This window comes from Rana temporaria, chromosome 9 (assembly GCF_905171775.1).
Source record: "Rana temporaria chromosome 9, aRanTem1.1, whole genome shotgun sequence".
NCBI lineage: Eukaryota > Metazoa > Chordata > Amphibia > Anura > Ranidae > Rana > Rana temporaria.
Genome location: NC_053497.1, coordinates 52898758 through 53038463, shown reverse-complemented (window position 1 = coordinate 53038463; position 139706 = coordinate 52898758). Strand labels below are relative to the sequence as shown.

At 44.8% G+C, this 139706-nt stretch overlaps 3 protein-coding genes, 1 long non-coding RNA gene and 1 other non-coding gene across 5 annotated transcripts; 3 read left to right on the top strand and 2 right to left on the bottom strand.

The window, feature by feature from the left end:
* Positions 1 to 3104: 3104 nt before the first annotated feature.
* LOC120913505 (neural proliferation differentiation and control protein 1-like) lies at positions 3105 to 46052 on the top strand. Its single transcript, XM_040323477.1, has 9 exons — positions 3105 to 3743; positions 23908 to 24039; positions 26363 to 26461; positions 29743 to 29931; positions 33230 to 33296; positions 35295 to 35364; positions 37049 to 37119; positions 42653 to 42743; positions 45881 to 46052. Exons 1-9 carry the CDS (start codon positions 3701 to 3703, stop codon positions 45935 to 45937), a joined length of 819 nt encoding a protein of 272 aa, XP_040179411.1. The 5' UTR covers positions 3105 to 3700; the 3' UTR covers positions 45938 to 46052.
* LOC120913506 lies at positions 3933 to 8609 on the bottom strand. The gene is made up of 2 exons (XR_005743524.1): positions 8400 to 8609; positions 3933 to 4050 (listed from the first exon to the last, which is right to left on the bottom strand). It is a non-coding gene; the product is annotated as an uncharacterized LOC120913506 (long non-coding RNA).
* Positions 9707 to 9897, top strand: LOC120914669. Its single transcript, XR_005743709.1, has one exon. It is a non-coding gene; the product is annotated as a U2 spliceosomal RNA (small nuclear RNA).
* Positions 46053 to 56397: 10345 nt separating the features above from the next.
* TCF19 (transcription factor 19) lies at positions 56398 to 66094 on the bottom strand. Its single transcript, XM_040323476.1, has 3 exons — positions 65350 to 66094; positions 59963 to 60536; positions 56398 to 57459 (listed from the first exon to the last, which is right to left on the bottom strand). Exons 1-3 carry the CDS (start codon positions 65627 to 65629, stop codon positions 57237 to 57239), a joined length of 1077 nt encoding a protein of 358 aa, XP_040179410.1. The 5' UTR covers positions 65630 to 66094; the 3' UTR covers positions 56398 to 57236.
* A 283-nt stretch (positions 66095 to 66377) lies between these two features.
* Positions 66378 to 136681, top strand: CCHCR1 (coiled-coil alpha-helical rod protein 1). Its single transcript, XM_040323475.1, has 18 exons — positions 66378 to 66542; positions 83217 to 83350; positions 83505 to 83700; positions 94004 to 94271; positions 98780 to 98955; positions 102939 to 103074; positions 104884 to 104997; positions 106090 to 106221; positions 108045 to 108155; positions 108509 to 108615; positions 109676 to 109788; positions 111343 to 111421; positions 113755 to 113882; positions 113990 to 114178; positions 123276 to 123377; positions 133547 to 133698; positions 133860 to 133998; positions 135344 to 136681. The coding sequence occupies exons 2-18, from the start codon at positions 83296 to 83298 to the stop codon at positions 135439 to 135441; spliced, it is 2295 nt and encodes a 764-aa protein (XP_040179409.1). The 5' UTR covers positions 66378 to 66542; positions 83217 to 83295; the 3' UTR covers positions 135442 to 136681.
* The last annotated feature ends 3025 nt before the right edge of the window (positions 136682 to 139706 follow it).

The window sequence follows — 139706 nt, the reverse complement described above, 5'->3', positions numbered from 1 at the left end:
AATATATCGCGAATACTCGAATATGCCATATTCGAGCCGAATATTCGCAATACGAATATTCGTGAGCAACACTAATGCTCGCCCCCTCCTTGGGACTACATCCCTGCGGGGAGACGCTGTGTTCCCTGCACACAATAGCAGAGTAAAGTCAGGTGGCAGCTTATTGGAGACGGATGGGACTGTGGACTGCTGGTCTGTGATACTGTATATTCTGGGAGACCCCTGACTATGTAGTAAGGCTCTATTCACACTTGTATGGCTTCAAAGTTGCGCCGACTTTGGAGTGCAACTTTGACTCAACTTTGGATGGGTGCAACTTGGATACGACTTTGGCTTTGACCAGTGACATAAGACAACTGTTGCATTGTATAACATTCCGGTACGATCTTCATGCAACTTTTGAGGGTTAACATTGAAATCTGAGGCCCTCAAGTTGCATTAAAATTGGACCAAAAGTAGTGCATGAACTTCTTTGAAGTTGCTGCAAATTTAAGTTGATCATTGGAAAACATGGGGAACGACTTGTCATGCGACTTTGATGTGCAAAGTTGCATGACAAGTTTCACAAATGTGAACAGAGCCTAACTTGTCTTCTTCCATCAGGGACTTTTGATTCCTTATCGTAGGAAGAGACAGTACTGGTTAGTCCCTCCATCCTGGCTTGCTGTTCTATGAAATCTGAAGCAACGTATAAATGCCTGGAATAGACTCACAGGGGTTACTCTGTGGCACACACTAAGAAGAAAAAGGCACCCAAGCAGTACAGCAGTGCCAGTTCTGAGGGGATGACCAGAATTGGGCATCACATTAGGCTTTACACTAGCATTAGGGAAAAAGTAGCCTTGAGCCCAGGTTCACATTGAAGGCGGGTTTGAAATCGCGCGAGTGCAACTGAACTCTCATGATTTCGAACCGGCAATGAGGTTGCGACTTCGGGGGCGATTTGACAGACATCTGTGTGGGTTCATGCACAGATTCAGGAAATCAGTGCCTCTGGAGCAATGCATGGCAATATTCACAATATTCAATCACGTTAAAGCGGGAGTTCACCCAATTCATTATTTTTTTCTATTTTCCCCTTAGCTTCATGCTCGTTTTGTAGGGGAATCGGCTATTTGTTTTAAAATATGATCCGTACTTACCCGTTTTCGAGATGCATCCTCTCCGTCGCTTCCGGGTATGGGTCTTCGGGAGCGGGCGTTCCTTCTTGATTGACAGTCTTCCGAGAGGCTTCCGACGGTCGCATCCATCGAGTCACTCGTAGCCGAAAGAAGCCGAACGTCGGTGCGGCTCTATACTGCGCCTGCGCACCGACGTTCGGCTTCTTTCGGAAAATCGTGACGCGATGGATGCGACCGTCGGAAGCCTCTCGGAAGACTGTCAATCAAGAAGGAACGCCCAGTCCCGCAGCCCATACCCGGAAGCAGCGGAGAAGATGCATCTCGTAAACGGGTAAGTACGGATCATATTTTAAAACAAATAGCCGATTCCCCTAGACAAAACGAGCAGGAATCTAAGGGGAAAATGTGTTCGCTATGGGTGAACCTCTGCTTTAAATAGCTTTTCCTCTTAAAGCGGAGCTCCACCGTAAAAAAAAATATTAAAATATTAAAAACTCTTTGCAAGGTTCATAAAGACATGGATGATTTTAGCCGGCAAACTCTCAGATACGAACACACACACTTTCGGGTCACATGGGTTGCAAGGGCGTCAGCGCATAGCTCCGCCCAACATGTTTCGTAACACGTGACGCGTGTCCTATGCCTACATACATTGCTAGTAGGTGTCCCTCATTCCCATCTCAAAATGTTGGGAGGTATGCTAATAGCGGCGGGGGGCGGAGAAACACAGACTTGAGCTGACAGGCATGAAGGAGGGACAGAGAGGAGAGCAGAGAGGACAGCTGCGTATGACGGAGGAAAGCAAACTGACCACTGTGGTCAGGGCTCAGAAGCCCTGGTTATTGTGGTCAGTACAGACAGGGGATACAGGAAGTGGCAGGTTCAGGGAGGTTTTTGTACAGTTTCAAGGGGGGCAGATTATCCAGCACAAGCACTGTGCTGTTTAATCTGCTTTAAGGGACCAGGAAATCAATTTTTATTTTATTTAGGTTAACAAACACTTTAAAGTGGAGTTCCACCCATAAATATAACATTACATCAGTAGTTTTAAAAAAAATTCATTAGTCCTTTACGAATTTTTTTTTTTTTTTTTTTTTTAGATGCCATCAAAGTGTTGTTGCTAGGCAGAATAGTTAATCTTCCCACTTCCTGCACCTAGGTGCTTAATGCTTCCTAACCTACACCGCACAGACTCCTGGGAATGTAGTGGGTGTAACTTTCCAGGAGTCTGTGCACTCCCCAGTCTCAAAGAATCATGTGACTTGGACAGCACAGGTGCTGAAACCTGATCTGACACTGCTTGTGCAGCACTGAGCATGTGTGAGATCTGCAAGGCTGAAATCCAGGAAGTCATACAGTCTGGCTTCATGATGCCCACACTTAAGATGGCCCCAGTCAATTTCTATTTTATAAAGTGTCTAAATGCTGTAACAACCTAACAAAACGGACCTTAGTTTACAGACTAACTTTACTAGAATACATTAAGCTTGTGTATTACAGGGGTATTTATATTTAAAAAGTGAAATTGTGGATGGAACTCCGCTTTAAGTGATAGGACATTCTTTAATACCGTGAACATTTACTACTTAGAGACACCTGTGGCATCTTTAGGACTGTTACTTGCTTTTAGCACAGAGAACCTTGCGCTAAAAATGACAGCACCAGACCAAGAACAAATGTATTGTTTGATTGTCAACATTGTACAAAAACTGCCCTTGTAACTCTTGCCCCATTAGTCTTCTATTTCTAGAAATATCCCAAACAAAGAACATTTCATTGTGACTAAAATCTATTTATGTATTTGTGTTCTTACAGCATTTAACATTGGTGTGAGCAGTTAACAAAGCTCTAAAGGATTTGAGCCCCCACCTGAAGACTCAGGTCTGTACAGTCTTATCTACAGCTCTCCTATTGGCCTGTCTGTTGGATGACACTAGTCTCTGTGCACACAGACACACAGCACCCTCCCACGCACTGCTCCATTCATAAAAGACAGAGCAGTGCGCAGTGTCTGCTATACACAAACATACCTCAACAGGACTGCAATAGAGAGCATCAGCCACACACACACACAGAGGAGGATGAGAAAACCACTCAGGGGGGACGCAAGAAAATTAGACTTGCATTAGACACACACCGAGTACATGCTTACCAACCAACAAAAACAAAAGTGAACAATTTAGTAGAAGTAGGAAGTACTGTTTGTGTAATCTACGTTTTGCGCTCACTTTTTTGTTGCTTTTTATGCATGCGATTTGTACTCTCGATTACTAAATCGTTTTAGTAACTCTAATTAGGCTTGTAAATAACCAATTATAGTACACATCTATTTGCTGCAATTTGACACATACATAATGTTGTACTAAAGCCTTCCTAGGTAATTAGTGTTTATTGAGTGCTTATAGAAATCGCTTGCAGAATGGTGGTATGTGTATTTTAATGGGTATACATTACACTAGCTGCATAGTAAGGGTCATAGTAACTGGACATTCACAGGTTAATGTAGATGGATCATTGATGTAACATCTGCATCGCATTAGTGTGCAAAGGATAAGGGTCGTTTAATGCATTAGGACAGGATGGTGGTCGTTGGAGTTATCGTCCTTCTTGTGGCAGTAACAGGTAAGACGGTGTTTTATACCGATTTGGGTGTGGGGATTTTCACAGTACCTGTTTGCGGTCTCTTTGCTCTCTCTCCATCCCCTCCTCCTCTTCTGACCCCACTCTCTATTTCCTGTATCCAGACTCTGTTGCTGTTGCCAAGGAAACGCGAACACGTCATTCATGCAGAATCTAATAAGTTAAAGTCCATTTTTTTTTTATTGCATGTGTTATGTTATTTAACTGCGTTGTGTTCTGTGTGGCTTATATCAGAACGGGTGGTCAAGCTCCATGGAAACCTAAGGTGGTTTTCGTAGAAGTATATTTCCTATGAGGTAAAAAAGCGAATTGACATTGTGAAAGACAAGAACATGTGATAACTTTGTCCCAAAATGGCACAGCCTTTTTGTGACATCATTTACAGTCAAGGCCAGATTTATGGAGCTGGAAATTGTGCGTTAAAATCAGACGGTGACCCTAATTACAGTAAACCTAGTTGGCCAAGAATAATGTAATTCTAGGCGCCTTGAAAGGAAGGCTCTGTACTTTTTTCCTGTGTGTGTTTTCAGTTGCTGCCAAGGTTGGGGAAGGCTGGACCCCACCCTACCATGGGAGTCTGAGAACAACAACCCCCCCCCCACCATACCCTGTTATATCTTTGAAGCAGAACTTTCAAAACATATCGATACTTAAAGCGGAGGTTCACCCAAAAAAAATGTTTTAACATTACATTCAGCCGAGTTGTCATAATGACAATCGGCTGTTTTTTTTTATTTTATCCCCGTACATACCGTGGTAGATTCAGGTACCTTTGCGCATTTTTTACGGAGGCGCAGGGCAACGTTTTTGCCCTGCGCCCCCGCAAATTTTCTGCGCTACCCGCGATTCACGAAGCAGTAGCTCCGTAAATTGCGTGGGCGCTCCGGCAAAATGCCCGGCGTAAGCGCGCGAAATTTAAATGATCCCGTAGGGGGCGGGAATCATTTAAATTAGGCGCGTTCCCGCGCCGATCGTAGAGCGCATGCTCTGTCGGGACACTTTCCCGACGTGCATTGCGGCAAATGACGTCGCAAGGACGTCATTTGCTTCAAAGTGAACGTGAATGGCGTCCAGCGCCATTCACGATTCACTTACGCAAACTACGTAAAGTTCAAATTTCGCGACGCAGGAACGACGGGTATACGTAACATTGGCTGCCCCTGTTAATAGCAGGGGCAGCCTTACGCGAAAACCGCCGTACGCAAACGACGTAAACTGCGTACACAGGGCTCGCGTAAAGTTGTGAATCAGCGTTAGTATGCAAACGGGAACGCCACCTAGCGGCCATCGCAAGAATGCAGCCTAAGATATGCGGGCATAAGAGCCTTATGCCACGCATATCTTAGGCTGCAGTCGGCGTAACGAGGTTCCTGAATCAGGAGCATTCGTTACGCCGGCGCAAGTAAGCAATTGCGCTGCGTAACTATGGTTACGCAGGCGCAATTGCTCTCTGAATCCGGGCCACCGTATTTTCACCGCCGCTTCTGGGTATGTCTTCTGCGGGACTGGGCGTTCCTAATTGATTGACAGGCTTCCAACCGTCGCATACAGCGCGTCACGAGTTGCCGAAAGAAGCCAAACGTCGGTGCGGCTCTATACGGCGCCTGCGCACCGACGTTCAGCTTCTTTCGGCAACTCGTGACGCGCAGTATGCGACGGTCGGAAGCCTGTCAATCAATTAGGAACGCCCAGTCCCGCAGAAGACATACCCGGAAGCGGCGGTGAAAATATGGTATGTGCGGGGATAAAGTTTAAAAAAACAGCCGATTGTCATTAGGACAACTCGGCTGAATGTAATGTTAAAAATTTATTTTTTGGGTGAACCTCCGCTTTAAAAACAAAAATATAATATATTGCATCTCACCAGCCCTAACATGTGGTTGTGGGCAGGGTCTACAGCACCTGTGCCATACCTTCCAACTGTCCCTGATTTCGAGGGACTGTCCCTCATTTGGAGCAATGTCCCTTTGTCCCTCATTCCTCCTCATTTTGGTCTGATCTATATAGTTGTATAAAAAATTAACTCTTTATTTATCATCTGATTTCTAAAATGCTGCATTTGTAAATTCTAAAAGCCAATATAAAGAAATAGTAGTGGTAAAAAAAAAAGCACTTGTGGGTTTAACCAATCATGTTTTTTTGTACAATTCTCCTTTAAGGGGGCGTAACAAGGGGTGTGTCCTATGCCTGCATACTTTTTCTGATAGGTGTCCCTCATTCCCATCTCAAAAAGTTGGGAGGTATGCCTGTGAACGTAGGGGTACCTTTTGTGCAGAGCATGCTCATCAATGCCCGGGACCAGGAGGAGACTGCGGTCATGTGAACAATCAGGCCCGGATTCTCAAATGAGTTACGCCGGCGTATCTACAGATACGCCGTCGTAACTCTGAGTCCGAGCTGTCGTATCTATGTGCCTGATTCTTAGAATCAGTTACGCATAGATTTGTATTAGATCCGACCGGCGTAAGTCTCTTACGCCGTCGTATCCTAACTGCATATTTACGCTGGCCTCTAGGGGCGTGTACGCTGATTTACGCCTAGAAATATGTAAATCAGCTAGATACGCAAATTCACGAACGTACGCCCGGCCGACGCAGTACAGATACGCCGTTTACGTTAGGCTTTTCCAGGCGTAAAGTTACCCCTGCTATATGAGGCGTACATGCGGCGTACCAATGTTAAGTATGGACGTCGTTCCCGCGTCGAATTTTTAAATTTGTACGTCGTTTGCGTAAGTCATCCGTGAATGGGGCTGGACGTAATTTATGTTCATGTCGAAACCAATACGTCCTTGCGGCGTACTTTGGAGCAATGCACACTGGGATATGTCCACGGACGGCGCATGCGCCGTTCGTAAAAAGCGTCATTAACATGGGGTCACATAACATTTACATAACACACGCCCACATCTTCCACATTTGAATTAGGCGGGCTTACGCCGGCCTATTTACGCTACGCCGCCTCAACTTACGGAGCAAGTGCTTTGAGAATACTGCACTTGCCCGTCTAAGCTGCGGAGGCGTAACGTAAATAGGATACGTTACGCACGCTCAAAGATATGCCGCTGTACGAGAATCTGGGCCTCAAAGATTAACCACTTTGCGCCCGTGCTACAGCTGAAAGATGGCTACAACTTGGGCTTCCAGTGCCCGGAGTGCGTCTATAGACATACTCCTGGGATTGTGCTGCTTGCATGCTCCCTGCGGTGCGCAGGCGGCGCACTCTGTGATTGTTGAGTCCTTCGGACTCGGCTGATCACAGAACAAGGTAAAGGGCCAATTAAAGCGGCTCTTTATCACATGATCAGCTGTCAGCCAATGACAGCTGATCACAGAAGTAAACAGAAGCCCTTATTTTTTTATTTTCTGTTAAAAAAACAGAAGCCGGTCATCATCTTTTTTTTCTACTCACGTTTAGGGTGAAAAGAAAAGAAGAAAGCCGGTAAGCGGCTTCTAATTTGTGCCCACCAGTGCCACCTATCAGTGCCCACCAGTGCTGCCAATCAGTGGCCACCAGTGCTACCTATCAGTGCCCACCAGTGCTTCCCATCAGTGCCTCATCATCAGTGCCACCTATCAATGCTGCCTATTAGTGCCCTTCAGTGCCCCCTATTAGAGCATATCAGTGCAGCCTCATCAGTGCCCACAGTTGCCGCCTCATCAGTGCCACCCCATTAGTTCTGTCATTTCTGGGCATGCCCTGTGTAAATTTTGGCAGAGCTGTATTAATTCTGATCAGACCAAATTACAGTTTAGGGCCAGGCCACACTGGTGGCTGGTGGCAACTTGTCAGCAACTGGGTTGTTAATAAAGCACAGGGAACACTGACCTGCTTAGGGTCAGGTGAATATTGTTTTTATTGATCCTATTAGCAAGATGATCACTAATGTGACATGGCCCTAACACAGGGTTTTTTCCTATTTACAAGAAAGCAAAAGCAAGTAACAGCATAGAGGGGGACATTGGATGAACCTGTTACATTCTGGATGACTTTAAAGTAGAACTCCACCCAAAAACGAGAACAGTAAACTTCCTTCCGAAGAACTAAAACAAAAGCATACCTCCCAACATTTTGAGATGGGAATGAGGGACACCTACTTGCAAATGTATGTAAGCATAGGACACACCCCCTGACATACCCTCTTAAAGGAGACTTAACCAAAAAAAGTTTAATTAAATCCACAAGGACTTTTTTTTACCACTACTATTCCTTTATATTGGCTTTTAAACTGTACAAATGCAGCAATTTGGAATTTGGATGAAAGGTTTAGCTCTGGGAAACACTGTTTGAAAGATCAAAAGTGCATTTTATATACATCTATATAGATCAGACCAAAACGAGGGACACATGAGGGGGAAAGAGGGACAGAGGGACATTGCTCCAAATCAGGGACAGTTGGGAGCTATACAAATGTCCTTGCAAAAGCAAACTGCTTTGTAGTAGAAGCAGATAAAAGCACAAAAGCTTCATCTTTAGAACAATCAGAGCAAAGTCTCTTTACAAAGAATTAGATAGACTGAGCTCTTCATGACACCAGCTCATGTCCCCTTTAGACAAACACACAGCTGACTCTCTAGCACCAGAGGGGTGGCAGCAGCCCAAAAGTCTCTAAGATCTCTCACAGCACACTTTACTCACAAATGTCCTAGGACTGTTGACGGTTGCCTCCTTCCAACATCCATGCAACACCTTTCTCCTGTGACCCAAGGCTAGATCTTCAGAAGACAGCCCCTTAGTCAGCTCTCTGTAACTTCAGAATCCAGGCCCCTCAGCTAGCCCAGCTGAGGCCTCAGGAACAGCAAGCACATGGCAGGGCTGCCCAGAGAGCAGCAAGCCCTCCAGGCTGGACTTCACATCTGCAGGATAAGACCCTACTGCTCTGTGTTCTCAGAGTATTTATACAAACTCCCAGCAGCCTTCAGGTCCACCCTCCCTGGGATTGGCCAGGGCTGTATAAATAGATATTCATGCTGCCATTTGCATTGCTCCACATCTATGTTCCAGAGAGTTCCACTGTTCTCTGGAAAGCAGAGGAAGCAATCAAACCAGCAGCAGCTGAAACACTAAACAGACCCCACTAATCCCATGCAGCTGCATTGATTACAGTGAGCTAAGCTAAATACACCTAACAACAAAAATACAGCTACATTGTGCACAGAACTAAATCTACCTAATCCTAGCACCTATCTAGAAGGGTGCTACACTGAAATATGCCCAATTTTTTTAAAAGGTTTAATGCCACATATTGGCATATACTTTGCCCGTCTAGGCAGCGCCGTTTGAAGACATTTGGGGGCCCCAAGCAAAAAAAAAAAAAAAGTGACTTTTCAAGTAGTATGTTGGTGTCCGCACAGGGGCCCCAGCAGGGAGGGCCCTTGCCGCATCGCTGCGTCCTCCTGCAGTCCGGTCGGCCGTGTACCATAACCGCGCGGTACAGGGGATTCAGTTTGCTGTTCCCAGGGCCGGACTGAGAGGAAGTGAACACTCCACTCAGTGTGTGCACTTCCTGTCAGTCCGGTCGGGAACAGGAACCTGATTCTCCTGTACCGCGCGGTAATGGTACACAGCCGACCGGACTGCAGGAGGACGCAGCGGTGCGGCAAGGGCCCTCCCTGCTGGGGCCCCTGGCCAGCTCGGGGGCCCGAGGCAATTGTTTGCTTTGCCTGTCGGGCCTGCGTCTAGGAATGCCGAGTTAGAGGGGGTCTTATTTACTTCCAGTTTTGTTTTCTATGAACTGGAGATAATTATTTTTGAATTTAGTGCAGCCAAATCTTTACTTTTATAGATGTGGAGCTATTAGGAACTAGCTGGGAGTGACAGTTGGCTTCCCATATCAAAGAGGGTGTCATCAGGGGCCCAAAGAACAGAGAAAAACTGTCTCGGGTGAGGATAACGCTGGATCTCTGGACTGGCAATTGTCCTTTTATTAAAAGTCAGCAGCTACAATCGCTTCTCAGCCTTTTGGCTAAGATCAAGTGTTGTATCTGTTCTTATCAGTTTAATATCGGATACGTCCCCTATCTGGGGACAATATATTAAATGGATTTTTAGAACAGGGAGATGGAAGAAAATCTTGATCTGTCCCCTCCATGCATCAACCTGGTATTGCAGAACCTCCAGGACTGGTGCACAAAAAAAAAAAAGTCAGCAGCTACGGTATTTGCTTTAGCATTTTTCTTTTTTTTTAGCAGCCGAAGAACCTTTTTAAATATATAATCTGAAAAAATCTTCTATCCCTGGCAAAACAGACGATACATCTGTATATTCTAATAGTTTGCCTTGTTGCTAATGGCAACTAATGCCTTGTTTCCACTGCACGGATCGGTTCGGGTCAGAAAGAATGGAGCGGTTAGAATGGGACCGGTCTATTCTGCAGAGCATTTCCACTGCAAATCGGACCATCCGGGACCATGCAAGGTTTAGAAAAAAAGCCTAGCACGTCCACCAATCAGTGAGATGTATTTGTAGGTCCGCCCTAATGGAACCGTTCCATTCTCTATGGCCCCACATCTGAAGCAGGACCCAGAATGGTCTGGTACGGTTTGCTTTTATGGCACGCTTTCATAATGGAAACACCCAAAAAAGCGTACCGAACCGTACCGAACCGATCCGCTCAGTGGAAACGAGGCATTATATGCTCTTTTGTTTCATTGTCCTAGAAAAGTATAGGAGAGAAAGAATCTGATTTCTATGACAACACAACTTGTCTGAACATACAATGAGAAATGATAACCATTGTCGTTAGCCTAAACCGTGAACTACTGATAGAATTCAGACATATTTATTCAAGCAGTGCAAGGTGCAGTGACCCATAGCAACCAAATATCCTATTTTCATTGTCTTCAATACAGCATATAGAAATATCATTGGTTGCTAAGAATGACTGCACCATTTGTGTTACTCACATAAGCTATTATAATTTCCTATTTATTAAAGTAGATTTAAAATATTAACCATTAGAGGCCCACGCTATAGCCGAATGACGGCTACAGCGCGGACCCCAATTCCCGGGAGGACGTCAATAACAATTTGCACGCGCGCGCACTGTGGTAACCGAGTGACTCGGGTGATCATAGATCCGAGTAAGGGGCCGGTGATCTGCCAATATAGTTCCGGCTATCAGGATAGTTCCTGTAAGGACTGCGCAGGCGCAATCCTTGCCGACGGAAATCTCCAAACCTCAGCCGGCATCCAGGGCGACGTGGAATTTGAGGAAAGTGGCCAGTCGGCCTCACGTCCTCGCTCCGCTCGCTCGGCCTCCTGGCTCTTTTTTTAACATCCTCCATTCCACGGGGATGTAAAGGAATGAGCCTGAAGGTTCAGAGATTTCCGTCGGCAAGGATTGCGCCTGTGCAGTCCTTACATGAACCATCTGGATGAGGGAACAATACCGACAAGTCACCGGTCCTGGCCCTTACCACGTGATCAGCTGTCAGCCAATGACAGCTGATCACGTGATGTAAACAATGCTCAGAAAAAAAAAGCCGATCACCGGCTCCTGCATAGGGTACATCGGCGCCCAGTGGAAGAGGCACATCAGCCTCATTAGTGCACACCAATGCCTCCTGCCAGTGCCCCCTGCCAGTGCCATCTGCCAGTGACCACCAGTGCCACCTTTCAGTGCCTATCACTGCCACCTATCAATGCCCACCAGTGGTGCCAGTTAGTGCCTCATCAGTGCCACCTAGCAGTGCTGCATATCAGTCTCACCTACCAGTGCTGATCAGTGCCCATCACTGCCACCCATCAGTGCCCATCACTGCCACCTATCAGTGCTGCCTATCAATGCCACCTATTAGTGCCAATTCTCAGTGCCCACCAGTGCCACCTATCAATGCCCTTCAGTGCCACCCATCAGTGCCCACCAATGCCGCCTCTCAGTGCCCACCAATGCTGCCTCTCAGTGCCCACCAGTGCCGCCTATCAGTGCCCACCAGTGCATCCCATCAGTGGAGCCTATCGGTGCCCATCAGTGCAGCCTCATCAGCGTACATCAATGAAGAAGAAAAATTACCCGTTTGCAAAATTTTATAACAAAATATAAAACAGTTTTGTATTTTTTTTTATTCAATATTTTTGTTTAACAAGAAATAAAAACCACAGAGGTGGTCAAATACCACCAAAAGAAAGCTCTATTTGTGGGGAAAAAATGATAAAAATGTCATTTGGGTACAGTGTTGTATGACTGCACAATTGTCGTTCAAAGAGTGAGAGCGCTGAAAGCTGAAAATTGCTCTGGGCAGGAGGGGGGTTTAAGTGCCCAGTAAGCAAGTGGTTAATAAACCATTGACTGCATAAAATGTTCCCACATACGTCTGCTGTTTGCTAATGATGTGAAAAGAAGTGTGGACGCATCTTCACATATTCTGTTTGTGCGACAAACTCAGAGGCTTTTGGTCCCAGGTGAGAATCCTAATCATACAACTGATGGATTGTGATCCACGTGAAGATCCAGCAAGATATCTGCTACATTTATCGCATCTCCCCAGGCAGGCATAGGTATAAGAAAACAGTGGCCCGGATTCAGAGAGCAATTGCGCCTGCGTAACCATAGTTACGCAGCGCAATTGCTGACTTGCGCCAGCGTTACGAATGCTCCTGATTCAGGAACATCGTAACGCTGACTGCATCCTAAAATCTGCGTGGCATAAGGCTCTTATGCCACGCATATTTTAGGCTGCATTCTTGCGATGGCCGCTAGGGGGCGCTCCCATTGTGCTCAGTGTATAGTATGCAAATTGCATACTAACACCGATTCACAATGTTGCGCGAGCCCTGCGTACGCAAGTTACGTTGTTTCCGTACGGCGTGTTTAGCGTAAGGCTGCCCCTTCTAATAGTAGGGGCAGCCAATGCTAAAGGATACCCGTCGTTCCCGCGTCGCCAAATTTAAATTTCACGTCGTTTGCGTAAGTGATTCGTGAATGGCGCTGGACGCCATTCACGTTCACTTGGAAGCAAATGACGTCCTTGCGACGTCATTTGCCGCAATGCACGTCGGGAAAGTTTCCCGACGGAGCATGCGCTCTACGCTCGGCGCGGGATCGCGCCTAATTTAAATGATTCCCGCCCCCTACGGGATCATTTACATTAGGCGCCCTTACGCAGGGCAATTTTAAAGAGCGCACACACAATTTACGGAGCTACTGCTCCGTGAATCGCGCGCAGCGCAGATAATTTGTGGGGCGCAGGGCAAAAACGCTGCCCTGTGCCTCCGTAAAAAAAGGGGCAAATCTCTTTGAATCCGGGCCAATGAAGGTCCATCTCTTGAACACAGCAAATGTGTGAATTCCTGGCATTTGGAAACAGGTACTCCACCCAACGATCACACTGCGGTTCTCTAATGCCGCAAACACACGATTGGATTTTCCGTCAGAAAAAGCTTGGATGGTTTTTCCGACGGAATTCTGCTCAAGCTTGGCTTGCATACACACGGTCACACAAAAGTTCTCTGAACTTTCGTCCGTCAAGAACGCGTGACATACAACACTACGACGAGCCAAGAAAATTAAGTTCAACGCTTCCAAACATGCGTCAAATTGTTTCCGGAATTTTGTGCGTCGCAATTGTAATTTTTTTCCTTCGGAAAATTTTAGAACCAGCTCTCAATCTTTTGTTGCCCGATATTTCGACAGCAAAAGTCAGATGGAGCATACACACGGTCAAAATTTCCGTTGAAAAGCTCACATCGAACTTTTGCTGTCGGAATTTCCGATCGTGTGTACGGGGCATAAGATTACAAATACTGTAGCTGCTGATTTTTAATATAAGGACACTTACCTGTCCAGGGATCCAGCGATGTCAGCACCCCAAACCAATTCTTCAATCGGCTTCGAGTGCAGGTGCTGGCATCTTCACTAAGGCCGCGTACACACGATCGGTCAAAACCGATGAAAACGGACTGAAGGTCCGTTTTCATCAGTCCAAACCGATCGTGTGTGGGCCCCATCGGTCAGTTAACCTTCGGTCAAAAAAATTAGAACTTGCTTTAAAATTGAACCGATGGACGCCTAACCGATAGGTCAAACCGATCGTTAGTATGCAAAAGCATTGGTTAAAAACCCGCGCATGCTCAGAATCAATTTGACGCATGCTTGGAAGCATTGAACGTTTTTTTCAGCACGTCGTTGTGTTTTACGTCACCGCGTTCTGACACGATCGGTTATTTAACCTATGGTGTGTAGGCACATCAGACCATCAGTCAGCTTCATCGGTTAACCGATGAGAACGGTCCGATCGTGTGTACGCGGCCTTAGGGAAATCGGCAGTGAAGCCTTCAGGCTTCACAACCAGTTTTCTACTGCGCATGCACAAGTCACACTGCACTAACTTTTTTATCAGAAAAAATACATATCAGAAGAAAGAAAGGGCATACAGCAATTTATAATATTGCAGTACATGACGTATTTATCGGCGTATACGCGCACTTTTTTCCCCTTAAAATAAGGGGAAAATCGTGAGTGCGCGATATACGCCGATACCCGTTTCCCGCGCTCAGTTTGAATGCCTGCGCCGACATATACCGAGTGGAGTACATTTGGCTACATTCGGCCAGGCTCGGCTTCGCTCGTGCTCACGCATAAACGTCACAGAGCGTGAGCACGAGCGAAGCCAAGCCTGGCCGAATGTAGCCGAGTGTACTGCACTCGGTATACGTCGGCGGAGGCATTCAAACTAAGCGCGGGAAGCGGCGATTCGACGGGGAGACAGTGCGGGAGAAGCCGGGAGGACACCGCAGACTGACGCCGGACCTGACGAGGCCACTGATGGACGCCGCGCAAGACACCAAAACTGTAAGTACTAAAAAATTTTTTTTACAGGAATTCAGGAATTGCGGGTCCACATTAGGGGTGCGCGCTATACGCCGGATCACGCAATACCCCAATAAATACGGTAGTTTTTTTTCTCTTTTGTTCATAGACGGACACAGCCTTCATTGACCTTAGGGTTATGCTTCTTCCTACCAGGAGATTTAGGCAGAATTCTACAGCACTTAAGGTGTTAAAAACTTTCCTTCATGCTGCTCCTCCCAGGGGGCGTGGCTCCCCCAGGCATAACCCACACCCTGCTCTAGGAGCCTCAGTTTGTTTTCTGCCTAACGACAGGAGGTCAAGGCTATCTCTGGAGTTCCTGGACTCTGGAGTTTTTTTCTGGCGATTTTTCTCGCTTTTTTTATTATTTTGTTCCTGCATTTTTGAATCCTGCGATTCTTCTATCAACAGCCGACTGGGTGACAGGCTGGGTCCTCGACTCTTGTAGTCCCCCCATGTTCGGCCTTCGAGCGTGTGCCGGCCCTCAGCTCAGCTTTGGGACGTCCACGACAGGCCCCATTGCTCCAGGGGCGGCCGGGGAACTTTGGTTCTAGGGCACACATATGACCGGTCTCTATGGCTTTGTCACAGTGTGTCTGGCCGACAGCCATGCCGTTTACGGACGTTGGTTCTGTCTGGGATACCTCCAGCCGGGTAGTCGCAGGACAGGTAAGTAGTGGCCCCTTACTCAGGTAAGTGGTCTGGCTGGTGGTTTCCCTGGGGAGGTCGACTGAGGGTTCGCCCTGCTTTCCTCTCTCCCCTTCCTCTCCCTCCTTCCCCTGACTGGGTAGTGGCTGTGAAGGGGGGCCTCCTGGGTTTTCTTTGTTACCACCGGGGCCCGTGTGTTGTTAGGGGGACTGTGTTGTTACTCTGGGGGGTGCTGCTGTGTGCTGCTGTGTTCTATGAGGTAATTTTTACCTCAGACAGCGGCCGTCTTGGAAATCTCCTTGGTAACGCTGTGATTCTTTTCTGAGGTAACAGACAAAGCAGTCAGGGCTGCTGTGTTCTATGAGGTAATTTTTACCTCAGACAGCGGCCGTCTTGGAAATCTCCTTGGTAACGCTGTGATTCTTTTCTGAGGTAACAGACAAAGCAGTCAGTGCTGCTGTGTTCTATGAGGTAATTTTTACCTCAGACAGCGGCCGTCTTGGAAATCTCCTTGGTAACGCTGTGATTCTTTTCTGAGGTAACAAAGCAGTCAGTGCTGCTGTGTTCTATGAGGTAATTTTTACCTCAGATGGTGGCCATCTTGGAAATCTCCTTGGTAACGATGTGATTCTTCCCTGAGATGACTCGGCACAGCCTCTGGTCAGTTTTAGTGCTGTTACAGTTTTAGTGCTGTGAATCTTCCATGAGGTGAATACACATCACAGTCAGCACATCAGAGCACACCTGAGGTTTTTCAGCTCCCTCTGCAGCTGGGTGGGGTGGTGAATACCGGGGGCCCCCATGCTCTGCAATAGCAGCAAGGAGGTGACCAGTGGGTTTTTTTTGTCCTGCCTTGCAGGGTGGGTGACTCAGCGCTGACACTATGGAACTCAAGCTATGCCTGAGTTAACCCTTAATGCCCCTCCCCCTGCCACATCTGTTATGTTGGCTGTCCTGGGTTTCTTGCCAGGTTTGAAGCAGCTAGTGCCCGGATGGGGGGTAAAAAAGCGCCCCCTCCCTGAAGCCTGCTTCTGGGGATGACACAGAATCGCTGTTTTTTTTTTCTGGTTCTGTTATGTCAGAGGCTGCGGGTTTTAACCCTTATGGATAGTGAGGATGACTCTGCTGCAGTCAGTTGCTGGCAAGAATTTGTTGGAGCTCTTGTTTCTGCGGTGCGTGAGGCTCTAAAAATTGAGGATGTGGCGGAGACACCTCCGTGTCAGTACCAGCAGACTACCACGCATCGCTGAAGTGTTTCCTTGTGTTCCTTATTTGGACTATATGTTATACAAGGAATGGGATGCACCGCAAAAAGTTTGTCAAAAAACTTTGCAACCCGTTACCCCCTTGAGGGGGGCTTTAAAAAAAAAAAAAAAAAAAAAAAAGTAGGTCTCTCCTCCGCCAGTGGACCCCCCTGTGTCCAGACTGCGCAAGGCCACCACATTGCCTGTGGAAGGGGCTCCTGCATTTCAGGATCCCGCTGATAGGAGAGTGGAGGCCGTGGCCCGCTCCCTATTCACGGTGGTGGGTTCGGCGGTGAGGCCGGCTCTGGCCGGGGCCCTGGCAGGCCCCGACTAAAAGGGCGAAGCTCCTGCTGCAGGAGCTGGAAGAAGGACCTCTAAGGTGGCCTTGGTGATCACCGTTAAGGGTGAACGGTCCTTTTGGGTCTTCCCTGACTGGCATCATTGAGGATGCCACAGGTGGTAAGCGCATGCTGTTCCCACGGTTTGGGAAGGGCTAGGGACCTCGCCCTGTGCAAGGACCCTCCTTGCCTACCTCCGAGCGTTTTTTCGCTCGCCCTGTGCGGTGGGGGTAGGTCTACATGGTGCTTGAATCCCCGCTGCGGGGTAGCAGCGCACCGGATACCGCATGCCTAACAAGTCTGCGGACATACCTGCTTCCGCCTGAAGGTCTGCTCCCGCCCGTGTCTCGGGTGGGAGACTGGCTTCGCATTGCGAAGTGTTTTCCTTGGGGTACAAGATTGAGTTTCTCTCTTGTCTGCCAAACAGGTTTTTTCCCTCCGGCTTCTGGCCTCCTCCGGTTCGCCGGTTGACTCCGTCAGGGGCTGTCCAGGATCTTCTGGTCAGGGGAGTGATTGTGCCAGTTCCCTCGTTGGAACGGTCTCGGGGTTTTACTCCATTCTGTTTGTGTCCCCATGGAGGATGGGGCCCGGTCGATCCTGGGCCTCAAGTCCATCGTTTTGTTTTGTCAGGTTTTTCTGGCATCCTTGGATGTCATGAACGTGTACCTGCATATCCTCAAACCACCAGAGATTCTGTGCTTTGCGGTCGGGGGGGACCATTTTCAATGGTGTCCTTCCCATTCGGCGGGTTTTCGCCAAGGTGCTCGTACCGATACTGGCCCGGCTGTGACAGCGGGGGTTTGTTATGATGGGATGTCTGGACGACATTCTCCTACGAGCTTCTTCGAGCTCTGCATTGGTGGAGCCGTGTCTATCACGTGTCAGGCTCTCCGAGTGTTCGGCTGGTTTCTGGATTGTCCTGAAATCAGGGTTGATTCCGTCTCAGGGATACCTGAGACTGGTCCTGGATTCCTCCGGGGCGGGAGTGTTTTTCTCCTAGCGGAAAAACTTCAGACTCTGCTATCTGCTGTGCAGCAGTTGCCGACCCAGAAGCAGTCATCTCTGCGATTCTGCAGGAAGGTTCTGGGTCAGTTGGTAGCCTCTTTCGAGGCGGTTCCGTATGCCCAATTCCACGCCAGGGTACTACGGAGGGAACTGCTGTCACGATGGGACTAGCTTCCGTCATCTCTGGATTACCAGATTCAGTTGAGTCATCTGATCATGTCTCCCCTGGTATGGTGGCTGGCGTTTCCGGTGCTTCGGGCCGGAAAGTCATTTTTCTGCAGGCCACTGGACAGTGGTCACGACGGATGCCAGCCTCTCCGGTTGGGGAGGGGCGCTTGGGGCACCCAGTCAGCCCAGGGGCACTGGATTTAGGTGGAGTCCTGCCTACTGATCAACGTTCTGGAGCTCCGAGCAATCAAGCTTTGCCTTACCAGGTGGTCCCTGGATCTACAGGGCCGACCGGTCAGGATCCTGTCCGATAACACCACGTCCGTGGCGTAGGTTGATCATCAGGGAGGCACACAGAGTTCTGTTGCAGCGACGGGGGTCGCGCGCATCCTTTCGGTGGGCCGAAGGGTCCGTTCCGGCTCTATCGGCCGGGTACATTCCGGGAATACGGAATTGGCTAGCCGACTACCTAAGTCGCACTGCACTGGGCCAAGGAGAGTGGTCTCTCCACCCGCAGGTGTTTCGGGGTCTGTGCCGAAAGTGGGGCACTCCGGACGTGGACCTTCTAGCGTCCCGTCTCTATATCGGTAGGTGCCACGGTTCGTGGCCAGGTTTAAGGACCCGTGGGCGGACGCGTCAGGCGCGTTGGTGGCTCCTTGGGGTCGCTGTCGCCTACTTTACACCTTCCCTCCTCGGAAGCTTCTTCCTCGCCTGCTGCGCAGAGTAGAAGCTGTAGGGATTCTATCGGTCCTGATTGCCCCAGATTGGCCGCGTCGCTTCTGGTACGCGGACCAGGTGCGTCTGCTGGCAGACGCCCCCTAGCGTCTTCCCCTGGGAATTGATTTTCTGTTACAGGGTCCAATCTTCCACCCTGTTTCACAGCCACCGGCCTTAGCGGCGTGGCTGTTGAGAGCCAGGGGCTTAAGGACCGAGGCCTATTGGGCTTGGTGGTCTCTACCGTGCTGCCTGCACGGAGGTCTACCTCACGTAGGTTTTTTCCTCATACATGGAAGGCCTACTTCTCTGTGTGTGGGGAGATGAACTGGCACTCTCGTACATGCGTTGTGTACAGGATTCTGCTGTCTTTGCAGCAGGGAGTGGTTCAGGCTCTCGCCTTACGTACGGTTAGGAGCCAGATTTCTGCTCTGGCTGTTTTTTACTTGCAGCGACCCTTGGCATAGCACTCCTGGGTGCGTGCGTTGGGTCAGGGGGTCTGGCAGGTGGCCCCTCCGGTGCGCCCTCCATTACCCCCATGGGACTTGAATTTAGTCCTTTCAGTGCTTCGGGATGCTCCCTTTGAGGACATTCGGGAGGTTTTTTGTTTTATTGTCACAAAAGGTGATTTTATTTCTGGTAGCAATTACCTCGATCAGACGGGTGTCTGTCTGTTCTGGTGGCCTTGTCTTGCAAGGCTCCCTGCTTGGTCATCCGTAAGGATGAGGTGGTGCTGCGGCCGCAGCCGTTTTTCTCCCTAAGGTCGTTTCGGCTTTTCACTTGGATGTGGACATTGTTCTTCCATCCTTGTGTCCTCAGCCGAAGAACCCGAAGGAGGCCACTTTACATTCTTTGGATGTGGTTCGGGCCCTTCGAGTTTACTTGTCGGCGACAGCTCCGTTCCGGATGTCGGACTCGCTGTTCGTGTCTGTGTCCGGTCCCAGTAAGGGCCTGGCAGTTTCGTCGGCCACCATTTCCAGGTGGATCCGACGGATTGTGCTTCAGGCCTATGCCCTGAAGGGCGGGCGCCCCCCTTTCGGGTCATGGCGCATTCGACCAGGGCGATCGGGGCCTCTTGGGCTTTCCGACACCAAGCCTCTGTGTTACTGGTGTGTAAGGCTGTGACCTGGTCGTCGGTCCACGCTTTTTCAAAGTTTTATATGGTGGATGTGAGTGCATCTTCGGATGCCTCCATTGGCCGCAGGGTGTTACAGGCGGCAGTTTAAGGTTGGAGTTCCTCCGTTGAGTAACTCCGGTTTTTGTTTGGGGTGTAACCTGTTTTTGCTGTGTTATTTTTCCCACCCCTCGAATTTTTTTGACACTGCTTGGGGACGTCCCTAAGGTCAATGAAGGCTGTGTCCGTCTATGAACGAAAGAGAAAAAAGGATTTTTGTACTCACCGTAAAATCCATTTCTCTGAGTTCATAGACGGACACAGCACCCACCCCTCCTTTTTTTGTACTGCTTGTTACGAACTGAGGCTCCTAGAGCAGGGTGTGGGTTATGCCTGGGGGAGCCACGCCCCCTGGGAGGAGCAGCATGAAGGAAAGTTTTTAACACCTTAAGTGCTGTAGAATTCTGCCTAAATCTCCTGGTAGGAAGAAGCATAACCCTAAGGTCAATGAAGGCTGTGTCCGTCTATGAACTCAGAGAAATGGATTTTACGGTGAGTACAAAAATCCTTTTTTTTTTTAACAGGGAAAAATACGGTAGTTTAAACAGACGACTAAGGTGAATATGTACACACATTTGTCCCCATCTTGAGTATCAGCCAAAAGAAGAATCATATACTGTATATATACAGTGCTTTGAAAAAGTATTCATACCCTTTCAAATTTTCCACATTTTTTCATGCAACAACCAAAAACGGTAATGTATTTTATTGGGATTTTATGTGATAGACCAACAAAAAATGGCACACAATTGTGAAGTGGAAGGAAAATTATAAATGTTTTTCAATTTTTTTTCTTACAAATAAATACTGGGCCATATTCCCGTAGATTTCCGGCGGGCGTCGCGTAAGCCATTTACACTACGCCGCCCCAACCTACAGGAGCAAGTGCTGTATTCCCCAAACACTTGCTCCATAGTTTGGGGCGGCGTAGTGTAAAAGGCCCGGCGTATCCCCGCCCAGTGCGCATGCTCCAGTTCTCAGCGGAAAACGTCATTGACGTCATACTTAACATGGCATACGTGGGACTGGCGTAAGGTTACCCCTCATATAGCAGGGGTAACCTTACGCTTACGCAAACGACGTTAGCGACGGTTACGCGACGCGATTTCGTTTGGGAATTGGCGTATCAGGCTCATTTGCATAAACAAATGAGACCTGAACGTAAACGCCACCTAGCGGCCGGCGGCGAATTACATTTAGGATCCGACAGTGTAAGTGACTTACACTAGTCGAATCCTAGCCTAAATCCGGCGTATCTTGTTTTGTGAATACAAAATAATGATACGCCGGCGGGAAATTCGATTTACGCCGGTGTATCAGTAGATACACCGGCGTAACTTGTTTGAGAATATGCCCCACTGCATTTATTGGCATATTACACTCACTTTTTCACCCTGCAAATCGGTTGCAAATAGTGTGTGCGTGTCATACGCCGATACTGCAATTTGGGCTGCCTCGGAGAGAACGGGAGGGGGGGGCGGGACGAGCGCCATCAGATTACATACAGCGAGAATCTCCTGTTTACTCGGAGGCCTCTGTAATAGGAAGTCCCATCTCCTGGGCCGGCATTGGGCCAATGTTCTGTCTATCATAGAAGCCGGTCCAGGAGGCGGGACTTTGTATTAAAGAGGCCGCCGAGTAAACGGGAGATTCTCACAGTATGTAATTGACGGCGCTCATCTCGCCCCCCTTCCTGAGATGGGCATTGCACCAGGCTGCATTAATGGCAATGGGGAGGCTGGAGATGGGCATTAAAAAATCTGCATTGATGGGCAATTGTGAGGCTACAGATGGACATTAAAGCGGGGGTTCACCCTAAAAACAATTTTCTAACATTACATCCAGCATACTGCCGACATGAACAGTATGCTGGTATTTTTTTTTTCTCCGTACATACCGTTATATTGTAATTTTCCCCCCGGCTTCCGGGTTCTGATTCCCGCGGGACTGGGTGTTCCTATCCAGGAGGTAGATGATTGACGTCTGGTGAAAAACTTCCCAAGGCACATAAGGCGCGTCACCAGTTTTCCGTAAATAGCTGACCTGCGAGTCGGCTCTATATGGCGCATGCGCAGTTAGCTCTACACGGCGGGCGCAGGCGCCGTATAGAGTCGACTCGCAGGTCGGCTATTTACGGAAAACTGGTGACGCGTTTGCGCCTCCTCTTGTGTGGCTATTTATCTCAACCCATTTCAATGTCAGTCCCTGCGTTGTGCACTTTCAGACTGTATATCATTGAGTTGAGTTTCAATGTCCACATAGGTCTCCTCAGAGACATGCTGGTAGGTTAATTGGATTCTGGCCAAACTGGCCCAGTATATATATGTGTGTACAACTGTGTGTCCCAAGCGTGTCAAGATCCTACGGGGTAAATGACCGCACCAGCCGGGAAGACACTAGCTGCAAAAGCGCCTAGAGGCGATTCAGTTCGCATGTGTAGCGCTATACAAGTCATTCAGTCATTCATTCAAACATGATGTGATAAGTCCGGTCCACTTACCGAACCATCCTTCAAGCCAATTTGTGAATGGATCGAGTTTTCCGCTAATTCATTTGATAGAGCAGTCAGTCCTTCCAGGGCTCTGGTCACGGTCCCTCCAGGAGCTGTATTCATAGGGACAAAGGTACAACACAGGCTACCAAACATTTTGCATACCCCTCCTCTTTCAGCTAGGACCATATATAAGTCCATTCGGTTCTGCCATGCAATTAGAGATGTGGGGGTTGTTCTCCTAGGCCTTTTACAGCATTCCTAGTATAATTTACAAATCGTTGTTGGTTATAGCATACAGTGCCTTGGAAAGTATTCGGCCCCCTTGAACTTTGCGACCTTTTGCCACATTTCAGGCTTCAAACATAAAGGTATAAAACTGTAATTTTTTTTTAAGAATCAACAACAAGTGGGACACAATCATGAAGTGGAACGAAATTTATTGGATATTTTAAACCTTTTTAACAAATAAAAAACTGAAAAATTGGGCATGCAAAATTATTCAGCCCCCTTAAGTTAATACTTTGTAGCGCCACCTTTTGCTGCGATTACAGCTGTAAGTCGCTTGGGGTATATGTCTATCAGTTTTGCACATCGAGAGACTGACATTTTTGCCCATTGCTCCTTGCAAAACCGTTCGAGCTCAGTGAGGTTGGATGGAGAGCATTGTGAACAGCAGTTTTCAGTTCTTTCCACAGATTCTCGATTGGATTCAGGTCTGGACTTTGACTTGGCCATTCTAACACCTGGATATGTTTATTTGTGAACCATTCCATTGTAGATTTTGCTTTATGTTTTGGATCATTGTCTTGTTGGAAGACAAATCTCTGTCCCAGTCTCAGGTCTTTTGCAGACTCCATCAGGTTTTCTTCCAGAATGGTCCTGTATTTGGCTCCACCCATCTTCCCATCAATTGTAACCATCTTCCCTGTCCCTGCTGAAGAAAAGCAGGCCCAAACCATGATGCTGCCACCACCATGTTTCACAGTGGGGATAGTGTGTTTAGGGTGATGAGCTGTGTTGCTTTTACGCCAAACATAACGTTTTGCTTTGTTGCCAAAAAGTTCGATTTTGGTTTCATCTGACCAGAGCACCTTCTTCCACATGTTTGGCGTGTCTCCCAGGTGGCTTGTGGCAAACTTTAAACAACACTTTTTATGGATATCTTTAAGAAATGGCTTTCTTCTTGCCACTCTTCCATAAAGGCCAGATGTGTGCAGTATACGACTGATTGTTAAAAAAATTAATTTTGGGGGGTCCACCGCTTTAAATGTGGTCTGGCTCCAGCACAAACTAAACAGTTTTCCTGTTTTAGAGTTTTAACTCTAGCTAAGAATATTCACAGAATATAATATTCAGTCAGGTGTAGAAGAAAACAGGGATTTGCTAATCACATGATTAGCCAATTGAAGTGAATATTTTCACACTTCATTGTATTAACATTCTAAACTCCTTTAGTAGAACAGCGTCATTACATGCAGCAATATGAATCTGCCTCAGTGTAAGCCATAACTACAGTTTTCATCTTCTAATATCTTCATTTTCTCCATACAGTGGACAGCCGTTGCCCAAGTAACCTGGACTGCGTCTTGCTGAAGAGAGAATTTTGTGCACCAGGCAGTAATGTTTGCGGCCCCTGCAGACACCCGTTTGAGGAAACAAAGACTGGCCATTGTGTACCCAAAGGTAAGCTTGATTGGCAGAGATGGATACGTTTTTTTTTTTTGTTCAACCAGCGGGTTGAATTTATTTTTTTACCAGATTCTCCCATCCACACACTTGTGGATAAAGAAATCCTTCACACTGAGCTATTGTATTCTGTAAGTGGGGAGACTTCCCTACCATCAGAATACACTGATCAGCATTGCAGGATATAGCTTTGCCCATACATGGATCAAAATGTGTCTGGTCCATGCTTGTAGGCGTGTAGTTTATTTTCTCCACTGGGCCAGATCCACGTACCTCTGCGCCGGGCGCAGCGTATCTAAGATACACTACGCCGCCGTAACTTTTTTTTTCGAATCCTCAAAGAATTTGCGCTGTAAGTTACGCCGGTGTAGTGTATCTTTGGCGGCGTAAGGGCGCGGGATTTAAATGGATTTAATGGGGGCGTGTTTTATTTAAATACGTCGTGACCCGACGTAAACAAAGTTTTTTTAACTGCGCATGCGCCGTCCGTGGGCGTATCCCAGTGCGCATGCTCGAAATTAAACCGGAACCAGCCAATGCTTACGACGGTGACGTCATTCTACGCAAAGTCCTATTCGCGAACGACTTACGCAAACAACGTAAAAAATTCAAAATTGGACGCGGGAAGGACGGCCATACTTAACATTGAGTACGCCTCATAATAGCAGCTTTAACTATAGGCCGGAAAAAGCCGACCGCAAACGACATAAAAACAATGCGCCGGCCGGACGTATGTTCGTGGATCGCCGTAACTAGCTAATTTGCATACTCACCGCGGAATTCGATGGAAACTCCACCTAGCGGCCGCCGAAAAATTGCAGCTTAGATCCGACGGCGTACTAAGACGTACGCCTGTCGGGTCTAGCCGAGATGACGTCGTATCTTGTTTTGAGGATACAAAACAAAGATACGACGCGCAAAATTTGAAATTACGCGGCGTATCAAGAGATACGCCGGCGTAATACCTTTGTGGATCTGCCCCATTATATGTAAGGTCACATTCACTTTAAGGATAAAGTGGTTGTAAAGGTTTAAAGCACCCTTAGAGAGCAGCAGTCTCTCTCTCCCCTCAAATCCTGTGTGGAAGAAGAGGGGGGCGGGACTGAGCTGTGTAAGTCAATAGACCTACACAGCCCTGTTCGGGATTGAGCCCACACGAGTGCCCACATAGCGGCTTGCTTTGCACTTGGCGAAGAAGAGCTGGGAGCACCAGCGGGGGATCCCAGAAGAGGAGGTTTGGGGCTGCTCTGTGCAAAACCATTGTTTAGAGAAGGTAAATATAACATGTTTATTAATTAAAAAGAAATTATACAAGACAAAAAATGGAGTTGCGCTAAAAAATTGAGAAATGTGTCTTAGTGACAAGACATAGGTGAAAAATCTAAGCAAATGCTAAATATCTGTGAATAATAAATGAAACAAATATACAAAAATAATGTCCCAATAAATAAAGAAAATCTTTCATAAATTGTCTTTGATGAGTGAAGTGAAAAAAAGTCCAAAACATGCGATGTGAACGTATTCAATCTTCAAGGTATTTAAATGACAAACAGCTATGATAGATGGATAAAGTGAAGAGCCACCACCAATGAGAAACACTGACCCTTACCAGAGTCTGCGATCCCTATAGGGATCCGATAGTGCAGAGAATATCACAATCCAGTGGCAATAACCAGAACGTCCTTCATGATGTAAAAGGGTCCTCAGTAGTCACCGGTAATAATGCGGAGTATCCAAAAACAGAAGATAAACTCACATAGTGTAAAACCGTAACGGTATCAAAAAACACCAAAAAATAACGAGCAGCAACTGGTGATTGACGGACAGTTGTGACAGATAGACAGATAACCACCACCAATGCACACACTGACCATTACCAGAGTCTGCGATCCCAAATGGGGATCAGACAGTGCAGGGAATGAAACAATCCAGCACAGCAACCAGAGCGTGCTTGATGGTATGGTCCTCGGTGGTCACCAATGGGATTTCAAAGTGTCCATAAAACAAAGGAAACTCACATAGTGTAAAACCGTAACACTTTTAATAGCAAAAAAACGGATACACTTACATTTAAGTAGACAGTAAAAACATATGAAGCTGGCCAGCTCAGCAGAACGTAGATTCGTCCTCAGCGTGTAGAGCGGTGACGTCAGAACGTCGCCTCCCGACGTTTCGTCTCAAAGGGACTTGATCACGGGATATAAAAAGAAATTATAACTTTACAATCACTTTAATGATTTTGATAATGGATTTTTTACCACGCAATTGATGTGAATTTGTGAAACTAGACATAATAAATTTTAATATATTGTTTTTACAGCCGGAAGCAGAACAAAGTTTACAGGACCTGATTCAGTGATCGACATTATTCAGGAATACAGGCTGACCAAAGGCCACAGAATAATATCTACAGGCATTGGTATGTGAAAAGGGCTAAAGAGGGTTTATAATTACTATATATTTTTTTTGTTGTAAATTACTTTTTTATTGAGTATTATAGTAAATGCACACAACAGTAAACCACACATTGCGGAAATCAATAACTGGTCACATTGAGAAATGTAACCAGTGTACTACAAAAAAACGAAACAGATAAAAAGAAGAAAAAACAGTTCAACATTTGCCCAGACAAGTATATTATAATTACTATATTTATTTATAAAGTGGAAGTAAGGGCTTGATATAGGTGTTAAAACCTTTCCCTCGCTCTTCCTCCTCCTACTTTTGCTGCATAACCTTTAAAAAAGCAAACTGTGGAAATACCTTTTCTTTTATCTGCTCCGGTGTTGTCACATTATGCAGAAGCTTTAACTCCCTTGTGTCAGAGCATTAGGGGAGGGGGGAGTGCGCCAACAATGGAAAGGCAATGGGAGCCGCCGGGTGACGTCATGGGTCCAGGAATTCAGAGCCGTTGTCCAGTGCTCCCTGGCTCAGGATAGCTGGAGCTACTGGGCTAGATTCACATAGATTAGCGGATCTTTAGATCCGCGTAATCTATGTGATTTACGATCCGCCGGTGCACTTTTGCGAGGCGAGTGCAGTATTCACAAAGCACTTACCTCGAAAATTGCACCGTCGGATCCTAACTCCCCCGGCGGAATTCAAATTCCGCGGCTAGGGGGAGTGTACAATTTAAATCAGGCGCGTTCCCGCGCCGATTTAACTGCGCATGCGCCGCCGGCGGAATTTCCCAGTGCGCATGCTCCAAATGACATCGCTAGGACGTCATTGTTTTCGGCGGCAACGTCAATTGCGGCCATCTGTATTCCAGACCGACTTAAGCAAACGACGTAAAAATTTGAAACTCGGAGCGGGAACGACGACCTTACTTAACATTAGCTACCCCTCATATAGCAGGGGTAACTATCCGCCGGAAAAAGCCGAACGCAAACGACGTAAAAAAAGAGAGATGCGCCGTCGTATCTCATTGTGAATCTGGCCCACTCAGTTATGTGACCACACTGGAATGGATAAAAGAAAAGGTAGTTCCACTTATAACTTTTATATATGCTATGCAGCATAGGTTCGAGGAGAAGTACACAAGTATAGAAGTACACACGATCGGATATCTGATGGAATCTAATCCGATGGATTTTTTCGTCAGATATCCGATGAAGCTGACTTTCATCAGTCTTGCCTACACACCATCAGTCAAAAATCCTACCTTGTCCAACGCGGTGACGTAAAACACAACGACGTGCTGAGAAAAATGAAGTTCAATGCTTCCGAGCATGCGTCGACTTTATTCTGAGCATGCATGGATTTTTGACCAATGGAGTTCCACACAGACGATCGTTTTTTTCGATCGGTTTTTTATCCATAGGAAAATTTTAAAACATGTTCTATTTTTTTTCACCGATGTAAAGCAAACCGATCGGCCCCACACACGATCGTTTTTTCCGATGAAAACGGTCGATCGGTCTGTTTTCATCAGACAAACCGATTGTGTGTACAAGGCTTTAGCCTTTACTTGCTCTTCGAGTGAAAATTTTAATACAAACTTGCAAGAAAAAAAAAAATGTTTTTTGCATGTAGCAGATTGGTTGATTAAAGTCAGCGAAACTACAACTCCTTCGCTAAAGTTAGCCATACATGAGCCATCACTTGTCTCACCTATGTGCGCTAAACAGCGTAAATGAAAGAATTTCTCCTGACAGCTATTATATTCAAGCAACTGCAGTACAAAAAGCTGCCTCAAAACCCAAACAGTGACAATGTCTGATTGAATGCAGTCATTGTTGTCTGACAATTTTCTGCCTGGCTCCAAAAATTTTTTTTTCAAAATCCAAAGAAAATTTGTAATTTTTCCTTGCACATGATTGGGTGCGCTTTGTAAAGTGAAATTTCACTTTTTGTATCTCGTTCACTATGATAAGTGTAAAATAAAAATGTACTTTGAAAGTGAACATACTCTCTTTCTTAAGTAAATTAGGGCCAATATGTATAAGGAACGTGATGAAAAGTAATTTGTCAATGTAGATGAAATAAAGCCGGCTATGATTAAGGCTACATGCTGAAACACGTAAACCCTATGTTATTGTCAGAAACCATGAATCAGACCGAGACAGAAGTACAGTTAAATCACACTTGTTTAATAATAATAATAATAATAATAATAAAAAGATAAACAGTAAGCGTAGTCAAAACATAGCCAGAGTTCAGGAACCGGATCGGATTGTCAGTAAAGCCAAACATCAGAGAGCCAGAGATATACGTAGTAGAACAGCAAGCAGGATCAGGAGCCAGAAGGGATGTCAGCCGAGCAAAGTCTTCAACAGGAATGCAGGAGAAAGTCTCTGTGATGTTGACCAAGGCGAAGGCAGAGAGCAAGTGAGCTGGAAGGCTTAAGTAGGCAGGGCTGATGAGTAGGATCATCAACAGGTGAGTCACTGTGGAGAGATAGGAGCTGGCAATTAGCCGACAGCTGAGTGGCCAGCAGAGAGAAGGAAGGGCTGAGCCCAGCCCTGACAGTTATTTTGTACTGCACCTGGATTAATAAATGTTTTCATTGTGGAAGATCGAGCTGCTGGCTTTCTTTCATCGGGTGCTAGGGGGACACTACAAGTCAGTGTATCGACTGCTTACCACCTCAAGGAATTACTACAGGTGTTTGACTATATTTAAATTTGTCAAATTGGTCTGTGTTGGAATATCACACACAATAAATCACACAATATATAACATACAGCATACCAGTGCTCCCAAAATTGATGCACACTATAACCATGAGAATATGTTTTGGCTTCAGATACAGTCTAATTCCTATATAAATAGATCACTGGTGGTGACAGTTAAAGCATATGTACAGACCAGAAAACCATACGTAGTACATCTCTGCAATACATGCACATTTTACTGTGTTTTATCTCATTAAACAAGATGCAAGTACAGAAAAATGACTGTTGATGTGCCAGAAGTACTGTATAGAATGCTCCTACCTTCATTTTTGGCATGACAACACAGCTATGAATTCCTAAGGCAGACCATACATGGTGCAGATTTCCTTCCTGCAACCAAAAGGGTGGAATTAAAAGAAGTTTATTGATCGAGTTTACATACCCTTCAAGGTAAAGTAGCACTATTGCACATATCAACCTAAGAACGGCACTGATCAGGAATACACCTCCATGACATCAGCTCCAGATTTTATACATCATACTTTGCAAGGCTGTAACCAAAGGTCTTCTCTTTTCTGTGCAGCTTCTGTCGATACCACAAACATTGTTGCCTCAGCACAGGCTACATCTCAGGGGATTAAATCCCCAAATCTCTATAATGTCACACCAACAAGAAGCCCTTCCCCAGCTGCCGCAACCTTTTCCCCCCAGCTGAAAGTGAAGAACATAGGCAGGAGGAGGAAGTCTGAAATGAACCAGTCCATGTCATTGGGTAATGTCTACTCTATACAATCATTTGTTATTATGAGGAGTGTTACAATAAATCACAGCTTCTGTATTAAAAAATGGAGCATGGGTAAAAATGGGGCGGTGTGGCCTACAATGGGCAATAAGATAATAATATTGTGATTGATGTGCGAAGCCCATTACATTAGGGTGTACACCCCAAAGCTCAAGCACTTATGCCTTTCTCTGCAGCCTCACCTGCACGAGGCAGTCAATGAGTGGAAAGTAGCGGTGCTCACCCAACTGGTTGGGTCATCGACTAGAAAGGGACAGATTTCTTCTATATATACCGTATTTATTGGGGTATAGCGCGCTCCCGCGTATAGCGCGCACCTCTAAAGTTGCCCCGAAATTCCTGTGAAAAAAATATTTTTGTACTTACAGTTTGGTGTCTTGCACGGCGTCCATCGGCGGCCTCGGGTGTCCTCTTCGTCGGGTCCGGCGTCCTCCTCGCTTGTTTCCCGCTTTCCCGCGCCGAGTTTGAATACTGCGCCGGCATATACCGAGCGCAGTACACTCGCGTATAGTCGGCAATGCTCGCGCTGACGTCCTGGACGTACAGGACGTGAGCGCGAGTGTAGCCGAGACTGCCCGACTATACACAAGTGTACTGCGCTCGGTATATGTCGGCGCAGTATTCAAACTCGGCGCGGGAAATCGGGTATCGGCGTATATCACGCACCCACGATTTTGCCCTGATTTTCAGGGCAAAATAGTACGCGATATACGCCGATAAATACGGTAACTCCCTTCTTGGGCATGTTTCTAAAGCAATGACTCTGAAGTGTATAACTGACTAGGGAGTAGACATAGGCCGTATTTCAGATGAGGAATGGAACACAATCTTAGACAGAATCTTCGTCCGAAAATCCAAATTAATTAAGGTCGAATCTGTCATTGAAGGCTTATGGTGTCTGTCGAATGTTCTAAGAAAATTTGACGGAGCAGCTAAACTGTACGACGCCGCAATTATACATTTCCAGTCAAATGTTCCTCCCACAAGCTATAGTAGAATTCGAATGTTGTATGACACTAGTAATAATTATATTTATTAATTATTATTACTAGTCAACCAACATTAGAATTCTTCTATAGCCTATGAGCCGAGCATTTGACAGGAAATGTACGATTGCGGCGTCGTCCAGTTTAGCTGCTTGTCGAATCTTCTTAGAACTTTCGACAGACACCATAAGCCTTCAATGACAGATTTGACGATTCTGCTAAACGTATGTTCAGAGGCAGTTGGACGCTTTTTTCAACTTCCCCCTGAACTCATTCAATGTTATCCTATGTGACCATGTACACAGTCTCGTTTATTGCCGTTTTTAGGAATTTGCGTTTAACAGTGTTTCTTTGAAAGCAAAAAAAGGGTTCAGATGCAGAAGATTTTCAAGTTTCAAACGCCCATCGTGACTAAACATGGCTAGACGCAGTAACCCGTGTTTAGCAGTTTTTCGTTTATAGGCATTTTTCGTTTTTGGCCATTTAAAAAAAAAATATATATATATATATATATATATATATATATATATATATATATATATATATATATATATATATATATACTGTATATATATATATATATACTGTATATATATATATATATATATATATATATATATATATATATATGTATATGTATTATTATTATTTTTTTAAACGCTTCTAAATGCAAACGCGACATGTAAACGCAGCAAAACGGACGTTTTAAATGTGGGTTACTATCTGTCAAATGTAATCATTTAAGAGCTCTTGTAAAAACGTCCCGTGTACATGGAGCCTTAAATTAACTCTGTACTTTGCAAAGACTTGGGAAATGGAGTGGCAAATGTTTTCTTGAGGAGCACTGTGTTTTTTGACACACTGTCCGAAATGCGCCATACAGCGAGGTTACTTCTCTTTTGCAGAATTAAACCTTTTATGAACTGAAAATGTATTAAAAGGCTATGTTACTGACGCATATCCTAGAATTTCACAGCAAAGACCTAGGCCTGGATTCAGAAAGACTTACGCTGACGTATATACTGATACGCCGCGTAAGTGCACGGATGCGCCATTGTATCAATGCGCCTTATTCGGCAAGTAAGATACGCCTGAATTTTGGCTTCATACGACCGACGTAAGTTTCCTACGCCGTCGTATCTTGGACGCATATTTACGCTGGCCGAAGGGGCGCTTCCATTGATTTACGCGTTGAATATGTAAATTACCTAGATACGCCGATTCACAAACGTACTTGCGCCCGTCTCAGTAATCTACGCCGTTTACGTAAGCCGTATGTCCGACGTAAAGTTATTCCACATATAAGGAGGCGCATCCCATGCAAAGGTATGGACGTCGGAACAGCCGTCAGATTTTACGTTGTTTACGTAAGTCGTACGTGAATGGGGCTGGGCGTAGGTTACGTTTACGTCGTAGGCATTGAGCCGTCGTATCTTAGGGAGTAAATTCGACGTGATTCTGAGAATGCGCACGCATGCGCCGTTCGTTCGGCCCATCATTTGCATGGGGTCAAGCTTCATTTAAATAGATCAAGCCCACTTCCTTCCTACTTTGAATTAGGCGGGCTTACGCCGGCCAATTTACGTTACGCCGGCGCAACGTTGGGAGCGAGTGCTTTGTGAATACTGTTCTTGCCTCACTGATTTACGTCGGCGTAGCGCATATGAAATGCGCAACTCTACCTGAATCCGGCCCAAAGTGTGGATCAACGTAGAGATTATCCTGACTTCTCTTCCCTTCTTTGGATACATTCATTAAGTCATGCTTCCCATTCTACCTTTCTGATCTATATATTTCCCTTTATGTAGGTATGGGTCTGATGACTTAAAAGGACCCAATTTTCCTCCAATACATGTCCCATGACCCTCACATTGGGAAACCCAGCTTTCACTCCATGCTTCCCTGCAATATTTTTCATGAACGTGACAAGTGGGGACCTTTCCCCTGTTTTCAAAGCTGGTCATTTGGGATCTCTCATATCTTTATCCACAGACTAACCCCCTCAACTCTGGCCTCTAGCTCCACTATTCCCAGCTGAAATATTACATTATCTCAACAAAGTAGGAACTTTCACCACCTCCATGGCAATCCCCACACAATGGTGGATTTCTAGGGTTTCTAAGAGCCTTGCCCTGACTCACTGGCATGGTTGATTATATATCCTTTTAGTGACTGTGCATCGATTTGTCTTATTATGTCCTATATTGCATACCAACTTTTCGCACCTCTTCTGTGCCTTGTTTTGTACTGCAAACGTTAAATAAACTTCCATTCTCTTTCAGCTCTGACTGTGGTCTGTAGTCTCACCGCTGTGTCTGGACTCCTTGTGGCAGCTCTGTGTTGGTATAGGTACGTAATATTGTTTAGTTTATATTAGACTAAAAAAAGGGCAGCCTAATTTCACTTGGATGCAGGGTGTTGTATTTGATACCAGAGAACCCAGATAATTTTCCCCTCCTAATTCTCCTGGAAAACCGCTCGTGTGTACGGGGCATCAGATGTAAACACCAAAAGAATGACATTTAACCACTTCAGCCCCGGACCATTTTGCTGGTCAAAGACCAGGCCACTTTTTGCGATTCGGCACTGCATCGCTTTAACTGACAATTGCGCGGTCATGCGACGTGGCTCCCAAACAAAATTGGCGTCCTTTTATTCCCACAAATAGAGCTTTCTTTGGTGGTATTTGATCACCTCTGCGGTTTTTAGTTTTTGCGCTATAAATAAAAATAGAGCAACAATTTTGAAAAAAAATGAATATTTTTTACTTTTTGCTGTAATAAATATCCCCCCAAAATATATAAAAAAACATTTTTTTTCCTCAGTTTAGGCCGATACGTATTCTTCTACATATTTTTCTTGAAAAAAAATCGCAATAAGCGTTTATTGATTGGTTTGCCCAAAAGTTATAGTGTTTACAAAATAGGGGATAGTTTTATGGCATTTTTATTAATATTTTTTTTTTACTAGTAATGGCGGCGATCAGCGATTTTTATCGGTACTGGGACATTATGGCGGACACTTTTGACACATTTTTGGGACCATTGGCATTTTTATAGCGAACAGTGCTATACAAATGCATTGATTACTATAAAAATGCCACTGGCAGGGAAGGGGTTAACACTAGGGGGGAGGATGGGGTTAAGTATGTTCCCTGGGTGTGTTCTAACTGAAGGGGGGGTGGACTGACTTGGGGAAATGACTGATCGCTGTTCATACATTGTCAGGCATTTCTCCCCCTAACAGGACCGGGAGCTGTGTGTTTACACACACAGCTCCCTGTTCTCGCTCTGTAACGAGCGATCGCGGGTGACCCGGGCACGCGTGTCGGCGGCAGGAGCGAGCGGGGGCGCGCGTGCGTGCGCCCCTATTGGCTGCTCGGCGAGATGACATAATATTACGTGATCTCGCCCAGCAGAGCCGACCTGCCGCCGTAAACGGCGGCTGATCGGCAAGCGGTAAAAGGTCCATTTTTTAAGCAGAAGTTTGGTATTATTGCAGCCATATCATTAGTTCTAAAACAAAAAAGGAAAACAAGTACACATATGCATTTATAAAGCACCGCAATGTGTGTGGAATCGGGGGCTCCGATGCAAATGGCGCCCAGTCTATCTGGATACGGAAACAAACAAAAAAAGCCAGAAGGTGAGCTTAGTAATGTGCCCATGAATTTAGCAATTTGGCTGCAGTAGTTCTTTAAAGTGGATGTAAACCCACTCTCATCCTTTCTAAACTACTGCCATAGTGCTGATCTATAAGGATATAGATGCCTCATGCATGTATCCTTACCTGTCAAATGTCTCCCCTCTGTCTGTTATAAGAACTGAAAAACTGCAGATTCTGCGGGTGGATCTGTTGTCTGGAGCTCCGTGGGTGGAGTCATCCCCGCCCACCTTTACACTCCCCTTGTCAACATGCATTTTGTACTGTGTATTCCTTACACTGAATTCTGCTATGATCACTAACATCCAGTCAAAATCCAGAAAAGCAACCACATGACTTCAGAAAAGAAGTGGGGGGTGGGAATTAAAAAATAGTGCCTGTCTCCAGGCTAGTGCATTAGATATGTAAATAACCTGTCATTTACAGCAACGGACCAAGGTTTTTCTCTGTAAGTCCGTTTTGTTTCACTGAGAAAAGAAAAGAGTATTGCTCAGACCTGGATTAACTCTTTGTGGCAAGACTGGGCACAGATGATAGGAAATCTTTTACTCTACATTGTGACAAAAAAAAAAAAACATTTTGGGTTTACATCCACTTTAACTATATAAAAGTAGTTCCTCAATCCATATAAAATCCTATAATTGGCTGGGTGATGGTGACAATTTTGTCTTCGCACTTTCCTAGGTTACAGAAAGAGGTGAGGCTGGCTCAGGAGATGGAATACAAGGGCAACCATCACCACCCCTGCAAGAGGGTAAGACAGAAAACTCACCCAAACATAACTGCACATGAAACATAAATTGATCACAGCACAGTTCTTCTTTTTATTTTATTTTTTTGGTACAAAGGTTTTAAAACATATTTGTTTGATCGGGCAGTGTAAATTAATTAAATTATCTAATGAGCAAAGTCACCTAGCAGGGCCGAACTGTTAACAATTGCATAAACCAGAGCTGCACTCTGCAGGAATGGGCTCTGGATGAGCTGCAAGAATGCTTTTGATGACTCCATATTTTCATAGGAGGAGAAATACATTTTCTACAGTGTGCTTAAAAAATGAAATGTATACGGAGTAATGGAATACAGATGCACAGGGTTCCCAAATTAAAGTGGAGTTCCACCCATAATTTATTCTTTATCTCAATCTGTACATACAAGCAAGTTAAACAACATTTGGCAACTTTGGGCCAGATCCACGTAGCGGATCGTAATTTTCAGCAGGCGTAGCGTATCGTATTAACGCTACGCCGCCGCAACTTTGAGAGGCAAGTTCTGTATTCACAAAGCACTTGCCTCTAAAGTTACGGCGGCGTAGCGTAAATCTTCCGGCGTATGGGCACGGAATTCAAATGTTAAAGATGTGGGCGTGTTTTATGTTAATTTTACTTGACCCAATGTAAATGACGTTTTTTCTGAACGGCGCATGCGCCGTCCGTGGGGGTATCCCAGTGCGCATGCTCGAAATTAACCCGCAACAAGCCAATGCTTACGACGTGAACGTCATTCTACGCAAAGCCCTATTCGCGAACGATTTACGCAAGCGACGTAAAATATTCAAAATTTGACACGGGAACGACGTCCATACTTAACATTGAGTACGCCTCATTTAGCAGGGGTAACTTTACGCCGAAAAAAGCCTTACGGAAACGACGTAAAAAAAATGCGCCGGCCGGACGTACGTTTGTGGATTCGTGTATCTAGCTAATTTGCATACTCGACGCGGAATTCGACGTAAGCGCCACCTTTTCGAAATTTCGAATTTTTCAATTTTCGAAATTGAAAAATTTCGTATTTCCGAATATTTTCGTATTTCCGAATTTTCGTATTTCGAAATTTCGAAAATTCAAAAATTCGAAAATTCGAAAATTGAAAATTTTGAAATTCGAAATTTCGAAAATTGAAAAATTTCAAAATCGAAATTTCGAAAATTGAGAAATTCGAAATTCGAAATTTGAAAAATTCGAAATTCGAAATTTTGAAAATTGAAAAATTCGAAAATTAAAAAATTTGAAAACTGAAAAATGCGAAATACGAAAATACGACATTTCGAAATTTCGAAAATACAAAATTTCGAAAATTGAAAAATTCTAAATGTCAAAAATTCGTTTTTTGCTTTTTCGGAAATCCGAAAATTTCCCGAATTTACGAAAAAAGCAAAAAAACGGAAACATTTTTTTTTTCGAAATTCACGAATTTCAGAAAAAATAAAAAAAACGAATGAAACAAAAACGGAAATTTTTTTTTTTTCGAATTTCCAGAATTTACGAAAAAATAAAAAAACGAAAATAACATAAACGAAAAAAACGTTTACGCACATGTCTATCATTCATTGAGAAAGTGTGACCCTTTATGGAGTTATCAGTTCAGGACTTCATTTCATTTGACTTGCTGCACTAAACTATGTACACCCAGTAATGGTTTATTGTCCTTTATCTTAGTCTGCGGCTCACATGTCTCATTACGTCCAGCAGTACAGCAGTCAGAAGAAGCAATTCAGGGCAAGGGAGAGGTGAGTAAGAGGTGTGCATGGTTCCTTTGGAGTAAAATAGTATTACAAATATTGGATATTTCTGAAGGCTCCACCTGAGGAACAGAGCACCAGATGAGCATGGCAAAGGTGAGGATGTTTGTGTGGGGTTTGTTGGCATTCAAGAGAACCTGTCAATTAATAAAATGCTCTTCTGGAAGTGTTTTAGTTTGTCCTAATCTATCACTGTCAGCGTGTGAATATGGCAGGGGCGGACTGACCATTAAGTCACTGCCCGAGGGCCCCATGCCACTAGGGGGCACCATCAGGGTTGCCAGGCTCAGTAAAATCAGGGACAGTATGTAAAAATCTATGTTTTGTTTACATCTGTCCCTGATATGTCCGAAACCGACATGCTTTTGATGTGAAAATCCTGAGATTTTAGCTGCCCCGCCTCTGCACTGCCTCCTGGCGTGGTGGCCATCTGTAAGCCCGGGGGCACCATGAGTTGTCAGTCCGCCCCTGGAATATGGAGAAAAATATACCTAAATGAATACCCAAATGAATTCTAAAGAAAAAGTAATGAAGAAACATGAATGTTATCACTGCATGAATACTTCACATTATTATAATAAAAAAATGTAATAATATATTTTGAAGTAGTTTTTTCGTCAATTCCTAACAAAGTTTATATATAAGCAACTTCATTCCAGCTAATTGATGGCCAATCATACGATCCGATATTGCAGTGTAATGCCCTGTATACACGATCGGAATTTCTGATGGAAAAAGTCCAATGGAATTTTTTCATCGAATTTTCCGATCGTGTGTAGCCCCATCAGAGTTTTTTCATCGGAGATTCTGATGAATTCCATCGGAGTTTAGATATAGAACATGTTCTATTTTTTTTTCGATGGAATTCCGATGTGATTTGGCTGGGCAAAAGGCCAACATTCAGCCTCTCAGGCCCCATACACACGAGAGGATTTATCCGCAGATACGGTCCAGCGGACCGTATCCGCGGATAAATCCTCTCGAGGATTTCAGAGGATTTCTATGCGATGGCGTGTACACACCATCGCATTGAAATCCGCGCTGAAATCCTCTGCCGATGACGTGTCGCGCCGTCGCCGCTATTATGACGCGGCGACGGGCGCGACGCTGTCATAAAAGGAATTCCACGCATGCGTCAAATCATTACGACGCGTGCGGGGAATCCCTTTGGACGGATGGATCCGGTAAGTCTGTACAGACGAGCGGATCCATCCGTTGGAATGGATTCCAGCAGATAGATATTCTGTGCATGTCGACAAATATTTATCTGCTGGAAATCCATCCCAGGGGAGATTTATCCGCGGATAAATATCCGTTGGCGTGTACACACCATAGGATCTATCCGCAGAAACCCATTTGATGGGATTTATCTGCGGATAGATTCTATCGTGTGTATGGGGCCTCAGTGTCCGGTTCCCCTGGTCCCCGATGGATGGTCAGGCCCCTATCGGAACACCAGCCTCTCTTGGTACTCCTCAGGCAGACTCACCACCATATGGCCTCCAACTGGACAGACAGCCCAGGACCTCCTTAGGTGGGACCCAGTCGATTACTGAGTCCCCAATCGACAGATCAATTGCTCCGGGCTAACGTGGTCCCGAAGCCAGGATCCTTGCGTTGCACGCGCACCCCGGCCCGGAAGGCCCTTTGCCGGGGCGGCGTGAAGTGGCTACCCTAAAGGTGGGCGCCACACGAGGAGAAGCCCAGGAAAATGGCGTCTGCCTCATAAATACTCTCTCCCAGCATGCACAGCAAAGCCAAACCCTCCTGATATGCTGCTGGGCAAGAGCACCCAATCCTTGACTCCACTGCTGCCACCTACCGACCTGAGGTGAGATCAGCACCCCAGAAACGACAGAATGGACCCACAGCACAGCCAAAGCTGAGACAGAGACCCAAATTTGAACAAATCAAATTGGTCAGAGTTAACTAACTCTCTGACTCCCTCGAAATTTCACATAAGAAAGTAACCAGGCGCTACAATTGTCTTCAGTTTTTCTACTTGTCAAAGCATAAGAAAATGATCAGGGCCAAACTGGGAAAAATGGACCATCTGGAAAGATCTTTTTTCCCAGTAGCAATCCCTCAAGACTTTGCTAATGTTTGCAGAAATTGGCAATTTTCTGCCATTTTCTACCAGTTTTCAGTAGCAAAAAGTGGATGAAGTGGATAAAGGCAACTGACTAATAAAAATATATAATTGTATAGCGCAAACAGATTGTGCTGGTGATAGGTTGCATTCATCTATTTGCTCATTTTTGCAGGTATATGTGGCTAAAACTGGCTTGTGTGGGTGCTCAGCATTGGTATAGGCTTGTCTGCCCAACTACCAGCCACCTGGATTCATGAATTAGTCACTGAGCTGGAAGTAGTATGTATGCATGTATCTCAACACTTCACTTCTTGCATACATATTTGTTCCAGGTCAGAAACTCATTAAAGCGGGGGTTCACCCTTAGAGGGCACTTTTTCCCCTTAGATTCCTGCTCGTTTTCTCTAGGGGAATCGGCTATTTGTTTTAAAATATGTGCAGTACTTACCCGTTTACGAGATGCATCCTCTCCGCCGCTTCCGGGTATGGGCTGCGGGAATGGGCGTTCCTTCTTGATTGACAGTCTTCCGAGAGGCTTCCGACGGTCGCATCCATCGCGTCACGATTTTCCGAAAGAAGCCGAACTTCGGTGCGCAGGCGCAGTATAGAGCCGCACCGACTTTCGGCTTCTTTCGGCTACGAGTGACGCGATGGATGCGACCGTCGGAAGCCTCTCGGAAGACTGTCAATCAAGAAGGAACGCCCGCTCCCGAAGACCCATACCCGGAAGCGACGGAAGAAGATGCAGCTCGAAAACGGGTAAGTACTGCTCATATTTTAATACAAATAGCCGATTTCCCTAGACCGAACGAGCAGGAAGCTAAGGGGAGAAAAAAAAAAATTTAATAAATGGGTGAACTCCCGCTTTAAGCAGTTAAAGAGGAACTGCAGAGTGCTCACATAATTTGAAATAAAAACATCTTTGCCATTCTGAAGCTTCACTCCAACCACTTTGCATATTATTTTATATATACTGTGATTCTGTACTTGCCAAATATGCTGCAGAAAACTCCCTCTACTAAATCTGGCTGCATCCATTTTAACTGTAGGCAACTGAAGCTGCTGCCTATTCACTTACTGGATTTACACACACACACACACACACACACACACACACACACACACACATACACACACTCCTCCAGTTCTGCAGCTCTAATTGGCCCTCTTAGGACTCATCCTCCTCCCTCCCTTCCTGGTAAACTCTCACATGAGTGAGAGAGAGAGCTGTGCATGATGTCATAAGCCAAGGCTTTTTATCAGACAAGAAACAGGAAGTGGGCTGTATAAGGTATTTACTGTCAGAATTTTTTTTTTTACTATCCAAAGTTAAAACAACAAGTGCAGAAGATTTAATGAATTTAAAGTTGAAAAAATTACTGAAGGTCCGGCTACAGTGCAGACCCCAAATGCCAGGAGGACGTCAATAGATGTCCTCCTCTTTGTGCGCTTGGTGCGTGCTGTAATCACCCTAGTCACTGAGACTCGGGTGATCACGGATCCGAGTAAGGGGCTGGTCCCGGCCCCTTACCACGTGATCAGCTGTCAGCCAATGACAGCTGATCACGTGATGTAAACAAACGTTGGTAATCCTATAAGCGTGAGGAGAAAAAAAAGCCGATCGCCAGCTTATGTGAAAGGGACGTCGGTCCCGAAGAGGAAGAAGGCACATTTGCCTCCTCTGTGCCGCTAATAACCCCTGCCAGTACCCCCTGCTAGTGCCATCTGCAAGTGCCCACCAGTGCCACCTATCAATGCCCATGAGTGCCACATATCAATGTCCACAAGTGCCACCTAGCAGTGCTGCCTATCAGTGCCCATCACTGCCACCCATCAATGCCCATCACTGCCAGCTATCAGTGCCACCTTTTTGTGCCACTTCTCAGTGCCCTTAAGTGCCACCCACCAGTGCCACCTCTCAGTGCCCACCAGTGCTGCCTTACCAGTGCAGCCCATAAGTGCCTATCAATGCAGCCTTATCAGCGTACATCAATGAAGGAGAAAAATAACCCATTTGCAAAATTTTATAACAAAATATAAAAAATATATATATTTTTTTAAAAAATCTGTATTTTTTTTTTTTTAACAAAAAAATGAAAACTGCAGAGGTGATCAAATACCACCAAAAGAAAGCTGTATTTGTGGGGGAAAAATTATAAAAAAATTCATGTGGGTACAGTGTTGTATGGCCGCGCAGTTGTCATTCAAAGTGCTGAAAATTGGTCTGGGCAGGAGGGGGTGCCCAGTAAGCAAGTGATTAAGCAAGAATAGACAGCACAGGTTGCAACTTGAAATGCAAGGCAATGTCCACTCCCATATTTTTCAGTGTGCAAGAATTTTATTAAGCCAATTGGTTTGGTACAAATGCAAATGCTATGTGTGTTGTGGTGTGTTGCACTTTGAAAGATAGTGAAGAATCTCAGTTTTTATTTTTTTTGGTGGAAATGCGCTAACAGCCTACCCAAAATGAAGATGGCTGCCTAATGTACCTCAATGAACATATATACGCATGCACAAAGAGCATGCATTGTAATGTGATCCCTCTTAATCCAGCACTGGGAGGCAATGGCTACAAACCACTTGAGGCATACCTCAGAAAAGTAATAAAAATGTCTATGCCACGGTTTGTGATAAAAAGATTTATTGTAAAATCAAAGTCACAGGATTCCAAGAATGGAAAGGGTTGAAATATGGCGGAAAGACAATCAATGTAAAAAGATCATGCTTGATTATGAACGTCGATCTCCCCCACACCTCGGCAGGCTGACTTAGGCATATCAAGGCCAGTGCTGGAGAGGTGTCCAAAAACTGTGTAGGCGCCAGATGTCGTATGGGCATTCAGCCAATAGAAGAGATGACAGACCACTGGTTGAACCCATAAGGGTCAGTGACATGAAGAGGCCCTGAATGGACCACATATAATACTCCAAACTGCCGGGTGATGCAGCTGGTGTAGTCAGGTGGCGCACTGGATGTGACGTCACAAACACAGAGCTATGGTGAACCAACTCACCACAGCAAGGCTTGGGATGAAACGCAGATGTGGTGGTAGAGCAGATGGAAAGCTGTCAGCAGGCTGAAGTCTTGACAACGCGTTTCGGGCATAGCCCTTTATCATATCAAGTGTTGTTTGTTCTTTTGCACAACACTATCCCTGGAGTTTTGGTTGCCCTCTAGCTGCAGAGAGCTAACATTCATTACAGAGAGTGCCACATGTTGGTTCTCCAGTGACTGAACTTTTTAGGAGTACAATTATACTGTGATCTGATCCTGAATAATCTATTATAGGAAAATGAGTACAGGTTTCACCTGCTGTAATTTTGAATGATGTGGTCCATATTAATAGCCATTCCCAGGGTTTCAACGTCGAAGATTTAATGCAAGTGTTCAGTTATGATTTACCCAACACATTTTTTTTTCTCTATTCAGTCCAGAAAAGAAGCCTTGTCAGCAACTTTCCACAGACTCTGAGGCGGATATTGAGGAATTTGGGATCTATGAGTGTCCTGGACTGGCACCGGTATGTATAATAATGAGTGTGAATGGGCCAAAGGTACCTGTAGACATTAGACTGATACAGCCATGCATGCAGGTACTGGCTACTTGCAGGCAGGTGCTGTCTACTTTCTCCACTGCAAGTGGTGCTCAACTGCAGCAGCATTGCAGATGGAGAGGTCAAGAGGAATATGGTTTTCTTTGGTTTTATGGGTCACTGTGGGAGCTATCTGATTGGATGCTGGTGCCCCATGTGACTTTGGTGGCCATCTTGGGTCAGGCAGTCTATTTAAGTCCCTGGCTCCCAGGCTTGGTGCACATTTTGTGAGTGGGGACAGGTTACCCATCTGACAGGGACAGTAATTAGTGTCAGGGAGAGGTTCCAGATAAATAGGGACATGCCATCCTTCCTGGAAGTCTCCCCATTTGGGTTTAGACCGACCAGGCCACATTCTGCTCCTCAAGACAGGCGCTGTCGGTGCACCCAAGACCTACTGTTATACTCTTTGCTGCAAGATTGTGTGAGTGCACCCGGGCGGGTTGTTGTGCTTTATTTAACTTTAAATGTAATATCATTCTGTTACTGCAACCGGACTGAGTGTTTATTGCTGCCAAACCACTGTGCACCCCCTACATGCTGGTTAGTTGTTTGTAAAGTGGAGGTAAACTCCACTTTTGAACATGTACCCACAGGTAAGCCTATAAGGCTTACCTGAAGGTACAGTGAATATCTCCTAAACTTGCATTGTTTAGGAGATATTCACAAGGAATACTGCCAGTGGCATCACCGAAGCATGCGCTCTGAAGGGACAGCATACCCGGGTCATACCTCTCAGAGCTCTGTGCCAGGAATGGGGCTCCCATGCGCAAGAGTGACATAATCGCAGCCCCAGACATTTACTCAGCCGGAGTCCGCAAACCCGGAAGGAAGATCGGGTGAAGATGGAAGTGCAGAGGAGCCTTGACAGCGCTGTGCAGAAGGGATCCACTTTACAGGCAAGTTTGTCATAATTTGCTAGTATGCGGCGCATACTAGTACATTAGAAAGAGTATATGGTAGAAAGCTGTGAGAGTGCCATCATCCCAGTCTCAGCAGATAATGAATACCATCCAATTAAATGGGGACTATTGTAGGCACTACAGACAAAAGAGACTGCAAAAACAAGAAGTATAAAATAAATAAATAAATATATAATGTTTGGGGGTTCTGGATAGCTTTCTAGCAAAAAATATGATTTTTACATGTAGTAGAGAAGTGTCAGAATTGGCCTGGGTGGCAAGGGGTTAATTACCATAAGTAATATACAAATAATTATTATATATTGCTTTTAAAGATAAATTACCGTATTTATCGGCATATACCGCGCACTTTTTTGCCCTGAAAATCAGGGCAAAATCGTGGGTGCGCGGTATACGCCGATACCCGCGCCGAGTTTTGAATACTGCGCCGTCATATACCGAGCGCAGTACACTCGGGTATAGTCGGGCAGTCTCGGCTCCTTCCGCGCTCACGTCCTGGATGTACAGGACGTCAGCGCGGGTAGCCGAGCATTGCCGACAATACACGAGTGTACTGCGCTCTGTATATGTCGGCGCAGTATTCAAACTCGGCGCGGGAAACGAGCGGGGAGGACGCCGCAGAAGGACGCCGGACCCGACAAAGAGGACACCCGAAGCCGCAGACGGACGCCGGACCCGACGAAGAGAACACCCGAAGCCGCAGAAGGACGCCGGACCCGACAAAGAGGACACCCGAAGCCGCAGAAGGACGCCGGACCCGACGAGGCCGCTGCGCAAGACACCAAAACTGTAAGTACAAAAAAAACTTTTTTCCACAGGATTGGGGGCGGTATATGCCGATAAATACGGTAATTTATCTTTAAAAGTAAATACGGTACTATATTTTCAAAACCTGTACTCAAGCAGGCAGCTTAATGGACAAATTACTGAAGTTTGAAGTTATAACTTCCAACCAGTAATTTCACAGTAATAAATTATTACCGTATACACTCGAGTATAAGCCGAGTTTTTCAGCCCTTTTTCTTCGGCTGAAAATGCCCCCTCGGCTTATACTCGAGTTATGTTGGAAATGACTTGTCTCCGGTGTGTTCAGGCAGTCACTCCGCTAGAGTAAGGGGTCTCCGTATTGCGGCGCGCAGCTAGCATCAGTCCCGCTGTGTATTTCTTCGGCTCGCCATGTCTTTCACTTCTGACAAAGCCGCTGCCTTGACTCCCGCCCATGCCATGATGCTGTGCACTAGGATTGGCTGCTGGGACTTCCATGTCCCAGCAGCCAGTAATCATTGGCGTGGCTCCTCCCAGCTACCTGCCCGCTGCAGGAGGATCTTTAATACAAACATGCGGGCGGTATGTTATAACATATAGCAGGGGTGCCCAACCTTTTGAAGAACGAGGGCCACTTAAGCAACTTGGTAACCAGTCAAGGGCCACAATGAGCGGAGCAGGCGGATGACAGGTCACTGCTACTCTATAGACCCTCCGATCCGCCCAGATGAAAGGGGACAAAAATGGGCACTGACTGGCAACATGGGCACTGGCTGAAATTATGTCCAGTAATGCCATCAGTGCCACCCAGTGTCCATCAGTGCCACCTCTTAGTGCCCATCTATGCCCAGTGCCCACCTGTGCCACCCATAAGTACCCATCAGTGCCACCCATGAGTGCCGCCTATGAGTGCCCATCAGTGCCGCCTATGAATGCCCATCAGTGCAGCATACCAGCGCCACCTATCAGTGCTTATCAGTGCCGCCTATTGGTGCCCATCAGTGCCACCTCATCGGTGCCCATAATTGAAGAAGAAAACGTACTTATTTACAGAAATTGTGGTCTTTTTTTAGTTGTTGCGTAAAAAATAAAAATCGCAGAGGTGATCAAATACCACCAAAAGAAAGCTCTATTTGTGGGAACAAAATGATAAAAATTTTATTTGGATACAGTGTAGCATGACCGCGCAATTGTCATTCAAATTGCGACAGTGCTGAAAGCTGCAAATTGGCTTGGGCAGGAAGGTGCGTAAGTGCCTGGTATGGAAGTGGTTAAGCAGTATAACAATTATTGCCCAAAAGGTACCTATTTTTGATAAATATCTTAGATTACCAATCTAGCACCCCTACAGAACTAACTAACGTTTTACTTTTTCAGACCGGAGAGATGGAAGTCCACAACCCTCTGTTCGACCCATCGAGGACCAAGCAGTGAAGAAATACTCCACTGAAAAATCTCTGTATCTTATCATCTATATTTATTTATTATAGCTGTATATCTAAAAGTACCCTGTGTGGTTGTTGTGCATTAAACTTTTGATCTAGCTGCGCTGTTAGTGAGCACTGTCTATTAAGAGAAGGCTTGCAGATGGCCTTTGACATTGGTTTTGACTAGGATCAGCATGGGGCTTTTCATAGGAGAAATTGTTTAAATAAGCCACTTGAGTTCCTGTGCACCAAACTCAAACAGTGTCTTTATGAAGCTGGCTTTTATGTACATAGTCATGCTAGAAGAGAAAGGGCCTGTCCTAAACTTTTGCCACAATGTTAGAAACGCACAATTGTGAAACATTTCTTTGTATGTAGTAGCTGAGCTGTTGTACAGACTCCTCTCCTCTACTGGTTACTCCGATTTGTGCTGAACACTGTGGGGCAGATCCACGTAGATTGGCGCATATATCCGCCGGGCGTAGCGTATCTAAGATACACTACGCCGCCATAACTTATTTTTTTTTCTCGAATCCTCAAAGAATTTGCGTTGTAAGTTACAGGGGCGTAGTGTATCTTCGGCGGCGTAAGGGCGCGGAATTCAAATGGATGTGATGGGGGCGTGTTTTATGTAAATACGTCGTGACCCGACGTAAACAACATTTTTTTTGAACGGCGAATGCGCCGTCCGTGGGGGTATCCCAGTGCGCATGCTCGAAAATAAACCAGAACAAGCCAATGCTTCCGACGGTGACGTCATTCTACGCAAATCCCTATTTGCGAACGACTTACGCAAACGACGTAAAAAATGCAAAATTATACGCGGGAACGACGGCCATACTTAACATTGAGTACGCCTCATAATAGCAGGGGTAACTATACGCCGGAAAAAGCCGGACGTACGTTCGTGGATCGCCGTAACTAGCTAATTTGCATACTAGATGCGGAATTCGACGGAAACGCCACCTAACGGGCGGCGGAAAATTGCATCTACGATCCGACGGCGTACCAAGATGTACGCCTGTCGGATCGATCCGAGATGCGGTCGTATCTTGTTTTGTAGATACAAAACGAAGATACAACGCGGGAAATTTAAAATTACACGGCGTATCATTAGATACGCCGGCGTAATTCTTTTGTGGATCTGCCCCTGTGAGCTTTTCACTGTGTACATTAGAACCTGCAGCAACATCTGAAATATTTTTTGGCTAAAGGGCAAGCAAGGTCATCTATCAGTTTACTCCTTAGCCTGACTTTCCTTGGCCTGCTTCTCTCATTTATTTGATTTCAGTTCTCAGCATCACATGTAGATATTACCTAGGGTAGTCTGTGCAAATCTAGCCTGTCCATCAGAGCTTTTATATTATTCTACACCCCCCCCCCCCCCCCAAAGAGCCAGCCTACTGCCCCCTTAATGACCAGGCCATTTTTGGCGATATGGCACTGCGTCGCTTTAACTGAAAATTACGCAGTCGTGCAATGCTGTACCCAAACAAAATGTACTGTATTTATTGGCATATAACACTCACTTTTTTTCCCTGAAAATAGAGGGTAAACTGTGCCTGCGTGTTATACGCAGGGGGCTGTGAAACGTTTTTTTCCTGAAACCTCTTAAAGTTAGGGTGCGTGTTATATGCCTGTGCGTGCTATACGCCGATAAATACGGTATGTCCTTTCCCCTCCCACAAATAGAGCTTTATTTTTGTGCTATAAACGTAATAGTATCCACTCAGATATACTGGCCCAGATTCAGGTAGATCCGCGCAATATTTGTGTGGGCAAAGGGCAACGATTTTTGCTCTGCGCCCACGCAAATATTTCGATTTGCCCGCGATTCACGGAGCAGTAGCACCGTAAATTGCGCGGGCGCTATGCTAAGTAGCCCGGCGTAAGGGCGCCTAATGTAAATGATCCCGCCGGGGGCGGGAATCATTTAAATTAGGCGCGCTCCCGCGCCGAGCGAACAGCGCATGCTCCGTCGGGAAACTTTCCCGACGTGCATTGCGGCAAATGACGTCGCAAGGACGTCATTTGCTTCTAAGTGAACGTGAATGGCGTCCAGCGCCATTCACGAATCACTTACGTAAACAACGTGAAATTTAAATTTCACGAGCGGGAAGGGCGGCTATACTTTAGCATTGGCTGCCCCTGCTATTAGCAGGAGCAACCTTGCGCTAAAGTCGCCGTACGGAAACTCCGTACCTTGCGTGCGCAGGGCCCGCGCAACTTTTGTGAATCGGTGGTAGTATGCAATTTGCATACTATACGCCGATCACAATGGCCGCGCCCCCTAGCGGCCAACGCAAGAATGCAGCCTGAGATATGAAGGCATAAGGAGGCTTATGTCTGTCATATCCTAGGCTGCAGTCCGCGTAGCGATGTTCCTGAATCAGGGGCATTCGCTACGCGGGAGCAAAACAGCTATTGCGCCGCGCAACCTATGGTTGCGCGGCGCAATAGCTTCTTGAATCTGGGCCACTGTGTTTAGTCTAGGAGGCCTAAACAAAGTAGTGTGTGTCATACTTGGTCCACATTTCCATAAGCTCCTTCCACACCAGATGACCTGTCTACCAGGAATGCTTCTCTTCAATGGTCATTACACAATACAGGACCAGTGGCCCGGACTTGTATAGGAAGACATTAAAAGCCCACCTATATGGTGACCAGGAAAGGAGTAAACCAGGGCTCTGGTTGCCACGGGATAAATGTGCAAGTATTTGTCTCTTATTAAACCCTTAGACAAAATGAGCAGTATATTATGTATACAGCATCTAAGGCAGTGGTTCTCAACCTGGGGGTCAAATGACAATTTGCCAGGGTTCCAAGAATCCTGGGCTGTTCCTGAAGCCCACACCGCGCTACCAGCCTTTTCGCAGCTGCACGGCTATCCCTGGAGTCTGTGGCTGTCCAGCTGGGCTGTTCCTGGAGCATGCAGCCACCCACTCAGCTTCATCACAGCCACCTATTCTGGGTGGGGGGCAGAGACTAGAGGTCAGCTGACTGGTGAGGAATGTGAAAGGGGGGGGGGGCTGGAGGAGACCATATCTCCTCATTTCGGCATAGGTGTCACTGATTTTAGTTGCCATTAAAAGCCCCCACTACAGTTCTCAGATCAGCAGATGACCTTGATCAAAAGCACCAAAGTCTGCTGATGAGAACCCCGCCCCCGCTGCACTGCCACTCATCCCATTCCCCCCACCAAAGAGTAAGAGAAGGAATAAAAAAAATAAAGAATACATGAAAAGAGGGGGGGAGGAACAAAGAAAAAGGGAGAGAAAGAACAAGAAAGAAGGCTAAAGAGCGAGGGGTGGGGGACCAAGAAATTAGGATAGAGATATACTTTGTTGAAACAAGGTATAATCAAACCCATCCTAAAGAAGCCCACCCTTGACCCCAAGGACCCTGAACATCGTCGTCCCATAACAGGTCTGAACGTCTTCTCCAAGGTAATGGAGAAAGTGGTGGTACAACAGCTGCAACAGCATTAAGACACCCATAATTTGCTCGATCCTTTTCAATCGGGTTTCCGTCCAAGGCACGGGACAGAAACAGCATTGCTCAAAATATGGGATGATGCTCTCGAGGCCGCAGACGAAGGAGAATCTTGTCTTCTAGTACTGTCGGACCTCAGCGCAGCTTTTGACACAGTAGACCACAAACTATTGCTGACTCGGCTTGCTGAAGTAGCCAATGTCGCGGAATGTGACTTACCCTGGTTCTCCTCCTTTTTGGAAAACCGATCACAAGTAGTGAAACTGGGACCGTTCATTTCTGAAAAACGCACAGTGTCATGCAGAGTCCCTCAAGGATCCCCTCTGTCCCCGGTGCTGTTTAATATCTATCGTAGCCCCCTTTTTGAAATCATCAGCAGCCAAAAGCTGCTCTACCACTCTTATGCGGATGACACACAATTGTACTTTCGCATCTGCAACAAAGAGTTATCTTAAACTGTTTCGAAAACAGAACTTCTCCTGTTTCACGCCAATCGAAAGAATCAACCGGCAACACCCTGGACACCTCCGCCCATTCTGGGCAAAATCATCACCCCTAGCACCAAAGTCAAAAGTCTCGGGGTCATCTTTGACACCAACATGACAATGGATGCACAAATAGGGTCAGTAGTCAGCTGATCCCACCATCTGCTGCATCTACTACGCAGACTTATTCCTTTTATTCCCAAAGAGGACATAGCAGTTGTGGTGGGAACAATTGTTAACTCCAGACTTGATTATGCAAATGCCCTCTACCTCGGACTCCCAAAGTACCAAATCACTCGCCTGCAGGTCGTTCAGAATACGGCCACGGGACTGGTGACTGGGGGGGGGGGGGGGGGGGGGGGGGAAAACCTTGGGAATCAATCTCACCCTCACTGAGAAGCCTTCACTGGCTGCCAGTGAAAGACAGAATCACTTTCAAAGCACTCTGTCTGACGCATAAATTTATTTTGGGAAATGCACCCAAATATCTATGCGAAAAAATAAAGGCTTACAACCCCAATCGCGTTCTGCGATCCTCCAACCAAAATCTACTCCAAAACCAGATACAAGTCCAAAGGAGAAAGAAGATTTGCTGTCCTGGGCCCTCGACTTAGGAACACTTTACCAACCTCCATTCGGTTGGAGGAGAACCACTTGGCCTTTAGGAGAAAGATCAAAAACCATCTCTTTTGAGGTCAAAGGAGAACTGGTTAAACAAGCGCCCAGAGGCGATTCAGTTCGCATGTGCAACGCTATATAAGTTTTTCACTCACTCAGATAAAAGGGAATAAAAGGAGAACAAAAGGAAGAGTGGTACATCCTAAAATGTACCATAAGGGGTTTTAATACTGTACGAGTGGAAGGGACTCAGGGAGCGATAAATGTCCATGGGTTAGGGGCGCAAATTACTTGTCTTGCCTTGGGTGCACACAACCTTCTCTACAAAAATATTACTGTTAGGGGTCCCCACAACTTGGGAAATTTCATCAAGGTGGTAATGACCCTAGAAGGTTGAGAACCACTGATCTAAGGGGTGGGGGGGCAACATTTTTAGCTTAAAGCCCAAAATACAGATTAACTGGTCAAAAGCCCTTTTTGGACTATTTGTGTTGGGTCAAGGTGTGTGACCTTGCACCTAACCCACCACCTCTGACTCCAGAGTTAAGTACTCAAACTACTCAACTTAAAATACAAAACAAGCAATTTTCACAGTTCCCATTACCTGAATAAGATCCAAAGACTCAGCAATCAATAATGTACAAAACTTGTTTAATATACTTTAATGCATACAAAACTCGCATACAAAACTCACAATTTAAGAAGTTCTGTCCTTTTTCACTCAAGTATTTCTCATAATACAGTTTTTTCTTTTACTTTTGCGTAAGGAGCACAGCCGTGCAAAATGCTAGCTGGTGCAGTCTTTATATTTGATGTAGGAAACCAACAGCCCCACCATAGCCAGATAATAAAAAAAACACATACCCTTTTCATGCATCAGTGTGTAACCTTAGATGCCACATTTTGATTGAGTGTTGTGCCTCTTTAAAGTAAATTCATCATATTCAAATATGGGAGACTAAAATACAATTATTTTGGAGGACAGTTGTCCTAGGTACCCTTACAAGGGTTGAAAGATTTACTTTTTATTCCCTGACACAGAGGTCCGCTGGCAACTGTCAAAGTCAGCAGACTGAAAAATAAAATGTGAAGAGCTCAGATCTTCAAACACAGGGTTGTTTATAGTAGTTTCTAGGCAGTTGAGTTTGAAGCATTTTTTTTATGCAAAAAAATCGTTTTTTTTTAACCACTTCAGCCCCAGACCATTTGGCTGGTCAAAGACCAGGCCACTCTTTGCGATTCTGCACTGCGTCACTTTAACTGACAATTGTGTGGTCATGCGACAAGGCTCCCAAACAAAATTTACGTTCTTTTTTCCCCCCACAAAAATAAAATAAAAAATTGTTGGTGGCATTTGATCACCTCAGCGGTTTTTATTTTTTGCACTATAAACAAAAACAGAGCGACAATTTTGCTAGTAATGGCGGCGATCAGCGATTTTTATCGTGACTGCGACATTATGGTGGACACCATTTAGGGACCGATGTAATTTTTAGTTATCAGTGCTATAAAAATTCACCGATTACTGTAAAAATTACACTGGCAGTGAAAGGGTTAACCTGGTGGGCGCGCTGAAGCGGTTAAGTGTGACCTAGGTAATGCTTCTAACTTTTAGGGGGCATGGCTTGCCGTGACACGTCACTCACCACTGTTCCCGATGAGAGGGAACACGGCTCAGTGACACAGTGTCACTAGGCAGAACGGGGAAATGTTGTGTTTACACTAACATCTCCCCGTTCTTCAGCTGTGTGACACAATCTCGGGACACCAGCGGACATTGAGTCCGCGGGCACGGTGCTCGCGGCAGGGTGGAAAGCACGCCCACATGGCGGCAATTTAAAGGGGGATATATATATATATATATACACACACACACACACACACGTTCATTTGCGCAGCCGTGACATTCTGCCGACGTAGAAGTTCGTGCGGCGGTCGGCAAGCAGTTAAAATACGCAAACAGGGTATTGGAAATGTGGCTAAACAGACATTTTTAGACGTCGATTTCTAGCTGTCAAGTTTAAATTGTTCAGGAGAAGTTAAACAATGTCCTGTGTACAAAAACTCTTTAAACCCATTAGTTCTGGGGTCGTTTCCAGCCAGAAAACGCCAATAAAAGCCTATGTGTGCATGAACACACCGGATAACATACTGAGGGAGTTTACTGGCTGCAGCAGCTGTAAAAACGTCCAGCGTGCATGAGGCCTAAGGATGCAGGGACACCAATACACTGGAAAAAGACATAGAGAAAAAAAAAGTGAGATGCCCTTTCATTCATAATTAAGAGCTCCGTTTTTAGATAATTCTACTTTAAAGAGAGTCTTATTAATCCTAGAAATGGCAGGACATCTCCAAATTTCTACATAATATCCCAAAGGTACTGAGCGAATTCTCTGGACAATAAGCTGCATTGTGAAGAAATGTATTCAAATTGTAAAACACCACATTGTCGCTCAAGTTTTGTGCCACTCGAGGGTGGCTGTAAAATAATAAAAGCAAAAATCAATAATAAAGGCTCATATGTAGATTAGTGCAGTAATCTGTTAAGGGGAGTATGGGGTCTGTACACGTAGATGAAGAAGCCCTGGATTCAGGCTAAGTAACAGGTTAAATAATGCAGGGTATTGAATAAAAAAAAAAGTTACAGCAACATCCTTACAGTGTTAATTTAAATAATATTTTTCAGTTAGTTGAGTGCACTACCAGCTCTAATCACCCCACCAAATTTCTGTATTTCTCAGAGGCTCCAGAGCCAATATTTCTCTGCCACATTGGCCAATTAAAGCCAAAACTTGCGCCAAGAAAAATATTAGTTTGCAGCTGCCCTTAGATGAAGGGCACATTTTTTTTTTATTAATACCGTATATACTCGAGTATAAGCCGAGGCACCTAATTTTACCACAAAAAAAATGGGAAAAACGTATTGACTTGAGTATAAGCCTAGGGCAGGGGTCCTCAAACTACGGCCCTCCAGTTGTTCAGGAACTACAATTCCCATCATGCCTAGTCATGTCAGAGTCTTGCAATGCCTCATGGGATGTGTAGTTCCGCAACAGCTGGAGGGCTGTAGTTTGAAGATCCCTGGCCTAGGGTGTCCATGACTAGACTGACGTTTAACATTGGAGTCTATGGAAAGGGTGCCCGGCTTTGAAAAATCTTTGCACACTTGTAGAGGAAGAGTGGGGCTACATGTGTGCCAAGGCCGGGAGATCAGGCGCAAAAAGGTGGTGTATAAGCCAAGGGGGGACATTTTCAGCACAAAAAAAAAAAGTGCTGAAAAACTTGGCTTATACTCGAGTATATATGGTAACCAGAAAAATTGAATTTCTATATGCCTGCAAAATCAGCACTTCCTTTGTCACCAATCCGATTTATACTGGCGTGCCATATTCACATGCACCATATTTTGGCACAAAACTAAAGTCTTGTTCACTACAGTATTTACACCACTCTGGTAATGGTGTATATATTTTATGACAATTTTAAATTAGAACATTGGCATAAGTACTGTACGTCATTATTTTGGCACACGTGACCAGTCATTTATAGAAACTCACATAGCACTTAAATTTGGCATGGCTGGTGCAACATGACATAGAACTCGTCTTATACCAATGTTAATTGGCGCACAGAATATTCGTAATTTACATCACAAAACGTTACTTTCTTCCATACACAAGAAAAAGGTTCTGATCCGATCTTCCACTTCAAGAAGCAAAAAGGTTCTTTCGTTTCAATAGCAATTTCACAACTTCCTTTAAAATAGCATTCTGCCTTTTCATTAGAGTACTTAAATTAAGCAAAATGAAGAAAAGAAAAAAAAAAAAAAAAAAAAGAGACTGGCCATAAAAATAAGGCAGAGTTGAGAATTTAGGCGCAAAAAGGTTACCAAGGGTCCCTGAGAGATCGTTTAAAAAATAATAATAATAATAATTCCTCCACAATAAATTATAACATTTGAGTGAACTGGCCCTTTTAAAGAGGTTGTCCAGGAAAGTTTCAATACACACTTACAAAAGGGGCTGGTTGGTAACAAAGCACCCCCATCATGTAATAAACATGGAAGCTGCCATTGCTGTTCTCCTAGCAGCTACCTGGGTGTGTATTGGTGCGAATGTAATGGTGCGCATGGCTTCAAATATCAGACCAGGACCAAGCATTTTATGTGTCAGAAAAGGGTCGAAATGCTTCATCTCTATACTCTTTCCAAATCAAAAAGCAGAGATCGGCAATGGCAGCTGCCATAATCATCCCATGACAGTTCTTTAGAGTGCATTTCCACATTTGCAGCAAATTGGGATAGCGCCTACACTAGATTACCAAAAGTACTGTTGAATGTTCGATCATTCTTCGAGAAGCTCATTTGTGAGGTCAGGCACAGACATTGGCCGAGAAGACCTGGCTCAGTCTCCGCTCAAATTCATTCCAAAAGCGTTCCATCGGGTTGAGGTTAGACCCCCAAACTCGCTCATCCATGTCTTTATGGACCTAGTTTTGGTGAATGGGGGGATTATGGTGTGGGGTTGGGCTTGGCCCCTTAGTTCCAGTGAAAGGAACTCTAAAGCCCTGTACACACGATCAGTCCAACCGATGAGAACGGTCTGAAGGACTGTTGTCATCGGTCAACCGATGACGCCGACTGATGGTCCATCGCGCCCACACATCATCGGTTAAATAACCGATCGTCTCAGAACGCGGTGACGTAAAACACAACGACGTGCTGAAAAAGATGAAGTTCAATGCTTCCAAGCATGCGTCGTTTTGATTCTGAGCATGCGTGGATTTTTAACCGATGGTCGTGCCTACTAACGATCAGGTTTGACCCATCGGTTAGGAATCCATAGGTTAATTTTTAAGCAAGTTGGATTTTTTTAACCTATGGTTAAATAACCTTTGGGGCCCACACACGATCGGTTTTGACCGATGAAAACGGTCCATCAGACCGTTGTGCTCTGGTTAACCTATCGTGTGTACGAGGCCTTAAGGTGTCAGCATGCCAAGACATTTTGAAAAACTTCATGCTCCAAACTTTGTGGGAACATTTGGGGATGGCACCTTACTGTTCCAACATTACAGTGCACAAACAAGGCCCATAAAAAACTTGGATAAGTGATTTTGGGGTGGAGAAACTTGACTGGCCTTCACAGAGTACGGACCGCAACCTGATACTGCGAGCCAGGCCTTCTTGTCCAACATCAGTGCCTGACCTCACAAATGCGGTTCTGGAAGACACAATCCTAAACCTTGTGGACGGCCTTCCTAGAAGAGTTGAAGCTGTTATAGCTGCAAAGGGTGGGCCAACTCAATATTGAACCTTATGGACTAAAGCCTCACACACGATCAGGTTTTCCGACACGAATTGTGTGATGACAGCCTGTTGTCAGAAAATCTGACCGTTTGTATGCTCCATCGGACAATGTTGGCTAGCATGCTTTAAAATTTTCCGTCAACAAATATGTGTTAGATTATCCGATCATGTGTACAAGTCCATCGGACATAACTCCAAAAGTACAAACATGCATGCTCAGAAGCAATGCGAACCATAACACAACATTAGCAGAAGTGTGGTGCCAAGAGCTGGAAAACCCACATAGTTTTGTGTTTGTTGGCCAAAAATTGTGTGCAATACAAGTTCCTGGCCAACGCCCTTCGGACAAAAGTTCTACGCTTTGTCCGCGGAAAATCTGATCGTGTGTACGAGGCTCAAGACTGGGATATCATTAAAATTCATGTGTGTGTAAAGGCAGGCATCCCAATACTTTTGGTAATATAGTGTACTTCATAACTTTTTACAGGTGCCCATTCACAAAAACATAACTTAAAGGGTATGAAAGCCCTAACAATAAATACAGCCACCACATACAACAACCAGTAAGCTGTACAATACAATCAACTTTTATTCTTGGGTTTGGAAACACATCAAAAATGTTTACAAAATTGCCGCTTATGTTTTACCCGCTCTTTAATGAAAAAGGCAGAAAACTTCCTCTTGTATGTAATGTTAAGAAAAAGGGTGGGGAGTTATGTTTACCAAAACTAATACTGTCTGAACTGTACTGGCAGATCTCATTAGGAGCTGTAAACTAGATCTGAACACGGTCTGTCCTAACAAAGGGTTACAAATCTTAGGTCTTGGATCTGCATTGTAGTGCTCAAAGGTCTGCTTCAACAAAACTACTAAAAAGAGGTAAGAAATTTAAAATATATATATTTTTAGATATGCTGTCTCAATGGAAAACACAAAGTGGGGATTTCTTAAATATGACTGCAAAAGTGGAAATACATTTTAAGGTTATTGGGCACCATTTTCATGGGGGATTAAAGGCTACGTTTAAGGTCTGGGCTGGGCTAGGCTCTGAATTCACAACTGCTGCAAACATTAGGTCAGGTTTTGTCATGTATACAGGACTAACCAGAGGTTCATTGCAATAAAGACCCAGATCTTACACAACCTTGGCTAGTTAGTGGAAAAATGAAGGTGATGGTTGTAAAGGTGGATAAAGTACAACAGCTTCCAGGACAGCCTCTTTAAAACCCACAGACAGCTCTTTCAGCCTTTATAGAATGCAATGGCTTTTGCTCAAACCGTTGACTAAAGGGTTGTAACATGGTTTGTACTAAAGCTGTAAAAGGCTGCACCTGTGGACAGAAGAAGGATTTATAAAATAGATTAAAAGCCAAGACATAAAGAAGAATAAGACCGAAGCCTGGTCACGTGCAACCACAGTGAAAGTCTATGTCCTGCAGGGAGGTTAGACTGCGTCCAATGCACACCACGTGATACCAGGAGTCACAGTGGTCACACTGCACCCAGCTGACTGTGTCTTCCTGTGGGAGGCAGCAGGAGCGCGAGGCACAGGGTTCTGCACTGGACACGGTCTGCGATGTCACCAGAGGAGGGGCTGGATTCTTTCTGGGACGACCACGAGGCTTTCTAGGGAAAGAAAGAAAAAACAAACACGAGAAGTTAGCATATATAAAAACACAAGGCAACAGTAAAAGTTGACCAACACATAACAGAAAATAATGTAATTAAATATATCATTGCATTAAAGCCAGACACTATGGTATTCCACAGCAATATACATTACATAAGTGTCCTGAGCAGTGTATGGCTAGGTTTCCATCACCAGCCAAATTTCATCTGTTTCTTCACACAGATACAACACCCAATGTATTTATTCGCTTAAATCCATTTATCTTTTTCTTTAAAATAAAGAACGAGGGTGGATTAAGAAAAAAGGGATTTTGTTTTTATCCAATGTATTTTAATAAAGTGAGTAAAAATATATAGTTTATTTATTTAAAATACATTATTTTGTTTATTCAGCATAACAATGGAGCTTATGTAGCACGAGGCTGTATATTCTGCAATATTTACATTTTTGGTAAACGCATTCAACGAATCTTCCAAGCCGACTTAACATGCATGAGCAATGTTATGGTTTTTATTAAAATATAGATATTTGAGTAATTCAGCCATCTGTGATTAACTAATTAACCTAAACATCGGTTCCAATATCGCCGTTTTACTAACCCGACAACTTATTCTAAATAGGAAACCTTAATTTTTATTGCAAATATTAAAAGATTCTAACTACCAGCAAGAATGAGCTCTTACATTTAAAGAGCACCTGTCATTTCAGATCCATCGTGGCAGAGCCTGTTAGCGGGTTTTCGCTCACCTGCTGCCGCAACATCCCTCACCTTGTTGCGTCACTGCCGCATCACCAGCCATCCCATTAAAGTGAATGGGACAGTCGGTGAGTCAACATCGGGTCAGAAGAGGAGACACTGCGGGGCAAAGATGACAGCTGCTCTTTAAAAATTATGATTTAAATCAAGTCGATTTAAAATTAAGCCTTTTTACTAGCGATTTAAATGGGGACTCGAATCAAATCCACCCTGTAAAAAACAAAACAAAAAAAAAAATAGCAAGCCAAGGCACACATTATTATAAGAATCCAAGCACACAAAGCAGTCTGGTAATTTAAAACATCCCCCAAAAAAGCTGTAGTTTGTAGTTCTTTGGGCCTTTTCTTGTTGTTAAAAGTGCAAAAAAAAACGCAGAGACTCTTAAAGCTTCCTCTGTGTAGGTTTTGGTCTTTGAAAACGTAAAGGTGCAAAGTTACCTGGCCCATTGATACCCACTCTAACTTGTAGGCTGCTCTGTGCAAAACCAACTGCACAGAGGAGGCAAGTATAACATGTTAGTTATTTTACAAACCCTTACAAATCAATTTAATGTTTTCCAAGTCCCATGTGAACATTCTCAAATCCTTAAAAAAGGAAAGTCACTTCAGTTTTTAAAAAAAATAAGTCAGCAGCTACAAACACTGGGAGAAGTGGACCTTAGGAACTAGTCAGGTGTTACTGCCCATGTCCACAACAGGGAGATCTCTCCGCACATCTGGTGCCGAAAATGTAAAACGGAAAGCTCCTTAAAATGCAAGTTCACCTTTACAGAAAATCTGTAAAGGTGACCTTGCACTGGAACCCCTTCCCTTCGTACCAGATTGCCACGATTCCTCGCTGTCAGACACCAAAAAGCCACTTCAACAATCTGGATATTTGAATTACCAGTGGCTTTTTCTCTCATTGCTTACAGTACAGGCTAGATGGCTTCCGATTGGTCAGTGCTGTCCATGTGATGGTGCCGACTACTTAAGAATCCCTGTAGTCCATACTTGCTAAGCAATACGGACACAAGCAAGCCGCAGGGGTTTAACCGCCTGCCGCACAGACGTGGGGGCGGGCAGTGAGGCGATCTACGGTATGCTGCTTCTCTGGGACACTGTGCATCCCCGATCTTGATATAGAGTCAATGACTAGGCTCTTTACCCATTTGATCAGCTGTGTCCAATCACAGCTGATCACATGTAAACCCTGAGAGCGTGAGAAGAGAGCCGATCAACGGTATTTTCTCACAGGGGAGACCTGCACAGATAATCAGGACACTGATTATCAGTGCAGCCCCAACAATGCCCAGCAGTAATGCCAGAGCCCAGCAGAGCTGCCTTTCAGTGCTCAATATTAGTGCCACCTCATCAGTAAAGAAGAACATTTTGTAAATAAGTAATTTTTCTAACAGAAAACAAAGAATTTTTTGATATTTATTTTTTGGGGAAAAAAAAAATAAAAAATACAGTGGTGACTAAATACCACCAAAAGAAAGCTCTATCTGTCTAAAAAAAAAAAATAAATAAACAATTTAATTTGGGTACAGGGTTGCATGATTGCGCAATTGTCAAAGTGGGACAGCGCTTAAAGCTGATAATTGGTCTGGGCAGGAACACGTAGTACCGACACAGGTTAACAACGTTAGAGACACACCAGTTGTTACCAGGTATGCCCAGTTTCTCTCACTTACTGCTGTGGTGACAACTGGTGAACTTTAGCTACAGATCCATTTTAATATGCCAAACTGATTATCCCACCTTTCAAATTCCATTGGTTGGGCAGCTCGCTTCTCATCTTCCTTCTGCCTTCCCCGCTTTCTTTTCCGCTTTCCTTCCTCCACCTGTCTATCCTCCTCATCTTCCTCCAGCTCACACAGAACCTTATGCTGGGCTTTCCTGCGGCTGCTCCTCCTTTCTAGGCCGGTGCGGGAAGGGAGAGGAAGGTCTGGAGTGGCTGGTTTGGCTAGCTCTACTGTTCCTCCTATGAGACCTCCGCTGTGCATCCTCTCCCGCTTCATCTTACTGATGCTGCCGATGGAGTTCAGAATGACCGTGGCTCCAGTCGTGTAGTGAGGAGATCCTCCACGATCCCCACCCAGACGTCTGGTGCCCAAGACTGGTGTGAATCCAGGAAATGTTGTCCGAGCACGGGGAGACGTGATGGCTGAAAAGTCCAAAGGCCGCACACGAACCTGCTGGAACAGGAAGTAGGTGTCTGGAGAATGAGATGGAGAGGAGGGCGGAGAGGGCCTTTCCTGGAAGCGCAGAAGGTCTCCATCTGCCAGTTCTATCTGCTGTCCCCGCTGGAGGTGAACCTCATTGATGTAAATTCCTAATAAAAAAACAAAAACATGTGTCTAGGTCAAACTGCATAAGGCTAGATCTAAAACAGGTTCTCTTAGTTACATTTGTTCGCTGGACAACACACATTGGGGGAAAAAAAAAAAAAAAAAAAAAACCCTTGCTGTTAAAGCAAAAACAATTATACTGCAGCTCATAAAAAAAATATGTAAAGAAAGAATAAAAAAACAAAACAAAACAAAAAAAAAAACACTGCAGGGCTCGACAAATCCCGAACCCTTTCCCCTAGCACAACGTAGGTGGATTATCTGTTTTGCTTTAAAATCCTCTATCTGTACTTGTGCCCAAGTAACCAATTTTAAACTTCTCACGGGTTGGTACCATACGTCTTCAATACCTCACAAATACTCTCATTCAACGCATAGTAGCCCATTATGTGACACTTACCTGCAGGAGAAGCCTGCGATGTGCCCGTCTTCCTCACAAGTAGCGAGCGGCCATTCTTCACCCCTCTTCCTTCCGGGGCAGCGAACTCTGGCTCTGAGTGGCCGGAGTCGCGTGACATCACTCCCGCACATGCATGACCCGAGTTAGAAAAGGCACATTGTGCCCTTTCTAACTCTGGTGCATGCGTAGAACAGATCGTTGTACAGCATTTTGCAAATATCTCCTAGAGACCTAGACCGTGCAGGTCTGGGAGATATTTCAAGCACCTACAGGCAAGCCTTAATCTAGGCTTACCTGTAGGTTAAAGTGGTAGTAAAGGGTTTACAACCACTTTTAGTGGGAAGTCCTAAAAGCAGAATTTTTGATAGCAGTCACTTCAGCCAGAAGGGTGAGCGAGTTGCAGGAGCTCTCAATTCGAGAGCAGTTTGTTAATTTTGGAGGATAGGGTTGTGCTCGAAACACACCCTAGTTCTCCCCCCCCCCCCAAAGTATCGTCCTTGTTTCACAGAACACAGGATATTACCCTGTCAACATTTTATTTCACCTCAGAAGTCAATGAGGAAGGAAGTTTTAGTTTATTAGATGTTCGAAGCCTTTTGGCTTATCTTGAGGTCAGCAAGGACTTCAGAAAGTCAGAATCCTTATTTGTAAACTTTGCAGGGGCACGCAAGGGATGTAAAGCGGCAAAATTCTCCCTTGCCGATTGGGGTAGAATGACAATTACGGAAGCCTAGGCCCCCCTAGTTAAAGCACATTCAACCAGGGATGGGTCAGCGTCATGGGCAGAGAGGGCCGGTGCCACTCCGGAGGATATCTGCAGAGCAGCAACGTGGTTCAGCTACTACCGGTTCGCAAAGCATTGTCCTCCAGGCAATGGTCCCATACTAGCAGAGTAAGTTTCTTGCTTATCTCAGAGGCTGCCCTGGAAGGCGAAAGGAAAAGCCGGAATTAGACTTACCGGTAACTCCTTTTCTAGGAGTCTTCCAGGACAGCCTGCTTTCCCACTGTGTTTTTCTAACCGGCATAGGGTCTATGTACTGATGTTATGCCAGTGTATCATGTCTTTCAGGGCCTTCCGGCAGTTATTGTGGAAACTGAAGGAGGTCTGGAGGACCGCCTTTAGTGTTAGGGTGAAAGTTTCCTGTTCAAAAGGGAGGAGCCTTCTCTCTCATAGGCGGTCTTGGAAGACTCCTAGGAAAAGAGTTACCAGTACGTTTAACTTTTTCTTTTCAAATTGTAAAAAATTTAAGTTACACACAAGTACATAAAACCCCTCCCCCCAAAAAAATGTGGCACCACCACACACGCATGCATTGGGGCGCCTGTGCATGAAAACATTGATTGCGATACATGTTACAAATCAACACGCAACCCAACCTTTTTTTAGCTGGCCCCTAGATTCAAAGCAAAATTTGTCAAGCCCTGGCTTCCCAAACCTTAAAAGTGGTTGCAAAGGCTGAAAGTATTTTTTTTTTACAAAACTTTCTGTATGCAGCTGCCCCCCATACTTACCTGAGCCCGATCTCGATCCAGCATTCTTTATGAGAGCAGAGGCTCTTTCCCTATTCATTGACTCAGAGAAAGTAGTTATTGGATCCCACTGCTATCAACACAGCCAGTAAAAAAAAAAAAAAAAAAAACGATGGGCAGGGCCGAGCCACACTCTGCATCCATGTACACACGAAACAAGACGGCATGGGTACCCCCATAGCAACCAGCTTGCTTTGCTGGAGGCTAGGAGCGCCAACAGAGTAACCCAAGAAGAGGAAGATTGGGGCAGCACTGCAAAAAAACATTGCACAGAGCAGGGAAGTAGAACACGTTTGTTATTTTTTAAATAGCATTTAATCCTTTACAATCACGTTGAAAAAAAGTGCGGTAGATGTCAGACAGCATGTCTCTTCTGCAATAAAGAGCAGTTTTTACAGGTTTAGTTCCATCTTAACCTCTTAGAGCCGATGCCTGCCGGCCCTTTAAGGGCTTTAGAATGCTAGGAGTCAGGGCTTATGGTCATGTGTTGGCTGTCACATGATCGGAAAGCTCACGAACGCAAGCTTTCAATTAGCCGTGTGTAACTGTGCTGGGAGCGCACATGCTCTTGGCACAGCTCTATCAGTGCAAATATGCCGCTGTTCTGTGCCAAGGCCTGGTCGCCAAAAGGCAACATATTTACATGCGCTCGATATGAAGAGGTTACATTTTGGGTTTGATACCGCTTTAAAGAGTTAGGTCACCTTTTCATAAAAAAAACAAGATAAACACTGTAACCCTCCTCAGCCCCACCTCTGTAGCTGTCAGTGCCCATGCAAACAGTGTAGCTGTCTGGGGATTTGAAACGCCTTTTCCACCCTTTTTGCTGTAGTGCTTTCAGAATGGATCAGAGCAATTCTCTGTTCCAGTGTTGACCAGTCAGAATTGTTCTGATCCATCCTGGAACCCCTGGAGGAAGAAGGGGGAAGAAAAGCTGGGATTTCAAATCCCCAGACTTCTACATCAGCTGTGTGAACACTGACAACTCATTATGTAAGGCCCCCCTTTAACATGGGCACCTCCGTGAAGGGGGATCCGCTTTCCCAGCAGGGGTGGGGGGAAATCTCTCCACTGATCCCCACTGGGCAGACATATGACAGGTCTGTGTCCGCTCCACTATGCAGAGCGGACACAGCCCACACTCGTCTATCGGATGGAAATTGACTTCCTGTCCGTTTCCATCCGATCAACAGATGGAGAATAGGTCCCCATCTGTCTGTTTTTGGCGGAGAGGATCGGAGGATGGCCGCTCCATAGATACTGGAGGGTCCCAGCAGGTCCGCCTGAAAAACTGACAGGCAAACCTGATCGGATCGGCCGTGTGAAAGGGGCCTTAGTATAGCAGGGACTGGGGTTTTAATGGTGGACAATGCTTGTTTGTGTACCTCTTTCTGTTAACAGAACAAGAAGTGAAGGAAAGAATGAAAAGGTAAAACAAACACGGCACACCATTAGCCCCTCCCCCAGTCCCCACTGTACATACTTACCTTCATGGGTGATGAGCGGTCAGTGCCCACACTGCTGGTGTAGCGATCCAGGGATTTTAAATCTTTGCTATTCTTCCTGCAGGGCTTCCAGGATGAATCAGAGCAATTCGGACTGGTCAGTGCAGGCACAGAGAATTGCTCTGATCTGTCCCAGACACACTGCAGTAAGGAGGGGGGGGGGGGAGGGGGGAGAAGGGGTTTCAAAGCCCCAGACTTTCACATTGTCTGTGTGGGCACCGACAGCTCACCACTCATGGAGGCAAGTACAGCGGGGGACAAGGGGAGGGGTAATGGTGTACAATGCTAAAGAGAAGTAAACCCTGATGGGTTTTACTTCCTCTTTGTTTCTTGCAAAGTAAAAGCATAATGGGCTAGTATGCATCACATACTAGCTCATTACGTGTCACTTACCTGCAGAAGAAGTCCGCAATGTCAGTGATGTCCCCTCTCTCTCTCATCACGTCCATCTTCAACCCCTCTTCCTTCCGGGGCCGTGGACTCAAACTCTACTATTGGCTTTCTTTAGTGCGCATGCGTCCATTAAGTCGGTGGCGGTTTCTAAGATGAATATCTCCTAAACCATAGAGGTTTTGAAGGCATTTCTAGTACCTACAGGTAAGCCTTATTATAGGCTTACCTGTAGGGAAATGGGGTTGTACAGGGTGGGTGTACAGCCACTTTAAAGCAGTGTTCCACCCAAAAAAAAAAAATTAAAAGCCAGCAGCTACACATATTGCAGCTGCTGGCTTTTAAAAATAGGACACTTACCTGTCTTGGAGTCCAGCGTTGTCGGCACTTGCAGCTGATGTTTCCATCTGCTGTCAGGTGCTGCTGCCGTCGCCATTGCAGGTACGGGAACCCTACTGCGCAAGGCCCCGCTCCTCTCTCCTATTGGCCCGGCGAAGGAGGAGGGAGCCCCTGCAGTGACGTCATGGCTCCGCCGCGGCCCAGACTCCCGGCAGTGGGAAAGGATACCCATCTTGTCCCTCCCTTCAAAAAGGTGGCAATTGTGGCACCGGAGGGGGTGGGGGGGAGATGAGCGGACGTTCCACTTTTGGGTAGAACTCTGCTTTAAATTTACCTTTTCATTTTCTCGGTCAACAGAACAGGAAGTGAAGAAAAATCTCCCCAATGAGACACAGATCACCACAATAAAACTGACAGCGGTTTAACCCCACTGTCAACAAAAAAAAAGAAAAAAGGGGGGGGGGGTCTAGCTTTAGATATATTAAACACAGATTCTGATTGGTCACTGTGGATAACGGCGCTGCATACATTACAAGGACTTCAAAACAGAGAACACAAGAATCAGAACAGGCACTGGACAACACAGATACAGAAGAGGTGCCAAGACAGACAGACAGACATGAAGATAATCACCAGTGCTGATGCAGCTCTCCAGGTTGACCCGCCATTCTCCGCTGGGCTCTCGATCGGCGTGGATCTCCGCCTGGACACGAGCTTTCCCCGGTAAGGGGACGTCACACAGGTCGTGGCGGGCTCCCAGCCGGTAGACGCAGCGCGGGGAGTCAGGTAGGAAGGTGTAGAGGTCTTGGGAAGGTGCGTTTTGTGGACTGGAGGTTGGCGCTGCACCCAGGTCCATCCGCAGCAGCTGGAAGCATGGCTGGACTTGGGACATGGAGACCTCTGACCCCACCATGACAGCTGGGTGACCCTGATCCTCCCCGCTCTGATAATAATCCTTCCCCCAATAACTGCTGTCACCCCCAAACACTTAAAAAGGAGGGGGGCTTCCTGTAAGCTCTGACCTTGGTGAAGCCCAAGTCACTGAAGCTGACCTATGACCCTCAAAACCCTAACATGACCTATGACCTCATGCCACTGCTTGCTGAACCCCAAATATAAAGTGGGTGTGGTTTCTAGAAGTGATGACGTCACGCAGTCTTATCACTACGACCCTAGATCTGACCTAGGTAGTCCCTTGGTATTCTACCTCCTCGGATTACCCCCCACCTGAGGCTGGGAGGTGAGGCAACCGATCGTGACGTCACTGCGGTCACGGAGCCTCCGCTTAACACCTGAGCTCACCAGCGCCGGGGCTACGGCGGGAAATCAGAAGGAAGGAAGCGCGCCTTTGAAATTTGGCGCGTTTTCCCTACCAAGCACACGCCTCCTCGCCGCAACTCCGCCCACTCACAAGCTAACCCTATGTAAGTAGCAGGCGACCAAACACGCCCACTAAACTGTGATTGGACTAAAGAACCGCGGCCTTCCCTTAGCCCGGCAAACTGAGGCGGGGCTACGGCGTAATTTTACATTTACACTCTGATTGGCTAGCCTTACCTTGGATACTCTGGTTGGACGGAATCGGTCAGGTCACGCCTTTCGTTTGCTCAGCAAGAGCGCCGACACAGCTGACACGTTTGATCAAATAAACTTTATTGACACGGACAACGCGCTCAGTGCTGTTAGCCTGAGAGCTCGGTTGCTAAGGGAGGGAGGTGTAATGACGGGTGCAGTTCCCGGGCTTATAGGCCGCCTGTGTAGTGTACGGGAGGGAGGGATAGTCAGGACAGGGTAACTGTATGTACAGAGAGGAGGGCACATGGAAGGTAAGAGCCAGCAGTAACTTTATTATTGTCACTGAGTTCGAGAATACATACTGCCTACATTATCATAGGCTAGTAGTTGGAGCAGTTGCCCTTCGCAACCTAGTTGTGGATCATTTTATTAGGTATCTATGGAAAACCGCTCCCTTAGGCATGGCTGCACACTGTCCTGGGAATGGGCAAAGTGCACTTTACTATAGTCCTGTCAGCTGAGCTGGTGCAGGACGGTTGCTATGGGTTACTGCACTGCTTTACAGAGACATTGATTTACTAAAACTCTGCATACAAACCAATTGGCTTCCACTGCGGTTCACACTATGTGTTGCAAGGAATTGCATGTGATTTTTTTTTTTTTTAAACCGGAATCGCACTGCATTTCTCTTTAAATCGCAAGCGGATCTTCAGCAGTGCATTTTAAACCATTGTTCTGTATGGCTCAAATCGCACTGGATTCACGCCAAAAAACGTGCAGGAGTTTATTTTTTCTGATCGCATGGGTGTTCACACCCATGCAATCCGCTTCTGCAAATTGCAGTTTGCAAAATGATTACGGGGTGTCTTTACCATACAAACCCGCATCGATTCACATAACAGGGGTGTAATTCGCATGCGTGCGCAGTCTGCACAGAACTCGGTGTGAATCAGGCTTTCTTTTTGGTTCACACTGGAGCGTTTTGACATGTCAAATCGGTGGCAATTGCCATTAATGGCACCGACCTAATTGGTGCGATTCTGCGGCGCTGCAGCGATTCCAAAAAGTAGTTTCTGTACTACTTTTTGTGATTTCGGGCTGCGATTTACATTGATGTCTCTGAAATCACGTCCAACATCAGGACTGACATGCAGGAGTGAAATCGTGCGAGTTCCTGCAGATCAGTGTGAATCTGGGCTCCAGGTTTTTTTTTGTCAAAGCTTAATTGGACAAGCTGAATATATAAGCTGATTGGCTACTATGCAGAGCTGCAGCAGATTTTACGCTCTCCAGTTTTAGTAAATCCCCCAATGTTTTTTGTAACATATGCCTCTTACTGGCCTTGGCCCCTATTCACATCTGCATGCCATGCTTGTGCATTTTTTTTTTACTTTGTGTGATCTCATAGGGCACAGATGTCAAACACAAGGCCCGTGGGCCAAATCGGGCCCTCCAGGTCATTTCATGTGGCCCTCGCACCTCTCCTGCAGCTGTAGGAGAGCTCCAGCCCTTCTCTGTTCCTACTCTAGACCCTTACTTTCTGCTTTGCATTTAGCTTCTTCCCAGCAGCATAAGGAAAGGAGGGTGCACTGTGATGTAAGGGAGAGTGGGGGGACTCAACTTCTGATGGTGGGGTGGCCTTTGACATCCAATGTAAAGGGGAGGGGATGCGCTGGACATCTAATCTCACAGATGCAACCGGCCCTTTTGAGGGCATTCATAATGCTGATGCGACCCACAATGAAATTGAGTTTGACACCCCTGTCATAGGGCAACCATTTTACTTAAATGGCCCTCTCTATTCATGCCAAAGTAGCTCCTGGGTGCTGGACCTTGTGCGTTTTTGAACTGTGCATCTTGGTGTGACAAAACATGTCTGAAAGCTGCATTTTGGCTGCTATTAAAAAAAAAAAATCATGGCAATGCAGGCACGATGTGTGTTTCCAGAACACACCAGGTGAGAACGGGGCCTTAAGGCCGGCTCATATTGGAACACGTGTGTACCCGTTTTGACAGCCCTTTCATTTCAGTAGGCTGCCAATAGCATGGCAACATGCAAAAAGTTGTGCAGAAACGACTTTTCCAAATTGCACTGCACCAAATCACATGGTACTGCGGCATTGTGTAGTTAAAAAATGCGGGTTCATGCATTCAAAAGTGTGCCGCTTTTTCCGATGCATGGAGATGCCATTAAGAGATTATGACACCCACACACCCACACGTGTTTTGTCAGCAGGTCCAGAATACGCGTGATTATACATATGAGAACCTAGCCTCCAATGTGCGGGCTGCTTCTGTTTTTGTTCACTTTTAGCTGGATTCAGGTAGGGCGGCGTAATTTTGACCCGCGCCACCGTAAGTCAGAGAGGCAAGTGCTGTATTCACAAAGCACTTGCCTCCTAAGTTACGGCGGCGTAGCGTAAATGGGCCGGCCTAAGCGCGCCTAATTCAAATGAGGAACAGGGGGCGTGTTTTATGTAAATGATTCGTGACCTGACGTGATTGACGTTTTTAACGAAGGGCGCATGCGCCGTCCGTGGACATATCCCAGTGTGCATTGCTCCAAAGTACGCCGCAAGGACATATTGGTTTCGACGTGAACGTAAATTACGTCCAGCCCCATTCACGGACGACTTGCGCTAACGATGTAAAATTTTCAAATTTCGACGCGGGAACGACGTCCATACTTAACATTGGCTAGGCCAACTATTTGTTCGACTAACTTTATGCCTGAAAACGCCTTATGTAAACTGCGTATCTTTACAGCGACGGGCAAGCGTACGTTCGTGAATCGGCGTATCTCGCTGATTTACGCATTCTAGGCGTAAATCAGCATTCACGCCCCTAGCGCAGGCGCAGGCAGTCGTATCTTAGCTACATTTAAGTGTATCTCAATTTGAGAATACACTTAAATGTACGACGGCTTAGATTCTGAGTTACGACGGCGTATCTACTGATACGCCGGCTTAACTTTGAATCTAGCTATTTGACTACAAATGCCTCCCCCTCTACTTCATAACAGAGAGCAAGGGTTTGGTAGGCCTTGCACAAAACTGGGAACTAATGAGGGCGCAGCATGGGAAGTTCTGCTCACAAGATGTCTGTCAGAACCAATAGCTGTGTGTTTTTTTGTTTTTTTTTTTCCTCTGCATCTATTGGACAGATTTAACCTCCTTAGCGGTAATCCCGAGTCTGGCTCGGGGTGAAATGAAATCGCATCGCATTGCAGGATCCAGGGAAAGTTACTTACCTTGTCCCCTGGATCCTGCGACGTGTCCCCGCTGTGTGTGTGAGCTCGATTCACACAGTGCCCGAGTACCGAGCTCCGTTCCTTGCGACGCACTGGGATGGAGTTCCGTGCCAAAAAATAAAAACACAATACACCTACAGTATACTGTAATTTTACAGATTATAGTACTGTATACAATTATTTCACATCCTCTTTGTCCCTAGTGGTCTGAACAGTGTCCTGCATGCAGTTTTACATTATAAATACTTTCCTTTTTGCCTGGAAACTGGAGATTGACCATGGCAACCAAAAAGTGTCCCTTTACGTCAAATGTGGGTTTAGAGCAGCTAGAAAACGGCGATAATAAATTAGAACACTTGCAGAATTGAGCGATTGCGATTTGTGGGGAAATTCTTCATCAAACACTGAAAGTAATGACAGCGACAATTCTGCAACTGAGCACATTTCTGTGTTCTTGATTTGATTACATTATTGAATATTTTTTATTATATTATTTGTTATTATTTATAGTTCTTTATTATATTATCATTTATAATTTTGTGTTTTCAAACGTTAACATGCCCGGGATGTTTACTAGACTCTGGTTTGGACAGATTTAGGTGAGTTATTTCTAAGAATTACAGGCCTACAATATAAAACGCCAAATTTCCATGCAAAACAATTGTACCGATTTCAGCATCAAAAATCTGACATAATCATACCGCCAGGGAGGTTAACAAAATGTCTTTTAACCACTTTATACGGCCGCAGTGTGGATGCCAATTGCCGGGAGGCCGTCTATATATGGCCTCCAGCCACTGGGGGGCACGCGCGCTCACCGCATCACTGAGATGCCGATGCGCGTGCCTGGCGGCCGCGATGTCCGCCAGGCACCCGCGATCGGCGGTTACACAGACAAGGACGTGGATCTGTGTGTGTAAACACACAGATCCACGTCTTGTCAGGGAGAGGAGACCGATGCTGTATCCCTTGTACATAGGGACACAGATCGGTCACCTCCCCCAGTCAGTCCCCTTCCCCCACAGTTAGAAACACTATGCAGGGTACACATTTATCCCCTTCCCTGCCAGTCACATTTATACAGTAATTGGTGCATATTTATAGCAGTGATCGCAGTATAAATGTGAATGGTGCCAAAAATGAGTCAAAAGTGTCCGCTATGTCCGCCATAATGTCGCAGTCCCAATAAATATTCGCATATCGCCGCCATTACTAGTAAAAAAAAAAAATAATAATAATTCTGTCCCCTATTTTGTAGGCACTATAACTTTTGCGCAAACCAGTCGCTTATTGCGATTTTTTTTTTTGTTTACCAAAAATATGTAGAAGAATACGTATCGGCCTAGACCGAGAAATTTTTTATTTATTTTTTTAAAAAACTGCAGAGTGTGTGTACAGTGTATATAAACCTGAACAATGAACAAATTAAAGCTAAAAGTCTGCAGTTAAAGCACATCTTGTTTGTTTCATTTCAAATCCATTGTGGTTGTGTATAGAGCCAAAAAGATTAGAATTGTGGCGATGTCCCAATATTTATGGACCTGACTGTATACACACTCTGTGATTTTTAGTAATAAATTTACCTTTAATAACAGTCTTTTATTCAGGTATCGCTGGCTGTTGCTGTCCCAGGCAAAGTGCATTTGGTATCACTCCGCCTATGACAGGAGTGGGTGCTTTAAAGGAAGCATTGGCTTATACGGCTCTGCTCCACAGCTGGTTGCTTCCTCTACCACTGGCTTCGTTTGCCAACCCGCCATTCCCAGAGCATCAGTTTTGTTATCTGCGATCTGGGCTTGCCAGCCCGCCATCCCAGAGCAGGAGGTCACGGGCCACATCAGAGGGCTCTGCGGGCAACTGGTTGAGCACCCCTGGTCTAATCACTCTCCACTTGCCCCATGCACACTGTTGGACTTCAGGAGTTTGAAGGGCGTTGGCCGGGAACACCCATAGCATACACACAGCAGGACTTTTTCTGCAAACTTTCCCAAAATCATGTGATTTTTCTGCTCTTTACCGCCACCCTTTGGTCAACTTCTGCTATTGTTGGTTGATTTTAACATTGGTTCTGGGCATGCGTGTTTGTACTTTGGACTAAAGTCCGATGGATTTCTGTACAAACGATAGGACTTTGCACTTTTGTTGCCGAAAAGTTTGTCCGTTTGCAGAGCGATTTTTTGTCCAATGAAAACCGAAAAAGTTTGTCTGATGGAGCGTATACACGGTAGAATTTTTTTGAAAACCTGCTCATTTTCAAGTTTGTTGTCAAAAAGTCTGATCGTGTGTATGGGGCTTTAAACAACAAAAAAAAAGGTTTAGCCTTTAGTAATACTTTTTTTTTTTTCTGTATGAAAATGTGTATATGCACTGCTTTGGGCTCTCTTCTCATCTTTCTAGTGTGTAGCTATTAAGGCCCTGCTTTAGAAAATATTTCACCCCCCCAATCTGATTTCTGGAAAAAAATAAATAAATAAATAATGGTGTCCACTTCCGTGTCTACATAACATGGACTGTCTTATGAGTTCAAAAAATCTCATAACCTTAAATGAGATGATAAAAAAGCTCCCAAGGTCAAACCATTTGTTTAACGGCTCCTATCAGTCTCTATATATGAATAGCTCTGTCAAGAGCCAAAATGTATGTGTGATGAAATGTCCATTCACATATTGTTGCCAAAACAAAAATTGTAGATACAAACTTCTCCAAGCACTACAAAACTGTGTGTTTCACACTGGTATCTTCCCCCTATAGGTAATGTACTCACCACATATTAGGTGAAAGACAGCATAATAAATCCTGGATCTCTGCTTATTTCCTCACCAACTCTGGATGGATGTCAGCTGTAATGGGATCCTGGTGTGGAATCACTCTTGCTACAATTTATCTCTCTGCAGTTGTAAAGAGGTGTTTCCTTGGAACATTGGTGCAGCACAACGGTCATGCAGGGAGAAAAAGGGAGACTAGATAGTGTAAAACCCTTTTATTGTTAGTAATAAACCCCTGCTGCCCACATATGCTTACACGCTTTAAAATCATAAAAGGCTTGTCACTCAAAACTAGGTATCAGCTCACACAGGGAGGATGTTCACAAATCTCTATCCCCTGTTTTGTAAGTCCCGGGTGAATACCAGCATCAGTGCAAGAAAGCTTGTCGTGTAGACACGCCCTGACGCGTTTCGTGATTGGCTCACGTCTTCAGAGGGCGTGGCTACACGATACGACTGCTTCTTATTTATGGGAATGGACAGGTCTAATTGCCCGCCCTTCCCTATATGTGATACGTCCCAGCATGGTCAGCTCCGCCTCTGTTAAACTCGTCATTAGCTGCCGCTGCCAATCCCGAACGTCTCAGGTTCGTCAGCACCAGCATGAGTCTCGGCCAATCAGCTCCACGTACCCTCGTCACTGGCTCGAACGGCCAATCGCGGGTAATCCAGACATTTGCATATGTCAATGCTTACAAGACTGGATCAGCTGGGACGTACAATCTGTTTATAGCAAATAGTAACCTCCGATGCTATAGCGGGTTCATACTTTAATACAGATCCGCCGGCACCAATGTACCATACGCTAAAGCGGGAAAATGAAAGAAAAATACATTTAGAAACGGAAATTGCTTCTAACGCCATTACATAGTGATGACTGACATCCCTTTGTACATAATCTCAGTACTATGCATTAGCAGCCAAACTAATGTGCCATATACTGGCTTATATTGCTCAATTACAAGTTTTACTTTAACAGTAACAGCATATACATTTAAAATCCAACATATATATTATAAAAAAGTCTCTATGTACCTTATATTTATTAAAACAATAAATAAAATATTCATTAAAAATTCATCACTGTATTATATAAATATACCTAATAGAAACCACATATTGATTAATTAACCTCCTCAAACATTATTATGGAAGATAAAATTGTATAGAGTGTCATTTTCTTAACAATGACACATTATATATTAATTATGGCCAAACTTTTTTATGGACACCATTGGGTAAGTTTGGACATTAGTTAAGTGATCTCAATGGCCTGTAAGGTCAAAAACATGACCAGTGTGATCAACTTAACTTTATTATGCACATCCTTATTGTGTATATATGATATACACCTCAAAGTGATAAAAATATTAGTCGAATATTTTATCACTCACTCAGAAAAAATAATATTAACATCAGGAGAGCACCCCTTACTCCCCTAGTGGTCACTAATGAAACAATTGAGATCTACATCTATGTTGAGGCCATTGGGACTTAAAGTATTAGTCCAATATAGCCACTGTGTCTCACGTTTAGATATCTCACGGACCATATTAGCCCCCCTCCAGTTACGATCTATACGGTCTATACCCCAAAATTTCAATCCGATGGGATTTTTATCGTGTTTATCCCTGAAATGGAGCGAGACGCTGTGATCTTTGTAACCAATGGTGATATTATAGATGTGCTCCGATATCCTCTTGGTTAAAGTTCTTTTTGTGCGCCCAATGTACATTAGGCCACAAGGGCATTCTAGAGCATATACCACATGTGTGGTTTTGCATGTGATACATTCTTTAATCTCAAATTCTTTTCCATTTGCAGTGGAAGTAAATCTGGTGAGTCCTCTTAGGTGTGTGGATACCTGTTGGCATGATTTACATCTCCTACACGCTGTGAATCCTGCTCTGTCCCAAAACATCTTGATTTTTTTGGGTGGGTCCAGTACCTTTTTGACTATTTGGTCTCCAAAAGAAGACGTTCTTCTGTATATGAAGCGTGGATTTTCAGGCAATGACGATTTTAGAGTTCTGTCCATAGTCAAAATGTTCCAATGTTTTCTGAATATAGCTTCTATTTCATGATATTGTTCATGATAGGTAGAAATGAAGCCCCATTCATGGGCTTGATTTGGTGCACGATCTTTTGGTTCCAACATATTTTGTTGTGTGGTCTGTCCCACCTCTTTCATCCAATTATCTAAATGCTCCAAATTATATCCTTTTTCCACGAATCGTTGTTTAATAATAGAGGCTTGGGCCCAGTAGTCATCATCTTTGGTGCAGTTACGCCTAATACGTGTGAATTGGCCCTTAGGTATGTTTTTGAGCCATAGTGGGTGATGCCCACTCTGTATTGGTATATAGCTATTCCTGTCTGTTTCCTTGAAATAAGCCTTGGTGTACAGTTGTCCAAGACCCTTAATCACTGTAACGTCAAGGAAATGGATTTGTAATTGATTCCAATTAAAATCTAATTTAATGCTGTTCTTATTACTATTCAGCCAGACTGAAAATGCTATAAGGGATTCCTCCGTGCCCTGCCATATCATAAACATATCATCTATATAGCGTTGGTAAAAAATGAGCTCCTTTTTCTTGTTATTATAGATCCACTTATCCTCCCATTCACTCATGAATAGGTTGGCTAGACTTGGCGCAAACTTTGCGCCCATAGCTACACCTATCTTCTGGGTGTAGTACTGTCCCCCATACCAGAAGTAGTTATGGGTAAGACAGTAGTCTAATGCCATTTTGAGGAATTTTTTCTGGATGAATGGTAGCTCCTCCCTCTTACTAAGTGCCCAATTGAGAGCTAAGAGGGCATCATCGTGTTGGATGTTGGTGTATAATGCTGAAACGTCAGCAGTAACTAAAAACACCTCTGTTCCTACAGGGAATGTGACTTCCTTAACTTTTTGAATGAAGCTAGTGGTATCTTTCAAGAAGGCTTTTGTGGTGACAACGCTACTTTGCATAAAGTGGTCTAAATATTGACCAATCCTGGCTGTGACGGAACCTATTCCGTTCACAATAGGTCTAGCCGGAGGAACAGTTGGATTCTTGTGAATTTTGGGAACTGTGTATATAGTGGGTGTCCTGCTATAGCTTGGACATAGGTACATTTTTTCTTTTTTAGTAATAACCCTCATGTAGTATCCATAATCCACCAGATTATGTAAATCCACTCTATATTGTTTAGTAGGATCATTCTTTAGAAGTTGATACGTACTTTGATCATCCAGCATCCCCTGTAGTTGGGTGTGGTAATCTATCTTGTTCATTATCACCACTCCTCCTCCCTTATCGGCTGGCCGGATTATGATGTCTTTTCTCTCTTCAAGGGCTTTTATGCCTTCTTGTATGTGTTTGGGATTAAGACTCTTTTTTATAGGCATTGCTTCTAAATCATTTAGTACCAACTGCTTGAACACCTCCACATGGTGGTTACTGGTTTGGGGTGGATTAAATAGCGATTTATTTTTGAGTCCACTATCCAAACCTATTGCTTCTTTCTGTTTGTTATTCCTTAGATTGTAGTTATTCGACAAAAAATATTTTTTAATGTTGACCTTTCGGATGTATTTTTGAATGTCAATGTAGACATTAAATTTATTTAGGGGTTTTGTGGATGTGCATTTTAATCCAGCATTGAGTATGTTAGTCTCCTTTTGTGTCAATGTGGCAGATGATAGATTATATATTCCACTTAATCTACCTGTCTTGGCCTTTTTCTGCTGGATTCGTTGCCCTGCTCGGCATCCTCTCCGTTGTGGTTTCTGTTGTTCCTGATAGGGCTGTATGTTACTTCTCGTTGTGGGGGGTACCACCATTCCTGGTTGGGGTTGGCATTGTGGGGTTGCTGTCCCCGTCCCCTCCAGGGTCTGTTGCCTCTGCCCCGTCCTCGTGAGTTCCCCCTCATACCTCTCCCTAAAAAAGGCACTGGTCTGGGTGAGGGTGTATAGTATGCATTCTCCCTACTATCCTGTAGGGGGCCATATCTATTTTGGGTATAGGTCGTGTAATGTTCATCATATCTTGGATTAGATGTCTCATGTCCCACATGAGATTGTCCTTGACCTTCTCTTGGGTTTCCCCTATTATTACCCCTTGTGGATTGTTTATTACCTCTCCCCCTTTGATTCTGGGGGGTTGGTATTGGTCTCACTGAATTGCGTGAGTCCAAATTAGTCATTGTTTCAGTCCTTCCATCTGTACTTTGTTGGCCCTGAAAGTCAGGCAATTGACTGTCATTTTGTTGTGTCGGAAGTCCTGCTTCGTTTACACCCTGCCAGAAATATATTGTATTTTTCTTAAAATCATTCATATCCCTTCTGAATTTTTTAATTTTCTTCTTCTGTGTGTCTTTGTCTATTTTTTCCAACTTCTTCTTAATTTCACTGTCAAAGTTGGTTAATAGTACTGTCCCTTTAATGGCATCTAATTTGGTTTGTAATTCTGCAATCTTTTTCTCTAGCAATATCATTTTTTTCTTTTTGCGTTTGAGAACAAGTTGTTGCAGTTTGCGGCCAACTCCATTAAAGAAGTCTAGCCACTCTGTGGTGGACTCACCATCGTCCAACCCATCTTGTGGTGTTACATCCCACCTGAGACTACGCATGATGATATTCTCTTTCAGGTAGTGCTCAAAAGTGCAGATGTCCCACCACGTACGCACCTGTTTTTCTAGTGCGTTGCCTAGTTCAATCAAGGTTGTGTTATAATCGTCATTTATTTCCCAATCTCCATCATTGGAAAACACTGATTTCAAATCTACTTGACGGTTAATTAGATAATTGATAGAGTCCATGTTCGCTATAGGTAAAACGTCAAAACAATATAAAAATATCAGATATAATCCTAAAATTACTCTAATCCCAGCGCTCAATGGTATAATCAAAAATGTCACAATATTTACAAGGTATATAGCGGCTATTATAAAATCAACAATTACTAAAAAAATATGTGTTATCAGAGGTAAAAACTTAATAAAACATTAACAGCGCTTTCAAGTCACTTGGCGTGACTTATGAGTTCAAAAAATCTCATAACCTTAAATGAGATGATAAAAAAGCTCCCAAGGTCAAACCATTTGTTTAACGGCTCCTATCAGTCTCTATATATGAATAGCTCTGTCAAGAGCCAAAATGTATGTGTGATGAAATGTCCATTCACATATTGTTGCCAAAACAAAAATTGTAGATACAAACTTCTCCAAGCACTACAAAACTGTGTGTTTCACACTGGTATCTTCCCCCTATAGGTAATGTACTCACCACATATTAGGTGAAAGACAGCATAATAAATCCTGGATCTCTGCTTATTTCCTCACCAACTCTGGATGGATGTCAGCTGTAATGGGATCCTGGTGTGGAATCACTCTTGCTACAATTTATCTCTCTGCAGTTGTAAAGAGGTGTTTCCTTGGAACATTGGTGCAGCACAACGGTCATGCAGGGAGAAAAAGGGAGACTAGATAGTGTAAAACCCTTTTATTGTTAGTAATAAACCCCTGCTGCCCACATATGCTTACACGCTTTAAAATCATAAAAGGCTTGTCACTCAAAACTAGGTATCAGCTCACACAGGGAGGATGTTCACAAATCTCTATCCCCTGTTTTGTAAGTCCCGGGTGAATACCAGCATCAGTGCAAGAAAGCTTGTCGTGTAGACACGCCCTGACGCGTTTCGTGATTGGCTCACGTCTTCAGAGGGCGTGGCTACACGATACGACTGCTTCTTATTTATGGGAATGGACAGGTCTAATTGCCCGCCCTTCCCTATATGTGATACGTCCCAGCATGGTCAGCTCCGCCTCTGTTAAACTCGTCATTAGCTGCCGCTGCCAATCCCGAACGTCTCAGGTTCGTCAGCACCAGCATGAGTCTCGGCCAATCAGCTCCACGTACCCTCGTCACTGGCTCGAACGGCCAATCGCGGGTAATCCAGACATTTGCATATGTCAATGCTTACAAGACTGGATCAGCTGGGACGTACAATCTGTTTATAGCAAATAGTAACCTCCGATGCTATAGCGGGTTCATACTTTAATACAGATCCGCCGGCACCAATGTACGTATCAACTTCTAAAGAATGATCCTACTAAACAATATAGAGTGGATTTACATAATCTGGTGGATTATGGATACTACATGAGGGTTATTACTAAAAAAGAAAAAATGTACCTATGTCCAAGCTATAGCAGGACACCCACTATATACACAGTTCCCAAAATTCACAAGAATCCAACTGTTCCTCCGGCTAGACCTATTGTGAACGGAATAGGTTCCGTCACAGCCAGGATTGGTCAATATTTAGACCACTTTATGCAAAGTAGCGTTGTCACCACAAAAGCCTTCTTGAAAGATACCACTAGCTTCATTCAAAAAGTTAAGGAAGTCACATTCCCTGTAGGAACAGAGGTGTTTTTAGTTACTGCTGACGTTTCAGCATTATACACCAACATCCAACACGATGATGCCCTCTTAGCTCTCAATTGGGCACTTAGTAAGAGGGAGGAGCTACCATTCATCCAGAAAAAATTCCTCAAAATGGCATTAGACTACTGTCTTACCCATAACTACTTCTGGTATGGGGGACAGTACTACACCCAGAAGATAGGTGTAGCTATGGGCGCAAAGTTTGCGCCAAGTCTAGCCAACCTATTCATGAGTGAATGGGAGGATAAGTGGATCTATAATAACAAGAAAAAGGAGCTCATTTTTTACCAACGCTATATAGATGATATGTTTATGATATGGCAGGGCACGGAGGAATCCCTTATAGCATTTTCAGTCTGGCTGAATAGTAATAAGAACAGCATTAAATTAGATTTTAATTGGAATCAATTACAAATCCATTTCCTTGACGTTACAGTGATTAAGGGTCTTGGACAACTGTACACCAAGGCTTATTTCAAGGAAACAGACAGGAATAGCTATATACCAATACAGAGTGGGCATCACCCACTATGGCTCAAAAACATACCTAAGGGCCAATTCACACGTATTAGGCGTAACTGCACCAAAGATGATGACTACTGGGCCCAAGCCTCTATTATTAAACAACGATTCGTGGAAAAAGGATATAATTTGGAGCATTTAGATAATTGGATGAAAGAGGTGGGACAGACCACACAACAAAATATGTTGGAACCAAAAGATCGTGCACCAAATCAAGCCCATGAATGGGGCTTCATTTCTACCTATCATGAACAATATCATGAAATAGAAGCTATATTCAGAAAACATTGGAACATTTTGACTATGGACAGAACTCTAAAATCGTCATTGCCCGAAAATCCACGCTTCATATACAGAAGAACGTCTTCTTTTGGAGACCAAATAGTCAAAAAGGTACTGGACCCACCCAAAAAAATCAAGATGTTTTGGGACAGAGCAGGATTCACAGCGTGTAGGAGATGTAAATCATGCCAACAGGTATCCACACACCTAAGAGGACTCACCAGATTTACTTCCACTGCAAATGGAAAAGAATTTGAGATTAAAGAATGTATCACATGCAAAACCACACATGTGGTATATGCTCTAGAATGCCCTTGTGGCCTAATGTACATTGGGCGCACAAAAAGAACTTTAACCAAGAGGATATCGGAGCACATCTATAATATCACCATTGGTTACAAAGATCACAGCGTCTCGCTCCATTTCAGGGATAAACACGATAAAAATCCCATCGGATTGAAATTTTGGGGTATAGACCGTATAGATCGTAACTGGAGGGGGGCTAATATGGTCCGTGAGATATCTAAACGTGAGACACAGTGGCTATATTGGACTAATACTTTAAGTCCCAATGGCCTCAACATAGATGTAGATCTCAATTGTTTCATTAGTGACCACTAGGGGAGTAAGGGGTGCTCTCCTGATGTTAATATTATTTTTTCTGAGTGAGTGATAAAATATTCGACTAATATTTTTATCACTTTGAGGTGTATATCATATATACACAATAAGGATGTGCATAATAAAGTTAAGTTGATCACACTGGTCATGTTTTTGACCTTACAGGCCATTGAGATCACTTAACTAATGTCCAAACTTACCCAATGGTGTCCATAAAAAAGTTTGGCCATAATTAATATATAATGTGTCATTGTTAAGAAAATGACACTCTATACAATTTTATCTTCCATAATAATGTTTGAGGAGGTTAATTAATCAATATGTGGTTTCTATTAGGTATATTTATATAATACAGTGATGAATTTTTAATGAATATTTTATTTATTGTTTTAATAAATATAAGGTACATAGAGACTTTTTTATAATATATATGTTGGATTTTAAATGTATATGCTGTTACTGTTAAAGTAAAACTTGTAATTGAGCAATATAAGCCAGTATATGGCACATTAGTTTGGCTGCTAATGCATAGTACTGAGATTATGTACAAAGGGATGTCAGTCATCACTATGTAATGGCGTTAGAAGCAATTTCCGTTTCTAAATGTATTTTTCTTTCATTTTCCCGCTTTAGCGTATGGTACATTGGTGCCGGCGGATCTGTATTAAAGTATGAACCCGCTATAGCATCGGAGGTTACTATTTGCTATAAACAGATTGTACGTCCCAGCTGATCCAGTCTTGTAAGCATTGACATATGCAAATGTCTGGATTACCCGCGATTGGCCGTTCGAGCCAGTGACGAGGGTACGTGGAGCTGATTGGCCGAGACTCATGCTGGTGCTGACGAACCTGAGACGTTCGGGATTGGCAGCGGCAGCTAATGACGAGTTTAACAGAGGCGGAGCTGACCATGCTGGGACGTATCACATATAGGGAAGGGCGGGCAATTAGACCTGTCCATTCCCATAAATAAGAAGCAGTCGTATCGTGTAGCCACGCCCTCTGAAGACGTGAGCCAATCACGAAACGCGTCAGGGCGTGTCTACACGACAAGCTTTCTTGCACTGATGCTGGTATTCACCCGGGACTTACAAAACAGGGGATAGAGATTTGTGAACATCCTCCCTGTGTGAGCTGATACCTAGTTTTGAGTGACAAGCCTTTTATGATTTTAAAGCGTGTAAGCATATGTGGGCAGCAGGGGTTTATTACTAACAATAAAAGGGTTTTACACTATCTAGTCTCCCTTTTTCTCCCTGCATGACCGTTGTGCTGCACCAATGTTCCAAGGAAACACCTCTTTACAACTGCAGAGAGATAAATTGTAGCAAGAGTGATTCCACACCAGGATCCCATTACAGCTGACATCCATCCAGAGTTGGTGAGGAAATAAGCAGAGATCCAGGATTTATTATGCTGTCTTTCACCTAATATGTGGTGAGTACATTACCTATAGGGGGAAGATACCAGTGTGAAACACACAGTTTTGTAGTGCTTGGAGAAGTTTGTATCTACAATTTTTGTTTTGGCAACAATATGTGAATGGACATTTCATCACACATACATTTTGGCTCTTGACAGAGCTATTCATATATAGAGACTGATAGGAGCCGTTAAACAAATGGTTTGACCTTGGGAGCTTTTTTATCATCTCATTTAAGGTTATGAGATTTTTTGAACTCATAAGTCACGCCAAGTGACTTGAAAGCGCTGTTAATGTTTTATTAAGTTTTTACCTCTGATAACACATATTTTTTTAGTAATTGTTGATTTTATAATAGCCGCTATATACCTTGTAAATATTGTGACATTTTTGATTATACCATTGAGCGCTGGGATTAGAGTAATTTTAGGATTATATCTGATATTTTTATATTATAACATGGACTGTACCTATTGGAGGTCAAGCGACGGGGTTCTATCAGGAACAAAAAGGACGACCACATGGGTATAGTAGGGTACAGGTCATCTTGGGCTCCATTTGCGCGGCTGGATTTGTGCCCTCCCCCATCTGGGAGGTGAGGGATCTGCAGGGGGGACTTAGGTTAGTAGATCTAGCTTCACAAGGTAAGGTAGGAAAGGCTAGTATTCATTTTAAATGCGTTGTTAACAGATGAAAAATCGGACACGTCTCTTTTAATTTAAACAAAGGGCACTTCACAGGGTTTCCAGCGGTTTGTAGTGCATTGAAACACATGCACTGAGACATACCAATAGAGAGGTAATTAATTTGAATTAAATAAAAAATCTATCACTGGGGTCATCAGTTCGAATCCCAACCACACCACCTGCCTGGAGTTTGCATGTTCTCCCTGTGCTTGTGTGGGTTTCCTCTGGGCACTCTAGTTTTCTCCCACGCTCCAAAGACATTGGCTCGTGTCAAAATTGACCCTACTATGTATGAATGTGAATTAGGGACCTTAGATTGTAAGCTCGTTGAGGGCAGGGATTGATGTGAATGTACGGTATATATGTAAAGCACTGAGTAAGTTGACGGCACTATATAAAGTACCTGTAATAAAAATATACATTGTCTAAAGCAGTTCTTAAAGTGGTTGTAAACCCTCAGGTAAGACTTTCATCTAGGCTTACCTGTAGGTGCTTGCAATATCTCCCAGACCTACACGGTTTAGGAGATATTTGCAAAAAAGACTGTACCAATGTCTACGGCGCATGCACACTGAGCATGCCATTTTATGAATGCAGTCATGATGCAAGTGACGGCTCTCGTGACGTCACGCGACTCCGGACAGTCGGAGCCAGAGTTCGCGTACCCTGGAAGAAGAGGGGTGAAGAATGGCCGCTTGCTACTAGCGAGGAAGACCGAGACATCGCTGGCTTCTCCTGCAGGTAAGTGACACATAATGGGCATACAATGCATAGTAGCCCATTATGCTTTACCTTTGCAGGGAAACAAAGAGGAAGTAAACCCATCAGGGTTTACTTCCTCTTTAAATCTATTAGTGATTAGCTCAACAGTTAACGGTTGTTAAATGATATTACTGTTTGTTACATGGGTAGGGCAATAATGATAACTAATACAAGATGTGCTATACAATGTTTCCAATGCTTCACCAAGCACCTTCTGATATGTTTCTTTCCAGCATCCTATGGAGCTGATATCTGTATTGCCTGCTGCTGAAAACAAATTATAATCAAGTCTATCTGTTGTGTTGAAGAGTAATGGAGAAGAAAGGGCTTAATCCGGCATCTTTGTTCTTGCCTCCCACAGGAATGGGTAAGTGAGGGAGGCAAATACCATCATTAATGGGATAGAAATCGTTTTCCATTTATTAACCCTATTTTCTTATGGATGTCAAGGATGCTTGCATTTTTTTTTTTTTTTTTTTTACTTTTTTAAACCACATTAATGTTAAATTTTTAATTTCCAGGTAATACTGGGCTAATCCCTCCTTCTCATTTCGAAACGCGTAGACCAGGGGCAGCTCCTCTCCCCTCAGCACCCCATCCAGTCCCACCAGCTGATACCCAGCCCTGGGAAGAGCTGAAAAAAGAATTGGAAAAACTGAAACAGGAAAATGAAGCACTAAAGATACTACAAGACAGGAGAGATGGTCCACGAGCCAGGTATGACCGGTTTATTGCTAAAGTATCTTTCCTTAGTTCATCTTTAAGGATGCTTTAATGGGGAACTCAAGGGAAAACAAAAAATAACTCATGCACTGTGTCATTTTTTGCACTGCAATGGTTAAATTGCAGTGCTCAGGTATGAGCAGAAATAATTACCCTATTTCTTGCTCTGGTAGGCTTCTTACCCAATGCACTCAGTCCTCAAGGACACCTTTCTCTGCTGCTTAACCGGTTGCAATAGGGATGCACCGATACCTGTTTCTTAAGAGTGAGTACCAGTACTGATACTTGTGCTCAAGTATTCGCTGCTACCATGCGGTGAAATGCGATTTGAGCCCATACAAAATGAATAGGCTCAAAGTGCATGTGATTTGAACAGGATTGCGGTGCGATTCCTGTCTGAATTGCATGCATTTTCCTGCACTGCAAGAGAGGGAGGGGGAGAGAGGTGTCACGCTGTCAATAGTGTAGCAATTTTTATTTGTTTACAATAATTTTGTATTTTATTTTTATTTTTTTTATTTTTTTTTCCTGTCTCTGTCTGTGGCAGATTCCGGGCGAGATCATTTTTATCGGCGGCGGGAAAGGGGCCCCCTCCCGCCGCTAACCGGAGCAGTCAGCAGCGGAGGAAGCGATCGGATGTTGTCCGTGGCTGGGTAAGGAGACGAGTGAGGGGAAAATGGGGCCCCCATCTGTCTCCATATTATTGCAGGGTGGAAGCGACGTCTAAATGTCACTTCCGCCCATATCTCTTAAAGGGACCTTTTTTATTTATTTTTGCTTTTTAGTGTAAATATGAGATCTGAGGTCTTTTTGGCCCCAGATCTCATATTTAAGAGGACCTGTCATGCTTTTTCTTTTCTATTACAAGGGATGTTTTACATTCCTTGTAATAGGAATAAAAGTGACCCAATTGTTTTTTGTTTGTTTTTTTCGACGAGCTCACGCACAGAAGCTCACGCATACATGAGCAGCGTCTGCATATAAAAACAGTGCTCAAACCACACATGTGAGGTATCGCCGCGATCGATAGAGTGAGAGCAATAATTCTAGCACTAGACCTCCCCTGTAACTCAAAACTGGTAACCTGTAGACATTTTTAAACATTGCCTATGGAGATTCAACGAGCAAGTGCAATTGTGAAGCGTGACATGTTGGGTATCAGTTTACTCGGCATAACATTATCTTTCACAATATATAAAAAAAATTGGGCTAACTTTACTGTTGTCATCTTTTTTTTAATTAAAAAAAGTGTGCTTGTAAGATCGCTGCGCAAATACGGTGTGACAAAAAGTATTGCGTCGACCGCCATTTTATTCTCTATGGTGTTAGAACCCCCAAACGTGTGTGTGTGTGTGTGTGTGTAATTTTCTAGCAAAAAAGCTGTTTTTAGTTTGTAAACACCAAATCTCAGAGGCTCTGTCCTTAAGTAGATAATTATAGAGCACATGGTAAAACATTATATTTTCCTTTTGAGCAAATTACTTACAGTATTGCACTCACAGACATCACTGTTGACAGGCCTAAAAAAAAGTTGAGTGTGGAGCCCCCAGTCCAAAGTTTAGTCCCCACTAGAGCCGCTGGAGAAAGTGTTGTGAAGCCGAAGCAGGAATCCAGGCAAGCCACAGGGAGATACCGCAGAAGACTCAATCTGTGAAAGTATGCTCCTCTTCATTGTACTTATTGGGAGCTTTTACATAGCAAATCATTGACATTTTTTCAAAAATCAAACTTGGGGAAACAACAAATAGTATTTTACAAGGTGTTTAGTGTTTTAGAATCAATATGTAATGATGCTGTCTGTTCATTTTGGATAAAGATAGCTATCGGAGTTCTTTTAAATTCAAATTTCGTATGCAAGCAAGGTATAAACAGTGATTAGAAATGTACTGTTGTATGCCCAGTTAAGCTAGTGACCCCATGGCATGTTTACATTGGATGCTGTAGCCACAAAACTGCTAGACAAGTTACAGATCTCTTTGTCAGCTGCTGTCCTTTGATCTCATGTTCACTGGACACTGTGAAAATCAAACATGCATATTCACACTAAGGCGCCTTTCACATGGACGCTGTTTTTCCGCAGTTAAAAGCATGTAAATGTTTTGTGAAATGTTAAGGCTCCAGGCTCTGCGATTAGCTGCATTTGTACATTGCGGTTACATGCAGCCGCGTTTAGCTGCGGTAGTCATTCCCATAGCAACCCTTTTTTTTATATATGCTTTAATAAGCATTCCCAGTATTGATATTCGTTTTTTATTAGTGGGAATGCTTTAATAAGCATTCCCAGTATTGATATTCGTTTTTTATTATTAGTGGGAATGCTTTAATAAGCATTCCCAGTATTGATATTCGTTTTTTAGTGGGAATGCTTTAATAAGCATTCCCAGTATTGATATTCGTTTTTTATTATTCTTCTTCTTCTTAATTAGTGGGAATGCTTTAATAAGCATTCCCAGTATTGATATTTAGTGGGAATGCTTTCATAAGCATTCCCAGTATTGATATTCGTTTTTTATTATTAGTGGGAATGCTTTAATAAGCATTCCCAGTATTGATATTCGTTTTTTATTATTAGTGGGAATGCTTTAATAAGCATTCCAGTATTGATATTCGTTTTTTATTATTCTTCTTCTTAATTTTATTCCGTACGTTTTTTGGCTCTGCGTAACTTCTGCATACTTTCAGCTATTGAGACCATTTAACTTTTAAAATGTTCGTCTCATTCAGCTAACGATGGGACTTCTTCAAGTTTTTTTGTACTATTTATACTTTTTAAAATATTAAGCTTTTAGACACTTTTTTTTAACATTGAAGTCAATGAGAACATCCTTTTTCCTGCTTCAAAACACACGTTCTGCCAAAAGTTTCAGCTCCTTCATACTTTCACTTACAGACACCAAACAAACTTTAAAGCGGTCACAAAATATTCAGCTATCCAAACATGACTTTTCAGATTGATATCTTTTACGGTTTTTGTGAAAACGCAATTTACGTTAGCGATTTTTTCAGAAAATGGAATCGGTTATAATGTAACCCTATGGAAGGGATTTAGAGTGTGTCATGTGACCTTTAGAGTGGAGATCTTTGAAAACAAAAATTATCTTTAAAAAAAGGGCGAACAAATTGCTCTCACGCCCACAAGATCTACTTGTCATACACAATTTATATATCAAAACGTAGGTATGCTTGTCTGGTTTCAGGCAATGTGATCAGTTTTGTGATACGTATTTTAGTTTTAGTTCCAGGAGCTTCTAAAGGACAAGAGTGACAAAACCACTCTCATTGACTGTCCATGTTAAAAAAATTTAAAATTTTCCTGCAAAACACACAAAGACGCTCTTTTCTAAATCGCTGGCATGGCCACAATTTTAAGTTTATCAACATAAATTTCATATCGATGCGTTCACAAGGGCCGTGTCTTTCAAACGGTGAAGTCGCTGTATCGATCGCATGTACGGTTGTGGATTTATTACGTTTTGTTTGGAGGCATAATTAATGTATTGGTCTGTGAATTAAAAGGCGTTTGTAATGGAATTTCTTTCCATAAATAGCTTTCTACCTCAGTGCAATATTCCTCCTCACTGACCTGGGGGGAGGGGAAACCTCTTGAGGGGGGAGGGGCGACCAGGAAGTCAGGATACTCTCTACTTTGCAGATAGAGAAAGGAGCTGTGTGTCCTAAAGATAGTGTAGTGGTTATGGTGAATGGCTTTGGTGCGGGCTCAGCAATTCAGCATTCCCACTCGCATTTTCCTCAGGGAATGCATTTTCTAGTTCTTCTTCTTAATTTTATTCCGTACGTTTTTTGGCTCTGCGTAACTTCTGCATACTTTCAGCTATTGAGACCATTTAACTTTTAAAATGTTCGTCTCATTCAGCTAACGATGGGACTTCTTCAAGTTTTTTTGTACTATTTATACTTTTTAAAATATTAAGCTTTTAGACACTTTTTTTTAACATTGAAGTCAATGAGAACATCCTTTTTCCTGCTTCAAAACACACGTTCTGCCAAAAGTTTCAGCTCCTTCATACTTTCACTTACAGACACCAAACAAACTTTAAAGCGGTCACAAAATATTCAGCTATCCAAACATGACTTTTTAGATTGATATCTTATACGGTTTTTGTGAAAACGCAATTTACGTTTAGTGATTTTTTTATCGGTTATAATGTAATCCTATGGAGCAGGTTTAGAGTGTGTCATGTGACCTTTAGAGTGGAGATCTTTGAAAACCAAAATTATCTTTAAAAAAAGGGCGAACAAATTGCTCTCACGCCCACAAGATCTACTTGTCATACACAATTTATATATCAAAACGTAGGTATGCTTGTCTGGTTTCAGGCAATGTGATCAGTTTTGTGATACGTATTTTAGTTTTAGTTCCAGGAGCTTCTAAAGGACAAGAGTGACAAAACCACTCTCATTGACCGTCCATGTTAAAAATTTTAAAAATTTTCCTGCAAAACACACAAAGACGCTCTTTTCTAAATCGCTGGCATGGCCACAATTTTAAGTTTATCAACATAAATTTCATATCGATGCGTTCACAAGGGCCGCGTCTTTCAAACGGTGAAGTCGCTGTATCGATCGCATGTACGGTTGTGGATTTATTACGTTTTGTTTGGAGGCGTAATTAATGTATTGGTCTGTGAATTAAAAGGCGTTTGTAATGGAATTTCTTTCCATAAATAGCTTTCTACCTCAGGGCAATATTCCTCCTCACTGACCTGGGGGGAGGGGAAACCTCTTGAGGGGGGAGGGGCGACCAGGAAGTCAGCATACTCTCTACTTTGCAGATAGAGAAAGGAGCTGTGTGTCCTAAAGATAGTGTAGAGGTTATGGTGAATGGCTTTGGTGCGGGCTCAGCAATTCAGCATTCCCACTCGCATTTTCCTCAGGGAATGCATTTTCTAGTCGTTTTTTATTATTAGTGGGAATGCTTTAATAAGCATTCCCAGTATTGATATTCGTTTTTTATTATTCTTCTTCTTAATTTTATTCCGTACGTTTTTTGGCTCTGCGTAACTTCTGCATACTTTCAGCTATTGAGACCATTTAACTTTTAAAATGTTCGTCTCATTCAGCTAACGATGGGACTTCTTCAAGTTTTTTTGTACTATTTATACTTTTTAAAATATTAAGCTTTTAGACACTTTTTTTTAACATTGAAGTCAATGAGAACATCCTTTTTCCTGCTTCAAAACACACGTTCTGCCAAAAGTTTCAGCTCCTTCATACTTTCACTTACAGACACCAAACAAACTTTAAAGCGGTCACAAAATATTCAGCTATCCAAACATGACTTTTTAGATTGATATCTTATACGGTTTTTGTGAAAACGCAATTTACGTTTAGTGATTTTTTTATCGGTTATAATGTAATCCTATGGAGCAGGTTTAGAGTGTGTCATGTGACCTTTAGAGTGGAGATCTTTGAAAACAAAAATTATCTTTAAAAAAAGGGCGAACAAATTGCTCTCACGCCCACAAGATCTACTTGTCATACACAATTTATATATCAAAACGTAGGTATGCTTGTCTGGTTTCAGGCAATGTGATCAGTTTTGTGATACGTATTTTAGTTTTAGTTCCAGGAGCTTCTAAAGGACAAGAGTGACAAAACCACTCTCATTGACCGTCCATGTTAAAAATTTAAAACATTTTCCTGCAAAACACACAAAGACGCTCTTTTCTAAATCGCTGGCATGGCCACAATTTTAAGTTTATCAACATAAATTTCATATCGATGCGTTCACAAGGGCCGTGTCTTTCAAACGGTGAAGTCGCTGTATCGATCGCATGTACGGTTGTGGATTTATTACGTTTTGTTTGGAGGCGTAATTAATGTATTGGTCTGTGAATTAAAAGGCGTTTGTAATGGAATTTCTTTCCATAAATAGCTTTCCTTACCTCAGGGCAATATTCCTCCTCACTGACCTGGGGGGGAGGGGAAACCTCTTGAGGGGGGAGGGGCGACCAGGAAGTCAGGATACTCTCTACTTTGCAGATAGAGAAAGGAGCTGTGTGTCCTAAAGATAGTGTAGTGGTTATGGTGAATGGCTTTGGTGCGGGCTCAGCAATTCAGCATTCCCACTCGCATTTTCCTCAGGGAATGCATTTTCTAGTTCTTTTTATTCTTATCCTTTATTCCGTACGTTTTTTGGCTCTGCGTAACTTCTGCATACTTTGAGCTATTGAGACCATTCAACTATTAAAATGTTCGTCTCGTTCAGCTAACGATGGGACTTCTTCAAGTTTTTTTGTACTATTTATACTTTTTAAAATATTAAGCTTTTAGACACTTTTTTTTAACATTGAAGTCAATGGGAACATGCTTTTTACCGCTTCAAAACACACGTTCTGCCAAAAGTTTCAGCTCCTTCATACTTTCACTTACAGACACCAAACAAACTTTAAAGCGGTCACAAAATATTCAGCTATCCAAACATGACTTTTTAGATTTATATCTTTTACGGTTTTTGTGAAAACGCAGTTTACGTTTAGTGATATTTTATCGGTTATAATGTAATCCTATGGAGCAGGTTTAGAGTGTGTCATGTGACCTTTAGAGTGCAGATCATCCACAAAAAATATTATCTTTAAAAAAAGGGGGAACAAATTGCTCTCACGCCCACAAGATCTGCTTGTCATACACAATTTATATATCAAAACGTAGGTATGCTTGTCTGGTTTCAGGCAATGTGATCAGTTTTGTGATACGTATTTTAGTTTTAGTTCCAGGAGCTTCTAAAGGACAAGAGACATGTTAAAAAGTCTAAAAAATGTTTCTGCAAAACACACAAAGACGCTCTTTTCTAAATTGCTGACATGGCCACATTTTTAAGTTTATCAACATAAATTTTATATCGATGCGTTCACAAGGGCCGTGTCTTTCAAACGGTGAAGTCGCTGTATCGATCGCATGTACGGTTGTGGATTTATTACGTTTTGTTTGAAGGCTTCAATAACTGATTTTGTGTGTGGATGAAAGCGTTTCTAATGGTATTTTGATTCCCTAAATAGCTTTCTTTACCTCAGTGCAGTCCTCCTCCCCCACCTCATGTGGAGAAAGCCTCTTGAGGGGGGAGGGGCGACCAGTCAAGTCAGGACACTCTCTATATTGCAGATAGAGAAAGGAGCTGTGTGATATTAGGCTTTATAAGTACTGAAGGAACACTGTTTGTATGTCCTAATGATAGTGTAGTGGTTATGGTGAATGGCTTTTGTGCGGGCTCAGCAATTCAGCTATTCAGCATTCCCACTCGCATTTTCCTCAGGAAATGCATTGTCTAGTTAGTGGGAATGCTTTAATAAGCATTCCCAGTATTGATATTCGTTTTTTATTATTCTTCTTCTTAATTTTAATTTTATTATTCCGTACGTTTTTTGGCTCTGCGTAACTTCTGCATACTTTGAGCTATTGAGACCATTCAACTATTAAAATGTTCGTCTCGTTCAGCTAACGATGGCACTTCTTCAAGTTTTTTTGTACTATTTATACTTTTTAAAATATTAAGCTTTTAGACACTTTTTTTTAACATTGAAGTCAATGAGAACATGCTTTTTACCGCTTCAAAACACACGTTCTGCCAAAAGTTTCAGCTCCTTCATACTTTCACTTACAGACACCAAACAAACTTTAAAGCGGTCACAAAATATTCAGCTATCCAAACATGACTTTTCAGATTGATATCTTTTACGGTTTTTGTGAAAACGCAATTTACGTTTAGCGATTTTTTCAGAAAATGGAATCGGTTATAATGTAACCCTATGGAGCAGGTTTAGAGTGTGTCATGTGACCTTTACAGTGGAGATCTTTGAAAACAAAAATTATCTTTAAAAAAAGGGCGAACAAATTGCTCTCACGCCCACAAGATCTACTTGTCATACACAATTTATATATCAAAACGTAGGTATGCTTGTCTGGTTTCAGGCAATGTGATCAGTTTTGTGATACGTATTTTAGTTTTAGTTCCAGGAGCTTCTAAAGGACAAGAGCGACAAAACCACTCTCATTGACCGTCATGTTAAAAATTTTAAAAATTTTCCTGCAAAACACACAAAGACGCTCTTTTCTAAATCGCTGGCATGGCCACAATTTTAAGTTTATCAACATAAATTTCATATCGATGCGTTCACAAGGGCCGTGTCTTTCAAACGGTGAAGTCGCTGTATCGATCGCATGTATGGTTGTGGATTTATTACGTTTTGTTTGGAGGCGTAATTAATGTATTGGTCTGTGAATTAAAAGGCGTTTGTAATGGAATTTCTTTCCATAAATAGCTTTCTACCTCAGTGCAATATTCCTCCTCACTGACCTGGGGGGAGGGGAAACCTCTTGAGGGGGGAGGGGCGACCAGGAAGTCAGCATACTCTCTACTTTGCAGATAGAGAAAGGAGCTGTGTGTCCTAAAGATAGTGTAGTGGTTATGGTGAATGGCTTTGGTGCGGGCTCAGCAATTCAGCATTCCCACTCGCATTTTCCTCAGGGAATGCATTTTCTAGTTTATTCCTGTTCTTCTTTTTTTTTTTTTCTAACGCTGCTATCTGCAGTTGACACAAAAGACTGCGGTTATGTGCATATAGCTAAGAAAGAAAAACCGCTCAGGTGTGTAAATCTTCAGAATAAATGCTTCCCCCAGGACCACAGGGGGTGCAAAACAAAAGAAAGGATTCTTCTGGACAGCCGTACTCCGAAAAAAAGTTGCCTTTATTGTGAAAATCCAAGATAGAAAAACAGCTCTACATGTCACAGCATACCGGCAGAGCTGACACGTTTCACACTGTATTTAGTGTTTAATCATAGCTAGTAAACACACAAAAATCCTTTCTTTTGTATGTGTGTATATAGCTGCGCTAAATCGCACCTGGACGCATTCAATTCAATTTTTTTTTTTTATTCGCACCAAACCGCATGTAACGAAATCATAGCTAAACACTGTGCGTGAATGGGGCCATAGGAAAGCATTGTGTGCTTTTAGCTGCGGTAGAAAACTAGAAAATCCACAGCTAAAAGCACCATTCTATCCGTCCGTGTGAAAGGGGCCTTATTTGATGCAATTTGTTTGGACAATGATCTGTTCGTGTTCCACGGATGTGTTAGGCCTCGTACACACGGACGGACTGTCCGCTGAAAACGGTCTGCCGGACCGTTTTCAGCGGACATGTTCGTCCGGAGATTTCTGTCTGATGGTTGTACACACCATCAGACAGAAATCCGCGCGTACATGATACGCGGTGACGTGGCCTGCGCCGCGACGATGACGTGGCGACGTGCGCGGCCCTGGAAGTTCAATGCTTCCACGCATGCGTCAAATCACCTCGACGCATGCGAGGGATGGCGGCCGATCGGACATGTCTGGTGAGTCTGTACAGACGACCGAACATGTCCGACGGACAGGCTTCCAGCGGACATATTTCTTAGCATGCTAAGAAACATTTGTCCGCTGGAAACCTGTCCGATCCGCCGGAAAATTGTCCGGTCGGCCGTACAGATGCCTGAACATGTCCGCTGAAACTGGTCAGCGGACCAGTTTCAGCGGACATGTTCGGTCGTGTGTACGGGGCCTTAGAGCTACATTCATTGAAAAAAATCACAAAAACGTACCGTATTTTCCGGCGTATAAGATGACTTTTTGGATGCAAAAAAATGCATCCAAAGTCGGGGGTCGTCTTATACGCCGGTGACAGTCTCCGTCTGCTGCGAGCGTCAATTATTTAAAAGTCGCTCCTTCTCCTCAGAGTGTCCTGTGATAGGCGGAACACAAATCTTCCCAGCAGAGCCTCTGTTCTGTGTTCCTCCTATCACAGATGCCTTCACATCCTCGGACTAGATGAGAAGACGTCCGTGATAGGCGGAACACAGAACAGAGGCGCTGCTGGGAAAATTTGTGTTCCGCCTATCACAGGACAGTCTGAGGAGAAGGAGCGACTTTCAAATCATGGACGCTCGCAGCAGCCGGAGACTGTCACGGCCTGGAAGTCAAATCAGCAAAACGTGAGTGATTGCACTGTTCGCACAGTGGGGGGCAAGTTCAGGCACAGTGAGGCATGTAATGTAATGTAATGGCACAGTGAGGCATGTAATGTAATGGCACAGTGAGATTTGAAAAAGCCTGTTTCTGTCAGCGGTTCTGGCTACCCCTCGGCTTCCAGAAAGACTAGTAGGAAGGGGGTAGTTTTATATGGCGAGTATATCCCAAAACCAAACATTTTCCTGGAAAATTAGGGGGGTCGTCTTGTACGCCGGCAAATACGGTACACATGGTGTGCCTATTGATGTGTTATTGTTTTTATGACAGGGCCCTGGATTATCAGTCTCTTGATGCCCCACCATCTGAAACCCGAGCTCTTGAAATAATTGCCCATCAGATGAGAGAGATCCGCAAGCTGGAACTGGCGGTAGCTGATGCCCAAGAAAAGGAGAAGGCTTTACGGCTGCTGTCTCAGGAACTGCAGATCATAAAGGAGGAGCGCACACAGGCTGAGCAGGCAGAGGAGAGGAGGCAGCAAGAAGAGGAGAGGAGGAGGCAATCGGAAGAAGCTGCTAAAAGGAGGCGGCAGGAAGAGGCAGGTGTTGGCAGGGGCTGTGTAACTGTGCTGTATAATTTTCAGATAATTGTTGCTGTTATGGCATTCTACAATATGCAGATCATGTTGCGCATGTATAGTGGGGGACAGTTTTACTAATGGTTTATAGAAAGTTACAGCAGACTTGGCATGGCCCGGTAGGCAGGGCACTGGGGAACCAGAAAACCGCTGGCAGGATCTGCCATCCTTACATTTTTTTTTAGAGCTAAGCTATATTGACCGTATTCATTCCAGTGACCCGCACTACTGGAAATTGCTCTAAAAGAAAGAAGGAAACCAATACAAAGAAATACTCTGTTTACTGTAAATAGAATAGGGATGACTCGTGTACATGTAATTGCAACATAAAAGCTTGATGGCTTCCATATGTAAGGATTTATATTCAAACAAAGTGGAATTCCTCCCTTGCATTAACTTTATTAAAAATAGTTTCTTCCACAGTATTCATCTGAGGTCTGGGAGGTGTTACCATAACTGCCCTTGACACTCCCTCTTTTTTCCTTCGTGTTCCTTCCTCTTCTTTCCTTTTCGTCACTATTTAAACTGACATGTTCTCGGGTAAATTTTTGGTGTATTACCCTTTGTTCCTATGTGATTTATAAGCAGGCATTTGTTTCTCAAAAAAATAGGGGCTGGAACTCAACCACGACCTCCCAAAACCCCTCCACTTACGCACCCCTCCAAATCGCATCAAATAGTGGGCGTGGTCAGTCAAACTTCACAAACAGTAGGAGGGTCTTAAAGGGGCATTAAATACCAGGATTGCTATGCATTACATTACCGGACTTCTGTGTTTAGAAGTGATTGTGGTGAGCAGCCCCTCACCCCCAAGAGTCTGAGCCCCTGAAGAAAAGCCCTGTTTATAAGTACATTACACCATACCTAACTTTTTATGATGGTTCAACTTTAACTTGGTGAGAGGAATGTATCGTCTGGGAATCATTAACGGATATTGATTGCTTATACATGGAAATTTACTACTAATGTTCTTGTGCACCAAGATGTGATCTCTCTTTTGTAATGGTTAAATTGCTGTATGTCTCTCGGTAAAGACGTGCCTTTTCAGATAATTTTTCTGACCGTTTGCACATTTATTTGTTGTTGCTTCTTGCACTATATGTGTATCTCAAAAGCCAATTATCAGATCGGAAAAAAAAAAAAGTCCCCTTTTCCTCTGCTGCTACCAATGCTGCCTAATCTGTTTAAAAAAAAAATGTTTATAATTGCACATTTTTTAAAGGGGTTGTAAAGATAAAAAAAAATGTTTCCCCTAAATAGCTTCCTTTACCTTGGTGCAGTCCTCCTTCGCTTACCTCATCTTTCGATTTTGCTTTTAAATGTCCTCATTTCTTGTGAGAAATCCTCACTTCCTGTTCTTCTATCTGTAACTCCACACAGTAATGCAAGGCTTTCTCCCTGGTGTGGAGTGTTGTGCTCACCCCCTCCCTTGGACTACAGGAGAGTCAGGACGCTCTCTACGTTGCAAATAGAGAAAGGAGCTGTGTGTTAGTGGGTGTCCTGACTCTCCTGCTCGCCCCTCAAGGTAGGGGGCAAGCATGACACTCCACACCAGGGAGAAAGCCTTGCATTACTGTGTGGAGTTACAGACAGAAGAACAGGAAGTGAGGATTTCTCAGACGAAATAAGGACATTTAAAAGCAAAATGGAAGGATGAGGTAAGTGAAGGAGGACTGCACTAAGGTAAAGGAAGCTATTTGGGGGATTTTTTTTTTTTTTTTTTTTTTTTACCTTTTACAACCCCTTTAATCTGCTGCTGACATGTCTAACCCCTGTGTCAATGAGCGGCAGCTGTAGGGGAGAGGAAGGAGCGCTCAACAATAACTGTAAACTCTGGGAGTTGTGATGTCACTCGTAGGCTCCCTTGTCCAAGCTGCTGTCGGCGCTTCCTCTTCTCTGCAGCTGCTGCTCGGCGCCACAGGAGCCAGAACAGTAGGATCATGTGACTGGAGCAGACTAAAAATTGGTAACCGTAAAGATCTTTTTTTTACACAGGTTGGTTCAATATAGTTAGTGTTGGGCAGGAATTTCACTTTTCCTATGTAAGAGTACTAGGACCTGTGCCAAGGGGCACTAGTTCACTTCAAGCAGGATTTACATTTCCATACAAGTCTATGGGAAAGCAAAATCCACACAGTTGCCATTCTGAATGATCTTGGACTGATGTCGTCATGTCATGTGCTGAAAACGCACAACCGGGTTCACACTAGTACAACAAACGCTCCGACATTAGGAGCTAATGTTGCATGACGTATGAAAATCAATGTTTCCCTATGAGAGCCGTCTTAATTGGTCTGACACAAGTCGGTCCGACTTTGAAAAGTCGGATGGATGTCGGACCAATGTAGGACTGATGTCGCAGAGCAAAGTAGGATGATAGTCATATGTCGTGTGTCGTATCAGTGTGAACCCAGCCTCAAAGAAGCTCAGATGCTTTGAGCTTCCAGCAACAAGCTTCAATCGATACAATGGTCAGGTGTGAACAAGCAATTGTAGGATAAGTTCAGTTTTGTAAAAAAAAAATCTAAATGCACATCTTTTTGAAAGCAAAAAAAGTGTATTTATTTTTTACTAGGAATCTGCAAAGCATTGCATCCGTGATCAGAAAATCATGAGTGCAATGCAGGACACCTGCATACTGTCTGTATCTGTCTGCTCATGCCTTGTAGAGGCAGACAGTTACACTGACGGAAAAAAACAACAAACTTGCTTTAGCCAGGGCAGAGGAGAGACTTGGAGTCTAAGGGCCAGATTCACAGAGCAGATACGACGGCCTATCTATGCGACTGATTCATAGAATCAGTTACGCATAGATGGCCATAAGATCCGACAGGTGTAATTGTTTTACACTGTCGGATCTTAAGATGCAATACCGCGGCCGCCGCTGGGGGGAGTTTGTGTCGTAAACCAGTGTCGGGTATGCAAATTAGGAGTTACGGCGATCCACGACGGTTTTTCGCGTTCGCTACGTCGCCGCTAGTCTAGTTTCCCGTCGCAAAGTTAGTCCTTTTTTTTGGTGCCTTAACTTTACACAGCAATCGTATTGCTGTATAAAGTATGGCCGTCGTTCCCGCGTCAAAATTTAAAAAATAACGTCGTTTGCGTAAGCCGTCCGGGAATACGGAATTGCGCGTCCCCGTTCGAAAAAATTACGTCACTTCGCGCAAAGCACGGCGGGAGTTCGGAAACGGAGCATGCGCGGTAGGTCCGGTGCGGGAGCGCGCCTAATTTAAATGGCACACGCCCATTTAAATTGGCCCGCCTTGCGCCGGAGGCCGCCAGCGTAGGTTTTCATCGCAAGTGCTTGGTGAATCAGGCACTACGATACGTTACGCCGACGCTCATCTACGTGAATCTGGCCCTTAGACTCCAGATCTCTCAGTAGGAGTACCTTTCACTGCACCAGCTATCATAGGGGATGTTGTTCATCCCTTGTGATTGCAATAAAGTTAATAAAAAAATTAATAATAATTGGCAAAGTGTAAATTGAAATGAAATGAAATGAAATGAAATAAAATAAACCATAAAATGTAAAAAAAAAAAGTAAACGGACAAGTAAAAAAGCGGAGGTCCACCCAAAAACTGAAACTTCCACTGTCCGGATGCCCCCCTCCAGTGTCACAATTTGGCACCTTTCAGGGGGCAGGTATTGCTCCCACTCCTGGCGAAAGATCTCTGCAGTCTCTACGGCGATCTACGTGGAAATACAGGAAATGAATATTAATATACCAGTTGGGAATCCCCAGATACATCCTAATGAGGGGAGTGGTTGATCCAGGCATCAATCAAGGCTCTTATAATATTCTCTGGTGAGTGTCCATTTTAGAAGGTGGTGGTGCATCACGGATTGGCTTTTATTTATTTTTTCCAATACGGATTTAGATCTGTGCACGTGGGTTTTGAATACCCATAATTGTATTTATTTTTTTTATTAAGAGGAGCACTGAGACTTTATTTTCTTCTTTTTATTATATATTTCACAGTATGTTCCATGGTTAATAACAATTACTAATGATTGCTATATTGATGGATGTAAATTTAATATTCACTGTCACAGGTTGGGTGGTAAGAATTATTTTGGGGTTAGCCCAGTTATCAAATATATTGAAACATTGCTTATCCCACACCAACGGTGGGGAACCCATGACTGCAGCAGATCCGACACATAAATTTAAGGATTCACATTTTAAAATAATACACGTATATATTTTTGCACCGGTGACACAAATCTTTCACTAATTATCTATCTAGTACAAAATGCAGATTTTTACATGTATGTGAGACATTCGGCCTGGTGGGCCAAGTGTTTAAATATTAATTTCCAATATCGTCTACATTTTTAGCCTTTTGTATGTCTGCTGTAACATTTTTAGCTTTTTTTTACTGTAGATACCCCTGAAACTTTGCTAGGTGTAAAAAGGGCCTGGAATTTACAGGGACTCTTTCTGTCCCATTTCATTGTTTTTCAGCTTCAGCTGTTGTCAGACCAGCACAAAATGGAGATGGATACCTTAAGAGGCCAAGTCAGCGAACTTGAGGTGGAGCTACAGGAAGCACAGAAGCAGAAAGTACAAGAAGTCACATGTCTAAGACAAACGCTTCAATCAACGAATGAAAAGAGCGAGAATTTGGAAGCACTGTTGAGGTGAAACATTTAAAGCAGGCGTCTCAAACTGGCGGCCCTCCAGCTGTTGCAAAACTACAAGTCCAATGAGGCATTGCAAGAATGACAGTTACCATCATGACTCCCACAGGCAGAGGCATGATGGGACTTGTAGTTTTACAACAGCTGGAGGGCCACCAGTTTCAGACCCTTGATTTAAAGTGATCCTCCTTGTTAAATGGGGAAACATTTTTCAAAATAGATTGCAGTTATTTGAAAAAAAAAAAAGTGAGACAAACTTGTAAACTGCCACTGCTGGGGTCTTGTGAAAATTCTGCCTGCTGTCTTGCCAATCCTTTGGCTTAAGAACTTTTAAAGCAGAAATTTACCCACAACGGTTTGATGACAATAAATGTTTATCAAAAAAACATACATTCCACATTAATGATTATGCTACCAAAATTAGTATGTGCTGTAAATGGCTTACCTTGTTGTTCCTGTTTAATTTTGTGGAGGCTGCCATTTTGTTGAAGCCCAGAGCAGTCACTTCCTTACTGGAAACTCTCCTCCTCAACTTGGTCTCAAACTATGGGGGACATTTACAAAAACTGGTGCAGCAGTACATAGTAAGTAATCCGCTTCCAGGTTTTATTGTCAAAGCCTTATTGCACAAGCTAAAGTGGGGTATTTTCACACAGGCTTGTCCCCTTGCTCAACGGGGGATCGATCCGTTGAGCAGGCAGATGGAAGGTCAATCTCCGCTCCACTGTGCTGAGACGCACCCATCAGAGTCCCGCTCTGCTCTATGGGGAAATTGTATGAAAACGGACTGCCTGTCCGTTTTTCATATGATCTGCTAGACAGATGGAAAATAGGGTCACCATATGTCTGGATTTCACGGATCGGATAGCAGTGAGTGTTGCCAGACATGTCACCGTTGCTCCATAACAGTGAATGGAGGAAAAGTCTGTGTGAAAAGGGCATTAGGAGCTGATGGGCTTGTATGCACAGCTGCACCAGATTCTGTGTGCACCAGTTTTTTGTAAATCTCTCACTATGTCACTTTCTGCAATTAACGTGTGCATTTCCAGCTGGATATTATGTTTTGGTTCAGCCACAGAGGATAGGTGAAGCCCCTGCTCAAGGAGAAAGGAGAACATATCAGGAAGATGAGACAATATTTTTGTGTGTTCAACTGCCTTTTTTTTCCTGGCAGCAGAGTTTATCCTGTCACCTCTCCTGCTTTCCTTTTTCTCTCTACCCAATCTGTGTTCCCTCTGCACAGTCTGTATCATTCCTGTTTACTCTTTCCCCCCTTCAGCAACAGTAAATCTTAAAGCTGTCTGTTGATCGACCTCTAGCGGCTCTGATTTTGGGCACAGTACCGAGCATGTGCAGAGCAGGGTGGGACAGTGCATTACTAGATTATATGTAATGTTTTTTACATGGCTATCCCTGTAAAAAGGCCAGCCTGAAGTGTGCTATCTGGACATAATTTTCTGACTAAAGTTCCATGTTAAGTAACTAACTGACAACAAGAACAAAGGCGTTCTGACTTCCGTATGACCCAACTTTGCTGCATGCTTGCTCCAGATCAGTAGCTCAAAGATTCAGAGCCATAGTAGGCCAGGCAACTATTCATAATAGGCCAGGATTGGCAGCCTCTATACTTTTGTTAGTACAAATCATCTAAGCCATGTAGTTAGAGATGTATTGTCTATGCTTAACCTGCTTCAGGATCATTGGTTGTCAATAGGGGGCTTGCTGTGTCTGTACATTCCCCCTACCCATTGCATCATCAAAACTGGCAAAAACTATTTGTGACCTGCTTGGAGGAAAATGGGGGCACACCCGTTCTTTTTAAAGTTTCTCACCATGCATACACATTTTAGACCCATTGGGACTCCATGAACAGTTTATTTTTATTAAAGCTTGTTGATTTTCTGAAATTGCTCTGGTGTATAGGTATAGAAGAGACCCCCCCCCCCCCCCACCCCCCTTTAAAAATTATCATATTTTGTTGCTTTGCAGCCTGAAATTTAAGATACACTGTTTTTTTTTTTCCAGTTGTATTTACTCAATGCAACTTATAACATCCAAGTGAAATATATAATGCCAACATGTCAGGATAAAAAGCAAAAACAAAAAAACGAATCACTGAGTTGGAAAAGGGATCACCCCTACAAAAAATTACTTTTAAACTCAATAAGGTGTAGCTAATCACCTTCTCAATGGTTCACAAAGGCATTTCCACTGTAATCAGATGTGGCTATTTTGATTAGCTCAGCATGAAAAGAGCTTTCCTGGAGCATTTCAGTACCTGGTAGTGCAACTTAACCAAACACTCAACTTTAGATGGCAAGGCACTGTCAAAAGGTCTCTGGGATGAAGTTGTGGACAGGCACTAGTCAGGCGATGGATACACTTTTTTTTTTTTTTTTTTTTTTTTTTTAAAGGCGTCATCAATGTCTAGAAGCACAATGATGTCTATTATTAAGAAGTGGAAGGTATTTGGTACAACACAGACCCTCCCTGGATCAGCATGTCACTCCAAACTAGATAAGAGAGCCAAGAGCAAACTGGTCACAGAGGCTACCAAGAGGTCTACAGCAATTCTGAAGCAGTTGTAGTAATTTATGACAGAGTGGTCATTGTGTGCATGTGACAATAGTGTCACAAATTCTCCACAAATGCGGCTTGTATGGGAGGGTTGCAAGAAAAAAGCCACTTCTCAAGAAAGGCCACATGCAGTCATGACTGAGCTTTGCCAAAACACGCCTTGAAGATTCTGAGGCTGCATGGAAAAAGGTGTTGTGGTCTGATGAGACAAAAATTTAATTATTTGGCCCCAACACCAAACCTAATGTCTGGCAGAAATCCAATACATCTCACCAATTAAATAACACCATTCCTACAGTAAAGCATGGAGGTGGTAATATCCTGTTATGGGAGTGTTTCTGGGACTGAAGCACTTGTCAGGATAGAAGCAAAAATGGATGGGGGAAAAATACCAAAAAGTTGAGAATGGGAAGAAGGTTTACCTTCCAACATGAAAAGCGACCACACTGTGGTTGGAAGGACAAAAGGGTTAATGTCCTTGCATGGCCTAGTCAGAGCTCAGACTTAAACCCCATTGAAAATCTGTGGAATGACTTGAAGACTGCAGTCCAGAAATGGTCACCATCAAACTTAACTGAACTTGACCAGTTCTGCAAAAGAAGCGTGGGCAAATATTGCTAAGTCTAGTTGTGAAAAGTTAGTAGAGACATATCCCAACAGACTATTTAAATTAAAAGCAAAGGGTGTTTCAACAATATACTGACACAAGGGGGTGAGCCTTTTTCCAACTCAGTGAATTTGTGTTTGATTTTTTTTTTCTAACATGTTGTTGTTGTTATATCTTTCACTTGGATGTTATAAGTAAATACAGCTGGATAAAACAAAGTGTGTCTGTCTTAAAGGAGTTCTCTGACCTAAAACTTTTAACCCCCGCTGTGCCCGGGCTGTAAAAAAATAGAAAATAAACTGTCACTTACCTGCCTACGATCCCCCGTTGTTCCGATATCGCCGTCCCGTTCTCCGGTCCCGGGCCCCTTCCGCTTCCTGTGTGTCGGTGACTCATAGTGCGCTCAGCCTATCAGCGGCCGCAGCAATGTCCCGTCGCGGCCGCTGATAGGCTGAGCGCACTATGAGTCACCGACCCACAGGAAGCGGAAGAGACCGGGACCGGAGAACGGGACGGCGATATCGGAACAACGGGGGATAGTAGGCAGGTAAGTGACAGTTTATTTTCTATTTTTTTACAGCCCGGGCACAGCGGGGGTTAAAAGTTTTAGGTCAGAGAACTCCTTTAATTTCAGGTGGCAAAGCAATAAAATTTTATTTTAAAGAAGGGGTGGGGGAGAGGGTGATTATTTTCTATACCCACTGTAGTTGGTGTTGCTGCAGGTGGTACTTAGCTGAGTTGTAAAAGAATGTTGTAGTCATACCTATGATCTAATCTTGATGTCGTTTATCACCTGTAGCCAATCTTGCATTGAATTGGAATCTCAGAATTCTTTAGTGCAGCAGTTGAGGACGTACATAGGAGAGCTCGTACCAGATAATCGCCAGGCAGAGAAACAGAAGAGAGAGATTGCAGAACTCAGGAGTACGATTCAGGTTTGGCATTCTGCTGATATGTGATGCTTACTCCTAGTTGGGAGCAGTAGATTTCCACTAACGTGTAATCGTTAACCCTTTTAATTTGCATGCTGAATCTTACCATATTATCTGCCTTGGTGTAATTTATTACCCACTTGCCTAACACTAATGTATTTATTTTGCGCATGCATAGTCTGACCACTGTCAAGGTGCGCTCTCTGCAGAGCGGTTCATAAATTTAAAGTTGGCCTTTTTAAATCAAAAAGTGTATCTAAGAGAAGAAGGAAGGGATGTGGCGTTGAAAGCGGTAGGCCACCACAGGTTTACTGGGGAAAATAGAACAGGTTTGCAATTTATTTTTTCCTCCTGACACTGGTAAAGTTGGATCTCCAAAAGAAAAAGCCTGCAAACAACCAAATTATCTTGTCTAACAGTATGTATTTAAAAACTGGGATTTAGTCTGCACACATTTGCAAATACATGCGAATATGTGCGTAAGTCCCGTCAAGGCACTCCGGTATTTTCTGTAGTCCTAACTGAAAATTTTGAGAGCCTCCCACAGTGGGAGCACATGCATTATAATGGATGGGCAGGTGAGCCTGGTGGGAGGAGGGGTGGGAACAGTATAGGGGGGGACAAGAGAGCACATCACAATTTGGGGGGGGGGGGGGGGCGCAGGAGAGAACCGTATAAGAGAGCCAGGAGGGCACAGTATGGGGGGCCAGGAGGGCACAGTATGGGGGAGGACACAGCACACTATGGGGGGGGGCAGGAGGGCACAGTATGGGGGGGCAGGAGGGCACAGCATAGTACAGGGGGGGCCAGGAGGAAATGGTATAAGGCAGTGATGGCTAACCTTGGCACCCCAGATGTTTTGGAACTACATTTCCCATGATGCTCATCAACTCTGAAGAGTGCATGAGCATCATAGGAAATGTAGTTCCAAAACCTCTGGGGTGCCAAGGTTCGCCATCACTGGTATAGGGGGACCAGGTGGAAACTGGTGGGCATAATACTGGCGTATTTAGAAATTTTCCTCATGCAGGATAGCTCTGGAATGCACGATTCCCGGCTGCTCTGCTCTCTCGTCTCTCCTGAGTGATCTCACACATTCACATGCAGTTAGGGCCCTTTCACACTGGTGCGTTTTTGCCGCGTTTTCACGGTAAAAATAGCGCTATTAAAACGCTCCCCATGCCCCTCTCCATTGAAATGAATTAAAAACGTGGTAAAATCGCGGTGTTTTACCGCGATTTTAACGCTCCGTTTTTACCACGTTTTTACATCGGTTTTTAATTCATTTCAATGGAGGGGGGCATGGGGAGCGTTTTTATGGGCGTTTTAATAGCGCTATTTTTACCGCAAAAACGCACCAGTGTGAAAGGGCCCTTACCTGGGATGGAGAGGAGGGTTGGCTGTGATCGGCGTGGGCCAGTGATGTCTGTGCTCTAAGTGGTCAGCTATGTGGGGATGCTATCCACTGTTCATCTACTTGTGATGAATGGCAGATTGTGGCAGAACCGCTGGGGACCTCTCAACCCCGGTTGAGAAATGCTGGTCTAATACTATTTTTCAGTACTAGGCTTACAAGACACCATACACTTCCAGATAAACAATCTGATCCAACATCGACTGCCACTAACCTCTTGGTCCTATGTTTAAGGAGTTCAGTGATGCCTGAACACTGACCTTTTTTTAAACAATACTACCCTGTGACACAAACCGGGTGAGGTTCACTCCACACGAAGAGTGGAAGTATAGAAATCACTGGATACTGAAAAGTTTATACATTGGAATGTTTTCATCTGTGTGTTTGGGTATTTCCAGACTCTGGAGAAGGAGCGAGAAGCTTTGCAGACCTCTATGTCTCTCATTCAGACCCGCCTGTCATCTCTCACACACATATTGACGCTACAAGAAAACGATCTTTGCAAAAAGGCAGTAAGTCATTTTATGATGTATTAATTTGACAGTATAAACCAGTAAATGGAATAGTCTATCAAGGCTTTTATGTGATTGTAATAAGTTAATGGAGGCTGCTATTGTCGACAACTTCTTCTTAAAATAACCGCTGTCATGCTGACACTTTTTTGGCTTCAATGTTTTACAGTCAGGGATGGATAAGCCTCAGATTGCTGCATCTAATTCCTTACTGAATACATTGCTTTTAAAAGATATGGGAAGCAGCTAGATATGAGGAACACAACCAATGAATTGGTGTTTGTATGCCGCGTACACACGATCGGAAATTCCGACAAGAAATGTTTGATGTGAGCTTTCGGTCGGAAATTCCGACTGTGTGTAGGCTCTATCAGACTTTTTCTGTCAATTTTTCCAACAAGAAAAGTTCTTGTCGGAAATTACGATCGTCTGTGTGCATATCTGACGTGCAAAAAAATACGCATGCTCGGAATCATTGAACTTAATTTTTCTCGGCTCGTTGTAGTGTTGTACGTCTCCGCGTTCTTGACGGACAGAATTTTGCGTGACCGTGCGTATGCAACACAATTTGAGCCAACATTCCATCGGAAAAAAATCCACCGTTTTCTTGTCGGAATTTCCGATCGTGTGTACACGGCCTCAAGTACACACTGCAAGTTTCAGATAATACAACCTTGGCCAAGAGCATGAGATGAAAGAAAAATCCTGGATCGCTGCACTCCTCAAAAAACGAGGTCTTTATTCAAAACATAAAAAAACAACAAAAATGCATTTTGAATAAAGACATCGTTTTTTGAGGAGTGCGGCGATCCAGGATTTTTCTTTCATCCCATGCTAATTGAGCACAGCCAGCACCCTCTTGGTTTGTTGCGATGGAAGCAACGGGGATTAATTGTTTTATAGAGCGGTATACTCTTCTTGGCCAAGAGCAGGTATGGAGATAAGGGCGTTCTGAACTGCACACGTATTTTGTTTTGTTTTTTACTTTAGAGCAGCATGTAATGCATACCATTATCCTATTCCATCATTTTGGACTGCTTGTGTGTTATTTGTCAGTCTGGTCAGTTGATTCTGTCATTGTTCCTCTGTTAGGGAAACCATATTGATGGACAGAAGACACAGATGCTACTGAAGCGATGGCGAGAGAAGGTGTTTAGTTTGATGGTGCAACTAAAATCAGAAGAAATTAACAAGGAGAGCGATGAACAGAAGATGCAGCAGAGGGTAAGTTCCATGTGTAAGGTGTGGTGAGAAAGGATAGATAAATGAAGGTAAAGTGGTGGGCTGTTTAAACATCTTAAACTGTCCAAGGATTGCACACGGTTGCGACATGGTCCCGATACATGGGTCACATCGGGCGGGCAGTATTGCCTGACAAATGTGACAGGGGATAGTCTTTGCTGTGAAGGAACACATCACATCACCAGCACCATATGTACTCCCCTATCCGCTGCCTTTGCAGCTTAAGGTGTAGGTTCACCCTTACAGAAAATCTGTAAGGTGATGGTGAGTGTAACCGAGGATATGGAGGGTTATGACGATCCCTTATGTTTCAGGAACTTTAATAGTAAAATCTCAGCAGCTGCATTTGAAGGACTGTATACCTGCTGTTGCAACTATGACGAGATGGGAATAGAGTCGGCACTATGGTAGGGAGATGTTGCATTCAGACCAGCTCACCAGGCTCTTCTTATAACTAAAATGTCTCTTTTGGGTGGATTGACCCTTCCAGATTTTTGATCATGCCACAGATATACTTTAAGCGTATACTTGGGCAAATGCTAAAATTCTTGTAATTCCTACTGGGCACACAGCCCACCAGGCCCCTGTTTTATACTTCATTTGGGTTTAGCTGTTGAACATCAGGTGACCTCCCTGTTTAAAGTTGCCTTCTTGACCATAACCAGGTTTTGGTAACATTGGATGCTGAGCATATTATTATTATTATTATTATTATTATTATTATTATTATTATTATTATTAATATTATAATTATTTTTATTTATTTTTTTCTTAACTGTTTTTTAACTCTGCAATGGAAAAGAGTACCGCTCCAAACCCTGCGACCTATGCTGTGCTCCCACCCTGTAGTACTGACAGGTGCAGACTCTGCGCTGATCCGTGGAAAAAATAAATGTTCCTGGACTGCCGCACTCTGATAGGCGATTTATTGAAACAAAATGAACAAAGGATAAAATCCAAAGCTGTATAACATTCAAGAATTCATGCAACACTGCAATCAATGGTAGAAAGTGGACATAGGGGACAAAAAAGCTAACATGTTTCACATCATGGATAGATGCTTAGTCATAGCTCTTTAACTCTGCTCATCATTTTTGGTTCTTTACTGTCTTAATGCAAGAGAGATGGTTGCATCCAATGACCGAAGCAGCACACCTCCTATAAACGCTTATGAGAGATTGCTGAACTGCTCACTGCAGTGTATACAGTGTTCCCTGGATAGCATTACCACCTTACTGCTTTACATCATATGTTTCTTCCATATATTCTTTAAAGGAGTTCTCTGACCTAAAAGTTTTAACCCCCGCTGTGCTCGGGCTGTAAAAAAATAGAAAATAAACTGTCACTTACCTGCCTACGATCCCCCGTTGTTCCGATATCGCCGTCCCGTTCTCCGGTCCCGGGCCCCTTCCGCTTCCTGTGTGTCGGTGACTCATAGTGCGCTCAGCCTATCAGCGGCCGCAGCAATGTCCCGTCGCGGCCACTGATAGGCTGAGCGCACTATGAGTCACCGACACACAGGAAGCGGAAGAGACCGGGACCGGAGAACGGGACGGCGATATCGGAACAACGGGGGATCGTAGGCAGGTAAGTGACAGTTTATTTTCTATTTTTTTACAGCCCGGGCACAGCGGGGGTTAAAACTTTTAGGTCAGAGAACTCCTTTAACATTTGGGTTGTAAGAGAAGTAAGAATATTCTCAAAGAGAGAATAACCATAAACTTTAAATAGGATTATATGGGATAAGGTTTTCCTTGTATGTTTATCTTTTTCAGCATGTATTTTTATTTTTTATCCCATATTAGATATATTCTCTTGAAAATTCTTTGCAAGAGAGTAATCGGCAGTTGGTCCTTCATTCGCATGCACTGCAAGACCGGACAGCCGAGTTAGAAATGGAGAAGCTTCGCAGTAAGGTGAGGAGGAATTTGAAACATGAGAAATTAACACTGAACTGATAATATAATTGTAAAGTTAACGTAACAACCAAAGAGACCCTATTGAGAGATCTGCCAACCACGGGGTGGAGACTGGCATTTATTATATAAAAGCTGATATAAGAAAGTATGTTGTCTACACCAACTGAACATATGCAGTGATTTTTCACGCTTTTGCTAGAAATATCAATGAAATTTGGTTGCTATGGCAACACCACTTTTCACACATGGCGTTCTCACCTACAAAGTGGCTTTTTTTTTTTTTAATGGAGGATGTCATGCAGTGTTCTGTGTCTGTGCATGAATTAAACAAAATTCAATTTCTTCTTTAGTCTCTGCAGGATGAGCTGTGTGCCACACATATTACATCTACCCGTCTTACCAGTCGAGCTGAGGAAGCAGAACAGACAGCGCTTAAGCTGAAAGAATTGATTGATGAGTATGAATGTTTCTCTGTCCACATTTACATCTGTTGTCATTGTCCAGTATATTAAAAACAAAATGTAGAGATAAAAGCTGCATTCTAGTATTCACTCTTCTTACTCTATTTTTTGAACAATTAACAACTGCATACAAAATATCTCCACCCTTTTACGCGTTTCACCACTCCTGGCTCGCTCACCACAAGGATGGAGGGAATCGGGGAGGTAAAGGAATGTAAACATCCACTAATCAAAATAGCCATGGCTCTTGAGCACTTGCCACAGATGCAGCATTAAAGCGGAGGTCCACCCTAAAATTCAACTTTATCTTAATATCTTCCCTGTAATCTCCACTTAAGCAATATGTTTAAAAAAATTTTTTACATGCCTGTAAATCGTTGTTAGTAGGCAGATTAGCTAATCTGCCTTCTTACTGAACCGCGGTGTGTCTTCTCCCATACCTAAGCCGAGTGGCCTCCTGGGAAATGAGTATCTCTGCCGAAAAAACAAACAACTTTGATACGAGCGCCGTTCTACGGTGAATGCTGGTTACCCAGCATGCACCTCTCCCCCGTAAACAAGGAAGAAACATGAACTGGGCTTTAGATGCCCACACATATAATGGAAATGGCCAGAACATGTCATGCATCAAATAAGGCAAGTGATTACTATGATTTACAGATAGATTGGGGAGCTGTTATTACGTTTACTGCAATGTAATTTATGTAAATAATTTTTACTTGCAAAAAAAATATATGCCCGGAACCCCGCTTTAACTAGCTCTTTATAGTGAGGTTCTGGGGTGCCCCTTTCCAGAGACCATCATCTTGCCCTGGCTGGGCAAGGTGACAATGTCTTTTTAATCAGCTTCCTTTAAAAATAGACCCTAGTTTGTGCCTGCTTTTCCATATTTACAGACCATTTTAAGCTTATGGGGGTTTATTTTTTTGTAGATGCGGAAGAGAACCCTGGGACAGGCATATGAGTGGACAGAAATAAAAAAAAAAAATTATATTATAGTAGTCAAGCTATAAATACGCTCACATATTAAATTTTATTAATTGTGGATGTTGGTAGTTTTGTACAGGTAATGGAATTTCAGGAAAAGACCTTCAGGGGTGCTCTGCAGCGGCTGGTTACCCTGGGCCAGAGGGTCTCTTTTGCTACCAAGAGAGTTGATACTGTACAAGGTAAGAAACCGTGCAGTACTGGAAAATAAACATTTTGGATTTTATTTCTCATTTACATGGTGCCAACATATTCAACATTTTTTTTTTTTTTTTTTTAAAGAGGGAAGAGATCAGGGGAAGAGAACAGGCCTTACCTTGGTGGGTTGCTGGACGGGGGTGCCTGCGGAAGGGGGGCGGCGGCGGGGGTGGAGGGCACGCCAAAGGAGGCAGATGGTAATGGTAGATGGTAGTCCTGAGTCCTAGTTGTTTTGTTTTGCTGTGTCAACAGCAGCCGAGAGCTGGGAGGACCCTGCCTGGCTGCACCAACCCTGGGGAGAGCCGACTCGTTTGAGAGCGTCTTGCTCTCTCTATCCCTGAGGTGAGCAGACTAAGGTGAGAGCGTCTGCTGCACCGCTGAATCTGGGTCTTCTTAAGCGACCGGAGACTGATTGGCTTTGTGTGTGTATATCCAGGGCGCTCCAAGAATTTGAATCCTGACAGATAAAGTCTGTGTTGGAGAGGGTAGCAGATCTTCACACAATTTAGGCAGCACTCAGGGAGACAAGCAATCTCTAATGGGAACAGAAAAACAAACAAGGCGCCTCTAAGTGCAGAAATATAAAACTTTTAAAATACCCTAAAGGGGTTAAAAACGCTTACAAGATGGTGAATGAAGCAGGCATGTAGTAGGTAAGTGTGCCCAGAAGATGTTCCAGTGGCAGGGCAGTCCCAGTCTGATGATAAAGCTTCCAGGGAAGTCCACAAGAAGTCCACAAGATAAGTGTGTTTAGGGAACACAATGGTGATGGAGCCTGGGGATGACGTCAGAGGAAGCGAGACAAAAACCAGCATCAGATGCTGGTTTTTGTCTCGCTTCCTCTGATATCATCCTTTGTTTCCTACAACAGTGTCAGTCCACTTCTGTCACATCCAATGCCAAATTGTACTTTGTAAACCTACAAAAAAACTACAGCCTTGATTTCTCTTCGTTCATAGACGGACACAGCCTTCATTGACCTTAGGGTTATGCTTCTTCCTACCAGGAATCTCCTGGTAGGAAGAAGCATAACCCTAAGGTCAATGAAGGCTGTGTCCGTCTATGAACTCAGAGAAATGGATTTTACGGTGAGTACAAAAATCCTTTTTTTTACATGAAGTGGAAGTCCAGTGAAACAGTTTTTTTCTTTTTGGTTCTCTTTTATGGTTTTAGAGAGGATTTTCTGTCACTTGCTACCCCGGTGTTGTGGTCACTGAGATGCAAAGTGAGAGGAAATCACTCCACACAATCCACTTTAAAGGCACCTTTTGTCTTTTATTTCCCCATTTAGACAATTTTATGCTTACTTCCTGTCCCAGTGACTGGTGAAAGGTACAGGAGGGGAAGGATCCTCATTGAGAACACAAGAGGATTAAAAGCCCCACAGAGGTTTTAAACCTTCCCCACTCCAAACAAAAATTGATGGAATTACACTTTAAAAAAACATTTAACTCTAAAAAGTAAATTGTATCAATGTAATTGACCTTGTTGTCTTTGTTTGGTCTAAGCTTGACTTCATTATACATTGCTTCTGTAAGGTATGGTAGCACAAAGAATGGCCCTTGTAAAATTGGCACAGGAGGAACGACCTAAAAGTTCAGCCATAGAGGATGACATGTAAGTAAAATGTAACTGTATTATAGCTTTTTATTTTATTTCCTGTATTTCTATAGCACCAGCATTGCACATTTTACAGAATACATTGTAAGTGTTGAAATCGGCTCCTTTACTTGTAGATCTTGCAGCCCAATGTCACAGTCCTACAGATACTTGCACACAAGGGGTCAGCTTTATATAATGCGAAAGGGTAGAGAAAATGGGAGCACCTGGAGAAAACGCACAAAAACTCCTTTTTAATATATAGAACATATTTATCTTGTATAACATTGAGAGAAGGGCAGTACTCCCTCCTATCAGTGTTTTGTGGAGGTTTCTTGCACACATTGGCCTTACATCTCTAGGGAACAACCAATCATTGGGCCCCAGCACTGTCATATGATTGTGGGAATTAAAGGGGTTGTAAAGGTACAATTTCCCCCCCCCCCCCCCTAAATGGCTTCCTTTACCTTAGTGCAGTCCTCCTTCACTTACCTCCTCCTTCGATTTTGCTTTTAAATGTCCTTATTTCTTCTGAGAAATCTTCACTTCCTGTTCTTCTGTCTGCAACGCCACACAGTAATGCAAGGCTTTCTCCCTGGTGTGGAGTGTCATGCTCACCCCCTCCCTTGGACTACAGGAGAGTCAGGACACGCTCTACTTTGCAGATAGAGAAAAGAGCTGTGTGTTAGTGGGCGTCCTGACTCTCCTGTAATCCAAGGGAGGGGGCGAGCCCGACACTCCACACCAGGGAGAAAGCCTTGCATTACTGTGTGGAGTTACAGACAGAAGAACAGGAAGTGAGGATTTGTCAGAAGAAATAAGGACATTTAAAAGCAAAATGGAAGGATGAGGTAAGTGAAGGAGGACTGCACTAAGGTAAAGGAAGCTATTTAATAAAAAAAAATTGTACCTTTACAACACCTTTTAAGTAATCTCTACATTAGTGTCTGGCATCAACCAACACTGTGGCTTTTAATGCTGGCAGCGACAGAGGATGAAGCAGCGGGGAACATCTGCAAGGTAAGTGTCAGTGGGTTAGGGGTTGCAGGGTAACCTTTACACAGAAACTGTCACTTTGCCCTGAATTAAGGCCGCTATCAGGGAGGACAGCCTGCTTACTTGTAGGGGGCCCAGCCGCCTGACAGGGCTGGGCGAATGCATGCATGGGTGGGTGCACGGGTGCTTTGTGGCTGTGCTGGCTTTCTGTATGCGTGCAAGTCGACAGCTGCTGCTGTGTGATTAAAGCGAAGCTCCACTTGTTTGCTTCCCCCTCCGGTGCCACTTTTGCCCCTGGCCCTGGGGGGGGGCTGGCGACGTCATCGCAGACTTTGCCGCAGGAAGTTCCTCCCCACACCTGGCCAGTTGGAAAGGGCAGCGCACTTTTCGCATACGCAGTAGTGAACCGGCTATAAATCCAAAAGGCTTCACTGCTGGTTTCCCTTAGCACGAATGGCGGCGTCAGCACCCGCAGTATTTGTAGCTTGGAGGGGGGCTGGACCTCCTCTGTAAGCTCACATCAGGCTCTTTGCTGCCACCTCGGGCTACTTTGTACATGTATTGTGGACTGTACTTGGCTCTGTCTGTGACAAGAGCTGAGACTAGGCAGACCACCTTACAAGTTAAGGCTATTGTACAGGTGTGAGGAGGGGGCAGAGTGAATACAGATGCTGGATTGGGCCATCTCTGTGCTGGATTGGGATGTGTCTTCACTGAATATATTTAGTTTTTTTGTCTTGGGTCTGCTAGGGGAGCATACATTTTGGGGGGCGGGTTATTGAAAAGGTAGGGGTGTTGGTGTAGGGTCTGCTCAAAAGAGTTCACCTCTTCGTGGTGGCAATCCTTCATATTTTTGGTCCAAAATAGAATTCCTTGCTATTAAATCTTGATAGCACTGATGACATGGGATGCACTTTTTTAATTTTCATATATTGCATTGTAAGAGTGTTAAAATAAAAGTGGGTGCCCTGAAGGACCTGGTGGCATGGCCAGTGGGCAGGCCCTGGGGAATGTTGGTGGTCAGGACTGGGGGGCCCATGCCCAAAGCTGTGTAAGGGGCACCAAAATTTCTGATGGCTGCCCTGCTCTGAATGGTCAGGGTGGCAATGTCTTTTTTTTTTTTAGGAGTCATAATTGGGTTGCACAAAAACAGTCCACTTGCAAATCTACCTCTCTTCTTAAATGGGCAAGTTGTTTCCCAAGATAAACCAGAGTCCTCTGTTGCATATATAGGAGAATATTTGGGCTAATTCTGTTTTTGCTGTAGTCCAAACAGACCATCTCCTATACTTTACTAATAAAGATCTAGTGCTGTCTCTTTGTCATATGGTTTTATATTGGACCGTTTCTTGTAGATACCCATCTTATGAGGACCTGAAGAATGAGGTACAGCTCTTAAATGAAGAGAGAGACCATCTGAGCACCGAACTGAAGCGCAGTGCTCTCATCCTGGAGGAAAAAGTGATGGAAACCAGAGAAAAATGTAAGGCACTGATTCTCTGATTCCTAGGGTGTGCAATTCAAAATGTATATGTTTGTGTATTCGTTCTTTATCCTAATATTGATTCCCTGTGGGTTCTTTTATTGCAGTGGAAGCAGAGATGGCAGAGTATCGTGACACTATCTCGCTTCTCCACCAATCTATCCATGAGACAGAAGGGAGAGAGAAAGTCCTGACAATGCAAGTGATGGAGCTAGAAAGGAAACTACATGAAGCTTGTGAAACTGCTGAACAGCTGAAAGAACAACTGCAGGATCAGAATGGGGAATATGAGAAAGGTACAGAGGCATTTTCAGGAAGCTGCCTGGCTAGAGAAGAATGTCCCATTCATATAAAATGTAGTACTTAAGAGACACATATTTAGGCTTCTTGCTAAGATGTTAGAAGTAGCTTATGTCCTTTTTAAGATTCAGTTGGACGTTTTTCAAAGGTTCCCTCTTTGTTCGGAGCTTTTCATGTGTGTACTAAGGCTGATGTCACACAGGCAGGTCTCTACTGATAAAGGCAGCTCTTAGGCAGGAATATGTTGACTTAAAGACTAAGTTCACCTTTGATAACAGATTACATGTTACATTTGTATCCAGGGTGCAACATGGTACATGATACTAAACGAGCAGCCCCCGTTGTTACATCTGGCTGGGGATCTTCTCCCCCCCCGCCCGCTGTCGCAATAAAAAAAAAAAAAAAAAAAAACGTGGCCACACGTGACAATGCCCACCCGACCTTGTCATTCATTCAGAGTTCTGGGAATGGAAGAACTACAACTTATGGCTTGTAGTTTTCCATGAACTACTAGAGTGCTGATGAGCACTCTAGGTAGTTCATTGATTCTTTGTGTCATTCAGCAACTCCCTGCCTGTACAAGGTATGGGTAGACAGCTACCCTGATAGGCTGAAGGAGCCATGCTTTGCTGATCCGGGATGCAATGCTTTACAGGCTCCTAATAAAAATAAATTAAAAATATAAGCACTTTTTTCTTTTTAACTGCAAAAAAAGCCTTTAAAGGGCAAGTTCACTTTTTTAAGTTCTCCTTTAAATTGTGACCCTCTGAAGCCCATGTAGCTAAATACTTGCCTACTTTCATCCCCATTCTTAAAGCGGAGTTCCACCAATGTAAAAGTCAGCAGCTACAAAAAATCGTGACTGTAGGTGCCCGGCTGTGGCTTCGTAGCCGCGCACGCACGAGCCACGCTGCGCTCAGTGATTGGCCGGGCAATCATCTGGGACCTGTGAAGTGTCTCGGATGATTGCAGAGAGGGAGAAGGGAGATGTTAACTTCCTTCCGGCGATACGGTCCCTGGAAAGACGTGGAAGCTGGAACCCTCCAAAAAGAGGGTTTCCCCCCCAGGCCCCCCCCCCCCAAATATGGCATGTCAAGGGGTCACCTTCCCTTAAAGCAGAAGTTCCATTTTTGGGTGGAAATCCGCTTTATGATCTTCATTGTGTGACTTGCTTGGCACCAAACAGCCTTTGCAGCAAAAGCTCACAGCCATGCCCAGTCCTACTGTGCATATGTGTGGCTTGCCCGATAACTTCATATGGCTTGACCAGTAATTCTCCGAATGGCTGGAGATACCCATGAGTATGGACCACACAGAAATAAACAAACAAAGCAAAACTGCACACGTGCAGTACGATCTGTATTCAGGTGCTTCTACAGTAGAGGATCACACAGAAAAAGATCTCAGGAGCATGAACAAAGGGAAATGTTTTACTACTTGGGCTTCACTGAGGGGGTATAGTAACATAAAAGTAGTCAACTGTATTAAAATGACCCACAAGATATATATATATATATATATATATATATATATATATATATATATATATATATATATAAAACTCTATACCGTATATACTAGAGTATAAGCTGAGGCACCTAATTTTACCACAAAAAACCTGGGAAAACATATTGACTCGAGTATAAGCCTAGGGTGTCTATGTGCATGCCTCACTGTGCCCATGCCTCACTGTGTCCATGGGATAGACTGACGTTTAACATGGGATTCTATGGAAGGGGTGCCCGGCTTTGAAAAATCGGTGCTCCCCCAGCCGTTAGGTCCCCCCCCCAGACAACAAACTTTGCACACATGTAGAGGAAGAGTGGAGGGTCCAGGGGACCTACAGCCGGCTGGTACCGGGTCTCAAAGTCCAGGAGATCAGGCGCAAAAAAAGGTGACTCGAGTAAAGTCATGGGGGGGTATTTTCAGCACAAAGAAATGTGCTGAAAAACTCTGCTTATACTCGAGCATATACGGTACTATGGACCCAGGAACATGTGTGCCAAGTTCCAGGTCAGGGAGACTACGACCCGGCCGGTACCGAGTCCCCAAAGTCACCTGAGAAATGACCGTTTAACATGGGAGTCTCTGGAAGGGGTGCCCGGCTTTGAAAAATCGGTGCCCCCCAGCCGTAGGTCCCCCCCAGACAACAAACTTTGCACACATGTAGAGGAGGAGTGGGGGGGGGGGGGGTCCAAGGGACCTATGGCCGACTGGTACCAGGTCCCCAAAGTCCAGAAGATCAGGCGCAAAAAGGTGACTCGAGTATTAGCCGAGGGGGGCATTTTCAGCACACAAAAAAAACTGTGCTGAAAAACTCGGCTTATACTCGAGTATATACAGTGTGTGTGTGTGTGTGTGTGTGTGTGTGTGTGTGTGTGTGTGTATATATATATATATATATATATATTATATATATATATATATATTGTATACATTTTTTTTTTGTGTGTTGGCTGTTTTGTGGCTCTGAACCACAGTCTAGTCTTTGTTTTTACCTTCAGTGCATCTCACTGATCCTCATTGTTTGCTAATAAAGGCTTAATTTCCCTAATTTTGGGATTAAGGCCCACCCCTGTACTTTAAAATTTACCCAGCATCCCCTTCTCCAATGAGTGCAATTATTAGTCACTGTTTATCATAAGGGAATGGTGTATGTCTGTATGGATTTGAGGGTGTGGGGCTTAATGCTGCATTGATTGTGAGTTCTTAGTACAGTATCAAAAAAATAAGATCATAGGGGTGCACAAAAGAGGCTTTCCGGGCAAATAAGGGCCTTGTGGAGACTGCTGCTAGCCAGGACTTTTAAAAATGTAAAATGGCCTGGACAAGTTTGCTTAAAGGAACCGGGCTGGCACAGTGTAGCGACATTTAAATGATTTTATACACAAAACACATTATTATGTATTGATAAACTTATACGATTGAACACAAGCTATTTTGCTATTACTTTTAATTTCATTCTACAACCAGTACTCATTTATAATGCCATGGCTGGCAGCGGGGGGGGGGTCTCTCGATATCATGGTAGAATTGTCACAGCTGTTGGTTACGCACTCTACATGTTCATCAAATTGATTTGCAACGTCCGCAGCTGTTACAGCTGTAATGTAGAGCGAGACAATGCAGAGATCATAAGAGGGTTCCGCTGACAGCTGTGATGGTCTATTAGGAACAATTGGGAGAGATGTTGGAGTACATGCTCTGTATATGAACAGCAGAGAGAACTTTGATATATTCTGTGCTCAGTCTCCACTCTGTGTATGGCTTGTGTAGGAAAAGAGAGGTCTCCACTACATTCTCTGCTTTTTGTATACAGCTCTGAGTATGGCCTGAAAAGGGGCAGCAAAAAACTGATACATTTTCTACTTAAGCCCCTTAAAAAATGATCCGAAGATCGTACGCCGCATTCAAATCGACCGTACGATAATTGGTACAGAGCTTTCGAGAGTCGATCAGGACAGTTCATCCGATATTATTCTATCGGACATGCACAATTTTTTTTTTAATATAGCAATGAACTAGATTTCTTTCTTTTCTCTTTTGTTCATGGACGGACACAGCAGCATTGACCTTAGGTCAGCATACCTTTCCTCTAGGAGAGACTAGGCAGAAAAAAACAGCACTTTAATTGTTAAAAACACTTCTCTCAGTACAGCACCTCCCAGGGGGCATGTCCCCGGGGTACATCCCGCTCTCTGGAAGCATCCAGTCTCCGTATTAATCTGCCCTAGCGTCAGAGCTTGGCCTTCTTTCTGGAGTCCATGTGCTCTGGAGATTTTTTGCGATTTTTTTTCGCCGTTTATTTCTTTTTTTGTTCCTGCTTTTTGGATCCTGGGATCTCTATCAACTGCCGACTGGGTGACAGGCTGGATCTGATCCTTGTAGCTCCCCCCATGTTCGGCAATTCGAGCGTGTGCCGGTCTTTAACTAGGCCCGTTCCACGACATGCCCCGTTGCTCCAGGGGCGGCCGGTGATCTACATGTTCCAGGGCACACATATGTCCGGTCTCTATGGCTCTGTCACAGTGTGGCGGGCCGACAGCCATGCCGCAAGCGGGACGTTTGGTTCTGTCTGGAATGCTCCAGCCGGTGGTCGCAGGACGGGTACGTAGTGTCTTCTAGCCTCGGCAGGGTGGATTTCGGATGGTGCATTCCTGGGGAGGTCGACTGAGGGTCCTCCCTGCTTTCCTCTCTCCCTTTTCCTCTCCCTCCTTCCCCGTTTTCTGGGTGGCGGCTGTGAGGTGGGGGGGGTCCACCTGGGGGGGCTCTGCAACTTTTTATTTGAAGGTGCTCTGTCTGTGTTGGCTGTGTTTTTACTGTGTGTATGCACGTGTATGGCCATTTTGCGGAGCGCCAGCTCTATATGTCGGCGGCCATTTTCTTGTAGCCCGCCATGCTGTTTTTCTGCATGTCGGCGGCCATTTAAAAAAAGGCTTTGGCCTCTAGTGCCTGAAATAATGGCGGCGAACACTGTGGTTTCATCTTCTGAGGAAACGACACGGCACAGACAGCACTCTACTCATGCGGTACAGCCCGCTTCTGGGTGGTGAGTCCCCCGGGGGCCCCTGCTCTCTGTTTCAGCCAGGAGGGTGACCAGTGGGTCCCGTTTTTTGCGTCTGCAGACTAAGGTGGCATTTTTTTGTAGGTAGACAGCATGGAGTCTGAACCACCAGGGCCCTCATGTGAGGCTTCTTCCCCCAATCATGCCAGAGTTAACCCTTAGTGCCCCTGCTCCTGTGGCCTCGCTGGATGCTGTGACGGCAGTCCTGGAGGCGTTTGTTGCCAGGATGGAAGCGGCAAGTGGCCAAAAGGGGGGTAAAAAGCGCCCCCTCCCTGAGCCTGCTTCTGGGGATGTCTCTGACGCAGAATCAGGTACTGCTTCTGCTTTTGACCATAGTTCTGTCATGTCAGAGGATGCAGACTTAACCCACGCGGACAGTGAGGATGATTCTGCTTCAGGGTCAAAGCAGGATAAGGAATTTGTTGGAGCTCTTATCACTGCAGTGCGGGATACTCTAGAAACTGGAGGATTTGGCGGAGGCATCAGACATGCCGGTCCCTTTTGGGTTCCGCAAGCCACCCCGCACCGCAAAAGTGTTTCCTTGTGTTCCGTATCTGGACGACTTGTTATACAAGGAATGGGATCGGCCGCAGAAAGCTTTTGCTGTACCAAAGTGCTTTGCGGTCCGTTACCCACTTTTTATGGAAATCCTCCCCAAAAGGGTATCTCCTCCGTCAGTGGAGCCCCCTGTGTCCAGGCTGATCAAAGCTACCACGTTGCCTGTGGAAGGGGCGCCTGCTTTTAAGGACCCCGTAGACAGGAGAGCTGAGGCTTCTGAGACCTGCGTTGACCTGGCCGACCAGTTAGTGCAAGGTCTAAAGTTTGTCTGAGAGTCAGCCCTGGATACGCTTCCCTTGCTTTCCAGGGCCTCCGCCTACGCGGTGGTACTACACTGCCTTGTGTGGCTGAAGTGTTGGTCTGTGGACCAGTCCTCTAAGAAGTCCCTGGTGGACGGCTTTTTGGGGCTTCCCTGGATGACATCATAAAGGATGCCACAGGCGGTAAGAGCACCCTGCTCCCGCAGTCTGGGAAGGGTAAGGAGCCTTGCCGTAGGCAAGGGCCCTCGTTTACTACCCCCAAGCGTTTTTTGTCGCCCGCTAAGTGAGGCAGGAAAACGTTTTCAGGGTGCTAAGGCGTCCACTGAAGGACATAAGCGCACCTGGTACCGCAAGCCCAACAAGCCTGCCTCCGCCTGAAGGTTTGCCCCCGCCCACAACTCGGGTGGGGGGCCGGCTTCGCGAATTTGCGGCTCGGTGGAGGTCTCTTCTTTCCCACCATTGGGTTTGCGAAGTAGTTTCCTCTGGGTACAAGATAGAATTTCTCTCTTGTCCGCCAAACAGATTTTTTCCCTCCAACCTCCGGCTTCCTCCGGGTCGCCTGAAGGTTCTGTCAGGGGCTGTCCAGGATCTTCTGGTCAGAGGAGTGATTGTGCTGGTTCCCTCACCGGAAACGTTTTCAGGGGTTTTACTCCAATCTGTTTGTAATCCCCAAGAAGGACAGGGTCCGTCCAGTCCTGGACCTCAAGGCCTTCAATTGCTTTGTCAAAATACAAAGGTTCAGGATGGAGTCGATACGCTCAGTATAGCAGCGCTCCATCAGGGGGGATTCCTAGCGTCCTTGGACATCAAGGACGCGTACCTGCTATCCCCATATGTGCAAAACCACCAGAGATTTCTGCGTTTTGCATTTGGAGAGGACCACTTTCAATTTGTGGCCCTCCCGTTCGGACTGGGCCTCGGCACCTCAGGTTTTTACCAAGGTGCTCGCCCGATTCTGGCCCTGCGCGGGATCGCTGTCATGGGATACCTGGATGACCTTCTGAGAGCTTCCTCAAGCTCAGAGTGTTAGAAGAGGACGTGTCTATCACCTGTCAGAACCCTCCAGAGAATTTGGTTGGCTGCTGAATATACAGAAAGTCAGTACTGGTACTGTCCTCAGCGGACTGGAGTATTGGGGTTGGTCCTGGGTTCCTCGGAGGCGAGAGTTTTCCTCCCAGCGGAGAGAGAAACTGCAGGACTCTGCAATCTGCAGTGCAGCGGTTGGTGACCAGAATATGGGAGTCGCTTCGCTTTTGCATGAGAGTACTGGGTCTGATGGTGGCCTCTTTCGAGGCAGTCCCGTATGCCAATTCCACACTTGAGTGTTGCAGAAGGAGATTCTGTCACGTTTGAAACAAGATTCCTTCATCTCTGGATTACCAGATTAGGGGTGAGTGACTGACCAAGTCCCTCTCTAGTGGGGTGGCTAAACTTCTCCGGTACTCAGGACCGGGAAATCGTTTCTGCGTGTCACTGGACAGTGATCACAACGGATGCCAGCCTCTCTGGCTGGGGGGGTGTCTGGGGTGTCCAGGTCAGCCCAGGGGCGTTGGACTTAGGAGGAGTCCCGTCTTCCGATCAATGTACTGGAGCTCCGAGCGATCAAGTTGTGTTCTATCCAAGGGTCTCTGGGTCTGCAAGGCCCGACCGGTCAGAATCCAGTCGACAACGCCACGGCCGTGGCATACGTCAATCATCAGGGGGGCACACGAAGCTCGGCTGCAGCGATGGAAGTCGCGCACATCCTCGGTGGGCCGAAAGCTACGTTCCTGCTCTGTCGGCGGTGTACATTCCGGGGGAGTTGAATTGGCAAAGCGACTATCTAAGTCACCAAAGGCTAGACCAAGAATGGTCGCTACACCTGGAGGTGTTTTCAGACTCTGTGCCAAAAATGGGGCACTCCGGATGTGGACCTTCTAGCGTCCCGTCTCAATCGGAAGGTGTCACGATTTGTGACCAGATAGAGGGACCCGTGGGCGGACGAGGTCAGACGCGCTGGTAGCGCCCTTGTGGTCACTACCAACCTTAATATACGCCTTCCCTCCCCTGCAGCATCTTCCTCGCCTGCTACGCAGGGTGGAAACGAGGGGATACCAACAATCCTGATCGCCCCAGATTGTCCGCGCCGTCCCTGGTATGCGGACCTGGTGCGTCTGGGTGGCAGACGTTCCATGGCGTCTACCCCCTGAGAGAAGACCTTCTGTCGCAAGGTCCTATCTTTCACCTTGCTTTACAGTCGCTGGCTTTGACGGCGTGGCTGTTGAGAGCCAGGTGTTGAAGGACCGAGGCCTGTCGGGCCCGGTGATTTCTACCATGCTACAAACACGGAAGTCCACTTCACGAAAGATTTACTATCGTACATGGAGGGCCTACATTTCTATGTGTGAAGAGATGAAGTACAGACGTGGTGTCCCGAATTCTGCTGTTTTTACAGCGTGGAGTGGATCAGGCTCTCGCCTTAAGTACGGTGAAGAGTCAGATCTCGGCTCTAGCTGTCTACTTTCAGCGACCCTTGGCGTCGCACTCCTTGGTGCGTACGTTTGTGCAGGGGGTCCGGCATGTGGCTCCTCCTGTGCGTCCTACGCTACCTCCATGGGACTTTGAATTTAGTTCTTTCGGCGCTTCAAGAAGCTCCGTTTGAGGACATTCGGAAGACTCTGTCTCAGAAGGTGGTTTTTCTGGTGGCAATTACTTCGGTCAGGTGAGTATCTGAACTGGCCGCCTTGTCTTGCAAGGCGCCCTACTTAGTCATCCATAAGGATAAGGTGGTGCTGCGACCGCAGCCATCATTCCTTCCAAAGGTTGTTTCGGCTTTTCACATTAATGAGGACATTGTTCTTCCATCCTTATGTCCTCAGGTGAAAAACCCGAAGGAGGCCACTTTGCATTCCTTGGACGCCCTACGGGTGTACTTGTCTGCTACGGCTCCGTTTCGGAGGTCGGACTCACTGTTCGTGTCGGTGACTGGTCCTAAAAAAGGTCTGGCGGTCTCGTCGGCCACCATTTCTAGGTGGATCAGACAGGTCGTGCTCCAGGCCTATGCCCTAAAGGGGCGGGCGCCTCCCTTTCAGGTCACGGCGCGTTCCACCAGGGCGATTGGTGCCTCTTGGGCTTTCCATCATCAAGCATCTGTCTTACAGGTGTGTAAGGCAGCGACCTGGTCGTCAATCCCCGCTGTCTCAAAATTTTACAAGGTGGATGTGAGTGCATCTTCGGATGCTTCCTTTGGCCGCAATTACAGGCGGCAGTTTAAGGTTGAAGTTCCTCCGTTGAGGAACTCAGGTTTGTTTGGGGTTAAGCCTGGTTTGCTGTGTTTTTCCCCACCCCTCAAAATTTTTGACACTGCTTGGGGACGTCCCTAAGGTCAATGCTGCTGTGTCCGTCCATGAACGAAAGAGAAAATAGGATTTTTGTACTCACCGTAAAATCCAGTTCATGGACGGACACAGCACCTACCCCTCCTTTGTTTGTACTACGAACTGAGGCTGGATGCTTCCAGAGAGTGGGATGTACCCGGGGGACACGCCCCCTTGGAGGTGCTGTACTGAGAAGTGTTTTTAACACTTAAAGTGCTGTTTTTTTCTGCCTAGTCTCTCCTAGAGGAAAGGTGTATATAACCCTAAGGTCAATTCTGCTGTGGTCCGTCCATGAACTCAGAGAAATTGATTTTAAGGGGAGTACAAAAATCCTATTTTTTTTTTTTTTATCTAGAGCTGCAACACAAGGTGAGGGAAGTAGAGGAGAAAACGACTCAGCAACTGGCTGAGATGGAAAAACATCTGCATGAGACAAGGAGAGAGCACACCAAAGCAGGTACCTTACTGTGTTTTTTTTAATATATATTTATAAACAAATATACATACACCCGCATATATTTGATTACCAGCTACACATCCTCACCCTCAATTAGAAATATGGAAAAATACTTGGCACTTCCTTAACCACTTAAGACCCGGACCTTTATGCAGGTAAAGGACCTGGCCAGTGTTTGCGATTCGGCACTGCGTCACTTTAACTGCGGTCGTGCGACGTGGCTCCCAAACAAAATTGGCGTCCTTTTTTTCCCACAAATAGAGCTTTCTTTTGGTGGTATTTGATCACCTCTGCGGTTTTTATTTTTTGCGCTATAAACAAAAATAGAGCCACAATTTTGAAAAAAAATTCAATATTTTTTACTTTTTGAAATAAAAATGTATTTCCTCAGTTTAGGCCGATGCGTATTCTTCTACCTATTTTTGGTAAAAAAAAAATCGCAATAAGCGTTTATCGTTTGGTTTGCGCAAAATTTATAGCGTTTACAAACTAGGAGATAGTTTTTTTGCATTTTTCTAAAAAACAATTTTTACTACTACTAATGGCGGCGATCAGCGATTTTTTTTCCGTGACTGCGACATTATGGCGGACACGTCGGACAATTTTGACACATTTTTGAGACCATTGTCATTTTCACAGCAACAAATGCTATAAAAATGCATTGTTTACTGTGAAAATGACAACTGCAGTTTGGGAGTTATGTGTGACCTCATATGTTTTTCTAACTGTAGGGGGGCGGGGCTGGACATGTGGCGTCATTGATCGTGTTTCTCTATATCAGGGAACACACGATCAATGAAGCTGCCACTGTGAGAACGGGGAAGCTGTGTTTATACACAGCTCTCCCCGTTCTTCAGCTTCGGGGACCGATCACGGGGCTTCCGGCGGCGATCAGGTCCGCGGGTCCCGCAGTCACGGAGCTTCGGACCGGGTCACGGGCGCGTGCCTGCGACCCATGGCTGGGCACTTAAAGAGGACGTACAGCAGGCAGGTCCAAAGTCAGGCCCGGGGGCCAAATGCGGCCCCCCTGTTGATTTAATATGGCCCCCCTGGGGATTTGGATATATATATTGTTTGTGGCCCCCAAAAGATATATACTGTATTTATTGGCGCTGCCTTGGAGGGGACAGGGAGGGGGCAGGACGAGCGCCGTCAGATTACATGAAGAGAATCTCCTGTTTACTCAGCAGCGTCTCTATTGGAAGTCCCGTCTCCTGGGATGCCATTGGACGACTGTTCTGTCTATCATAGGAGGCAGGACTTTATTTTAAAAGGCCACAGGGTAAACAAGACATTCTCCTGTTTGTAATCTGTCGGCACTCGTCCCGCCCCCTCCCTTTGCCCTCCGAGGCTGCAGATGGGCATCGTTCAGGTTGCACTGATGGCAATGGTAAGGCTGCATTTATGGCACATGTGAGGCTGCATTTATGGCACATGTGAGGCTGCAATGGTAAGGCTGCATTGGTTGCATTCATGGCAATTGTAAGGCTGCATTCATGGCAATGGTGAGGCTGCATTCATGGCAATGGTAAGCCTGTGCGTGTTATACGCTGATAAATACGGTATATCCAAATAAGACGCCCAAGCTCATCCTTAGTCCTAAGCAGCGCTCTGGGATTCGTTGGGGCCACAAAATAAATATATACAGTATATCGAAATAACACGCCAAAGCTCATCTTTTCACCACACACAGCCACAAAGGCAAGAGGATTCTTGTTGGGCATTGTGTATTAGTGCTCAGACGAACACACTTTTAATGGTTCAAAGAATGTCAGGCAAAATAGTCGGCCCTCACGCATGTTCACTTAATCAAATCTGGCCCTCTTTGAAAAAAGTTTGGACACCCCTGACGTACAGGTACGTGCTTGTGCTCAGCCGTGCCATTCTGCCGACGTATATCTGCAGGAGGCGGTCCTTAAGTGGTTAAATAGAAAAGCATAACTCATCTTCACCTGTGACAATTCCAGGCACTCCATGCTGTCACATACTGGTGGATGGAAAGTTCAACTATCATCGTACATGATGGTTTATTTTCATTGGTATGAAGCTTTGGGGCTTCCCTACATGTCTTTTTTTTTGATGGGTCATGTTCTTCCCTTCCTTCAATTAGGGGTGGATTAACGTTTAACCCTTAGCAATAACAAGGATCAGGTATATGCCTACCTAATCTTTTTCAACATCCTTGGGCTACTTATTCTTTATTTTGTACTTTCATTCAAAGGGTTGCTCATGTTGTTCCCCTGTTGAGCCCCCAATCAAACCCAATACAAAAACCTACATTTAAGCCTATTCAGGACATTCCTTTAACATTATCCTGTAAGGTACTGATTTTTGTGGCTGTCACTTCGACTATAAACGTCTCCGAGTTATTTGCTTTAGCTTGTATGGAGTCCTATTGGATCTTTTGAGACCAAAGACTACCCTTTTTTTTTTTTTTTTTTTACTTGGGCAGTCTCTGCTTAAATGTGAGAGTGCTAATGTGATGAACATGCATCTCTTCCAATATAGCAATCTTTAATTGCTCTGCCAGTTGGTGCCTGTGTCAGATTTAATTACTATTAGCTCTCACCAGCATTAGACTGAGACACCCAGTGATTGTGGGATATATAGTTTAATTATCTTCATCATCATTTTAAAATAGAAAAGCAAGATGAAGTGTGTGTGTGTGGTGTACCCTTTTTACTTTTTATTTGTTATTGTTACATAACCTCTATTCTCAACTGCCTAAGAGGCTTGGAGAGGTGGAGGTGGGGGGTCATCAGGAGGTAAAGACAGCAATACCTTTCCAGTGAAGAGCTGTGGAGTGTGTCAACATAAGTTTTGACCATTGGAGGACAGGCAGACTGTGCTCCCAGCACAGCCAGAAAGCTGACAACGCTGGGAAGGATGTGCTTCAATGCCTAGCGTTATCAGTTTGCAATGGGTAAGCAGGGGACAGGCAGGATCTCCAGGTATTTCATACAAAGAGAACAGGATACTTTTTAACAAAAGTACATGGTACAACAGACACATGTTGGGTATAACATATACTTTAAAAGACCTTGCCCAGTCAGCTAGGGTTTGGCAATGCAAGGTCATAGATGGGGTGGAAATCGGAGCCCACTAGGAAGAATAGAGATCTAGAGAGGGCTTCAAACTGTTTAGCAGCTTTTAAAGTGCATTCTCAACCCATATGATAGTTGCTTTTGGGACACTGCTGGATCTACAGTGGGGGCAGAGCACTTTATTACAGAGTTCTCTTTAAATGGGTACAAGGCTAACATGCACGTGTTTACAATCTCCATAAAGAAAGGTTAGAAAAGTGGGTGTGCTGAGAAAGTCTAAAGCAGTGATTCTCAACCCTGTCCTCGATTACCTCCCAACAGGCCATGTTTGCAGGTTTTCCTTTATCTTGCACAGGTGCTTTAAATTTTGAGAATGGCTTGGTATTTTGGACAGTTTTATTTTATCTAAGAGAAATTCCTACTTGAGGCCAGGGTACAGAACCACTGCTCTAAAGGACCCAAAACCAGGAATAGCACTGATGGACGCATCGGGCTGATCCCCCTACTTTTAGACTGGTAAACACCAGATCAGTATTGGCCAAAAGTCTGAATTTGGGAGTAATTGCAGATGCCTGTGATTCCTTGAAGGCAGGCAAAATGAAAAAACTCAGAATCCGACAATCTCAGTGACCGATGGTTCAGAGGCCATCAATGTCACACGGGTCATATACAGAATCGTGACACTAGGCTGCTGTAGAGGGTAGACGGTGATCTTGGCTAATGAAGAAAATTATGCTAGAAAAATTCATTTTTTTGTTTCAAAAGACATTCAGCCTCCTAGAACACCAGCAACAATGTGAGACATGCTGGTAGTAAAAGGGGTTATCCTGGGCTGGCCTACATTTTCTCTTTCGTTCATAGACGGACACAGCATCCTTTGACCTTGGGGTTATGCTTCTTCCTACCAGGAGATTTAGGCAGAATTCTTACAGCACTTAAGGTGTTAAAAACTTTCCTTCATGCCGCTCCTCCCAGGGGGCGTGGCTCCCCCAGGCATAACCCACACCATGCTCCAGCAGCTTCAGTTTGTTTCTGCCTAACCGTCAGGAGAGTCAGGCTCTCTCTGGAGTCCTGGACTCTGGAGTTTTTTCTTGCAAATTTTTTTGCATCTTGCGAGTTTTTTCCTCGCTTTTTTATTTTATTTTTATTTTTGAATCCTGCGATTCTTCTATCAACAGCCGACTGGGTGACAGGCTGGGTCCTCGACCCTTGTAGTCCCCCCAGTTCGGCCTTCGAGCGTGTGCCGGCCCTCAGCTCCGCTTTGGGACGTCCACGACAGGCCCCGTGGCTCCAGGGGCGGCCGGGGAACTTCGGTTCTAGGGCACACATATGACCGGTCTCTATGGCCTTGTCACAGTGTGTCTGGCTGACAACCATGCCGTTCGCGGACGTTGGTTCTGTCTGGGATACCTCCAGCCGGGTAGTCGCAGGACAGGTAAGTAGTGGCCCCTTACTCAGGTAAGTGATCTGGCTGGAATGTTTTCCCTTGGGAGGTCGACTAAGGGTTTTTCCCTGCTTTCCTCTCTCCCTTATTCCTCTCCCTCCTTCCCCCTTTGGGTGACGGCTGTGCAGGGTTTTTTTTTTCCCCTGGGGCTCATTTTTTTCACTTGGGTATGGCTGGGGCTGTTCTGTGTTGCTGCAGGGTACTGTGGTGGTCATTCTGGGCATTTTTGTGTGTGCTGTGTGCTGTTTTGGTGTACTGTCTTTTTTGGGTACACTGTCTTTTTAAAACTGCGCAATGGCGGCCATTTTGCCGGAACCGCGCTTGTGTTATTCGGCGGCCATTTTCTTGTGGCCGGCGCCATTTTCAGCACTAGTTCGGCCTCTAGTGGCCGTTTCGGCGGGGAAAAAGACCGCAAATCCTCTGAGGGGACAGACGCAGCGCTGCAGCTTCTCCTCAGCACACACTTGTCCTTCACAGACCGCGCTGTACCAGGGGGGTGGTGAGTCTCAGGGGGCCCCATACTGTGCTCTAGCGGCCGGGAGGTGACCTGTGGGGGACTTTTTTCCTGCCATTGGCAGTGGGGGTGACACGGCAGCTGCAATATGGAGCCTGAATCAGGCCCCTCATTCCTCACAATGCCGGAATTAACCCTTAGCGCCCCTTCCCCTGCCACATCTGTTGAGTCGGTGTCGGCTGTCCTGGAGTCTTTTCTCACCAGGTTTGAAGCTGCCAGTGCTCGGTTGGGGGGTAAAAAGCGCCCCCCCCCCGGAGGCTGTTTCTGGGGATATCTCTGACGCAGAATCTGATAACGCTGTTGCGGCTTCTGGTTCTGTCATGTCGGAGGATGCGGGCTTAACCCACATGGACAGCGAGGATGACTCTGCTGCGGAGTCTGCTGACAAGGAATTTGTTGGAGCTCTTATTACTGCGGTACGTGAGACTCTTCATTTAGAGGATGTGGCGGAGACACCAGCGGTGTCAGTCCCTTTTGGATTCCGCAAACCACCGCGTACCGCTAAGGTATTCCCCTGTGTTCCTTATCTGGACAATTTGTTGTATAAGGAATGGGATACACCGCAAAAGGCTTTTACTGTTCCTAAAAGCTTTGCTACCCGTTACCCCCTGGAGGAGGACTTTTTAATAAAGTGGGTCACTCCTCCGTCGGTGGACCCTCCTGTGTCCAGACTGAGTAAGGCTACTACGTTGCCTGTGGAGGGGGCTCCTGCTTTCAAGGACCCCGCTGATAGGAGAGTGGAGGCCGTGGCCCGCTCCCTGTTCTCGGTGGTGGGTTCGGCGGTAAGGCCGGCTCTGGCCGGAGCCCTGGTTGCTCAGACGCTAACTGAAAGGGCGAAGCTCCTGCTGCAGGACCTGGAGGTCCAAGGTGCTTCCGAGTCCTCTAGGGACCTGGCGGAGCAGTTGATTCAGGGTCAGAAGTTTCTCTGTGAGGCGGCTATGGATTCGATTCCTTTGCTTTCCAGGGCTTCTGTCTACGCAGTGGTTCTGCGCCGCCTTATGTGGCTGAAGTGCTGGTCGGCTGACCAGTCTTCGAAAAAGGCCTTGGTGGATTTGCCCTTTAAGGGCGGACGGCTCTTTGGGGCATCCCTGGATGACATCATTAAGGATGCCACTGGAGGTAAGAGCACCTTGCTCCCTCAGTCGGGGAAGGGTAAGGAACCTCGCCGCAAGCAAGGTCCTACTTTCACTACCCCTAAGCGTTTTTTTCGTGCGCTCAGCACGGCTGGAAAAGGTCCGCAAGGTGCAAAAGCCCCTGCTGCCGGGCGTAAGCGCCCCTGGTTTAACAAACCAAACAAGCCTGCGGACAAGCCTGCTTCCGCATGAAGGTCTGCCCCCTGCCCGGGTCTCGGGTGGGGGGACGGCTTCACGACTTTGCGGATCGGTGGAATTCTCTTCTGACCGACCGTTGGGTTTGCGAGGTGGTCGCCTCGGGGTACAAGATAGAGTTCCTCTCTTGTCCCACAAACAGATTTTTTCCATCCAACCTCCAGCTTCCTCCGAATCGTCGGCTAGCCCTGTCCGGGGCTGTCCAGGATCTTCTGGACAGGGGGGTGGTTGTGCCGGTTCCCTCGCTGGAACGGTTTCGGGGGTTCTACTCCAATCTGTTCGTGGTCCCCAAGAAGGGAGGGGTTCGCCCTGTCCTGGACCTAAAGGCCCTCAACTCCTTTGTCAAGGTGCAGCGATTCAGGATGGAGTCGGTCCGTTCTATCATAGCGGCCCTCCACCAGGGGGACTTCATGGCGTCCTTGGACATCATGGACGCATACCTGCATGTCCCCGTTTGCACAAGCCACCACAGGTATCTGCGCTTTGCGATCGGGGAGGACCACTATCAATTCGTGGCCCTCCCGTTCGGGCTGGCGTCGGCACCACGGGTGTTCACCAAGGTGCTCGCCCCGATCCTGGCCTTGCTAAGGCATCGAGGGATCGCCATCGTGGGATACCTGGACGACCTTCTCCTGAGAGCTTCTTCAGGCTCAGAGTTAGAGGAGGACGTGTCCATCACGTGTCGGACTCTGCAGGAGTTCGGCTGGCTTCTGAATCTCAAAAAATCAGTGTTGGTTCCGTCCCAGAGGCTGGAACACCTGGGGCTGGTTTTGGATTCGGTGGAGGCAAAAGTGTTCCTCCCATCGGAAAAACTGCGGACCCTGCAATCTGCAGTGAGACAGTTGTCGACCCAGAAGTGGTCGTCTCTTCGCTTCTGCATGCGGGTTCTGGGTCTGATGGTGGCCTCCTTCGAGGCGGTTCCGTATGCCCAATTCCACACCAGGGTACTACAGAAGGAGGTTCTGTCACGATGGGACAGGGTCCCATCTTCTCTGGATCGCCAGATTCGGTTGAGCCATCTGGCCAAGTCTTCCCTGGCATGGTGGCTGACGACTCCGGTGCTTCGGTCCGGGAAGTCTTTTCTTCCGTGCCGCTGGACAGTGGTCACGACGGATGCCAGCCTCTTCGTCTGGGGGGGCGTCTGGGGCACCCAGTCAGCCCAGGGGCGCTGGACTCAGGAGGAGTCCCGCCTGCCGATCAATATCCTGGAGCTCCGAGCGATCAAGCTGTGCCTTGTCAGGTGGTCCCTGGAGCTGCAGGGCCGTCCTGTCAGGATCCAGTCCGACAACGCCACGGCCGTGGCGTACGTCAATCATCAGGGCGGCACAAGGAGCTCGGCCGCGGCGACGGAGGTCGCTCACATACTTCGGTGGGCCGAAAGGTCCGTTCCGGCCCTGTCGGCGGTTTACATTCCGGGAGTTCTGAATTGGCAAGCCGACTTCCTGAGTCGCACGACTCTGGATCAAGGGGAGTGGTCTCTCCACCCGGAGGTGTTTCAGATCCTGTGCCAAAAATGGGGCACTCCAGACGTGGACCTTCTGGCGTCCCGTCTCAATCGGAAAGGTACCACGGTTTATGGCCAGGTCAAGGGACCCGTGGGCAGACGCGTTGGTGGCTCCCTGGGGTCAATATCACTTGATTTACGCCTTCCCTCCTCTAAGGCTCCTACCCCGCCTGCTGCGCAGGGTGGAAGCCGAAGGGATTCCAACAATCCTGATCGCCCCAGATTGGCCGCGTCGCTCTTGGTACGCGGACCTGGTACGTCTGGTGGCAGACGCCCCCTGGCGCCTGCCTCTGAGGGAAGATCTCCTGTCTCAGGGTCCGATCTTCCATCCTGCTTTACGGTCACTGGCTTTAACGGCGTGGCTGTTGAGAACCAGGTACTGAAGGACCGGGGCCTGTCGGGCCCGGTAATCTCTACCATGATGCGTGCACGGAAGTCCACTTCTCGAAAAATTTACCATCGTACATGGAAAGCATACATCTCTATGTGTGAGGAGATGAAGTGGCACCCCCGTACTTACGTGGTGTCCCGGATCCTGCTGTTCCTACAGCGGGGAGTGGACCAGGCTCTTGCCTTGAGCACGATCAAGAGTCAGATTTCTGCTCTGGCTGTTTATTTTCAGCGTCCCGTGGCAGCGCACTCTTTGGTTTGCACGTTTGTGCAGGGGGTCCGGCATGTGGCCCCCCCGGTGCGCCCTCCGCTACCTTCTTGGGACTTGAACTTGGTCCTCTCGGCGCTTCAGCGTGCCCCCTTTGAGGACATTCGGGAGATCCCCTTGCTGACTTTGTCGCAGAAGGTGGTCTTTCTGGTAGCTATTACCTCTATCAGACGAGTGTCTGAACTGGCGGCCCTGTCTTGCAAGGCCCCCTACTTGGTCATCCATCAGGATAAGGCGGTGCTGCGCCCGCGACCTTCTTTTCTTCCGAAAGTCGTTTCGGCCTTTCACATTAACGAGGACATTGTTGTTCCATCGTTATGTCCTCAGCCGAAGAACCCGAAGGAAGCCGTTTTACATTCTCTGGATGTGGTTCGGGCCCTTCGAGTTTACTTGTCGGCGACAGCTCCGTTCCGGAAGTCGGATTCGCTGTTCGTGTCTGTGTCCGGTCCCAGTAAGGGCCTGGCAGTCTCGTCGGCCACCATTTCCAGGTGGATCCGACAGGTTGTGCTTCAGGCCTACGCCCTGAAGGGGCGGGCGCCTCCCTTTCGGGTCAGGGCGCATTCGACCAGGGCGATCGGAGCCTCCTGGGCTTTCCGACACCAAGCCTCTGTGTTACAGGTGTGTAAGGCTGCGACCTGGTCGTCGGTCCACACTTTTTCAAAGTTTTATAAGGTGGATGTGAGTGCATCTTCTGATGCCTCATTCGGCCGCAGGGTGTTACAGGCGGCAGTTTAAGGTTGGAGTTCCTCCGTTGAGTGACTCCGGTTTTGTTTGGGGTGCAACCTGTTGTTTGCTGTGTGGTTTTTTCCCACCCCTCGTTTTTTTTGACACTGCTTGGGGACGTCCCTAAGGTTAAAGGCTGCTGTGTCCGTCTATGAACGAAAGAGAAAAAAGGATTTTTGTACTCACCGTAAAATCCATTTCTCTGAGTTCATAGACGGACACAGCACCCACCCCTCCTTGGTTTGTACTGCTTGTTACGAACTGAAGCTGCTGGAGCAGGGTGTGGGTTATGCCTGGGGGAGCCACGCCCCCTGGGAGGAGCGGCATGAAGGAAAGTTTTTAACACCTTAAGTGCTGTAAGAATTCTGCCTAAATCTCCTGGTAGGAAGAAGCATAACCCTAAGGTCAAAGGATGCTGTGTCCGTCTATGAACTCAGAGAAATGGATTTTACGGTGAGTACAAAAATCCTTTTTTTTTTTTCGTTTGCAGTGTCCAATCTTCCTGTAGGTGGCAGTATAGCCTGTTTGACTAAGCATTAGTTGTTAATGCGAAACGCGTCAGCTGTCTATCCCACTGTATGCTGTTGTGTGCTGTGCCTTTTTTTCCTTTTTACAATAAAGAGCACGTCTTTTTTCAACAAGACTTTTTGGAGTGCGGCTGTCCATCCATTCTCCCACCTGCTTAATTCTATGCATTATCTGCCTGTGCTCACCTGGAGCGGCGGTCTCCCTACCTATCATAGCCTGTTTCCGTAATGGATGAGAAAGAAGTTCAGTTTCTTTAAAATGCCAATCTGGTTATGTGGTCATATTGCATATGAATAGTTCCCATGTACAGGGCATAATCTACCACCTCTCCAGGCTAATTATGCTTTTTGCCCAAACACTTCTATAGTATTTATAGTAATACTTCTATATATTTTGTATAGTAATTCTCATATTGCATTCTCCTAGTTGTGGCACTTCGGCAAACAGAGCGCCAGATGCAGCGGGAGAGGAATCGGAGTCAAGAAACGATGCACACGCTAGAAGATGCCACACGAGTGCGCCAGGAGCAGCTAACCCGGCAGTTACGGGATGCTGAAAGGGACAAAAACCTCATGATTGTAAGTTTGCTAGTTCTGGAAAAATCATTGTTTCTTTTTTAATCTCATGCCTGTAAAAAACTTAAATTAATTTTATTCTTCAGGCTTGCTACTTACTAGCAATCTTGTCCTTGCCCACTTTTTTTATTTTGACTTTGAATGTGGTGTGGTTTTCCTTCCAGGCCACACTTCGGCAGGAGGGATTATTTGCCACGTACCAGAAAAACCGGACAGTTGCAATCCAGTCTCTGGATACCCACACTGAGAAAGGACAGGGGCCAGCATGTGCTTCAGGGACTATCGGAGCAACAGGAACTAAAGGTGAATTCTCCATTCTTTCATACCCTATTGGGCACATGGGATGAACTTCCTAATGAAGGCTTCCTACAACTCTAGGCCTTAAGGTTTCACCAGAGAATGTTATTGCCAGCACTCTCAATGATAAGCATAATGAAACGTTACATAGGCGTGCACACCCTAATCGCCCTCTGTGGTGCCAATTCCCCTTGCTTTCCTGACATCTCCTGTCTCTCCCCCGCAGTGCTGCCAGCTTCCCTCCTCTCCCGCTGGCTGCTGCAGGGGATGTTTCAGGATGCTGAATGAACACAGTGATCTGTAGCGCTAGCTCCTGTGGTCATTCTTAACTGAAGCATAGTAAACAATGCATGAACAGGAAGCCACTCAGCAAAGAGCACTTCCCATTCTGCCTCAGTCCAGTGCAGCTGAGGCTGCAGAAAAAGGGACCGGGTAAGCTCTGTCCTCGGTTCCTTTCTCTGTTTAGACCCTTGACTAAAGCCCCCCCCAGTGGGGCTCCTAAAAGATTGTAAAAATAAAAAAATCATATTGCAAAAATAAATAAAAAGGAAATAAAAAATGCCGGCGCCAATCTCTGCTCTGCCGGCGCCAATCTCTGCTCTGCCGGCGCCAATCTCTGCTCTGCCGGCGCCAATCTCTGCTCTGCCGGCGCCAATCTCTGCTCTGCCGGCGCCAATCTCTGCTCTGCCGGCGCCAATCTCTGCTCTGCCGGCGCCAATCTCTGCTCTGCCGGCGCCAATCTCTGCTCTGCCGGCGCCAATCTCTGCTCTGCCGGCGCCAATCTCTGCTCTTCTAATATACACATGTGTTTGTGCTCTGGGTCGCACACTCTAATGCAATAGGCTGCACACACCTATGAAACTTTAGCATAATGATCACTAAAAAGGCACAACATACCCAGGGAAAGTTATTGCATCTCTGTACTGTACTTTAATAAATGGCTCCTGTAAAATGATGGTGTAATGATCCAAACTCATCTACTTTACCTTCCCTACCTAAGTAAAGACACTTCACTCCAAGCATAGCTTACTACCTAAACTCTGGCTGTATATTAACACAAAAAAATGAATATATTGCAGCTTTCCTGTTTTGCGTCTTGTGATCTTGCCAGTAATCGGCTTCCTGTCCTAGGGTGATGACACTCGCATACTGTATTGTATCCATGGAAGAACAGTAATGTCATCCTAGGCTGCTCTCCTGATTTGGACTACAAATATTCCACTGCACTTCACCTACATTACGTGGAGAGGAGGGGTTGTGTAGTTCACAGCAGGGAAAGCTGATTTAAAAAAAGACATGTCTAATGATGGTTTGTGCTTACAAAATATGTTTTTTTTTTCTTATTTATCAGAATCTCTTTCCAATATGTTGGCAAACCTGCAGAGCCTCGGAGCTGCTCTGCTTAAAGAGGATGTTTATAATGAAGATGAGGATGAAGAACCGATGTAGCCACCAGGGGGCAGCATATGTAATGTTATAAGAGTGTCATTTATGCACAAGATGGTTGATTCATATGCAGGGTGATCAAAAAGAAGCTTACTAACTTAGGGATATTGGGATTATTTAAAATTAGATCTATACTGGGAGTAATATGTAAGCTAGCCTTGCTGACTTTCCTGAAAATGCTAGTTGCCTGGCTGTCGCACAGATCCAGTAGCAAAGATATTTGTAGTCCTGACACAGAACAGTTCTATCTTTGCATACAACATGCTAGTTCCAGGTCAGTGACTCAAGTACTGAAGCTAGACGGGGCCAGGCAGTAGACAAAGGCAGCCTACATATTGGTCTCGGGACATTTATTTTAAGTGCAAAATTTGTAGATTTTGTCTGGAATGTCTCTCATTAAAGCAAGGATCAATGTGCATTATACAGCAACCAAACCCAACCAATCAGAATTAATATATCAATTAGAAGGCTCTGAGCTACAAATCCAGCCATGTCATCAGTGTGTTGCACTATTGCGTTTTTATAGTCAAAATCACAGATTAATTTGCACATTGTATTTCAATTATTTATTGCCTAATAATCTGATCTGGAAATCTGTAAACTTTGTGAAGATCCCCACAGTTACTACTTTGAATTCTGTGACACATAATCACTATGCCATGTGGGTAGGCACTGGTGTGTCACACATTTCATAGAGCCTGCCTTCTATACTACAGAGGTGCTTAGAGGAGGAGTTTAAGGAGGTGGAGTTAGTACAGGAAGCACTGCTTGCAGACAGCAAGGTATCATGGGATATGAAATTGAAAGTAAACAGAAGAGGAGAAGCTGTAAAGCATGGAGGGAACCCAGGAAGTTGTGGGAAGAGAAGGTCAGCAGGCAGGCAGCACTCACAACATGCAAGGAGATGTGGGATGGTCAAAAATCATTTTGGTTGTTGCGTTATACAATGCTGATATTATGAAATGAAAGTGTATGTTGTGATCATAGAATTTCAAAGTCAATTAAGCGGAAATGCTTGCTGGAATTAGAAATTTACATAACTGAGTCAGCAAGACCCATTTAGCAGGTATAAGGCCAGCAAACGTTTACATTAAATAATCCAGAACGCCAACACCTGATTATCATTCTCTTGTGCCTACAGTAAGTATGTTTTAGGACCAATCAACCAAAGATGGAAGTAGAGTATTTCACTGACAAAGAAATGACCAGCTTGGAGTATAACGAAAGCTTTTTTTTACGTTTTGGATAGAGTGGAGCGCTTTCTGTGTCGCCGTTGGGGAGATTCACCTCCCTTTTTTTTTGGCCTTTACCGTGATGGCTAAAAGGTGGGAGTGAAAGAAAATCCCACATTTTTGCCGGTCCCTAGAACAGGGAGGCCTGTTTCACTCGGGATTCAGCTTGTGTAAGGGTAGTGTGAACAGAAAGCTTTTATGGAGCTTTCACAAGCTTTAAAGATTTTTAATACACCCCTAAACTCCAGTTTGAATATGTTGAACACGGTGCCTAATGCACGTGCTGATTGTCATTTTAAACAAGCTGCTAGCAGGCTTCAGCACTTCCTGAAACTTGTTAAAAGTGACAATCTGCACTGCTGTTAAGATCTGTGTAAAACATTTTCAAATAGGAGTTGAAGGCTTAGAGAAAGCTGCTTGAAGCTTGCTATTCACATTCACTCTGCTCTTATACAAGCTGAAGCCTGCAACAGGGTAATCTTCCGATGGGGACACTGATTTTGCTGACAACCACAGATTCTCTCTCTTTTGGAGGTGTTTCCTTTCTCTGCCTGTTTTGGCTATGGGGCATAGGCTGCATGGCCCAAAAATCAAGTGGTGGAGTACTGGACATATAGTATAACAGGGATATGCAATTGGCGGACCTCCAGCTGTTGCAAAACTACAAGTCCCATCATGCCTCTAATGCAGGGATCCTCAAACTACAGCCCTCCAGCTGTTGCCTACACATCCCATGAGGCATTATAAAACTCTGACATTCACAGATATGACTAGGCATGATGGGAATTGTAGTTCCTGAACAACTGGAGGGCCGTAGTTTGAAGACCCTGCTCTAATGCGTGTGGCGGTCAGTCTTGCTATGCCTCATGGAATTTGTAGTTCTGCAACAGCTGGAGGTCCACTAATTGCATATCCCTGCAGTATAACATTAGCTGTACTCCCAGCACAATGTCAAAGTGTAAAATGTAAATAAGATGTGTCTAGGAGGTGGCGCACACCTCCTTGGACTTAACCCTTATAAGCCAGCACATTTTTAAAATGCATAAATTCCTGTTCATTTAGGCTTTAACATTGTTTGCAGCCTTAGAATGAAGTTTAACTGCTTGTAAATAAGGTGTATGTAAATACTTATTTTTTTTTCTCTCCGAGATTTGTAATGGACAAAACCTTTTATAGAGATTTAAGTCACAAATAAAGACCATGGTATTTATTTATTTAAATATGCAATTTTTTTTATTTCTATATTCATGAACCTGAGGGCTTCTGTGCATGGGCCGGTTGAGCCCGTTCAGTGTATTGTTCACCCTCTTACCCACCTGTTCCCAGCTTCATGTTTTTTAAAAGAAATGCAATCAATCACCCTTCTCCCTAAATACACAATCAGATTGCATAGTGTACGGCCATCTTTATACAAGTACATAGGGGAGAGTAGACAGGAAAAAAAAATAAAAAATGCAACCCACAAATCATCCCATGAGCCACATATAGTGCAACCCATTGAAATCATCAGGCTGCCCTATGCGTGTCACAGGAAAGATGAGCCACAAAATGTGCGCTCCCACCATGCTAGATGTGAAATTGGTGCGTTTACACAAGAGCAATGAGGCTCCATTCACATCTGGCTCTCAAGCCTCTTTGGGGCGATTGCTGCATGTAGTAGGGCAGCCCATGTGGATGTGGGAATGCGAGTTCCCACTATGCAGAGATGCAAACGGGGCTCGACAGCTGAGTGTTTCTGTCCACTCCCTCCTATGTACTCGCATAAAGATGACCATACACTATGCAATCTGATTGTGTATTTAGGGAGATTGCGCGATCCCTGATTGCATTTCATTTAAAAACATGCACCTGGAGGTAGGAGGGTGGATGATGCAGGGTGTATGCTAATGAGGTCATCTGGTCCACACCTTCCTGTGTCATCCATTAGTAATTGCCTTACTTCCTGGACAATGTTTGGAAACATGGATGAGGACAAGTGATGTAAGTGTCTGTAGATTTAATGGAAAACTTTGATATTTTTGCAATGCATCAATGCTATAAGATAAGATAAAATAATACTTGAACAAAGGTGAACTTATCCTTTTAAGATGAGGAATTTTGACTTATAAGCGAATTCCATATCTTTAAGTACAACACAGGATCAGGTGTACTCCCCGCCGCTCCATTTCTTGGTTGTATGCATGACTTGCTACAAAACTCATGGAGTAGAGTAGGATTTTTTGCTTATTGTTTTGCCATATAAAATGAATATTAGTGTTGCAGACAACACTATAACTGGTGTGGCGGCGATCAGGAACAACATATTTGGTGGTGATTATGGACACCGACTGGCAGCACTGGTCTGGTGGCAGTGATCAGAGATAATGGCTGGCATAAAGTGATATCAGAACAGCCAGCTATTGTACATGGTCACTGCCACAGCAGTATAAGGTCACTATAGTGAAATTGCACTGGTTCTTGTGACAGTAAGTATAATTTTTTATTTTTTTATTACATTTTGTCACTATAGTGACACTGTACTACTCTGGGGGGTAAAAGTGATCAGGGATTCAGATATTTTCACCCCCCTCCTGTCCAGGCCAATTTTCAGCACTATGACACTTTGAATGACAATTAGTCATGTAACACTGTACCCATATAAAAATTTCATTTTTTCTTTTTTCCTTTAGAGTTTTTTCTCAGTGGTAATTGCCACTGGTTTTTTTTTTTAATTGTTTTGCCATATAAAATACTAAACATTTTGAAAAAAAAAAAAAAAAAACAGAACACGGTTGTCTTTCAGCTACATTTCTTTGGCAAAAATAACCCAAATTAGTGTAAATTATGCAGTCTGTGTGAAAGTAATTGAATATATATATAATATTCATACATTGATCAAGCCTGATGTACAGATTGCATTTAAGTGTCTCAAGAAATGAAATAGGCAAAGACAGTACAAATACCCCCCAAATGACCCCCTTTGTTTTTGGAAAATTAGGCAGTCCAAGGTTTTTACTAAATGCGCGATGGTACGTTTTTTAAAATTGTAATTTAGTT

Excerpts from the sequence above, each read along its gene's own strand:
- TCF19 (XM_040323476.1), bottom strand. The coding sequence starts at position 65,629 with ATGGTGGGGTCAGAGGTCTCCATGTCCCAAGTCCAGCCATGCTTCCAG. Across the intron at positions 60,537-65,349 it reads GGAGAGCTGCATCAGCACTG|GAATTTACATCAATGAGGTT; the intron begins GTGATTATCTTC and ends TTTTTTTATTAG. Across the intron at positions 57,460-59,962 it reads CAACCAATGGAATTTGAAAG|AAAGCCTCGTGGTCGTCCCA; the intron begins GTGGGATAATCA and ends TTCTTTCCCTAG.
- LOC120913505 (XM_040323477.1), top strand. The coding sequence starts at position 3,701 with ATGGTGGTCGTTGGAGTTATCGTCCTTCTTGTGGCAGTAACAG. Across the intron at positions 24,040-26,362 it reads TGGCCATTGTGTACCCAAAG|CCGGAAGCAGAACAAAGTTT; the intron begins GTAAGCTTGATT and ends TTGTTTTTACAG. Across the intron at positions 35,365-37,048 it reads ATCACCACCCCTGCAAGAGG|TCTGCGGCTCACATGTCTCA; the intron begins GTAAGACAGAAA and ends CCTTTATCTTAG.
- CCHCR1 (XM_040323475.1), top strand. The coding sequence starts at position 83,296 with ATGGAGAAGAAAGGGCTTAATCCGGCATCTTTGTTCTTGCCTCCCACA. Across the intron at positions 103,075-104,883 it reads AACTCAGGAGTACGATTCAG|ACTCTGGAGAAGGAGCGAGA; the intron begins GTTTGGCATTCT and ends GGGTATTTCCAG. Across the intron at positions 111,422-113,754 it reads TCAGCCATAGAGGATGACAT|ATACCCATCTTATGAGGACC; the intron begins GTAAGTAAAATG and ends CGTTTCTTGTAG.